This window comes from Lygodium microphyllum, chromosome 17, assembly GCF_053477565.2.
Source record: "Lygodium microphyllum isolate KBCC chromosome 17, Lygodium_microphyllum_v1.1.10, whole genome shotgun sequence".
Classification (NCBI taxonomy): domain Eukaryota; kingdom Viridiplantae; phylum Streptophyta; class Polypodiopsida; order Schizaeales; family Lygodiaceae; genus Lygodium; species Lygodium microphyllum.
The window spans coordinates 79,559,276-79,703,454 of NC_141151.1; the positions used below are offsets into that span (position 1 = coordinate 79,559,276).

General features: G+C 42.6%; 1 protein-coding gene and 1 pseudogene across 2 annotated transcripts; both read right to left on the reverse strand.

Annotated features, from left to right (window-relative positions):
- Positions 1–3,851: 3,851 nt before the first annotated feature.
- Positions 3,852–90,586, reverse strand: ABCB28 (non-intrinsic ABC protein 8). 2 transcript variants are annotated; one of them, XM_087697697.1, is made up of 17 exons: positions 89,554–90,586; positions 89,158–89,345; positions 67,734–67,757; positions 66,581–66,682; positions 66,346–66,394; positions 53,550–53,650; positions 53,417–53,467; positions 53,188–53,316; positions 50,523–50,585; positions 50,124–50,388; positions 15,468–15,616; positions 6,569–6,658; positions 5,084–5,218; positions 4,845–4,901; positions 4,689–4,745; positions 4,540–4,605; positions 3,852–4,454 (listed from the first exon to the last, which is right to left on the reverse strand). In XM_087697697.1, the coding sequence occupies exons 1-17, from the start codon at positions 89,978–89,980 to the stop codon at positions 4,284–4,286; spliced, it is 2,124 nt and encodes a 707-aa protein (XP_087553823.1). In that variant the 5' UTR covers positions 89,981–90,586; the 3' UTR covers positions 3,852–4,283. The 2 variants fall into 2 exon arrangements, with proteins under 2 accessions (XP_087553823.1, XP_087553822.1); XM_087697696.1 differs by having other exon boundaries at positions 3,853–4,454; positions 66,346–66,436; positions 89,554–90,585.
- LOC148022080 (uncharacterized) lies at positions 31,007–32,116 on the reverse strand (annotated as a pseudogene).
- Positions 90,587–144,179: the final 53,593 nt, after the last annotated feature.

Below are 144,179 nucleotides of genomic sequence, written 5' to 3' on the forward strand. Positions count from 1 at the left end.
TCAACATGTGAAAATGCATGTGCGAATAATCTAGCATTGTAGTCTTCTATTCCCCATTAACCTTATACCTTACACATCCAATTGGTCCCAATAATGTTCCTCTTGGTTGGCACAATCCACTAGCTCCTAAGTGACATTTTTTATTATGTTATCATACTTAGCTTGCATAGCTAATTTCCATACTCCATCTACAAGAGCTTCTACCAAGTTAATTATTTCCTTTGATTTTGACATACTTTTGGCCATCAAGGCCATGTTGACTATGTGAGATGAAGCCTTCATTTGTTTCTCTAATCTCTAACACTACCTTGATGTATTTGTCTTTTCCTCATAGAGCTACTTCATCCATTTTATAGTGGCTTTTTTGGTGGTGTGATGCAAATTGGTCAACTTTCTTAATCATCTATAGATAATGCTTCCTCCTTTACAATAGAGATAGCTCTTGTGATGGTTCATAGTGGACTATTTCTCTTAATGATAAAGTGAATGAGCTTTGTCTCCACTACATATGGCTAGTCCTCCTTGAACACTATATCATGGCTCACAATGATCTCCTTTGCCTCTTGGTCATAAAATTTATAACTCTTTTACTCATCATTGCAACCCAAGAAGATGCATTTTGTTCTTTTTGGTTTCAACTTCTTCTTCTTATCTCGAACATGCATATAGCATTTGCATTGAAAGGTCTTGAAACAAAAAACGTATGCTTTCTTACTAGTGTAGACACTTGTGACTTTTGCTTGAGAGCCTTTATATAGTTCGGATCTAAAATGTGAGATACAATAATAAAACATCATCCCCAAATTGATTAGGCAATTCCTTACTCCCTCTTAACCATACACCTTGCCATTTTCACAACAGTTCTATTTTGGCATTCAATACTACTATTATGCTCAAGTATATGTGTCCTCCATTAATGCTTGATTCATTTACTCTTGCAAACGACTTCAAATTCCTTTGAGTTGAACCCACTACCACCATCTGTTTTAAATTTCTTCGCACTTTTATTCATTTTATTTTTAACAAGTTGTAGCCATTCTTTAAACTTACCAAAAGCTTGCGTCTTATTACAAAGGGTTGCTATATATTTTGAATTTCTTTACAGTTTTCATTGTTTTTTTTCAACAAATTATATCCATTATTTGACCTTACCAAAAGCTTGACCCTTATCATGAAGGAAGTGTACCCATATCTTTCTATTGTACTTGTCAGTTATCAATATAGAATAGATAGATTCCCCCAATGCTTATATATACACAAATTGGCATGTACTACTATAAAGGAGCCTCTTCTTTATACTCATTTTTCTCGTGGAAATGCATTTCTTTGTTGCTTGTATGTCATACAAGCTTCACATACTTTCTTCATTTCTGTCACTACAAGTGAGAAGCCATACCTTTGCTTGTGAATCTTCTTCAATATTATAAATCTAATGTGACCACATCTTTCATCCCAAAGTTAATTTGTGCCCACTCTAGTGATAGTTATAAGAGCACTTAGCTTATATAAGTTTTTTCGCCTCTCTCCTTTGCTAGCAAGTTTACCCAAACTATCAAGATTTTTTGTATATGTATGAATCTCTGTTCAAGACCAAGTACAATATTACTCTTTCTTGTTGAAACGTACACATTTAAAGGCTTTTTGAATTCACCACTGATAGTGATAAAAGAAATAGTATTTATACCCTAACCATGGTATTTTTTATTTGTTTCCAACTATCACAATAATGGGTTCTTATAGAGGTTGTATAGAATTGTACATGCCTTTTTTATTGGTCATACGATGGGAGAACTACTATCCAAGATCCATGACTTAGTGATGGATGCTTCTTCAGTCAAGAAACACACTCACTCAACAATGGCCATGAATAACTCCAACTTCACTTTAGTCATGTTGGATGTCTCCTCTACTTTTCATGCTACCATTCTTTTTATTTTCCTTCTTGACTCAACAATCTACAATTTCACCTCCCCTATTTTTCAGAGTACACATTATTTTCCTTCAAACGTCCTCTTGTTACTATTCTTACTTTTATTACCATCACTTTTAATAAAAAAACCACCTTTGACTTTTGTATTGATGGAGCAAGAAACATCTCCACGATTACACCCTCCTCAAGTTTTATGACACACCTCAATTTTGATGGTGATCTAGACAAATTCTAAGTGAAGATCTTAAAGTTTCTTCAATGATCTCTAGTTGGGAAAATGGATAGATCATGATTTATGAGGGTCCCCCTTTTTATAGTATGCAAAGATATCGAAATAGCATATTATTAACCTTCAGTAGTAGACCAAGTAGTATTCCAAAATATTCTCTTTATCGCTAGATCATAGGCTACTCTCAAACCTATATAAAGAACCACACCCCATAACTTTGTGCAATGTGCCTTGAGTTATTACCAACTGAACTACTCCACTAACTAGTAGACCATTTGAACATAGATCACTTTATTTACCATCTGATCACATAAACATCATCTGATGTAGAAGTCAAGAACCCAACCAATGTCTAGGCTTGCAAATGGCTTTTACTCACAATGGAAGCCTTACAAATTTGAGCACCATGGATTATTGGTAACACCTTATGAGAATGGAGTATTGAGCATATTTAATAACATCTTCATTCAATACTAAATATATAGCGTCTACCAAACCTTATTTATGTGTCTCCTTCCTAGCTTTGATTTCCTTATGGCCCTCCTTTTGCAATCTTCTTGTTTCCCTGACTTTTATCTTCAATCTTCCTATAAGATACAGCCATCTATATGTCCAATTTTACCTCTTGCTGATGGGGTAGAAGCTCAACTCAAAAACCCTCCCTTACCACGAAGGGGAAGTTGAGCTTTTAAAGAAGCAATGAAAGCTTATGAAAAATTACCTAGTAATGCAAGTGGACTGGGTTTTTTTTTGGAAGGGGAGAGAGGGAGAGAGAATGAAATGGCAAGACTGGGGTAAATCACCATTGCTGATGCAATTTTGCATACATGTGGTATTGTCATGTCTTCCAAATTAGTTCAACGATTTTTTCATGTTCCTAGAGGCTATCATTCATCCTAAGACACCATTTCAACTTCCTTAACACGCTCTGCAACACCTTTTCCCTTTCCCTTGGAACCAAAACTCCTCTTGTTTCGATTGGATGATTAATCGTTGGTTTCATTTCACAGCACTTGCTTATATGAAATAAGGATTGGTTGGCTCTGAAGGGCAAACCATACTTGGGGTCTCCATAAAGACTGTTAACACTTCGTGGAAATCTGTGCTGCTGGTGGGCTAGCTTAATAAAACGTGTCTATCTGGTTATTGTTTGTTGGGGCTCTTTCCCTTCGCCTCTTTACTCTTCACATTCGATATCTCAAATGGTTGCTGCTTCTTTCGTACAAGTGAAGTAACTTTTCATCATCAATTTCTTCTTATCCTATGGCGAGAAAAGTTTGATCTGTCATCTGTTGTTTGGTCTCAAGTGGTAGGGTTGTCAATGCTTCCAAAGAATTGGATCTTTGGACAGCCCAATTTACCCAAATCCTCTGCAGCCACATATGAAGGTTGTCTTCCACTTTTTGCATTACTGGGGCTGTCAGCACAAATGGACTATGCTGAATGCATCCATTTTTTAATCCACTCTAGAGCACAGAGCTATATCACCCATTTGAGAGGCCTTCTCCATTGGTAACTTGATATCATTGAGCTAGTAGATATTCTTCCCCCACAAGATTTGTTTTCTTGGCACACTGCAATTTCTTTGGTCTCCTTGTTAGCTGTATAGACCTTTAGAAGTTCTTGTCATATTGTCCTTAGTACAATTAACCTTCACAAAAAAGGAGAGAGAGAGAGAGAGAGAGAGAGAGAGAGTTGTGAAATCGCCAATCAACCTCAAAGGAATGATACCTTAGAAACACAGATTGTCAACATGTTTCAGTCAACAAGGTCCATGATTTGATAATCCCCAAAGGAGATAATTTAACAACTCAATTAGCTGCAATATTCTAGATGGAAAGGTCCCATTTTGAGTAAGATACAATGCTTGATGCCAATGATAATACATATCTTACAGGAATGAGGGGAAGAGTGACTTTGAAGCTGTCTTCTCATGAGATTTCTTATCCCATCTGTGTAGCCAGTAACAGATTTGAGAATCTCCTTCTCTCCTGATGACATCTTTGTGATGAATCAATTTATATTGCTAGCTTTATAATAGAATTCTAAGAGGGCAGATTTAGGCTAGCAGGATAACCACAAACTTGGAAACACTGAATTCAGATTGTCTCTGTTGAATCTGCATTATTCAAACGCTAGCATCTGAGAGTCCACCAGTGAGGAGTACCTGCCACCTTGACTGACAAGCTCTCCATGAGTTCCGAGCTCCACAATTTTTCCATCCTCACAAACTGCTATCTCATCTGCTTTTTGCACAGTACTGAGCCTGTGTGCGATCACGAGTGTCGTGCGACCCTGCATAAACAATGCTATAACTGTAAGCTAAACTTTAAATAGTTCTGTGATATATCCAAAGTTTGTTTGAACACCCAGAATTGACCTTCATCAATCTGTCCAAAGCATCCTGAACGAGTCGCTCGCTCACAGTATCCAGGGCACTTGTAGCCTGCACATAACATGATTTGCAACAGATGTTATAGAGAACCAGACAATTCAACAGCCATTACAGAGCCTAATAAAAGAGAATACCTCATCTAATATCAACAAAGGAGCATCTTTCAGCAAGGCCCTTGCGATTGCTATCCTCTGCGTAGAAACGGTCCAGGTAGTTAGCCCTCGTCTCTATCGAGCATAAAGTAGTAACAAATCTAACAGTCAAGAGCATGGCAGGATGAATCAATCTACTTGGCGTTGGCCTCCACTGAGCAAGCTCCCTCTCTCACCTACCAGTGTATTATATCCCTGCCAAAGACTCATAATTTTAAGCATAGGTATCATACTTCTGAAAATGAAAAAGGCCCAATTCCTGAAGGCACAGGAGGAGCACAACCTAACCAAAAGCATCTTAAGTAAAACACGACAAGATGGGAGCCCAGTAAAACACACATGGAAATAAAGACATAACAAGGAGAAAGGCCACATACCTGAGGCAAAGACACGATGAATTCGTGTGCATTTGCAGCTTTAGCTGCAGATATAATATCCTCCTGTGGAACATCTTCATTGGGTAGACCATATGCTATGTTCTCTGCTACTGACATTGCAAACAATACAGGCTCCTACAATAACATGTCTTATCAACATCATTATCAAATCATAACAATGAGCTCTATTTTTAACTGTCATACGAGGACTGATAAAAAATCACAATCAGTGCTCTCACAGTGAGATCCGTTTCATGCACCAACTTGCTATTTGATTGTATGTATATCAACGTCTCTGCTTCTATGCAGAAGAGAATAGGAAAGGAGGTATATTGAGCTATAATCTGTTTCAAATCAAAATTTCCAGAAAATTGTAAAATGAGAATATCCTATTATGCCCTTGGTCTGGAGAATTGCATAAAGCATACATGTACAGAGTATCTTTTGTCTTGTATGTTGGAATCATGAAGTGTCTGATGCCATGGAGCTTCAGCAGAAGGATAACCAAAATCAAAGTTCCAACCCTTAAGGCTGCTGTTAAGTGCATTAACAATAAGTGAAAACAGTATGTTTACTTTTTTTTTAAAGGGCAATGCCGACAATGTAAGTCATCAAGATCCTTCACAGCTAAGGATATCAGCCAAGGAGAAAATATTTTGATTACAAACAGAACTTCATGAGGACCTCGCTTTCTTTTCCTTGATCATAATGTGAACTTGGAGATGGAAAAATAAAAGTTCAAAGGCAAGCAAAGACTCTGTAATAATATAGCCATGCAGCAATAGTTTAACATATCCTGGTAACAGCAATTAACTATCCTGATGATTGGAATACAATTTGAAGATCTCATGGTTCAAATACCTCAACATTCAGCTGCAGAGAGCAGCTATGATGATTTCTAGAGTTTCAGATAGAACCTGTAACCTATGACAAGCTCATCTTTGTTGATGATCAGATGGAAACCTCTAGCCTATAGCGTAATGAATTCCTCCATAATGCAGTAGTGACATGCCTCAGGATCTTTTTATACCAATAGCAGTTGCAAAAATGTCACAACCAGAAATTAGACACAACTAAAAAAATTTGCAAAGCACAGCTTGGAAGACTAGCTCATCTTTGTTGATGATCAGACAAAAACCTCTAGCCTAGTTGTAACGAGTTCCTTGATAATGCAGAGTGCCATGTTGCAGGATCTCTTTATGCCAAATAGCAGTTGCAAATTGTCACAACTGGAAATTAGATGCCTTAACACTCCCCCTAGCTATAGTGAGAGATTCCTTCTAAGAGCTTTCAAAACACTTTAAGGGAAAGATTAGATTATCAAAAAAAGAAAAAATGAAGTGGCCTTGTTACTATAAACTAAAATTAAGACTAATAACCTCTTTGAGGGAATTGATAGAGTACTTGGCTATACCTTGGCCTGTACATTCACACGAGACCCGTACATAAAAATAACTGTAGACCATCTCTGTACAACCAGTATACCTGATTGACTATGGAGACAGCACGTGCCCACTCACTTTTATCGAACTGTTGTACATCTCTCCCTGCAAGTGTGATGCGACCACTTGTTGGCTGAGAAAAATAAATCACATTTTAGCCCATTTTCTGCAATAAACACCTAACTAGTCATTAGCCGCCTTATTAGTTTGCAACAATAAACTTTGACAACTGTATGCTGCACGCACCCACTTCATTTTTTGGTAAAGCCATTGTTCTTTCCTCTTACTTTACATCAGGATACCCCCAATTTAACACTAGTCCACTGTATTTTACAACCCTAAAAATTTCCGCATAAAAATATGGATAAGGACCATCAAATATTTATAATGTGAATTTCTACTATGGTAAATATTACAGCATCATAGGTGATGCATCATGGATTACACCATTAAACCGTATAAACAACATTCCTTACAAAGTTTTAGGCCTTAGAGAGGACTTTATAAGCTATCTTGTAGGCAGGAGCTTTCTCCCTAACCACTTTCAAAAAGGCTTTTATATCTCCTTAAGCTTGGCTAGAGCTTCAACTGGTTTCAGCCAGTGAGAATGTCTCTTAAAAAGTGCTGCGTTTCTCCACCCCCAAACTGTTTTAATTGTCAAGCCACTCACAATAATCCAAATCTTCAGTATTTCATCATCAAGCCCAACCTCATCCCCAAACAAGGACAATCTCATTGCAAATTCTCCCATTACATCCAACTGCTTTCATCCATTTTCCCAAAGCTGTCCATAACTTCTTCACCTCTGGACAGTCCCAAAAAACATGAATCAGGGTTTTCTCATTTCTTCCACAAAAAACACACTGGTGAGATTGCAATCCTTCTTTTCTTGGGGAACAACATCCCCCCCCCCCCCCCCCCAGTTGAAAAAAAAAAAAACAAACAATCTGGGCGATCAAATGGAAAACATTTCCTAAGTCCTGGGTCCACAGGAAGGCCCCTCTCCTCTTTATCCTGTCAGATCCTCCCTGCATCCTCTCCCATCTGAGTGGGGAAGATCTCTGTCCAAATCCTAAAAAAAGTCTCAGCTATGGATACCTCCTGAAGGTCAATAACATGGCTACAGCTTGTGGTCTAGATGTATCAGACTATAATACTAGCAATCAATTCCCATCTGTGACAATGTCCTTGAGTCCATTGTGCCTGCGAGTAGTCTACAGTGGGAATCCTGCTCAAATGCCATCCAACGATGAGGAAAGACAGGCTCCCCTAAACATCCCCACATTCGCATACCCGCGGCCTCTATCTGTGACCCAAGCTATAGCTTCCTAGGTCACGACCATGGTCTTCACCGAGCTGTGGAATGTCATCCCAAGGGCTCTCCTCCAAACCTCCTGAGATCTGGGACAGTCTCATAGGCAATGTCTCTACGTCTCCTCTGGCTTGCCACATCTCACATATGCCACTATGTTCCCATATCCAAGCCAAGTGACAACTACTAAGCTCTGGTGGGTTAATAGCCATAGGCCTAAAGCTCTCATCTCTAGTCCCCCTCCAAAAGTACAATTGGAAATGCTTTGAGATGCCCTCTCCATGCCAACAGGAACCGGCTGTTGGCTGTGCTCTGATGTTATGCATCTGTATCCCCCTCTTGAGCCTAGTAGTGTAGCCAAAAACCCACTCTCCTAGACCCTGCTATAGTCTCTGTAAAAGCCGCCGCTAATAAGCCCAATATCTCCATCCATCTATAAGACAAGTGGGTAGGTCTCGTCAATGTGCCACTTCCTCTTGAATTGTGCCAACACCCTAATCTTCTATCGGGAGCATCATACGAACTTTGTGAGATCTAAGTCCTCTATGAGAGGCGTCAGCCGTCCTCCTCTACCTAAAAAGTGAATGCCCTGTCTCTACTAGTCATAGTGACCACCAGATGGATGTCCCCTTTGGAAAAGAGACCAAGCCAGGTCGGAGAAGTGCATTTATCTATTTGCCGCTCAAGAGGTACTCCCTTTGGCACAGCCTCAATTATAGCCCTAAGTCCCTTGAGAACCTATAATCTCTCCCTCTTGTTGGAATAAAGGGCCATCGTGCCTTTTATATGTGCACGGGTGTGAACGCACCCTTAGCACACTTGTACTTTCATATATATCTATCTAAAAACCTAAAGTGGTACACACTCCAATTGTACCCAAGAACATCTTGCATCTCTCGTTCTCACTCGCTGCTGTTGCTCACGTGTTTGCTCTTTACCTGACATTTCATCGCCGGACATTGCATCTCCGCAACGCATCACTCACTTCAAACTGGTATCAGAGCTTCGGCTAAGGTGTTCGCGCTTCTCGCAGTCCGTGCAGAGCTTCGGTTAAGGTGTTCATGCTTCTCGCAGTCCACAGGTCACGTTTTTCAGCCAGGCGACATTTCCCAGGTTGCGCGCAGGTCAGTCAGTCATTTTCTGGTCAGCTCGTCACTGTTCTTGGACAGTGTGCAGTCAGGCGTGCAGTTCCAGGCAGCGTGCAGGTCAGGCGCAGGTCAGAAGTGACGTGGTTTGCACAGGCGCTGGTCACGCAGGTCACGCCAGGTCAGTTCGTGACTTTCCAGGCCACGTGCAGCTGGCGGCAGGTCAAAATGCTGGCGGCAGGTCAAAACGCAGCAGTCGTCACGTTACGGGACAGTTTTCGTCAAATTTCTCTTGCAAAATTTTTTAATTTTCAAAGGTTTACTGCAAGCTACCCCCTTTGCCCACTGACGGGAGTTCGCGCGTGTAAGCACAGTTCTGTGTTTTGGGCAGATTTGAGCCACAAATTTGGGGATTTGTCCGGATTTGACACGAGCAAGACACACAGTGAGATTCTGTCTCAGAAATTGCAGGAATTTGTGACATTTTGCCTCCGAAATTTGGGGCTTTTCATGTACATGTTAAAATTGGGCTGAAATTGACCCAATTTCTTGACATTGATGCACATTGGACCCCGTGCAATTTGGGGCTTTTGCTGTTTGAGCAAAATTTGTGCGCAAATTGGTCATTTTATGTACATGCGGGTTTAATTTCATGCAATTTGGACGCCCGACACTTGAAAAATTTGGGGGTTTTGCTGAAATTGCTTCATTTTGGCAAAATTGGTCTACTCTATGCATGTCAGAGACAGTGCAGATGTATGGTTGATGTTTTGAGCACAAAACTTTGGGGCTTTTGACCGTGCGGGTCAAATTTTATGCCCGTGGGTGCATGTACAGCAGAAATTGCAGCTAAAATTTGGGACTTCTCATGTAATGTGATGTATTTGTCCTTGGAACAGCTGTCATCAGTTGTGGAGTGCTGTAGCACAACATTTGGTGCTTCTGAAAATTGATTTGCAGATCTGAAATTTCTGCTTTTAACTGGTACTTATTGCTGGTTGGTACTTGTTTGTACCTTGGTCACTTGTTTGACAGTTTGGGCCTGCATTTGCTGAATTTGTGGTCATATTTTGGACTGAAAATCATGGCTGGCAGCAGCGATAGCAGCCATCTTATACACATCAAGAAACTTGAGGGTGCACATAATTTTGCAGTGTGGCAAAAGCAATGCTACAATATCCTGTTGCAGAAGAAGCAGGCTAAGCCGATCAAGGCCAAAGCGGTAAAGCCCGCAGATGTGGAACAAGATGACTGGGATGAGTTGAACGAGCTTGCACGCTCGACCATTGAGCTATCTGTCTCTGATGCTCTGCTGTTTAACATAGAGGGTTTGGACACTGCCTATGCCATTTGGACTAGACTGGAGGAATTGTATGCTCAGAAGAGTGCAGGTAGTAAGGTGTATTGGCTAAAAAAGCTTATGGATTTGCGGATGAAAGAAGGAACTGCTATGTCAAATCATCTGAGTGAATTCAACTCAATTTTCAGCCAGCTGGTTGCTTTGAAGTTTGTCATTGATGACGAGTTTAAAGCTACCTTTTTGCTTTGCACTCTACCAGAGAGTTGGGATACATTCAGGACTGCCTTGAGTAACTCGAATGCTATGCTTATGTATTCTGACGTGGAAAACTCTTTGCTTATGGAAGAGATGAATAGGCAAAATAATGCATCAAGTAAGTCGTCTAGTGCCTTGCATACCAGGGGCAGATCACAGCAGAAGGGAAAATCTGATGGCAAGGGTCGCAGCATGTCTCGCGGCAAGAATGTGGAATGCCACCACTGTGGCAAGAAGGGTCACTTCAAACGTGACTGTTACAAGTGGAAGAAAGAGAAAGGGAAAGGCAAGAAGACAGAGGACAGCAAGGAAGAGAAGAAAGAGAGCCAGCCCAAGAAGAGCAGCATCAAGATCGAAGAGGTGAATGTAGTCACTCAAGACAGTGATAGTGGGAACGATGTACTCTTCGTGTCTTCATGTTTTGATGCCCATGCATTGGTTGCCGATTCGGCTGATGACATGCATACCTGGATTTTAGATTCGGGTGCCTCCTTTCATGTCACCCCTTACAGAGATTGGTTTTCCGATTATACAGGCGGTCGACATGGTGTTGTCCATCTCGGGGACAACTCAGCATGTGATATTGCAGGCATTGGCAGTGTGCAGCTTCAGTTTCAGCATGGTTCTGTCTTTACTCTTCAGAATGTTCGTCATGTACCTGAGCTCAAGAAGAGCTTAATCAGTACTGGGCAGCTAGATGATGATGGTTATCATACCACATTTGGCGATGGAAAATGGAAGATCAGTACAGGATCTAGAGTCATTGCCAGGGGTTCAAAGAGTGATACTCTGTATCCTCTTCATGTATCTAGTGTGCGTGACCATGTTGTCGCAGTAACCGAGCAGCCAAGTGTTTCTTTGTGGCATGGCCGGTTAGGACACATGAGTCAAACAGGAATGAAAGTTCTTTCTCGTTTGGGTTACTTGCCTTGTCTCCGTTATGCTGATTTTGAGCATTGTGATCATTGTGTCTATGGTAAGCATGCGCAGACATCTCATAAGAAATCTCTTTCTTTGAAATCTTCACCTCTAGAGTTAGTACATTCAGATGTATGTCAGATGCCAGGATTGTCTTTGGGGGGGAAGAAGTAGTTTGTCACCTTTGTCGATGATGCTACACGGAAGGTATGGGTTTACCCCATTCGTAGCAAGGATGAAGTACTTGACAAGTTTAAAAACTTCTTGGCATTGGTTGAAATCAGACTGATAAGACACTTAAGTGTCTTCGCTCTGACAATGGTGGGGAATATGTGTCCAAGGCCTTTCAGGCATTTTGTGACAGCAAAGGGATAAAAAGGGAGCTCACTGCCCCTCATAATCCACCCCAGAATGGAGTTGCAGAGCGTATGAACAGGACTATACAGGATAAAGTCCGTACTATGCTGTCTCATGCTGCATTACCCCATGGTTTTTGGGCAGAGGCTGTTATGACAGCCGTTCACTTGATCAATCGATCACCAAACAGGTCTTTGGGGGGGGGGGAGTCCCTCAGGAAGCGTGGTCGGGCAAGCCACCTTCTTATGCTCATTTACGAGTGTTTGGCTGTGAGGCTTTTGTGCACATTTGTAAGGAAGGCCGCAGCAAACTTGAGCCAAAGTCCTGTAAATGCATATTCCTAGGATATGGTGACGAGGGTGAAATGGGGTATAGATTGTGGGATCCCGTGAAAAGGAAAACAGTGCGCAGCAATGATGTTATCTTCCGGGAAGGTCGCATGCATAAACAGCCCGAAAAGACTGAGGAGGTTCGTAGGGTTGTATTCCGGGAAGAAGTACCTTTTGGACAGCAAAATGTGCCCGCTGGCTGTACAGCAGCAAATACCTGCTGTAAATGAACCTGCGAATGCAGAAAATGATGCTGGAAATGATCAGCCAGCCATTGCCCATAATGATGAGCCACTAAATGTGCAGGAACAGCCAGGACAGCAAGCTGTTAATGTTGATTTGCAGGCTGAAATGCCAGGACAGCAAGCTGTAAATGAAAATATGCAGGCTGAACAGCCAGCAAACAATGATCATTGGGTTAGGAGATCGTCTAGGGCTACTAGACAGCCCGACAGATTCGTTCCTGGTGCAAATAATGTGGCTGATTATGTCATGATCACTAACTGTGGTGAGCCGTCATGCTTCAAGGAAGCAATGGACAGACAGGACAGCAAGAAATGGTATAAAGCCATGCTGTCAGAGATGGAATCTCTTGAGAAAAACGGCACTTGGGACTTGGTGCAGTTGCCTAAAGGGCAGAAAACGCTTCCATGCAAATGGGTTTATAAGATGAAGGTCACTTCTGGTTCCTCGCCAAAGTACAAAGCCAGATTGGTTGCTAAGGGGTACAAGCAGGAACATGGAGTTGATTTTGATGAGATCTTCTCTCCTGTAGTCAAAATGACTACATTGAGAACCATTTTGGGCTTGGTTGTAGCTGAAGATATGGAGCTCATACAGATGGATGTAAAGACTGCATTTTTACATGGTGATCTCCATGAAGACATATATATGCAGCAGCCTGAAGGGTTTGTGGCTAAAGGCAAAGAGAAGATGGTATGTAAGCTCAAACGGAGTTTGTATGGGCTGAAGCAAGCACCAAGAGAATGGTATCATAAGTTTGATACATTTATGCAGTCTAAAGGTTTTCAAAGAAGTCAAGTGGATCACTGCTTGTACACCAAGAAGGCCGCAGATGGCAGCCTAATTATCTTGGTTCTGTATGTTGATGACATGCTGATTGCTGGCAGGGATACTCATGCCTTGGATTCGTTGAAGCAAAGTCTTCATGGCAGCTTTGACATGAAGGATCTTGGTGATGCAAATCACATTCTTGGCATGCGAATACTCAGAGATAGGTCCAAAGGATTACTCTTTCTATCTCAACAAAAGTATGTCTCTAAGGTTTTGCAGCGTTTCAATATGGAGGGGGGGAAACCAATTGGTGTTCCATTGCCTCCATATGTGAAACTCAGTGCAGAGGACAGCCCTACATCTGATGATGAGAAGGCTGAAATGGCCAAGATTCCATATGCTTCAGCTATTGGCAGCTTGATGTATGCTATGGTTGCTACACGTCCTGACATTGCCTTCGCAGTGGGAGTGGTTAGCAGATATATGGCAAACCCTGGCAAAAAGCATTGGAAAGCAGTGAAAGGTATTATGAGATACCTCAAAGGCACAAGTGATTTGTGCATCTGCTTTGGAAAGCAAAAGGCATCTGTCGTTGGCTTTACGGATGCAGACTATGCTGGTCATGCGGACTGTAGAAAGTCCACTTCTGGGTATGTGTTTACCTTCACAGGAGGAGCAGTCTCTTGGATCTCCAAGCTACAGAAGTGTGTTGCATTGTCTACTACAGAGGCAGAGTATGTGGCTGCTACTGAGGCATGCAAGGAGGCTTTATGGCTTTCACGTCTGGTGGGAGATCTTGGCATTACAGAGTTACCCGTTCTTCATTGTGATAGTCAGAGTGCTATCATGCTAGCACGGAATCCCGTCTTTCATGCAAAGACGAAGCACATACAGGTGAAGTATCACTTCATCAGAGATGTACTTGACAGCAAGAGCATTGAGCTTGTCAAAGTGCATACAGATGATAATCCTGCAGATCTTCTCACGAAGGGTCTTCCAGCAGAGCGGTTTGCTCATTGTCGACAGATGATGGGAGTTGGATAGATATATGTATTTCAGCTTTGTACATACTTAGACTTAGCTGATTCTTTTCCCCTCTTAAGGCACATTGCCTTTAGGTGGGAGGTTGTTGGGAATAAAGGGCCATCGTGCCTTTTATATGTGCACGGGTGTGAACGCACCCTTAGCACACTTGTACTTTCATATATATCTATCTAAAAACCTAAAGTGGTACACACTCCAATTGTACCCAAGAACATCTTGCATCTCTCGTTCCCACTCGCTGCTGTTGCTCACGTGTTTGCTCTTTACCTGACATTTCATCGCCGGACATTGCATCTCCGCAGCGCATCACTCACTTCACCTCTAAATCTCCTACAGTAGCTCTTGAAAGATGAACTAGTCTCCCACTAAAGTGGCAACCTATGTAGAGGATCTACCCTTAGATATGTAAGTCCTCTATCCAAGGGTGTGGCCCGACTCTAATCTCAAGTGGTGATTGAGAGAAGGGACTGCATCCTCTTCAGTTGTAGTCAATAGTAGCTAACGAAGGCCAAAAGAAACAGATCTCCATGCTCTGATGACAACTCCTGCATATATGACCTCAAAGCTCCTCCTTACATCTCTAATCCTAATTTCCCAAAAGAACCAACGAATGCCATATAGTATTGTGTAGTTGTAGATCCTAACAAGGCCATATAGTACTGTGTAGCCACATGTCTCGTTTCTAGAGAGCCCTGTGCAATGGATCCATTAGCTCTCCCATGTCTCTGTACACCCTATCTAGAGTGTTTCACTAGTTTGGCCCTACTAACGCAAGGGTGAGAAGACTGATGCCAAATGATGAGGATGTTGTCGCCACATGGAAAGATTCTAAGGTTTGTGGAGCTATTAATGCAGCATGCTAAGTGCTGATCAGTGAAGCTTTAAGCTTTCTTTCTTAGCCTCTTCCTCTTACCCTATAAATTGACAAAACTGAATACCAAAAACTACACATAAGTCACCAATTGAAGGTGCACTAAGCATACAAATGCACCAACTGCAGTGAGATTTGTGAGAGGCCCACATTTATCATACTCATAACAAAATCAAATTCTTGCTAATAGGTCCCCTTTAATATGGGAATCCCTTCTTTGTCTCTTGCAACAGCAGTGCCTGCAAGCTATCCTTATAGCAAATGAGCAAGTGACACCTAGTTAAGCCATATTCGTTTAAGATTGCAAAAAGCCTTTGGAGATGTTTTGTTGCCAGTGTGAAAGGGGCACACTTTTAGTGTCTATTTGAAAGCTGTAAATCTTGTTCACAACAAGCAAAATCAGAGAATTACTAAGCTAAGCTGAGTAAAACAGCTCAAAGGAAGAGTTAGAACTGACCTCATAAAAACGAGCAAGTAGCTGGACAATGGTACTTTTTCCAGCCCCACTTGACCCTACAACTGCTGTCATTGTGCCTTTCTTGAGAACTAGATTAACACCTTTTAAAACTTCCACATCAGGTCTCAACGGATATGCAAAATACACATCTGCATCATAAAAGGACATTATCATGTTAAATATGACCTACTCCAAGAGCTGACAAAATTGGACTTTACAACTTATCCAAAGGACTAGTCCATTTCAACAATAAAATTTTGAAGAATTTTTCCTGCTTGCAAACATGACATACAGATCCTTCCCATTTGGATAAGTCTTTCAACACCTTTCATGCAAGAACTTGAAGATGCAGGATAATCTCAGTTTGAAGGGATGCCATGAAAAATAGGATTGCACAGGGAGCAGCTAAGAAAAGTACACAAACGCACCAATCATCCAGAAGTACCAAGAATGTCAAAGGTGAGCAAGTAGGTAACACCTAACTATTCTAAATGAAGTACTTATTCAGGCTTGCAGAACAGCAAGGGAAAGAAAAACTCTCAAGGCAACCCCACTGACCATGCTCTGTATTTTTCAAGTCACCTTGTAAATTACTGTAGAATGTTGTGGCCTAAGTAGCATAAAGCCTTGGAATACAAAATTAATAAGTCTAGAATGTTGTGGCCTAAGTAGCATAAAGCCTTGGAATACAAGATTTTGACTGACAAGGTCAAGCCAGACCAGTATAGCTTCCCGAGTTATGTAGGTACATGCCCCTGAAAAGCTTACCAATAAAGTAAGCCAATAACAACTGACCTTTCATACCTTAAACCAAGGGTGTGCAAAATAATTAAGAGTGCACATAGGGATCTAGTCTGTGGAAACTTCATCAAGGACAATAGCATGCTACAATGTCAGTAATAGCCATAAACCCAAAAACATTTGGCTTTCTACCAGTGTTTATTTTCTAACCCACCTTTGTAGAAGGTTTTTCATTGAGTTGGTTATTGATCCTTTCAGGATTTCTTACATCAGCATTGACTGCACATCAGTGCAAGATAAAAACTTTCAAGGAGTAAGGACTAATTGAGCAAGATAACAGTTCATAGAGGAGCCAAGGGTGGGGGAATGGGGAGGTTTTTGGTTTTTGGGGAGAAATTGAGAGCTGCAGGAGGGGGGGGGGGGCGGGGGTGGGGGGGGGGGGCAGCACAGGGTTGGGGGCAGGAGGTGAAAACACTTGCTGATTGGCAATCGGTTACTTTGATGCATGTTGCTTATAACTTTGTTATTAAGATGCTTGCCAATATACCAAAGGGTGTTCTTCATGTTGTTTTGCATCAAGCCCAGTATGAATTTGTTTACAAAGTTAGTGTGATTAATCAAAGAGGTACAAGGGCTCAATGATGTAGCTGGAGCTAAATAGGTACATCATAAGATATTTGCACCTCTTAAGGTGATATTTTTTCAAATAAAATGTGGCTGACTATATTACACAGAAAAACTGATTACAACGGAGTGCTCATGCTGAACAGACTAGCTGGAGTTTATGAAAGTCACAAGTCCATCATGTATACAAGCCTCTCAAGCCCATCTGGGGGGGATGGGGGCACGAAGCCATGGAGGGGGGGTGAATCGCCATCTGGGGCTGCCTGCCTGCATCACGAAAAACAGGTCATGGCCACCCCAAGTGCGCATGAAATGACCTCGGAGCTCCTGACCTGCATTCGCCCTGCACCTTATCCCATCGGCCGCGGAGGGAGTGGATGATGGAGGTCCAAAGTTCTGCTAAAGTCACCTGTACTGAAAGTCACTCTTTGCTGAAAGCCTCCTGACACCGTGCCTTCAAGATATGCCAACCAGTAAGACTCCCTACGATCTCCCATACCTCAAAGCGGTCTATTGTGGGCTCCAGTACTTGGTGGATGGGTAGAGCCTCCAAACCGACCACTGCACACGAGCCTGCCTCAATAATGAATATCATGTCCTACATCCCGGCCTCATACAGAAGGTGGCGGCCCTGGCTGACTGCCCGCTAGCAAAAAGCTCCCCATGAGATACATCCAAGGCTGGGTGCTATACGGCGAGGGATGCAGCATGCACCTCTCCACACGAGTTGCGCCGCCTCACACAACCAAAGGCAGTGCTTTGGTGTTTCCAGAGGCTGCTGTGTGTAACACATACAACCTCCCTCCTGCATCTGGACAAGCCAACTTCCCACCGCCAAGCCTCCATGTGCCACCAGCCATAAGAAATACAATACCCTCCTCGGCCTCCAACTATCCCATAGGCGGCGCCAGAAGGTGCGTCGGAAAGGCTTCGTGATGCCATGCTCCGCCAAGTGTCTGCTATGTAACAGTGCCCAATCCATATCCTCCTACATCAGTACGTGTCTGCCAATCCTGGCAGTGTAGTCCATGAACCCGGTGGCTTCTTGGCAACCGTTGTGGCTGGCCATGGCCACTCTCCCAAGTCCCACTCCAACTCATCAAGCGGCCTACCCTCCCAGATCCAAAGACGCCACTCCCTGAGCTCTTGCCAGAAGACAAAAGAGTCCAACCGCCATGTCTTCCCCTGAAGGCTAATCACCCAGATTCTCTTCCATGAGAGGACAGCTAACCCCTCATCCTGCTGCCCTCTGTCAAGGGCCAGACACCCTCCCTCCTGTACAGTGAAGGTCCCAGGTGGAGCGCCACCCACTCTACCTGCCACCTGTATAGGGGGGTGCCTGCTGGTGAGAACCTAGCGGCCCATACCTCCCCGGGCTCTATTGGCTCTCATCTCGGGGGAGTAAGCCACTCCTGAGGTATTGTTGCGTCTATCTCCCTTCTCCTCAGCTCCACTCCTCTCTGGAAGCCTGATACTCGCTGCAGCACCTCCTCGTCCACCATCCTCTACACTTCTCGTCATGCCCTAATGGTACGAGTCCGGCCGGCCTCCCAACCAACCCACTGAATGTGAAGGCACTCGCCAAGCTGTGCTCCTTCCGGATCTTTGACCTGGGGATTCCAGATGATGGGCTGACGATCTATCTTCTCCTGGCAACCTAAGGGGCTCTGGATTAGGGCCTTGTGTAGGCCCTGCCACACGCGGATCAAGCTGCGCAGAAAGGTGATCTGGGCGGGGTGATCGGAGCTAACGTGAATATCCATCTCAGGGATGGCCTCCACTCACCGCCAAGCCTCGGTCTACAGTCCTGAAGACCCTCCTGCAATAGGACCTTCCATATTTGCCCTCCTAGTGTGAGGCCACGGACAACTAGCTTGCCCAAGAGAGCCATACTTTGATACTCTAGATCTATGATCCCCAGGCCTCCCTCTAACGGATGCCGTATGATGGTTCGCCACACCGCCTTGGCCCTAGAATTCCTGGAACTGTCTGACTCGGACCAAAGGAAATTCCGCACGAAGCTGCAATACGCAGGATGAGGAGAAGCACCAACACAAGGCGATGTACCAGGCCATCGCTAGGAGGACGTGGTTAACCACCAAGGCTCGGCCTACTAGGGAGAGGCGAGTTGTACTCCACTAGGTCAGCTTCCTCTGAATAGAATCGAGGACTGGGAGAAACTACTTGGCGGGAGTGATGTCAAGTCCCACCTGGAACCCTAGGTAACGGACGGTCTACCCTTTGCTCACCCATCTAAAACCCTGGTGGATGCCCCACTCCGTGCTAGAGTCCAGGTCTGTGAGAAAACCAACCGACTTTTGCTAGTTGATTTTCGCTTCTGCGCTGTAAAACAGAACACCTCAAGAGCCAGCCTCACTCTCTCCAACATCAACTCATCATCCTCTATATTGAGTGATGTATCATCTACAAACTCTGAGTCTAACAACTCGGTCTCCTCCCTCACGGGAAGTCACAGGTCACGTAATCTGCTCACACGTGACCTGAGGAAATAAGGCATCGCCTCTACAAAGAATAGAAACAGGTACCGGCCAGGGGGCAGCCCTGCCGGACCGATCTCTCCAGTCGAAACTCCACCCCTCGCCTACCATCTATGAGAACCCTGCTAGTGGCCGATCTGTAAAGTGCAAAGACCCCATGAATCCAAGCCTGGGGGAAACCCAACCTCACCATGGTGTCCTCAAGGAAATCCCAGTCCACCCTATCATAAGCTTTCTCGAAATCCAAGAGTAGTACAGCCAGTCTCTGCCCAATGTGCTACGCCTACTCTGTCGCCTCAAAGAAGGTGAATACATTGTCTAGGATGCTCCTATCCTCGACAAAGCCTGTCTGTGTGTCATGGATAATGTCTAGAAGCACATGGCGTAGTCGCCTACCTATCATCTTTGCCAGTGCCTTATAGGTTACTAACAATAAGGTGATTGGTCTCCACTGGGAAAGCTCCAACCGGTCTTCCCCTTTGGGGAGAAATTTGATAAGGCCTACCGAAAGACTCCCTGACATCTGTGTCCTGAAGTGATAATCACCTAGAAGGCCATCAGTAGGGGGTCCTTCACCAACTCCCAGTAGGTGGTGAAGGATGCTTTAGAGAGGCCATCCTCTCTAGGGCATTTCTGCCCGTCTTGTGTATGGAAAGCCTCCTCTAGTTCCTTCTCTGTGAAGGGGGCTAGAAGGGAGCGTCCCATCTCCTCTGTGACGAGGGACGGGATGTGATCCTAGACTTGCTGCCTACATCGCTGTCCTCTAGCTGAAGCTGTCTCCTGCTGGAAAAGGCGCCTGTAGTAGTCGATGGCAATCTCCACCACCTCATCTGGGCTAGAACGAATCCTCCCATACTGATCTCAAAGGTTGCGTATTTGCTCTCCTGAGGTGCGAGGCTGGTGCACCTGGAAAAACTCCCTGCATATGGTATCCCCCTTCCGTGCCCAGAAAGCTGTGGAGGTGCGGAAAGAGAGCTCTAAGCGCCTGTTCTCTAAGCCAGCAATGGCTGCTCACGCGCGCACCTCCTGTGTGTGGAGGTTGTGGTCCCCTGGTGCTTCCTGTAATAGTCTCTGCATGGCTGCGAGGTCCCACCACAGTGCTCTCTCCTCCTCCCAGCTCTGCTACCTGGCTTGTATGGCTGCCTCTTGGCAGATACTGCTCGACTCGGCTAGGACCTCAACCTCCTCTGCAATCCGGTCCCTCCTGCCCAACTCCCTGTTCCAACTTTGCTCTATCTGTCTCGTCACCTCCTCTCTCCTATAGATCGAGTCAGGGATCCAACAGGATCGTGTATCTAGGGCAGATGGGAGGGGATCAAGTGTCAAGAGAACCAGGCAATGGTCGGACAACGTGATACCCGCCAACTGCCCAATCTAGCCTTCACGAGAGCCACCCCACTCTCTCACATAAAACCTATCCAACCGCTCTAGCAGGACTCCACCTAGCCATCTGTATCCCCAAGAGAAGTCCAGCGACCTCTCCCTCCTGTGGAAGGCAAGGACTCTCCAAGCATCGCATGCTCCTACTGCCAATAGAAAGACCTTCCATGCCTCCTACTCCTCCCCAGCCATGCCCTGGTAGTTTCTGCCTCTACCCTGCTGGTCCTCCAAAGCCTCCAGGTTGTTGAAGTCTCCTCCAATGATCCAGGAGTCCACCTCTGGGAGTCCATCCGCGATCTCCACCCAGAACCTGCTACGTGCCCTAACCTCCATAGGCACGAGTCCCCAATGTCCAATCTGATCCATAGAACCCTCCCTGCCACTATTGTTCTGTTGTCTCGTACACATGCGGTGAGGGCACCTACGGCGTGCTCCCAGTAAGTGCGCGAGCTGCCCGGGAGTACCTTTTCGACCCACTAGGCCTGGGTGGGCATGAGCTTGTGCTCCTGTAGAAGTAGAATGTCGATCCGTCCCGCAAGGGCAACGGCAGCTCTTGCGGAACAATCAACTTTCTAGAACCACGTGCCCCACTGTCGTGGAGACTGTTCACATTCCAGGATGCAAGGTATAAGCTCATGGGGAAACGTGTGACTAACCGAACAAGCATCTATTCGGTGTGGAAGCATCTGAAGAGAAGAAGAAACTATGGGGCATGCAAGTGTGCTTTGCCACAGGTCTAGATGGTGAACTCCAATCCCCCATGGTGACCCTTGGCCGGACCATAGAGGTGATAGATGCTCCAAGTGGTACTATCAATGCATCTATCAGCCATGCTGAGAGTCGTGACTCTGTACACTGGTAGAAACGGGCAACCTGTGCCAGGGGCCACTCGATCACATCCCGTAGAGCTCTCCACTGTGAAGGGGCTCGAAAGATGATGCTCAAGTATGGGACCTCGGCACCAGCCCACTAGTTAATGTCCATCATGCAACCAGGCCACTGTTGTGCAAACAATGCTAGTCCTTCATCTCCCATCCACTAGGAGATCTGGTCCTCCACCTGACTCTTCAACTCCTCCTCTATCTATGTCATCGTCCAATCCCCTGAGTGGGAGGATTGAAAGAAAAAAGAGTAGTTTGGTCCATCCGGTGGTGCTAGTAGATGGACCTTGCCCCTCCTTGACTTATGAACCACAAAGATCCCCACCTCTAGAGGTAGTGGGAACTCTCCGCGCTTCGCAACTCTCAAGTAGGACCATGGGCTAGTGCAGAAGAACTCCTGTGGCAACAGCTGTGCCTGTCTTGGAAAAGTGTGACGGGCGGCAAGGGCAGATGAGCTGGTGGCTATGGGGGAGGGAGAGAACTACTGGTGCAAGGAGGATGTAGGCATGTGAATCTCATCACTTCCTGTGGCAAGAGGGGGGGTGGATCTAGGGGGGATCACCTAAACCAGGGGCGGATCGAGCTCGGCAAGGGAGGCGGTGGGGGGGAAAAGAATCGAGGGATGGTCGAAGGTACATGGCGGGTGTTGGTGGGGGGGAGGGGGGGGCCTAGGCCCGGGTCAGTGGGGAAGGGGCATGGGAGAAGGGGGGGGGATCTCAGGTGAGGTAGTCTGTGGCGCGGGTGGTGGATGTGGGGGGGACTACAGTCCTGTCAGGTGGGGCGGGCAGGGGGGGCTGCAGAGTGCTCTGCCGGGGGGCATCGCTCACCCTCCTACTCCCTGTTGTCGAGGCTACGTCTGCAGAGCTGGCTGTGGCCCCCCCTTCCGTCTCCCTCTCTGTCGTCTCTAGACCCGTATGCAGCCGTCAGCGTCCACCTGTGGGCCTATCGACGGAGCCGCCTTGGCTCTGAAGCGCGTACAATCTACTGCCTGGTGCCCAAAGTCACGGCAGCGTAGGCACTACCCTAGTTGCCCGGTCATTGTGACCTGCTGCCTAAAGGAGTGAACTCTAGCCTCTATCTCCAAGAACTTGGGTATACTCTTTGTGTCTTTCACGGCCACTCGTACATTGGGGACTCTTGCAACTATCACAGCATCCGCGGAGGCAGGAAGAACTATGCTGAAGAGCCGACCAAAGTCCTCCACTAACTGGCGCTACTCTACCGCCAGTCCGGGGAAAAGTAAAGTGACTAGGTGTCTAAGAAATCTCTTGTGGAGCTCAAATGACTCCACTGTGAAACCACCGTATCAGGAAACCATGTGAATGACCCTCTTTGTAGAGGCATAGGGCGAGCTCTCCACTAACTCATGAGCTGCGTCTGCAGAGGTGAGACGAACCATGAAGATCCCACGGCCCATGAGGACTGCCTCCACGATCTACGTTGTGCCAATGCACAACGTGGAGTGGAGCCAATCCCGAAGCTAGGCCTTGGTTGGAGTGTCCTATTACCTAACCCAAGATAGTTGTTTCTTTAAGCTCCAACTCTGTGGCACGGACGGCCAAGAGTTGTTCCTCAAGAGGACAACGCGCAAGGTGTTTGATTGGGGGGCACTCGTAGAATGCACCAGCGTTTGACCAGAGGTTTCCATTGCGCTTCCCTACTAAGAACCTACCAAACACACTGTTGTACTACCGGAGGGGGGAGTGTTGCTGCAAATGGAGGGAGCAACCGGGGGGAGAGGGCGATGGCAAGGAGAAAAAGGAGGGGGGGGGGGGGGGGGGGCGGGGGGAGGGGGGGCGGGATTCTGTTTTCTGATACCGATAGAGGCGTCGGGTGCCACAGATGATAGCGTGGGAGGCTTGTAGGTAGGTGGCCGCAGGGTGGAAGAGACAAGAGAGAACACGGGTGAGGTACCAGGGCGGTGGGGGGAGGGGGGACCATGTGTGGGGCAAGTACCAGGACGTGGGGGGTGACCAAGGCATGGGGAAGGTGCGAGAGTAGGGGGGAGGTATCAAGCAAGGGGGGGCAACGTGATGGCAGGAGCCATAGGGCGGGGGAGGGGGGAGGACCATGCGGGAGCCACAGGGCAAGGGAAGGGGGCATAGCGTGATGGCAGGAGCCATAGGGAGGGGGGGGGCGCGCGCACAGAGGGGGAGAAGTGTGATTGCGAGGAGGGAGGGGCACAGTGTGATGGCAAGGAGGGGGAGGCGCAGCTTGATGACGAGAAGGGGGGGCAGCGTGATGGCGAGGAGGCAAGCGAGAGAGACGGGGGAGGCATGATGGCTAGTTAGTGGGGGTGCAGTTTGATAGGGTTACGTGGGCGAGGGCAGCGGCTCGTTGGTAGGAGCGTTTCACCTCTTAAGATGATATGAGAGGGACAGGAGAGAGAAGCCAAGGAGAGAACGAATAGCACCGAGGGTGGCCACCCCATAATGTGAGGAACAAGCTATGGCAGCCCCAAGAGTCCACAATCTATTGCCATAGCTCCTGTCAATGGTGAATCACCCTGGAGCTACTTCCACTATCCTAGAGCGAGTGGATGATAAAAGACTAGAGATCCACAGGATAGCATAGTCTATAGGGCTGACTCCATGGAAAACCAGCTCACAATCTGCCTCTAGATATGCCAACCTGTAATACCCCCAATGAGCTGCCAAGCCTCTAACATCAATGCACAAAGGCTCTAGTACCTGCAATGGGGAGGCCGTTGAGGGCTACCATAGCACAGGATTCAGCCTCAACAATGAAGTGCCCTACATCTCTACCTTGCAGGCTAAGAGACATACATAGAAAGCGCCCTAGGTAATGCAACCTAAGGTTGGCTCTGAATCCTCAGGCACCTCTCCACATCAATTAGGCCTCTACAAATGGCCAAAGAAAGTGGGGGTCTTCACGCACTGCTTGGGTAATGCTAACATGTCTCCTCCTACTTCATCTATGCTAACCAATTGCCCGCTGCTGGTCTGTCATGAGCAAACAACCAAAGAAAACATTGAGACACTCCTCAGCCACCAATTTTCCCAAAGATGCTTCCAAAATGTCTGTCTAAAAGGCTCTAGGATGCTTTGCTCAAATGAAGAGAATGGAGAATGAAGAAGAAGACGACCATTGAGCCTCTATCTTTCCCATCTATCTTCCGTTGTCCTTAATCTATAGAACCCCCAACCGTTTTCATGTACTTGTAGTTATTAAGATTACTCTTTAAGGGAAAAACAAGAGAGAGAACTCTTGCAAGTACACAGCAAATTGAACAATAGATTGATGTGATAGATGATTGATATGAATGTACAAAGGCAGGGCTTTATTTTATCAGCCTAGGGCTCCCTCCAAACCCTAACCCTAAATTTACACACACTAAGGTGTGTTCACATAGGGAGGTGGTTAAATGACCAACACGATGCAGTCTACCAAGAAGCACTAGAGAGTTGTCTCTAGTAACACCTTGTTGACCACTATAAGCCAACCCATTGAAGTAGCCAGACGATACTCCAATAAGTAAGCTTTTGCTAGGCAATGTCAGTCACTAGGACAAACTTTTGAGCAACAGAAATGTCCAACATCATGTAGAAGCCAAGCACCATGCCACGTGCCCTCTAGCCATAGACCAAAAGCTAAGATGCACCCCACAATGCATGTTGGAGTTAGGTTAATAAGATATTCGACCAGCTTACACCAATTGAGTTTTGCCTCCATTATTGTACAAAACACCTCGAGGTCTAGTCGTACTCTCTCTAACATCATTATATCATTCTTCACAATCCATGTTGGAGTTAGGTTATTAAGAAATCCAACCAACTTACATCAGTTGAGTTTTGCCTCCATTGTTGTACAAAACACCTCAAGGTCTAGTTGTACTTTCTTGAACATCATTATATCATTCTCTGCATACAAAGTTCTATCATTTGCATAGGGTAATAGTTTACCATTCATTGGCAACCTAAGGCCTCAAATGGTAGTGGCTCTGGATCGAACGAATAGGACATAGCCTCTACAAAGAGCAAGAAGAGGTAGAAAGCCAGCAGGTGACCCTATCTCATTAGATTCGAACTCTCCCTTCTGCCTTCCAATGATCATGCTACTGATCACGAACCTGTGTAACAACAAAACCCTCTATCCACAACATGGAAAGCCTAAGGAGGCATGGTCCCCTCTAGGAAGTGCCGATCAACCTTGGCATAGACCACCTCAAAGTCTAGCAACAAAACAAGTCCCTAGCCACTTTGCTATGGCTTGGAGGTCTCGAAGAAAGTAAATGTGTCAAAGGCAAAAGTTGCTATAAGTTATGCTGCATAGGTACTTGGTGGTATCTGGCGCCAATTGTTAGCCTAGGTCATTCATTTGGCTATAAGTGTCGGTTGTTTGGTAGCACTGAAGAAGTGGCGTTTAATGGTACCTAACGCCAATCTGATCGTCAAAGATGGCGCAGAGACACTCGGGAATAGAAGTTGCCTAGCCAATTTAATTATTGGCCAGTCAGATTATTTTTCAGGGCACCGAAATAATTATTAGATTAATTTTCAGTGTTTAAAGAGTTGGAGAGTGACATCCACCGGAGACGAGTAGAATCTACAAACATGACTAAAACAAAAGAACTCAGACAAGAACACAATAAATGCAATAACACAAAACACGAATAGAGAAGAAAGAGAACTTTGAAGTGAATGCTATAAATTTATGAGAGAGTGTATAGATGCTTAAAGGCAGAAAAATGGGAGTAGTTAGAGAGTGGCATCCATGGAGACAAATCCTAAGGCCTATAACCACCAGTTTTGAGCTAAGATAATGCTGAAAGTGGAAGGGCAGCAGGCTAGAAACTCAAACATAGCAGTCTGGAGGGCTAGAACTGGTAAATGCAATAGTGTAACCACCCAGAGACAGAGGTAGCTGATCATCAGCAGCAATAGCAAGTTGGACAACAGCTATGGAAGGTAAGGTTGATGATAATGTGGCATGTACTGCAGTAAATGCAAGCTGTAGGAACCTCTAGAAGTGGCTGACCAGCAGGGTGGCCTGCCTAATCTGCAAACACAGCTATTTGGGAGCTGTAGGATGGTCGTCGATAGTAGGAAGCAGAAGGTGGCAGCAATGGACATGGCACTAGTGGCTGGTAGTGTTGTGGCAGAAGATGCTAGTGCTGGACAGCCACCAAAAAGGGAGCTGATGGCTGAAAACCTGCAAAACAAGGATGATTTCACGAAGCTGATCCAAATGGATGCTTGTACAACAATTCAAAGAGAATGACAAACCAGACTAGCCTAGAGGACACTGGTGCTAGCCTAGGTGTGTGGTCCCCATCACACACATCTATCAATAGAGCCTTAGTGAATAAATGTCATATTGAGGTGTGAAAATGATCCTAGGTGGAAGTGTAGGAGGAGACCCCAAAACAAATACAAAACGTGCTTGTGGTGAGAAATGTAATGAGTGGGGTTATCAAACCACTCACCCAAGCCTTTAGAGACCTATAAGGTAGGGGAGGAGGGGGTTATCAAACCACTCACCCAAGCCTTTAGAGACCACTCACCCAAGCATGTGTGCAAGAAGAAGCAAATGGTGCAGCAGCTAGAGGCATAGCCCCGCTTAACTATCCAAGGGGAATACCACACATGGATGCACTCACGGCCTGCTATAGTTTCTTAGTTGGTAGACCCTTTGCCATAGTATCACACTCCTCATCCACATGGCCCAAACGTTGGCAATGTGTGCAAAACCTATTCTTTTTAGAAAGTTGCTGCCAGATTTCTTTGGTTTCATCTAAGGGGTGTCACCCTTGGTTTGAGTTGCCTTCCTTGCTTGAGAGTTCTTGCCACCTTCAGTATTCCCCTTCATAGAAGTGATAACTAGAGCCCTCTCTAAATAGGAAAATGGGGAATTTTTATGGACTTGATCATGCACCCTTGGATAATGCAAGAGCTAGAATTCGAACTTGTAAAAGATTGGCAAATTAGGGCAATGAAATTATGTGTTGCATAAAGTGGAAGTATCTAGAAGGTAACTTGTTTAAGAAAAATGTGATCTCATTGTCATCTAACTTCAGTGAGCTAGTAGTGATAAACTCGGCCAATAATCACTTATATTCAGCCAATTTGACTTTCAGATCATTCCCTTCCTTAAAAGGAAACTCGTGCACCACACAATCAAAATTGATACACTGGGTTGGATCTCTTGTTGCATAGCAATCAAGGAGATGACTGCAACAATCAGATGCTAGGGGAAAGTGTTATACTTGCAAGTGAAACTCAAGAAGTAACCTCTGCAAGCTCTCCATTGACAAATATGATCAAGGTGGGCCAGCTAAAGGTTTGGCATAGGCTCTAAACCAACTACTAGGTCCCAAAGACCCTAGAACTCGAGCACTTGTTACATGAGGTTAGACCAAGTAGTGAAATCGATCCATCGAAACAAGTCTTATCTATAAAGGCATTCTTGGTTATAGCAATAGGAGTGATAGTTCTAAGGAAGGAATAGGATGGGTAGGGTAGGTAAGGTGAGGGAGTGGAGCACACTTGGGATTTAACCCCAAAGTGCCCACCATGCATGCAAGATGTAAACACAAAGGATCCAATAGTAGCGGGTATGGGCTGACCAGGCAAGGGCATGGTAGCCGTATGCATGGCCCAAGAAGGGGGATATGGACATCGTAAGAAAAGGATGGAAATTCCTACATCAAAGTGACCCATGGAGTGTGTGACAGAGTACCATAAGCAAAGGATAACACAAGCTATAGGAACCTCTCAAAGTGGCTAATCTGTAGGTCAGCTTGCCTAATCTACAAATGCAGCTGTTTGGGAGCTGTAGGATGGTTGCTAGCAAGAAGCAAAAGGCAGCAATAGTGGACAGGGTGCTGGTAGTGATATGGCAGCAATCGCTAAAGCTGGACATCCGCTCAATAGGGAGCTGATGGCAGAAAACCTGCAAAACAAGGATGATCTAAGTGGTTGAACAGCCTCTTTTTTATAGATGTGGATCCTCCCAAAATTAGAGTTTTGGCTTATAGGACACAAAAATTTTGGTAATCTTTTGGGGCTATTTTAATGAGCTTATGATGATTTAAAGTGTGATGCATCATTTTTTGCTTAATATAACCTAGAACAACAACTTTACACATGGTGTATTCTTTTTAAGCCCAAATTATGGCCAAGGCTCAGAATATGAACACTATTGTCCTATACTCCATAGTGGCATGAGCTGCTCTTGCACAGATCTTTTGGATCTACAAGGCATGGTTCCCCTAGTGAAACATACAGCACTCGCTAAATGGCTTCCAAGTCTCTACATAGTGCTCTCCTCCTTCCAACACTATTCCTCAATGCCTCTTGACAAATCCTAAAACCAACCTTCCTCCTCGGATAGGGTGGCAAATAACCTAATTAAGCACTATTTACAGCAATTAACAAATTCACAAACCTAAAATGCACACTTTACCATATAATCTTGGACATTGGACACCCTATTAGCCCCAAAACTAGTGCCCCTTTTAGTATTTATTTACCTTAATTGAGGAAGAAGTTGATGTACAATGGGATTCTCCCAATCCCTTTCGGTATTTCAATTCCCCTTTCTGTCCAAAATGACTAGCAAGTCTTCAATCCGATTTGCCCCTTGATTTAGGCAATCAATTGGTCTTCACCTACTTTGATGGAGATGGAAAACGCTCCAAATTCATTGATTTGCTAGTCCCTCCACCTGAATTTGACTGTAAACAACTTCAGTCCTATTGAATCCAAGTCTTGGAACTTCCAATTTCTGGCACGCTTCCTAACGCTGCTGCTCAGCTGTGTCTTTGTAACTCCAAGCTTCGAAATTTTCGAAGGTTCTTTACAGCCAATGCCTTTGTGAAAATGTCAGCTATTTGATCATGTGTGCTGACATATACCAAGTCAATCTCACCTACAAGTACGTTCTCTCTCATTAAGTGGTAATGCATGTCAATGTGTTCTGTCCTAGCACGAAACATTGGGTTTCTAGCTAGTTATATGTTGCTCATATTGTCACAGTGAATGATAACTAGACTACCTCCCTGTATATTCAAATTACCCAATAACGTTTGTAGCCATATCACCTCACATGCTGCCATAGCAGCACCTCTACTCCCGAGTCACACTTTTAAGTGTACTAGCGAAGAGCTCGAGTGAATCCACATTTATCTATACATTTAAAGAATGAAGAACTTAGATTAAACAAATGAAACTTCTTTAAATATATTTCATAATCTATGAATAAAGTTATGAACTAAAAAGTATAAAAATTAGATATACGATATATGTCTAGCCATAGATATCTCATGCATAATGCGTAGCATGCGTAAATTGGAGCGACAATAAATAGTCGCTCCAATTGTCGTGTGCTAAGCTTGTTACAAATTTCGGTGTGCACGAGGGAATAGACAGACCAATTCCTCTCAACCCGTCGAGCAAACCTAAACCATGTGAAGAAAAAGTAAGTTTAAAGTAAGTTTATAAGTAAGTTTAACTAGAATTAAATGAAAAAATAGAATAGATTTTCAAACTTGTGCAAGAATGCATAAGGCCACTCTTTGAAGGTGAGCCAATTGATAGCTAAATGACTCCCACCAAAAAAGGGACTTCACCAACGATTCCCGCTTATAACAAATGGTAAATGCGAAAGCGGTGCCCCTTTGATCACTATAAATAATGAGCTCTTGGAGGAAGGCACCATGGTGCTCTTCCGCCAAAGCTTTTGGAAGAAAGGCATCACGATCGGCAAGGACATTTGCATCCATAAAGAGAAAGGGTTTTTTGAAGGCAGGATGCAAGAGTGCCGCAAACCCATGTATGGGTCACTTCATCCACTCTCATCTTTTCTTTGTCAAAAAGATAGGTGTAAGATGATAGAGATTTAGAGGGAGATTTAGAGGTGAAATTAAAAAAGAAAGTGTGAGACAATATGAAATATAAATTTTAAAACTAAAAAGAAGCATAAATCTTTTTTTTTTCTAACAATACCATGAAGAAGAGACCTCCCCATTCAAGATGGTCGATAATTGTATCTCCTTCATCGCATCCACCATAAGATGATAGAGGAGGCCAATAGTAGCCCCCTCCATGTCCATCATGCGAAGCACCTTGTAGATGGGAGTGACAGCAATGATAATGCCTCTCATATCCATCCAAAATTTCTCCTTTAAGCAAAGCCTTTGAACAGCCTTTGCTTCCACTTAGCTTGATGTGGACTCCCCTTCAAGCCATTGTTTAAACTCATCTGACACAACCGTTTTTTGTAGCTTGTTGTGAACGTCATAGAGACACTCGAGGAGAAGCCACATGGCCACAAACCGAGTCTTCAAGGGCTTCTTCAACTTCAAGTCCGAGTACAAGAGATATCTTGCAAGAACTCAGACCTTGGAGCTGACAAAGCCAACGATTGTGCAAGCATCGTTGACAATCCTCGCCATCTACTCCAACTTGCCTATATCTTCCATAAGAAGATCTATACAATGCGTAGTGCATGGTGTCCATACTATGGACGGAAACTCAGCCTCAAGTTTCCGCCCCATAGATGCACAATTCAAGGCGTTGTCCATGACAACTTGCACCACATTTTGCGGCCCAATCTAGAAGATTATACACAGTGAAATTAGAATAAATTTGAAAGGTTAAAAGAAGAGATTACAAAACAATGGATTTAGAAGCATTACCTCAATGATAGCTTGCCATATGTACCGATACATGAACGAGCCCGTGGTTCTCCTTCTCCTTGTGCTCGCATCCACTGCTCATAGAAAGTATATGCCAAGTGGGCAAGAGACAAGGATGTTGATGATCCCCCTTTTTTTTCGGTCACTCCATCTATCGGATGGGATAGAGCATCCATACTTCGCCCAACTGCCACGCATGGGCTTAAGGGACTTATCAATCCTCTCTCTCTCCTAATAAAGTTTCTTGGTACGCATGTCATTGTACGTGACACCGTACCATCCCTCACATGGACCAACAGCGGCAATGGCTTTCACCATCTGCTTCCATCGATCCACTTTGAGAATATGGAAAGAGAGATTGGACTCAATTATGGTACGTGCAATCTCTATTTCTACTTGCCTTTGCCTCTCCTTAAGAAAGGAGAGAAGACCGCAAACTTGCTCCGTTGCTTGGGCAAGAGTGGCTTGTCTCTTTGGCATAGGTGCACCACTCGAATGGCTTTTTCTAGATGGGATAGAAGAGGCCCCTCCAACGGAGGAAACCAAGACAGTTGGAGAGGGATCGTCTTCCGCATCCGAGACCTCATGATCGGGAGAGATCACCTGCTCACTTGCCCTTGAAAGGCCTTTGCATCGCGTCAATGGCAAGTATTTCCAACAACAATCTTCATAGACATCGTCGGGAATACCGGGGCATGGTGTGGCTTCCTCTCCTAATTTGCAAAGGTGGACGAGAAGGCGAGTGATGGATGAGATTTGGACCTTTGGGCAATACTTGCATTGCCACTTGCAAGTGTTGGATTTCTCCTTCACCCGTTCGAAGTAGGCACAATGCAAGCGAAAAGCCTCATGGAGAGGGGGTGCCATTGATGATGTATAGAGAGAGCCTAGAGGGTCACAGGTGGAGGGTGAGATGATTGAAGAAAGGAGTGGAAAGAGTAGAGAGCTTGAAGGAGTAGAGAGCTTGAGGGAGTAGAGAGAGGCTATAGCTTGATGGAGGAGGTTGGAAGGGTTGAGAGGTTAAGAGAGGACTTGAGAAGAGAGCTTGAGAGAGTAGAAAGGATGGAGAGCTTGAGAGGAGTAGGAGGAGTGGAGAACTTGAAAGGATGAATGAGATGGTGGGAGAGGGGAGGGGAGATTTTAAGAAAGGGAGAGTGCTTTGGGGTTTAGGATTGGCCCTTGGGTTGGGGGGGGGGGGGGGGGGGGGGGGGGGGCGGGAAGAGAGAGGGAGAGGAAAGGAGAGAGAGTTTTTAAACTTGTTAGTTTAAAACTTTAATCTTTAATCTTTTCTCTTGAGTCTTCGTGAGAAAGAAAGAAAAGATAGAGAGAAAGAAAAAAAAAGAGAAGATTCAAGAAAGAAAATAAGAAAAATAAAGGTGAGCAAGGTGAGAAAGAAAAGAAGAAAAGAAGAAAAGAAACGTAAGAAAGAAAGAAGAAAAGAAAGGTAAGAAAGGAAATAAAAACGGTCAAAAAAGTGACCGTTTACAACTTTATTGGCCGCAAGGCCCACGCATATGGAAGTCAGGACTTGTGTGCGGCGTAATGGTCACGGCGGGGAGCAGTCGGCGGACGGGTCACAAGGAACCGCACGGGCCACGATGGGGTGTAGTCGGACGGGACCGGACACAGCGGACAAGACAAGACGGGTCAGACGGGTTGACCCATCCGTCAAACGTGGACAACCTTGGCCCCAGTCCTTGAGACATGGGAGTTTGGGGGTCAATATTTCACATTTGCATAGTATGTTTGCTGCATTAAGCATCATACATATATTTAGCATTCATTATCTTCTTTTGTGTTTATTATCTCTAAGTTACCCTAACTCTAATTGTGTTCTTTGTTAGCTTGTGCTATGTTGTACTATTGTACTTGTTATCTGTAGATGCGTATTTCTTTACATGGTATTAGAGCAACGTACTTACTAAAGAAACCTAGGCTTTTAATTGTAGCTCATCATTAAAAATAGATTCACTGCGGAAAGGTGACTTCAAACACGTCTACATCGCTTCAATCTCCACAACCCTCCATGCAAATACCCGAGCAAGAATGGGCCTCATAACTTGCTTCGTAAGGATCTAATACAGGAGGTTCTTTGCAAGATTTTGGTGATACTCAAGAGGATGAAGGAATTATGCAATCAATCCACAATAGTGTAAGTCTTAAAGAGGATTGTTATCAGTATGTAAACACAAGAAGAGGTGCTTACAAGAAAAAAACTGTAAACCCTTCAATAAGGTTTCCTTCTTCTACTTTTCCTTCAAGCTTTGATTCTCATGGTCAATTTGAAGTACATGAAACATCACATTCTTCTTTTTTTCCATCTTCACCAACATTTCAATTTGAATGGCTAAATTTAGAATATCAATTTAACGAATTCACTCACTTATCATCCCCTTACTTAAAGTCCCCAATCATCCAACCCACTTCTTTTGGTACATTACCATTCACACCATTTACCTTCCCTATGCAAACACCACTAATGATGTCTCACATCACACCGGAGGATACTTCAAACATAGACACATCCTTTAGGACCTTTTCTTTTGGAGGTGGTGCAAGCGCACCAATGCAGGAGGCTCGACATCCATGTTATACACTCCAGGATTTATGCATGGGACATACTCCCAAGCTTTCCCAAGTGTGGATTAGTTGGTACCACACTTCGCCCAAATGGCTTTACCTAGTGGACTAAGAAGTTATATTCTAGTAATTCAGCCTATAGTTGGGGGAGGCTATCAAGTCCCAATGCCTCCATAGACGACACCTTTTGGACCATCACAACCTATTCCTACCTACCCATCTCCTCCCCCTTACTACCCTCCTTACCCCTTTTATCCAACACCTCATGGTTCTTTCTCCTCGTCACCCAAGCATGCATTCACTGACTCATTTTAATAGGTCTAACTACACCACTTGGCAAAGATGATGAGGCACGTCCTAGACTCACAAAACTTGTGGGACCAGCAAAAAGTGATCTCATAGCGACTATATCCACATTCTATGAGTTTAAATGTCAGCTGCTGTATTATACTCAATAGTTTGATCAGTTCCATAGCACACCCTCCTTAAAGGACGCTTTTGTCACTACCTCTCAAAGGGGGAAACAAGGGCAAGGCAAGAATGCTCAAAACCGAAATCAAAATCAAAATCAAAACCAGAAACAAGTGAATCATAAACTAGACTAATATCAAACACGGGTGACAAATTGTACCCAAGAAAATAGGTATTGCCAGTACTGTCAAAAGACTGTCCATTTTGACAAGGCGCGTTGATTAAAGGCAAGAGATACCCAACCAAAACCTATGAATGAGAACCCTGCCCCTCAGTCGCATAGCCCCTCGTAGAGGAGGTAGGGTGGTGGCAATCAAAATAAGGGCAGTGGACGACTTAGACCCACATTCCCAATGGTCAACCATCACATCCTATTTCGTTCTCAACTCCACAAATGTCTAACTAGTCTGTTGGACTAAAGGCCCAACTCGTCTCTACAAAGACATTAGAGGATGCAAGCTTAGTCCGTATTTGCAAGTTACCTCCTAACAAAGCAACCACAGAGACCCACTACACACAACCGAGCACATCTTCTCCTGTTTGGATTGTGGATAGTGCAGCCCCCCATCTTGGACGTTTTTGTCTCCCAAGCCTCTACAACCGGGAATGTCCAATGTGGGAACAACTCCTCGGTCAAGATCTATAGTCTAGTTACTAATGAGAGCTAGGATCTTGTTTCCCTGGACAATATATATTATGCTCACCACCTTGGGGTGAACCTTTTATCCATTCAGTAGCTTTGTTGATTGGGGAGAATAGTCTTTTTACTACGACCACAGTCAAGGTCATAGACTCTTAGACTAGTTTAGTGAGTACTCATGGCAAGGCACAGCCTAGTGGCCTATGTATAATGAGTCAATTTCTTTCCCAATCAATTGCTGAGAACTTTTGAGTTCCACAATTTCCAAGTATTAGCCACCACATAGGAGCCTAGAAACAATGAGCATCCCTAGAATTTTGGCTTTGGACACCTCAGGTACGACTCTCTTTATGAGCTATCGCGCTATCAAATGGTTGAGGGCCTTCCACACCTTAAACTCTCCAAGGATGCCTATTTAGCCTGTCAGCTTGGGAAGTAGCATCGCATGCCATTCCCTCAACAAACTACACATAGAGCTGAGAAGCCCCTTAGATTGATTCATATTGATCTTTGTGGGCCAGCACTACCGCCCTTAATGGCACATTTGTTGAGAATCAGCAATCACACTCACTAAACAGCCTCTTTGTATGGAGCTTCAGGGCCAAGGACATGCAAGTAAAAAGGAACCGCTCTTCTGTGACTTCTGCAAAAGGACCGGACATACTGAGAAGTTCTGTCATGCTAGGAAGAGGTCCCAAAAGGCCTATCTTGCAGCTGTGAAAGAAGAAGAAGACCATGGACCAAAAGATGAAGAAGAAGATGAAGATGAAGACCACCAAGATTGGAAGGACAAGACTCATCAGTCCTTCTACTCTCATTACTCTGATAGACTGTTTTAAAAGCCTTGTACTTCCTTGCCCTAATGCTTCCTGCCATAAGCTTTGTAAACTCCTCATGTAACTTGGCATTACAGTCCCTGTACACTTTGTGAGGCCCCTGTTACAGCCTCTGGATGTCCATCATGTTTTGGTGCCCACACTTAGCCTTTTCTGCGACAGCCTCTAGTGTCTACCATGTTTGTGGTGTGCCCACACTTTGCAGGTGGTTCTCATTACAGCCTCTACATACTTTGTGCCTTTCTAGTTGTGATTGAGGAGGGGTGTTGAGAATCAGCAATCACACTCACTAAACAGCCTCTTTGTATGGAGCTTCAGGGCCAAGGACATGCAGGCTAACCTATCCCATATGCACAGTGGTGCCTACTACAGTTTCCTACTTTCCTATAAAGCATTGTACTTGCTTCCTTTTCTTAATGCAATGATAGTACTCTTTTCTTTTCAGTGAAGTGTCAATGTCATTGTCCACATACACAAGATTGTGTTTATGAGTCCAAGTCTCAATCTTGGAACCTAATTTACGTGTGTAGCAAACAGTGTCTTTGTCTTCTCCATCATGAGTCCACATTTCTCCTTCCATCCACCATAACTCACTGCCATGCTCTAGATCCCGCATGTTTCTCAACAACATTGTACTTTTTTTTAAATTATGGATGACTGTTTGAGGTATATATGGATGTATTTCTTAAAGCATAAATCTAATGCATTTACATATTTCTCTACAAGGGTGTGTCTTGTACAAAATCAAACAGGTCATCGTATCAAAACCGTAAGGGGTGACAGCAATCGTGAATTTACCTCCCACGAGTTTTCTGAGTTCTTGTATAAGCACAACATCTCTCATCCACTCTCCTCTACCAACTCCCCCTCTCACAATGGAATCATAGAGCGTAGAAACTAGACTGCAATGAATATGGCATACTCTATGTTGTATGCAGCAAAGCTCCCCTAGCACCTATGGATTGAGGCTCTTAACACATCTGTGTATATCCTCAACTGGTGCCCGCCGACTGGGGTGGTCTCTCATAAGACCCCCTTCAAGGCATTCTTTGGTACTCCGCCTCTTAAGTTCCACTTCAAAGTCTTTGGATGTCATGCCTATATACACATTCTTGATGATAGATAGGAAAGCTCAATCCCTGTAAATATCTCTTCATTTTTGTAGAGTACTTCTCCAAGGCAAAAACCTATCCCTTGTTCAATCCTCAGACGAACAAGGTGATTACCCAAAAATATATAGTTTTTGATGAGAGGGATATAGTACATCCCACTGTACTGGCCACCGAGCCAATGCCTTAGTCTACTTCATCAAAGATAGTGCATCTAAGCCAGCCCACTTCTGATCCACCTATAGAGTCTTCCACACCCAAGCCTCCTAGGAATACATCACCTCGTTGGTACCAATAGATCATGTGGGATCCAAGGATCCTTTCATCAAATTCCATCCCAGAGGGCCCAAGAAGATCTACCTCGCTTGCACCTACTACCACGTTTGTGTCTATCTTTACGGGAGATTATATAGAACATTCTCAACTAGAGAGTTGGCATGAGGCTCTAAAGCATTCCCAATGGTGTGAGGCCATGGAAAAGGAACTTGAGAGCATTGACCGAAATGACACTTGGGCCTTGGTGAATCATCCAGGCCACAAGAAGGTCATTGGGACTAAGTGGATCTTTAGAACCAAATGAAAGCTAATAGGACTTTGAATAAATACAAAGTTGCCTTATAGTGCAAGGTTTTTAACAAAAATATGGTATTGATTATAAGGATCCATTTGCACCCACGATGCATTTGGCATCATTCCCCTTGTTAGTCCCACTAGCCGCTCACTACAGTTGGCCGATCTATCAAATGGACGTCAGAAGTGCATTTCTAAATGGTTATCTAGAGGAGGAAGTCCATGTGGAGCAGCCACACAGATTCTCTTTTGCAGACCGCAAAGATAAGGTCTTTTGTTTGTGGAAAGCTCTTTACGAACTGAAGCAAACACTGTGATCATGGTTCCATAGAATGGATGAGTTCCTTAAAACTTATGGTTTTCTTTCTACCCAAACTTATATATTGGATCTACTTTAGAAGAGGTTATTGTATATTGATGATTTACTTATTACAAGCTCAACATTTGCTACCATTGTAAATATTAAGGCCTTTCTTAGCTCAACATTTGAGATGACTGACCTCGGTCAAATGTCTTATTTTTTGGGGATGGAGGTAGTTGGATCTGGGAATTCCATTTTTGTCTCTCAATAGAAGCATGCACTTCAACTAGTTGAACAGTTTTGCATTGATGAAACATGGCCTGTGGCCATGCCCTCAACCTACATAAACTGCCCTAAATAAGCATGATAAATGCCTGTGGTGGAGAGTGAAGCACAACGCCCAATGCAATAGACTAAAAGAGTGTAATCTGAAAGTATAAAGTACAGCCGTTAAACCTTGGGGTTGTAGGGGGTGCTCACACCCGACGAACACGATAAGTGCCCGTAAGTGTGTGACATAAGCACATACAAAAGAAGACAATAAGTCTAGGGGAAAAAACCTCTCATATCGAAAGTAAAAAGTGCCCCAATGTCCTATTGATCACTGACAGTCCTCTATGAGCGTAAGCGTGAGTGAAAACCCAACAAACCCACCTGGAGTAAAGATTGATCAAAAGTACAAGGATCATCCGCCACCAAAGGAGATCAAATTTAAAGCATTGCAAAATGCTTCAAATTTGTCACAAGGAAGAGCTGTGATGAAGATGTCTGCCACATTATTGGTTGTGGGACAATAGACAAGGCTGATATCACCTACATGTAGGCTCTCTCTGGCAAAGTGATAATGTATCTCAATGTGTTTCGTACGTACATGAAACACTGGGCTCCGTGCCACTGCAATGGGACTCTAACTGCCAATGAACAAAGGAGTAGGCTCCGTAACAGATACATCTAGATCAGCTAGCAAGCGTCTAATCCAAACACATTCAACTGTGGTAGTGAAAGCTGTCTTGTATTCAGCTTCACATGACGATGTGGCAACAGTGGATTGTTTCTTGCTAAGCCAAGATATGCAAGATGACCCAAGAAAGAAACAATTGCCACTAGTGGAGTGACGTGAATCATAATCACTAGCCCAATCAGAATCACTACAAGCATGTAACTACAGTGGTCCCTCCTTGGCATAAAGCAATCCAAGAGATCTAGTACCCTACAAGTAATGAAAGGCACGCTAACAGCTTGCCAATGTGGCATGCATGACTGATGCATATATCTGCTCAGGGCTGAAACTGCAAATTGTACGTCCCCCTAGTGTTGCATAGGTAAATAAGACATCCAACTGCTGGAGCATATGTGTGTATATCAAACAAATCACTGTCATCATGTAATGACAGCTTTAGTCTAGGTTCCATTGGTGTATAGACTGGCTTGCAATCCTGCAAGCCAACCTCTCAAGAAGTTTACCAATGTATCTTGACTGTGATAAACCAATGCCTCTAGCATCATGTATGAACTGAATGCCCAAGTAATAATGCAAAGACCCCAAGTCTGACATTTCAAAAGTTTGTTGCAAATTTTGTTTGAATGTTGAAATCTGATCAGCATGTGTCCCTGTAAGCAAAAGATCATCAACATATAGACAAATGATTGGCATGGATCTCCCCTCTTTACATACATAAAGGGTAGACTCAGATGAGCTGTTTATAAATCCTTGGCTGAGCAAAAAGACATCTATCTTTGCATGCCAAGCTCTGGGAGCTTGTTTCAAACCATATAAAGCCTTTTTCAGTTTGCAAACCAAGTGTTCGGATCCCTCAACTGCAAAACCAATGGGCTGTTGTACATATACTTCCTCATGAAGTTCCCCATGTAAAAATGCAGTTTTAATATCCAACTAAAGCACAGTCCATCCATAATGGGCAGCCAAAGCAACCATAGACTTGGTCATCATTCGGGAGGTAGGAGCAAATGTCTCCTCATAGTCAATGCCTTTCTTCTGTGCATAGCCTTTAGCTACAAGTTTTGCCTTATATTTGTCAATGGATCCATCTGCATTCCGTTTCAGCTTGTAGACCCATTTTGTTCTAATGGCTTTCTTCCCAAAGGGCCAAAGGCACTAAATCCCATGTTTGATTCTTAGTAAAAGAATCCAATTCAGCTTGCATTGCTGCCATCCAATGCACACTTTGTTATGCATCCTCAAAACATTCAGGCTCCTCATCATCAATTGTGCTTGCTGCCATAACAAACTCCATGGTATGTGTAGTATCATGCATACGAGCTTGCCTTTTAGTACAACCAACCATGGGTACATCCAAATGACTATCTTTCATAATCTATAAATACCATCTAGGCATTTGTCTTGCCTCCTAACTGTGCATAAGCTCTTGCTGAATTTCAATTTCAGCACTTTGCTGAATATTCAGATCAGCCAATGGCTGATTTTCTGCATTTTCCAATGGAGCAGCTCGCTGAACATTGAGTTCACTTACTGAAACTCCAGCTGAATCACCAAATGTAATGGGCATCGGCCCTTCAAATACATCACGGGAAGCCTGATATGTGTCTAAACCAGCAAGGGACAATTCTGATTTTTCATCAAATAGTACATCCCTACTAACAAACACCTTTTTAGAGACAGGATCATAGAGTCTGTAGCCTTTGCTCTCACTACTATATCCCACAAAAATGCATTTGACAGCCTTGTTATCCAACTTTTTTCTAAGTACCTGTGGAATGTGTGCATATGCAAGACACCCAAAGGTACAAATGTGTCCAACAGAAGGTTCCGGCTGTTCCAAGCCTCAAAAGGTGTAATTTTCTTTAATGCTTTGGTGGAGCATCTAATCAAAACATGGGAAGCACACATAATGGCTTCTATCCAAAAATTGTGTGGCAAGCTCTTCGCTTTCAGCATACATCTGGCCATCTTCATGAGTAACCGATTCTCTGCAACCCCGTTTTGCTATGGAGTATAAGTAGTAGTGAACTAATGAACAATGCCCTCTGCTCCAAAAAGGAATTCAGCATAGAGGATATATATTCCCCCCCTCTGTCCGAAAGGAGAGTCTTTATTTTACAGGCAGATTGGTTCTCAACAAGTGCAACAAAAGCCAAGAATGCATCATACACTTTTGACTTTTTCACCAAAGAGTAGACCCAACAGAATCGAGTAAAGTCATCAATAAAAGTCACAAAATAGTAACATCCTCCCAATGACTTTGTCTGCATAGGCCCACATACATGTAAATGCACTAACTGTAACCTAGCTATGGCTCTAAAAGCAACATCACGGGGAAACGAAAACCGATGCATTTTCCTCAAAATACATCCCTCGCACAAGTGCTCAGGAGGTCTCTCCAGAAGAGGTAATCCATCTAGCATCTGTGTACACTATAAGAGCATCAAGCTACCAAAGTTCACATGCCCCATACAAGCATGCCATAACTCTGCCCCTATATCATAGCAAGAGTAAGAGTGGATACCAAGTACGCTGATTGATCAACTGAAAGAGCATCCAACTCATATAACTCATGACATAAAGTGCTAGTCAAGACCAAAGTCATGTGTTCTTTGTCTCTCACCATGCATCTGTCATCATCAAATGTAACGTACAATCCACAACGTGCCAAAGAAGAAATAGAGAGCAAATTCTTCTTTATACTGGGCACAAACAAAGCATCCTGTAGGCGGAGAATAGAGCCATCAATGGCTGTGAGCACAATCTCCCCAATACCTCTAACAGGGTATGATGCATTGTTGGCACATTGTACAAACTTGCCAACTGGAGCTGCACCAACAGAAGCAAATAAATCTCTGCGAGATGTGATGTGCCTAGAAGCACCACTATCAAAAAACCAAGTGCCTGCATCCTCAGTAGAGCTAAATGCTCGATCAGCCTAAGAAGTGTTATAACTATATGTGTAGAAGCAATACTTTATGTCTGCAACAAAGAAAGCAAAATCAGTAGTAGTGGAAGGAGCATCAAAAACAGACATTCCTGACTTCTTTTTCTTCTCCTTGTGACGAGGCGCTTTCTATACTCAATGATGTAATGGCTTGGCTTCTTGCAATAATGGCATTTGCCCTTTTTGGCTTGCGTGTCCCCCTTGTTTTTTACTTCCCTGTGAGGTGCCTAAAAGTCCCAGAGCTCTGCAGAGCATTCTTTACTTGGCTTCCTTTGCCCTTCTGTCTAGCCATAAAAGCCTGCTCAGAGGCTACGACATCCACACCACTATTTCTTCTTGTTTGCTCCTCCTCTAGAAGCAAACTAACTAACTGAAGAAAGAAAATAGGTTGTGGGGCTATCCTCATTGTGAGGTTTAGGGTAGTGTGAAAAGCCAAGTACGAAGGAGATAATGAGTCCAATGTAGTAGATATCAGCTGTGCATCTAAATAGTACTCATCGACATTCATAAGTTGCTTGCGCAAGTTCTGAATTTTGTTCAAGTGATCCTACATAGAATCACCCTCATCCATCTTCAATGTTTCAAGCTCTTTCTTTAAGAAAGAGATGCGGGTCTCATTCTTACCAGCAAACATCTGCTCCAAAGTTAGCCAAGCTTCTCGTGAAGAAGCTTCCGAACAAATGTGGGGGATGATGGACCACTGAACTGCCGATGCAATTAGCAACAAAGCCTATGCATCCCATGTATCCCATACTTTTTGAGCTGCTAATCTTTGGGGAAGTGGCTGAAGTGGAGCAGGCTGAACAGGCTAAGGTGCTCGTTGTCCATGTCCTCCTGGAGGAGTAGTAGGAACCACAACTCCGGGCCTATAACTTCTTCTCCACTAACATAATCCCAAAGATTTTTCACAACAAGCACATTCTTCATCATGAAGGACCAAAGTGAGTAATTGTTACCATCCAATCTGTCCTCTTTGGATACATAGGTAAATACATCTCCTTCCTAATTTGCCATGATAATCAATACCAAAAGAAGGCAAAAGAGCAATGTCCAAGCTAGAATAACCTGAAAATCTCCAAAATTTCCAGAAATTACAGCAAATAGCTTGCTGCAATTAGTACACTGAGGTACACAGTTACAATGTCAAAACTGTCTGTAATGCATGCAGTCCAAGGTGCATTCAATGTTCAGCAACACTGTATGAGCAAAAACCCCAAAATTGTCCAAAACCGTCTATCTCTGACTAAGACTGTAGTACATGTGCCAATGTCTTCAAAAAACTCAAAAGCCCCAAAATTTTTAATAAATTTGCCTAGAAATTTGCATCAACCGTATCTCAGACACATATGCAGATCCTTGTACTTGTTGGGCAAAAGCCCCTTTTCCAAAGATGAATCTGGAGTAAAAAGGAAAAAAAAAAAAAATTAACCTCTGAAATCAATCGACCAGTCAAGTTGGTGGCCACAAGCGCAGGTACAGATGCAGGCGGCACTTCCAGGCGAGCTGGCTGGTAGCTGAGTACAGGCGGGCACAGATACAAGCACAAGCGCAAGTACAGGCGCAGGTGGGGACAGGCGGCGCAGGTAGACGTGGCACAAGGTGTGGGCGGCGAGTGCCTAAGGTCCAGGCAGGTGGACGCAGGCTGGTTGTGTTCCCAGACAGACGCAGCACAGGAGGCAAGCGTGGCACAGACAGCACTCAAGTCGCAATAAGGAAGCCAATCGAGCCAGGCGTTGGTGGTCGTCAGAGGCTGCAGGCGACTGCAGGTGTCGTCAGAGGTAGCCTAGCGGGTGTATCCTAGGCATGTCAAAGGCGGATATGGCTGGACAGTGGTGCTGCCAGGCGAGCTGGCGTCAGGGGGCTGAGTTGGCAAGTGCAGCATTGGACTAAAGACAATCGGGCACTTGACGAGCTGCTGCAAGCGGCACTAGCAGTCTTCCACTGAGGCACTGCTGGTGAGGCAAAGCTGTAATGAGCCGAGACTTTTGGAGGCTAAGTAGAGCTTAACTGAGCAGAACCTCAGCTCTGATACCTAGTGTGAGATGGAGAGAGGATTGAAGCTCAGCTAAGAGTGTAGTAAGCAGTGTGGAGAGTGAAGCACAACACCCAATGCAATAGACTGAAGGAGTGTAATCTGAAAGTACAAAGTACAACCCTTACGCCTTAGGGTTGTAGGGGGTGTTCACCCCCGAACACGATAAGTGCCCGTAAGTATGTGACATAAGCACATACGAAAGAAGACAATAAGTCTAATGGAAAAAACCTCTCGCACCGAGAGTAAAAAGTGTCGGAGTGTCCTATTGATCACACTGACACTCCTTTATGAGCATAGGCATGAGTGAAAACCCATCAGATACAATAATAATGACTTATCATAGACCATACAATAAAGAACCACCAAAATAGAACCATGGATATCCAAGTAGTAGGTGATCAAGCCACCACCAAGGTGCCTCTGAGAGAACTTGATATCGATGTTGATCGTACCAACTCCAAAAAATAGAGAAGAAACATAGCAGTCTTTGTTTCTGTCATCAATATCTCATTGTAGCATACAAGACCATCATGTCAAAAATCCCACTAAACATACATGACCATGGATTCCCCGCCTTTGGCCAAGACCTCCAAAGCATTTCCTCATGTAAGCTCAGACTAGAAGCCAATCCCGCTCTCTGTCAAGTAACAACCCATCATGAACCTAGATTTAAGCCTGTCAAACTTCAATCAATGTGTTAAGAATATCCCTCTCTCTAGAACCTGTGCACCTGTATACCTATATAGATGAGGCTCACTGGCCCACCTCACCCTTTCACACTCCCTCTCTCTCACACTAGAGAGTTGTGAGGGATGACTGCATCATTTGTACTAGAAAGCAACAGAGCAAGGACCATCCAAGCTCATCCCTGGGTCGAAAGAAGCCAATCCCTTCCGTGCCTTGGACCTCGCCTTGACCAAAGGAACAAAATCAGAGTTCGTGGAAGAGGATTACTCTATGGAGGAGTCCGTATCGTGTTTTTTCTTCGCGTCTCCGTCTTCTTCCTTGAAGCCGCTAACCCTTTGCAATCCTTCCGCAAACATCCCTTCTTACCACAATGGTAACAATGGGCCTTCAACTTCTTCATATCCTCCCTCTCTAAAGCCTTAAAATCCTCATTGAAACCACCAAACTGTGATAGAAGCCTCCCTTGTAACTGTAAAGATGTCTCATGCTCAAGCAACATCAAGGACATCTGTAGAAAACTAACACGTGTAGATGACGTATGAGCCCTCAAAGCATTGGCCACTCCATCAAACTCCGAAGGCAGCTTGTAGAGTACAGTCTCCATAAGATGGGCCTCTCGAAGGATACACTGCGTGTGTCAATTGGTTCTGCACCTACATGACACAAAGTAAGAAAGATTGAATAGCATCCATCAGCTCGAACTTCATCTGCTAGAGCTATCCATAAACAGTAAAGGCGAAGGAGCCTTCTACAACATCTGAAGCTTCATCCAAATCACAGAAGAAGTCTTGCAGGCGGTGATTGCCAAAAGAATCTCTTGGGAGATGCAAAGAAGAAGAGCTAAATATCACAAGCATCATCAATATCCCTTACGAGCACAGCTTCTTCATAGATTTCCTTGTCAAAATATGCTAGAAGAGGAGTAGGACGAACAGGATACTCACAAGCTCCACACACAACATACCATAACCACTTCTACACAAAGCAAGCTTTTGTAACAGCACTCCACATGAGATAATCAGGGCCATGTCATTTATCATCAGTGGAACAACAAGGAGGTGCCATTTGGAGAGTACAGAAAGACAAAATAAAGGAAGGAAAGAAGGAGAAAGAGAGAGAGAGAGAGTACAGCCAGCCAACAGCACAAACTACACAAAAACAAAGTTCACAAGCAGTGGACACAATCTGATCACAAAAATCGACTGCAAAAGATGAAATACAGCCACCAAACACTGTCAAATATCAGAAGATGTTGTCGCCCAGTCTTGAGAAGCATTAAATGCTGTAAATCCAAGAGCTGTCGATGAAAACAGAGATTAATCAGCAAGAAAATAATTTTATAATTGGAAAACACAAACAACTAAGACCAAAACACAGCCTCCAAAAGGTGGGGAACAATGCAATGACAGCAATCAACAATCGCCAGATCAGCAAAGGGTTGATGAAGACCTGAAATCAACAGAATAAGACAACAAGAGCATAGATCCTGAAATCTAATACCATGTCAGAAGTGGATGCAGCATTGGAAGCATAATCAAACGCTGAAATAAATTGCTGAACACAAGGACATAAGAGAAGAACACAGAAGAACTCTACAAAGAAGAGAACTCAAAAGAATGATCGGGAAATGGAATCCATATACTAAACATGAGAATGACACGTACAACAATGAGTCACTAGCTTGTGGGCATGGCACCGGCTCCCTCTCTCTCCACAGAACCTATAGGTGATGATATGTCTGAATGAGGGAGCCTAGTGTAAATAGGAGAAAACAATGCCAAAATAGGAGCAGGTCGGCCATCATTTAATGCTATTCGGCCAGCATAAAATGCCCCAAATAAGCATCATAAATGCCATAATAAAATCCCTAAAACGCCTAGCCATACCCAACAGACTCACACATGAATTGTTTGGACTGCTAACATATAGATCTATTGTAAGAAAACTACTCTGGTTGATTCATAGTAGGCCATATTTAGCTTACTCAATGTCTTTGTTGCACTTACGATCATGGTTTGGATTTGCAGGGTTATAAGGATTCCGACAAGGCAAGAGATCCTGACACTTGGCATTCCCATGGGGGCTACATCTACTCTTTGGGCGGCACAGCTCCCATTGCATGGTCATGCTGTAAGCAAGAGACGATGGCTACTTCCACCATTGAGACAATGTGTCAAGATCTTTTCAATTGTGCCACAAAGGTTGTATACATGAGGGGCTTAGTGGTGGCACTTCATTTCCCATCTGCGACACCAACCGTCATCCTCTATGACAACCAAAGTGCTATCACACTAGCTAGTAACCACATCACCACTCTATGGATGAGGCACATTGGCATAAATTACCACTTCACTAGAGAGCATGTTGAGCTAGGCATTATCTACCTAGAGCTTGTGTCATCATCAAACAACTTTATAGACATCCTAACCAAGCTGGCTGATCCTTCAATATTTGCTACCACTACTCAACGTGAGTGCTTCCTCCCCTTCTATTTCAAATTAATGGAAAGAGGGAGTTCCCTCTTGCTTTTCCTTCCACTTTGAGAGGCCACAGCCTTATTCTCTTGGTGGTGACAAGATTTTGATTGCAAATTGCTTTATTGGTATTATTATTTTTGTATTATTGTATCATCATCTACACCATCAAGATGACTATCATTGTAAAAGGGCACTTGAGCAAGTGAACAATTCCCCAATGAGGGTATTGTCCAAGTGGCACTATCGCATAGCATTTTGAATGAGCATAACATTTTGCATTGCCCTTTGCATTATCCCATGCACTGGCACTCTATTCTTATAAACATGTATATGTACATATTTATCCTTGTTCGATCAAAGAGTGGTTGCTCTAAATCCACCGCATTCACAGTAGCTTGATTAGCTCTTAATTACAGCCCCAAAACTGAAAATTACTAATTTTTTATTAAAAAGAAACGTGATCACAGAGAGTGCCTGTGTCACATAAGCCAAACCCTAATTTGGGGAGACCCATCCATCTATAGATAGACAAGCTACCCACTATTGAGAAACCACATCTTCAGTTTCCCCACTTCAGTTAAGGTTTCGCACTAATAGCCCCAAAATGGGCTGGTGTCCACATTCTGGTCATTTCGTTAGTGAGTGCCCACTCTATGGTGCGCCATTCTAGACAACTTAGGCCTATAAATAGGCCATCACTTCATTCATTCTTCACCACTTCATTTGTTCTTCACCACTTTAGTCATTCTTCACCCCTCTTCTTCCATCACTCTGACACTCTCCCTCTTGCCTCTTCACTACCCTCACACCCCTTCAAGAGAACATTGTGGTTCATGGTGGACACCCATCCTCCTTCCACAGCATGGCAACCATCTTCCACACCTTGACATCATCATAGGCTGTCATTCCCCTTGCATTTGGCTGCTTGGAGTGCTCCCATCACCCTAACATCATCATCCCATACCTGGCATCACCTCCTTGACTTTATGTTCATCACCTAGAGTGCTCCCTAGTCTAGCATCCTTCACAATCACCTAATGGCACATCATACCTTGCACTTCCTGATCGTGCATCTGACCATCTACAGCTGTCACCTGCTGTTTGTGACAGCATTTATTGCTGCATTCACAGTCTGGCCTGTCAGTACAGCCTGCCACATCATCAAGACAGCTGTGTTTTGGTGTTGAAGACATCAAATTCATCTCCAAACTGAATTCCACTGTCTGCTGCGTGTCTATCAATCACTGATCCGGCTTCCTATTGCTGTGTTTGTTGCTGCCAGACATCTTTGGACCCTATCTTCTGCATTTCGGGTCCATCAAAGAATGACACACTCTTCAGCTCGTACTATTTGCCCTAGTCATTGAGATGCGGGAGTTCAGGGCTCGATATTTCACCTTTGCATAATGTGTTTGCTGCATTGAGCATCCTCATATATTCAACATTCATTCACTTTCTTCTCCTATGTTCATTGTCGCTAAAGTTACCCTAACCCTACTCATGTTCTTTATCAATCTGTGCTTTGTCATACAATTGTATTTGTTATCTATAGATGAGGATTTCTTTACACTTATGTTTATGATAATGGAGTCCAATCGAAACCCAGCTAGAACAAAGCACTTTCCCAAATCAAATGGATAGGTAGGACTGATGCTAGAGGTAATTCACTTAACATGGAGAATTTATATTGGAACAAAGTTTTTGATCCTCCTTTGGCTGTTGTCGAAATGAGAAAGGCTTATATTTTAGCAGTGTGCAACATTTTTAGAGTGAACGATGTTCTCACTCCTCAAGGTATAGTTATGACTTTTCTCAAGCTCAAAGAATGAATGATCTGGGTCATCAGACCTCTTTCAAAGTTATATGGAATACCATTGAGCCCTTTCAGCAAGTTCTTCTATTGAAGTCAAGATAGATTTGCAAGATTGGAGCTTTTCGTACAATGGAACAGACTAAGACAAGACAACCCATAGAATACATATCCTGCAGTCTTCTCCATAGATACAAAACATGCTAATTCCCTGGGGCATCATACAAATTCTATTGTTAAGTGGCATCGAGGGCTGCCTAAAGTTTAGGCCAACAAATTTCCACTTAAGGGGTGGCTCTTTTTATCAAGATGTGTGCATCTGTATTCCTTTGGCTTCTATGTTATCCATCAGAAAGCTTTCTCCTGCTACTTCTCATAGAAATGGACTGAGGTGCTTTAAATGAGAACTCTTAACATGTTCTTTAGAGCTATCCTCATTGGTAGGGCTTTTTGTATTCTCCTCTCAGAATTTTGTCCTTTCTTTTTGGTTTGACAAGTTGTTTCGGCTCTTTGGATATTCTCTAAGGCATATGTATACCACTTTCCTTTCCTGAGTGCACTTGTGGACCCTGCTATTTCTGGGAGCTACATCTAATTTAGAAGATATCCTATACCAGTTCAGCCACTTTGTATCTTGACATCGAAGACAATAATTTCCCACAGAATAAAGTGTGTGAGACTCTGATCAGCAAAGTGTGCAGGTGCACATCCAAGTAATTCTAACATAAACAGTTATTGAGATTTATGTTTGATTCTAACTTTCATTGAGCATGGATTAGCCTATGATTTTGAAAACTTTCTGTGCAAGTAAGCTGGATGGAAAGTGTCTGCAGTCACATGTGCTCCTAGCATAATGTCAGAGTCTACATCATGCATAGGATCTAGGCTGCAACTAAAATTTGGTAAATTAGAGCTACAGTCACTAAATTTTGGCAAAATGACTCCTGTTTGGAAGTTCACTGCTACTTTAGGATATCAAAATCCACATATCAGATATATCAAAGGTGATTCAACATCCACGTGATTATCAAAGCCCGTCCATCATCTTCAGGGTTTGTAAACAGTTGTCTATATTGACTTGAGGAAGTAATTGGTTGAGTGCATATAACAGAAATAAGACTGGTATGGGTTACCTTGCAGGAAATATGTGAATCCCCATCACAAACAAATCAAAGACTTCGCAGTCAGTAAAAAGTTACCAAGAATAAGTTTCTTATCAAACGTAATGCAGAAGATAACATTCTATGAACCTAAGAAAACGTGTCTCTACAACACCCCTCCACACCCCCCCCCCCCAAAAAAAAAAACAAAAAAAAAGGTGGATCCTTTTTCGACCATTCAATCATGCACCTGATGTCCAATCAATAATAAGGATTCTTCTCTGTTAGAGATTTCCAAAAGCTGCATCCACAGTATTAGAAAAACTAATAAAGAGTTTATAAAGTCTCACCTTCGAGTGCAACATTACCAATCCATGCAAGTTCACATGCAGTTTTTATAGGTAAAGCCTCATCAACCACCGGATTTCTGATAGCAGATCCACTTTCTATAGCTTCAGAGCACTTTCTTGTGCTCTGCAGCTCACCCCTTACATCTCTCTCTAAGCCATAAGCAAGTGACTGATCCACTTCAGTATCTGCAATTATGGAATTGACACGATCAATTGCTGCTAAGACTGCACGAACATCCCCTAATGTGTTAACTACTCCTTGGACCTGTAAAGGCATTACAATGCTCATCAAACTCTTTTTCTTTCCTCTCAAAACAAAACACCAGCCCCATATGAAACCCTGAAGTGAATGCTGCATTGCACCATTAGAAATATGCTCAATATTTAGGAATCACTTACAGCAAAAGTCAATGTGAATGTGTATCCAATGAATGAAACCATGATACCAACAGGAAGTTGACCCTGCATTGACACACAAGCAATTACTAATGAAAGTGAATAAAACTGACCAATGGATAATAAACAGATAGAGACTACTATTTTTTGAGTTATAACATTCACCTTGCCCCAAGTTTTTTTTAACTTTTCTTAAAAGAGGAAAAACTCTACTTAAAACTCATCCTGGCTGAAACATGAAGGTCAAACTTAAAGACATTGCATAGCTTTACAAACCAGTCCAAACATCTCATGTAGGTGATTCCCTAGAATAATATTTCCGAAAAAAGCTATCTGATAAAAAGCACCAAGAAGCTCAAAGGTTGCAAGATGAAGAGAAGTCCCAGCACCAAGAAAACAAGAAGAAAGCATCCAAGGAAATCATGGAAGCAGCACAAGAAATACACAACTTAAAGGAAAATCTAGAAGAGCAAAGTAGTCAGATATAAAGTCCAAAGGAAACTCCGGGAGCACAAAGAACCCTCAATAAGCATGCAGCAGAGCTACAGCCTATAACTAGTACTTGTGCAAGGACAAGCAAAGACCATCATGCTAAACACAGAACTCCAAACAACATGGCAGTCATGGGAACACCAAGAATTGGCATTCAAAGGACTCCAATAGGCTGTGAGGGATTCCCTGCTCAAGAGAACTAAAGCAATGACGGATGAGATAGAGTAGACACAACAAAAGACAAAAGATTTTGTTCACAAGCTTGCCTTCAGATCTTTTTTTTTCCGAGAAAAGAAAAGTCCAATAATAACACCTTGGAGAAAATCCGCCTAAGGTAGAATACAAAATACAAGAAGTGTGTCTTAGTGCGTTACAAATACAAGGGTTGCACGAACAACCAATCTAGTGGGCTATAATGCCAAACCATTTGAGGGGCCATATGGAAAAATTTGGCTGAGTCCCAGGTCCGCATGACAGCCTCTCTCCTCCTACTCATCCTCTCAAAGCCTCCCTGCATCCTCTCCCATCTCCTGCAGACACTATGGATGATCTCTATGCAAATCCTTAAAAGGGTCTTGGTTACATCCTGAAGATCTATAAAATGGCCGCTTCAGGCCCTAGGGCTGAATCATACATTACCCTAATTTTAATTTTTCAGAACAGTAAAAATGTATCTAAATCTAGTATATTATACACTTTCACATTGTGAAAATCAAAATAGTAAATAGTATATTATACCAAACTGAGTAACTAAGCTAACACACTGAATGAAAACTAGAATTTCAGCATTTCAATAACTTTAGATTCTACAAAATAGTCACTATCAGTAAGGCATTCAATGATCAAGACACAAAATTGAACTGCCAAATAGAATTCTGACTCTGATTTCCAGTCATTTAAGTTAAGACACAATCAATGCAATAATGGCAGGCAGCTATCATGTCATGCTGCCTACAGGCAGGTAACCTTTTCATAAAATCATCAAGTTTTTGTGCTTTTTTCAGTCATTTTTCCCCCCAAAAATGGTCAAGTCTGAAATAGGATATCGTACTCCAGATTTCATATGTTTGTCATACATTTACAATCATACACATTTGATAAAAATAATGGATCCAGCTTGTGGACATGAGGAGTGGAGATTTTGGGTATATCGAAGGATATCCTTTCACAAACTTGATTGGAATCCAAGAAATGGGTTTGGACAGGCCCCTTTCAAGATTCCAGATATTCCTTTCTTTCAGTACACAACTAGGTTAGCAGGAAGGAGGATTCCAAGAAGCACAATTATGACGATTGGCACAGCCACTCAGCATTGGTTTAGGCATGGCATTTATTATCCCATTCTTACAGATTTTTGGAAGACATCGGAGGACAGCTTTAGGCCAAGAAAGATCACAAATTTATTGTGTATTGGTGCATAGAGGTCTTATTGTAGGGACTTGATTTGGTAAACCACCAATGTCTTGTTCGAGAAGTGATACAACAAAGGAGGCTCAGATGCATTGCATTCTAGGGATTAGGTTGTGGAAGAAGAACCCTCAACAATGGTCTTCTAGGAAACATACAGCAAGATAATAGTGATCTAGGGAGCAGCAGCATGGGAGTCACAGAGGACCTCTTTGTGAATATGAGGACTTTCCAAGAAGTATAGCCTTTCATGCATCAGGTTAGGAGCCAAGAATCATCCCCACTTCTGACTCCTCTCAAGCAAAGTGGACCACAAAACAAAGACCATTCACACTCTCAAAAGTAGATGGAAGGAATTACAGGGTGATTCAAAGTGCGTGAGCCAGAGGCCTTACATGGGATTTAGGCACCTTAACATTTGGCTAAGCATATAAGACAGTTTGCTTATAGGTTTAGCCCCAGGATGATCAACTTGTCTCTTAGGTGGAACTGCCTTTGATGAATCTTCCGGAAACATGTTCATCCAAATTCCAATAGTGATTGAAAGCAAGTGAACTGTAAACAAACTTTTCATCCTTTTCTATGTCTTTTCCTTAGATTCACACAACATCCTTTTCTATGTCTTGTGCTGACACAACTAATACCAATATCAACAAGCATGGCCCTCTAAGTTAAAGCGCATTTTACATGCACTGAAAAGGATTCCCACTTTACACAAAACCACATTTCAAATTTTATTGTCTTAAACCATTGTCAAGAAGCTACTTACTGACTTCACTTTAATTCCACCAAGAACGTATAAAGCCATCAAAGAAACATATATGACTATGCGTGTCCATGATTCATTCATTGACTTGAGCCAACCAAGTTTTGTTCCACTTTTTTGATATGCTTGCACCTACAAGGTAAACTTCGTTAGGGATGAGCTTACAATGCATTAGCACACCTACATTGAGACATTAAGTACAAGATAGACTCAAAGTATCCAAATCAAGAACCTGCTTGTCAAAAACAGCTATCTGCCTTCTTTCTCCACCAAAAGAGCGAACCTTTAAAGTGAGTAATAAAATTAGATACAACAATATATTGATTATGTAATTCGCTCACATAAAAGATGAAGTATCAGCTTACTGTGCGTATGGCAGAAAATGTTTCACTAGCCCACTCATTAATTCGACCCTGTGCCATACCATGAGACTTGAAAACAGGAAGAGTACTCCGCTTATACACAGCTGAACAAAAAAAGTTCAAAATTTTTTATGAGGATATGACACTACTTTTTCTGAAACCTATATGCAAATGAAGAGGAAGATCGGATCAGAATACTACAAATGTATTTTGTTAAGAGAAGAATGCCTGAATGTTAGCTTTGCAAAGGCAACATGTATCAAGAGTCTTATCATATGTTGGCACCACTCATAAATAATATGGAATGCTGGTGAATTATAGAAAGTTATTTGTGGCAAAGATCCCTAAATAAAAATGTGCACACTTACCTGGACATTTGTTTTGATGGCTTCTTGAAATATGAGGTTGCTGCACACAATGGGGTCTAGGATGAGCTGATAAGCAGTAATGTCTTTCAATGATATCCAATATAGACATGCCATGGCACACCTTCCATCAGTTCATCCTATTGCCCTCCTCTCCCACCTTCACTTGCCATCTGCTTGAGGCTTGCCTTCCCTATTCACCTTCTATCTTTTTCTTACCATTTCACACTTTGCCACCCCCAACCCCCCAGGCCTTTTTTTCCCCGATACCAATTTTATCCACTGTTTGCCCCTCTTACCCTTCCAACTATTGACCCAGTGGGTAATGCTAGGAGCTTATCCATTCTACATTATTTAAGGTTTTGGCCTATGCAAGATCAGGGTGTCCGTACCCACTGTTGGTGTCAGTCGTAGATATGGGATGCACATCACATAGACAGACACTCAACAAACAAGAGTGACACACACCCATGAGGACATATTTTTGATGGTCAATGCACTAGCATGTGGAAACATCTTTGTGGCTTGCCCTTCATGTGTTTGCCAAGGCTTGAAACTCTACAGAATAAAAATGGAAGAACAATTTAGAATCTCTACAGAAGCAAGGTATGTAACACAATGAAGCACACTAAGGAGTAGGACTGGTGTTAACCACTAGTGAAGCTGAAACAAGGGTGCAGGCCTGAAGCAAAAGGGCAGAGCACATGAGCTAGGGACACTCAGAGAGGAAGGCCCGGCTATGTAGGGATGAAAACTGAGTTGAAGTTGCTGCAAACAGCAATGTAATGCAGCAGTCTAAAGCAGAAATGATGAGGTGGCAAGATGAAAATTTGTGAAATGAGTCAGCAGCACAGTAGCAAGCCTGTTAGGGGCAGCAAACGACACAGATGCCATGACATGGCAAGCTGAAGAAGCTGCATTTTGGGGCAGCAACAACCACCTGGATATCTTATGAGCACTTGGAGTAGATCTAATAACATAGCAGTAGGGTGGATGTCTGGAGCAGTTGCAAAGGTCTCCCAAAGCTAGCCATGGGCTGCTAAAACCTGTGTTTTGCTGCAAGACTCTCGCAGCAACAGATGATGCCACGGACTTTGAGGACCCTCTAACAAAATGCACAAAGAATACTAACTCCTCCTCAATCCTAAGATAAAAGGAATGAAAATGGAAGAATGAATATAGGAAACTCTGCACAAGCAAGGTATGAGATACAGTGAATCCACATTCAGTGATAGGACCAATACCAACTGTACTGAAACAGCCGAACCAAGGGGAAAGGCTTGAAGCAAAGGGTGAAGTGCAGGGGCCAAGATCACTTAGAGAGGCAGTCCAAGTTGTGAGAGGCTAAATGCTAAGTCAAATTGACTGTGAACAGTAGGATTAAATGTGTTCAGTTGTGTGGATCCTCAATGTGAGCAAGCATCGAGTCACTCAATGTTTGAACTGCATTGCAAATCAGCATTTTCATGTTGGGCAGCTGCACAGCAGCAAAGGACTTAAAATGAAGTAATATGGCACTGAAACGATGACATGTGAAGATGGAAAACCTTTGTTTGCAGCAGATACAGCACCGTAAATGTCTGGGGCAATAGGTGACAGCAGCCAAAGCAGTCAGGAAAGCAGCAAGGCTGCATTTTGGAGCAGGCAAGTCTGAACAACAATGTCTAATGGTGTGCCTATCACGGGAACGTGAAATTTTGAGATGCTTTAATCTTGCTAGTAACATTTGATTAAGTTATTAATCAAATGTGCAAGGTTGTTTAGCACATGTGATGCACATGGCAGTTATTTCATGGGAACGGGCCAAGGACCCCGAGGATGCAGTGGGGTGTTAAAGACAAAAGTTGTGTTAAGTTATACCAACTGGGTTTTGGTGGTCGGTTGGTGCCAGGTTGGACCCTAGGACAATTGTTTGGCCATTAAGTGTCAGTGGTGACACTAGGAACTAGCATTAATTAATTAATTAATGCTAGTCTAAGGGTCAACAGAGATTGGGAACCACTCCAAGTTGCAAATGGCCTAGCCAATTTCATTACAGACGGGCATGTTTAGTTTTGGGTAGGGTCAAAAGGGCTGAAATTAATTTTCAGAATTAATTAATTCTGAAAAATTAATTTAATGGCTGAAAATGCATTAGAAAGGCTGCCACTTGGCAAAACTTTCCCATGCAACTAGGGAGAAGGCTATTGGAGGGTGGTGGAAGCTGAATTGCAGCCGTTCGGAGCTTGGTAGAGGGAGAGGAGGTGATCAGATTTGGTTTTGAGAGGCGACGACGACTGATCGCGCGCCGCGACAGGACAGGGGGCAGCAGGATTTCTCTTCCGCCTCAAGAGAGGCGATAGTAGAAGAGGAGGGCTCGCCAGCTAAGCTAGTGTTTTACCCCCCTTTTGAAGCTGTTGGTGCCATCAGATTTGTCATCAGAGCTATGAATCAAAAGATACATTTCAGCTGCTTTTCTCTCTCTCTACAGCATTCTCTCATCTCCTCCAGTCTATGCTCAAGCATTCTTAGCAATTCTCAGCCATTGGTAGCAGAGTATAGCCAAATATGGTGGACAGCAGAGAGTTTACTGCTGTAAACCCTAAATTACAGCAGTAATTAGGGTTTAGCAGCCACCTTGGGACCCGTGCCATCAGTCAAAGGCATTGTACACTGAAATCAGCACTAGAAATTCATGGAATTGTGAGGATTTCAGATGCCAGCCCATCTATTGTGAATTTGGGGCAGCATTTGACCAGTTGGGGTTCCATTAGAGCAAGTCCTGGGTGAAAATCAAGGGGCAATTTGCCCGAATGCTTTGCTGATTACTAGAACAGCAAGGGGCTTTTGAATCAGCCAAGAAGATCGTGAAATCTCGGCTTGTAATTTATCCATCAGCAATTGAAATTAAAGAAATACCGAAAGGGGTGCCAATTTTAGGGCCAACAGGGCGTCCATTGTCCAAGTTTATGAAGGTAAAGTGAGCATTTCAGTTTATGTTCATTTGCTGATTACTGTAATTAAGTGCTTAATTAGGTTAAACCACCCTATCCAAGAAGGAAGGCTGGTTTCAGTGGCAATAGCGTCGAAGGCTGGAGCAATTGGGACCAGGGTAATAACCTAGAGCTGACAATAGGCTGCTACAACCTGTGTTTCAGGGCAAGACAGTAATGTGCAGCAGTAGGAAAGGTCACCAAAGCAGCAAAGCTGAGAAGCCAGGTGTTGAATCAAGATGATGGCACTAAGGCACAATGGTGGCTTAAAAGGGATTGAGGTTACCGTTCCCCTTGCTCTTTTTATAGAGTTTGGTTGGCCTTTTGTCCTACCAACACTCAAATAAAATGAACAATTTTAGTAAAACTTATTGCTAATGACAAGAAGGGAGCAAGTGTCACATGCAGATAATAAGGTGTTTCTCTTGTCTGGATCGTGGAGTAATCCAGGGGGTTTAAAAAGCTCTCTTCCTTATAAGGGTCTACAGACATAAAGGTGCAGTGACCCATTAAGGACCTTGCTAAGTCTGGAAAAATGCTGAAAAAAGACATTTCTTATATTTCCTTGGAAGAATCTCCCTGTTGCATGAGTATTGAGCACGACTAATCAGGTGCCATGGCTATATGGATTGTGGATCCAATCAATGATGGAGTTGCCTCAACCAATACTACCATGTTTCTTAAGTTTGTAATATATTTCTGCACCTTTTCAGTCTGGAGGGGGATGTAGAAGCCTGTGGAGGTATTGCATCTTGTATATGTGGATGAGAGCTTGAAACCAACCTTCCTCCTCGGAGAGGGTGGTAATGACCTAATTAACCAACAATCACAGCAAGCATTAAGTTCACATAAACTGAAAATGCAAATGTTACCACCCACTTAATCTTGGACATTGGACAACATGTTGGCCCCAAAACTTGGCACCCCTTGCAGTATTTCTTTAACTTGTATTGCAAATGGATGGAGTACAACTAAGATTCTTCAGCCTCCTCCACTAATCCAAGTGTCTCTTGCTATCATAAATGGCTAGCAAGCCTTCATATCAATTTGCCCCTTGATTTGCTACGGGATTGGCCTTTACCAATGCTCCTTGGGAAATAAATTAGCCCCAAATTCAATGTTGGCTGGCTGGCCTCTTGAATCTTCCTAAACTACACTAATTTCAGCTCTAAAAATTCAAGCCTAAAACCTTCAAATATGAGAATGCTTCCCAAGGTGGTTGTCAAACCCTAATTTTTGCTATAAATTAGGGTTTACAGCATAGATTCCCCCAAAATCTCCACCTCCAATGATTGGCTTGCTGTAAAACTTGGCGCAAAGCTGGGAAACGACCAGAGAAAGAGAGAGACAGCTATAGAGAGAGAAAATTTAGAGATGTCGCGAGAGTTTAGTAAAATTGAGCTGTTGACCTAGTTTTCCAATCCCAATGGATTCTCAACAACAAATGGAGTATCAAAGGCTATAATATTTAGAAGAAAGTACATCAACCGCAGTCATCAACTTCCCCTAGTTAGAAATATGCAACCGCCTTCATCAAAATGGTCTCCAATGGCTAAGAAATGGCCCCAAAAGCAAGCCACAACATTCCAATCTCTCTTGCCTGAAATTCTTTAATTTCAACTGCTGAAATTGAAGTCCCAGGCTCTCAATTCTGAGCAAGCATACCCAAGTAGCTATACAACCCTAATTTCTACTATGAAGAGATGGCTGTAGGATAAGAAGGAATGCTAAGGAGAGAAATTTCACAGTTTCATCACGAGAAAGGCCAAAAAACTATTGCTACCCTACTCAAACAACCATGGAAGCTATCATCTACACCTTGGGACCACTAGAAAGGCTATTGCCCCATTTTGTATATTGTCACCTGCACCAAAAGGACCTTGGGTTGCTGTCATCAACACCTGGAGAGCTCCAAACTGCTATCACCTGCTGTAGAACTGGTCCCTCTGTTGAGCTAAAACATGCATTACTTGCTGATTAGCCTCTTAAAAAGCCCCAAAACACACTAAAAAATGCTCTTTCAAAATAAAACCCTAAAACGGGGAGCGGTTCGAGAGACTTCAATGGAAACCCTAAAAGGGGAGCAGCTCGAGAGAGTTCAATGGAAACCCTAATTTTTGGGGCGCCCTTCCACATCTATAAATAGACAAGCTGCCCCCATTCAGCCCTATTCTACCTGTGCAAGTTTCTCACTCCGCGTGCAGATTTCAGCTATCAGCCTCCTCCCACGTGGCTGTCCAACCCTCCAGACTGCTGCCACTTCATTCGTGTTTACTCCTGCTGCTGGTGCCTTCATCCATGCTGACGTCAGCTGCTAGCGACATCATTATCTGCTGCAATCTGATCATCCAATCATTGCCATCCATATCAAACATTGTTTCAGCCTGCTGTTTACAGCAAACTGTGCACAGTTTCCAGCCTCTTACCGATGGTACACTGCTACGTTTACCAGTTTTCAGCCTCCAAACTGCTGCATTTTGATGACCAGCCTGCTGCCATTAACTATTCAATACTCCTACACTTCGACTGGTGGTCACAAACTTGGGATCCATCTCCGGTGGACGTCACACTCTAGCATTGCCCTGCCCTTGAACACACTGTACACTCTTACATTCATTTACAGAATGCATTCACTTCAGAGTTGTATTCTCTCTCTCTCCCTTCTTTTGTTTGTGTTTGAGTTTTGAGTTTTAAGTTTTTGTATTTAGGGTTTTAGTTTTGAGTTTCGAGTTTTGCGTTTAGGGTTTGAGTTTTTCCCTCTGTGTCCGTCTCTTTGTGTTTCTGTCATGGTCGTACACTCTGTGTGTCCTCAGTGCAAACCCTAGCAGTTTTCTTCACACCCTCGTGATTGCAAATCACATCTGTCATCAATAGCATCTCCTTGCTCTCTAATAGCCTCCTCCTCTCTCAAATGGCTAGAATAGACTTTCGTCAGCCCACAAAAACGTTTTTTTCACTTACATGGGCAAGTTTTGCCAAGTGATAGCCTTCTAATCTCATTTTCCAACATTATTCAGCTTATTAAATTAATTTTCAGAATATGGCCTAGAAACATAATTCTACAACCCAATAATTAAATTGGCTAGGGTAATTTGTCTTCCAAGTATCCATGTGCAGTTATTAGCCCGTATTATTAAATTATTTATTTATTTATTTAAAGTCTAGTCTCTAATGTCACCACTAGCACTAGTAGCCAATAAATTGATCTAGGTCAAAATCTGACACCGGATGCCACCTAGCATAACTTATTATAACTTTTGCCTTCGACATCAATTGATATTTCAAGATCTTGGGTTCCACACTATGAAATAATTAATGTGCACCTCACATGTGCAAGTCACATTTGCATATTTGATTAACTTTTAATAAAATGCTAAGAAAATCAATAAAATTTCACGTCATCGTGATAAAACTCCTCTCATACTATCCATAGAAGGTCTTTTTTAACAAAGTTAGATTGCAATTAGAATTGAGAAAATGATGGGTTGTGTATGAAGCCAGCCTTGATAATGAGCCGATTATTCACTAATTACAACAGACAATTAAATTCAAATAAACTAAAATGCAATAGTTATCACTTAATCTTGGACAATGGATACCCTTATGACCTCAAAACTGGCACCCTTTGCGATGCTTGGAGAATGGGAGAGAACGTTGAGTAGAGAGAATATTCAGACTTCTGTCACAAAAAATGGATTGATCCTTGTTGCTACCTTGCTAGAACAACCCCTAGAGCTGTTGTCTACAACTAAGAGGTTGTCACCTACCCATAAACTCCACTGCCCAACTGTCTCCTACTGTCTTGGGACTCCTAAGGCTGCAATTGGGCCTAAACTACTAGTGACCTGCTCCAACAGCCTTCTCCTTAGCTAATCAAGCTAAGAATGACCCTCTCGTCTCTCTCCCAACCTTCTCTCACTTGCATGGGTCACTTCTACCAAGTGACAGCCTTCTAATTGCATTTTCCAACAATTTTCAGTCAAATTAAATTACTTTTTGAAATATTAATTTTGAAAACTAATTCAATTATAATTCTTGCTCAAAAAGATAATTTCACCAAGCAGCCAACGATTAAATTGGCTGGGCCAATTTGTCACCCACGTATTCCTAAGCATTTATGAGCCCCTAAATTAGCATTAATTATTTAATTAATGCCTAGTTCCTAATGTCACCACTAACATTAATGGCTAATAAAATGATCTAGGCCAAAATCTATCTCCAGGTACCACCTAATACATACCTATCAAGTACAACTTATTACAACTTTTGCCTTTGGCACCAATTAATATCTCGGGGTCCTTGGCCCAACATTGTGAAATAACTAACAGACCACCCCCTTGAAATCTTTGCAATCACCCTTCATTGCACTACCATGTGCCAAAAGTATTTTCATAAGGCATTATAGTAGAAACAATAACAACCCCTCTTGCTCAACCATGATACTGTGAAACACTTGCTGAAAATTTCCAACCAGCACAAATAAACCATAAGACTCAAAAAGAATCCATAACTACTACTAGAAACCCATAGGATGTATCCATTTCTAACATATCTCGACTTTTCTAGCCAGACAACCAAAGTAAAGCATAAGCCATGCAAAAACCATGGCTGAACTATCAATGGCATTCATAAAACACACTACTATTCATAAAACAAGGTGAATACCACTAATTACTGATGATCATCCACTGGCTTTGATGATCATGCACTAATTACCATACTCTAATGACCATACACGGATGCAAATGTATAGTTTCAAAGCTGCAGTGAAAATCGTACTCATTGCATACCAACTATAGTGACTAGTATAATAAATAGTGATCCCATGGCAAGACATATTGTTAACAAATAGTACCTTGGATGCATATTGAATATATTAAAGATCCACTATACACTAGAGTTGCCCATCATTAGAGACGTGGAAGTGCTACCTCCCCCTTCAACATCAGGCAATGCTCTAGATCCCTACTCTACTGAGCCTAATTGAGCCCTATCCAAAGTTGACTCTAATTGAAAAGCATCAAGATAAAGCTTCAATAACTAAGAGTGGTCTACCAAGTCACTCTTCCATCCATTTAGCATCCATTGGTGAGTAGTTCTGAAACTTCACCAAGTATCTCCTAGAAACTTTAGCTCTCAACTTCCTCTCTTTATGTGCCAAAATCTACCCGAGTATCAATATCTCATCCAACTCCTCAACCTCTAGCTGAATTTCAACATATACATTCTCTAGCACATCACCATGAAAAGACCTCAACAAGCTCACATGAAAGACATTATATATCTGCTAGTGTGGAGGCAATTTCAGCCTATATGCAACATCACTTATCTTCTTCAATACCTAGAAGGGTCCCTTAATAACTTATACTTAGCTTTTGATACAATCTTTCTTTGCCTTTCATCTTTTTCAGTCATATCTTTTCAGAACATAGCAATACATAATCGCCCTCTACAAACTGCCAAGCATATCAATGGCAATCAACTACCCTCTTTAGCCTTTCTTGTGATCTCTGAAGTGCATGCTTAGCCTTCACATAGGCTACATCCATGTTCTCCACATAATGATCAAAGATCCTATTCTTAAGTGTGTAAAATAGGGGCCAGCTTCTTGCCACCCTCCACAACCTCAAATGGAGCCTTATCAATGAAACTATGCATTGTATTATTGTATGCAAACTCTACCAAAGGTAAGTATCCCACTGTGTCTTGTGCTCAGACACAAAAGATCTAAAACTATGGAGTTAGCCACTTCAAACTGACTATTTGTCTATGGATGGAAGGATAAAGAAAATTTCAACATGCCACCCATATTCTCAAATAGCCCCTGCCAAAAAAAACTGGCCGTCCACAAACCTCAATCACTAATGAATCAGCTCTAGCATGCCATGATACTTATCCATATACTACAAAAATAATCATGTCATACAATCGGCCTTTATCTTCTTCATCACCAAAATGAAATGGACATGCTTATTGAACCTATAAATGATAGTCCATATCCCATCAATCCCCGTAGGTATCCTAGGAAGATTAAAGATAAAATCTATTGCAATGCTCTACCAAGGCCTATCAAGAATAGGCAAGGGCCGCATAAACCTAGCACCTTTTACCTATCGTACTTTACTTTCTGACACACAATGCATGTATAGACAAATTGCTCAACATCATGTCTCAAACCACGCCAACTATATTAATTATAGCATCTATACCTCTATGCCCTGCATAAGGAGAAGCATAGCTCTCATTAATCATCTCTTGCCTCAACCGCTTAACACTTACTCGCCCATTCATCATCAGAAAATTCCAAAGATACTTATTGTTTGTAGAGTCCCGTGTGGTGGCTAATACCCAAAAACAATGAAACTCAAAATTCTCAACAATCGAGCTAGGAGACAAACTAGGTCATCATATAGAGGCCACTAGGTTGTGCTTCACCACGAGCTATCACTAAACCAGTTTGAGAGTCTATGACCTCGACATTGGTCGGTAGTAAAGAAAAGAGCTCACCCCAATCAACAAACCTACTAAATAGATAAATGATTCATGCCAACCTGGGGGTCATAATACGCATCATCCCGGCCCTCATCTCAATATCAAACTTAACATGCCCAAGACCATAGATCTTGACCAAGAATTGTTCCCCGTTCCTAACTCTAGGGGCCCAACAAACCAAAATGTCCTAGATGGAAATCATATGATAGGTGACTCCACAATGCAAACAGGTAAAGGTGTGCTTGGCCGGGTAGAGTGGACCTCTACAATCAGCTCATTAACAGGTAACTCACAAACACAGACTAAGCTCGCACTCTCTAATGTCCCTACAGAGACTATTTTCACCTTGTTTGTTCTCCATTTTGGAGCTAACTACTATCTTAAAATTCCCTTGTTGTCGTGGGCTTATAATCTAGTAGACTAGCAGTCCAGTCAAACATTACCCATTGGATTTGAGAATGAAACACGCTATAATGACTCACCGATGGCAATGTGGATCTAAGTACTCCACAACCCTAATTTTGGTTGCACCACCTTGCCTCCTCTAATGGGGGTTACCTGACTTAGGGACAAAGGTCTGATTCTCGGGTTTTGGTTAGGTGCCTCTTGCCTTTGGTTAAGATTCCACACTCTATCATTAAAATGACTAACCTTTTACCAATGTTGACAATACCTATTTTTCTTAAGTACATTTTGCCACCCAAATTTGAGAGTAGACATGTGTTCCCTTGTGATTTACGTAATTGGGTTTCTTCTTCATTTTGGTTTTGGTTTTGTGTCTTCTCACATTTCCCTTGCTGCCCCTTCTAAGAGGTGGTGACAATAGCCCCCTCTAAGAAGGATGTGCTATGAAACTAATCAAAATAGCTGAGCGTAACACAGTAGCTAACACTTGAACTCATAGAACATGGGAATACTTAGCCATGAAATCATTTGTTGTATGAAATTGAAGTATTTTTAGGGAGCTTGTTGAGGAACAATGTGACGTAGTCACCAAGGGACTTAGGAGCCCCTATGGTGGACAACTCAATGAGTAATCGTGGATATTCAGCCAACTTAGCCTTAAGGTCATCCTAATCCATGATTCTAAATTTTTACAGCTCATGGTCGATATTGATACAATAGATCCTATCTCGAGCCGCATAGTGCTCAGTCAAGTGCAACCACCGCTCTGATGCAAGGTCAAAATGTTATAGCTAAGAATGAGACTCTTGGAGTAATCCCTATATCAACTCAATGATGGCCGATTCTAGCCTTCCAAGAATGGATAACCTCGTATGGAGCAAGGTGAGGGTCTAGTTGAGGTTCCATCCCCTGTCAATGTCCCATAAGTTTTGTGAGTCAAGAATATACCTCATCAAGTTTGACCAAGTAGTATAATTAGACCTGTCAAAGGCAACAGCTGAAGCACCAAAATGCAGCTGTCCTGATGACGTGGCAGGCTGCACGGACAGATCAGACTGCAAACGCAACAATAAATGCTGTCACAAACAGCAGGCAACAACTGTAGATAGTCAAACTTCAAAGGCAGGCAGCAGGTAATGGACAGCAGCAAAACACAGCCTGGAGAAGATGTCTAGCAATGTAGACCTGCTGGAAACAGTCAACAACAGCAGATGGAGGGCTAGATGCAAGCACCAGCAAGTGCACAGCAGCTCGAACTGAGATATCCTCCAGATGATGGGGTGTGGACAGCAAAGACAGGGTGCCAACAATCTACAAAACAAGATTAAGGCCACTTGTCTATTTATAGATGGATGGGTCCTCCCAAATTAGGGTTTGGGCTTATGGAACACATATGCACTTTAGGATCACATGTCTTTTTAATGAAGGTTTGTGAAATTTGAGTTTTGGGGCTGTTATTAAGAGCTAATTGAGTTTACACTGCTTTTTTAGCTCAACATAGAGGAGTTTATCTTTCCTCATATTTGGACACCATGTCAATAAGATAGACACTCTTGATATCTCATAGATAGTTTGGACTAAGGGACATTGTTGTAGATGGGAAACGATTGGCATCATCTCGACTGCAAGATGCAGCTATGCTATAGACTTACAAGATATCTCCACTGCATAGATTCTTTCCAGGATTTGGACAAAGATAGTTCACAATCTCCATGGGAGATGAGAGATTATAGGGTGACTTAAGAGTGCATGAAGAGATGCTTTACTATAGACTTGGGAATTCAAACATCTTCTTCCGTTTAATGCCACACATGTTCCGACATTATAAAATGCCAAACTGGCTATTTACTCACCCATGTATTAGACTTCTGCATGTTTTCTTGATGTCCTATGTATGGCTCATATTGCATTATTATGTCAGGTTCATTTTCTAAGGTGATCATTTATACAGAAATTTCTCTTCATTTCTTTTGAGGACGAGTCACAAACCACATTTGCATGTGCAAAGCCCTAGGATCCATGTTTTGATCCAACAACAAAATCCATATGGGTCACTCTCAAATCTCTAGAACTTCTTGTTAGGAATTTTTGAACTATCCTGCTCTTAGAAGAGACATTAGGTCTGTAAGCATCCCAGTTATTGCATATTTGGCATCTGCACACATTCTTGTGTTCTTGTGCTGCACCTTATTTCTGCCAAAAATCATCCATAAAAACAGGGGTTGCCCAGGATCGAGTACTTTGGGCACCATCTTCACTTTCTTTGGAACTCGATTCTCTTCAATTTCAGGAAAGGCCTATGTCAGGGTCAATTAAGATTTCCTTGGAAGGTCCACGGCTCTTTTGGGTGTTTTGCAGCAGTGGATTCATGGCATGTCGAAATTTTTTTGTGGCTAAAGTGGGCTGAACTACAGACTGAATTGATAATAGAAGTAATACATCATGCCTGGGTACATTCTCCTCTGTTAGCAAAGCTTTACTATTCTAGTCAGCATTCTTTTTATGGTGTATAAATATATATTGCAAAAATTTCTAAATACTTCAAAGAATTTCATTGAGATGTACCTACAACAGCCGAGACACACAGCATCAGCAAACCTAGAACAGGTGCCAGCTGCACGGACAAACAGAACAGGATCACCAATGTCCCAAGTGTCTGTAAACATCGGAGGATTCAAAAATTTAGTTGACTGTGATAGGAAACGCCCCATACTTCAAACATTTTGATTCTACATCAAGATACTGCAGATTTTTCATGCAAATCTAACATAAGCATTTAAGAGAAGGGTTCCAAGACCACCTCTGAAAGCGCTCTAAAACCACGATCTCGTGAAACATTCTCATTGACAAGATCCTTGATGGCCCCCAATTCGGAAGAAAGCAACCCTGTCAGTTCGCCAACCTGGTAAAGAGCCAACCTTCATAAGCCTGAGTCTGAGAAACTTCTCATTCTGCACTTGATCAGCAATTAAAAAATAAGAATACCAAACTTCTGGGCCTATGACTTCACAAACCTTGCAATCGCTGCCCAGGTGAGAATAATTCTAAATAGATCATAGCCTAGGTCATCTTAAAACTAGAACTAGTAAATCACTAAAGGCATTCAACAAGTTGAACTTCTAAGCGAACCATACCACATCATTAATGCAGCAATTTCTATTGTGGCAAACACACAAAAATGAGGGAGCTACCCGACCCAAGCTCTCCAAAGTATCAAAATCCTGACACGCATGCCCATAGATCGAGAAAGGAACAATCACAAGTAACTTGTCATGATTCAATCTCTATAGCAGCTCTACCCTTCAGAACAACCACCTATGTCAATAGCATGGCTTCATTGTACAGAATAGACAAACAAAAAAAGACATAAAATTAGCAAAGTCAGGCAGGTCTACTGTCTGGCCAGGACTAAATCTTGATGGCATGTGAATAACAAATTTACTGTCCATGAAGAACTAATCCGTCACTTTAGTAGATTATGGACTCAAATTTTCCCTTGAAACTGCGAAATGGACAGATAAATGTCACGCTAAAACCATGATCACAATGATAGTACAGAAAATGACATCAGAAAGCCCAACGTACCTCCCATACTAATTTTTTTCCTAATAAGGGCATCTTGACTTTACCATGTCTGAGAAACATTCTTTAACCAAAAGTACCAGCTCAGTCAAATCAAGAAAAGTGAAGCTCCTATAGAGAATCCCTTCTCGTGAGACTTTCCTGTTATTCAAAAATAATAACTTGAATATGAATCCCAAACTGATTCATACACACCATTTCAAGGATCCTGTGTGACATCAACCACATATCTTTCATACGAGGACATTGTTATAATCTAAGATAATCAATGACTTCATAAATGGAAGAGATAATTACTAGCTAGCATTGAATGTCATAAAGCTATCAAACAGATTCCTTGGATGAGAAGGCACAAAAGTCACAGAGCATACCTTATGTCGATCAAAAAACTCTACCTACAAGTAAAAAAAGAGAAATTGTTAGTATTCAAAAGAGGTCAGAAAATGAAGCCAAGCACTAATTTTATGAATCACTAGAAAGAAATCAGAAAGTAAACATTAAAATCACCTGATTTATAGAGCTTCAAGGAATTCACAATGAATGCTATATTTTTTGTCTTAATGTTTCTATCACGTACAAAGCTCATATCCATCTGATACGTCAACAGTTAATCATTCACATGTGACTAATAATTCATCAAAAGCTATTGTGTGTATTGTAATTGCAGCAACTTAATCCATTAGGGTCAGGAGATCCCACATTGCAGATAGCAAATGGAATTTCCTGAGGATGGTGCTAAACAAAGAACTTCGTTTTAGTGGTAACTCTACTAGTCAAGTCCAATTTATAAATGGGAAACTCTAGTTCAATATGAGGTGTGCATTACAGAGAGCAACTAGTCTGCTTGGGCCTGTGGGAGTTGTATCCATCCCTTCAGTGCTACCATGGGCTGATGGTACTAGTATTGTGGGACACAAAGCTTCCCAATGTTGGTCATGTTGAGTTCACATTCCCAAGATGTGTTTTTTCCAAGCTCGGGATTAACATGTGATTAACTCCCAGCGCTTTGGGCAAGCAAAACAATGCATAAGTTGTGCAATAGCAAGTCCATCAATGGCAGGGGTTCAACAATTGAGAGCCAAAGATCAATCAATTATTTAATGTGCAAGAGCAAAGTGCACATTTATATGGCTGGGGCTTTTTGAACCTTAGTGTCCATATTCAATGAAAATATTAAATTTGGGTGGTAGGACTAAGGTTTGGGCTTGGACACTTAAATTAAATATTTTGGATTTAAAAATGCTTTTATGCAAAAATGTCAAAGAAAATGCTAAAAACGTAAGTCAAGTCTGTGCGCCAATTTTGGGCAAATGGAGGCAGTTTTTGAGGCAATAATGGAATGCAAGGAAGGGGTCGTGGCTGTTTTTACAGCATCATGGAAGTTTTCTCTCTTTTCCTGTAAGTATGCGTGCAAAAATAGACCACTTTCTCATCTGCTCCAAGACGTGGTCAAGGCAAAACAGCAGTGTGCAAGGCTGGAAAATGTCATTATGTGCTAGTAACAACTATGGGCTACTTCGGACATGGCAGTTTTCTCTCTTTTCCCATGAGCATGCATGCAAAGTTAGGTTGTTTTCTCATCTCCTCTGGACATGGTCAAGGCAGAATGATGGTGTGCAAGGCTGGAAAATGTAATGCTGTGCTATTAACAGCTGTGAGCTACTTCAGACGTCATACACTTGCTGTCTAGGGATGTGCGCAGACTGTGTGCAGTTTTCTCTCCCCTTAGTAGATCCATCACATTCTATCATCTCTACATAAGGATTTGAAACTCATGTGAAAACTTTGGAATTCGTTTTCAAATTGAAGAGAAGTTCAACTTAATTTAGTGATAGTTATTCTATTATCTATGGATTCAGAATTCTTTTGGCTCAAGATTCAACCAACAAGTTAACAGCCCTTGTAGTAGACACTCTCCTATGTGCAGATAGCTCAAATATGTTCTCTTGACTTCTCATTGTTGTCATTTATAGGGCTTATATTTTACTTTAACCCCATTTGACTAGAAAGGTGTAATTCAATAAATTTCTTGGAAAAAAAGATTCAGCCAACAAGATAAGAACAATGAGGCATCTTAAGGAAGACTGATAATTTATGATTTATAGTGTTTCATTTACCCTAATCCTTCAAAATTGTAGCTGGTAACAATAATCATGCATTAAACAGCAAAACTTTCCTTGTATATGTTCTCATTTGCATGGGATTGTCCCAAAGCCCATGAAGTGTGGAGGAGAGCCATAAGGATGATCTTTCATGGCACAAGTGAGACTAAGGTGGCGACCTAGGGAGTAGTAGCTTAGGTCACATACAGAGACCAACATGTGAATATGAGGATTTTTGAGGGAACCACTTGTTTCTCATCAGCAGCAGCACTTGAGCAGGACCCTACTCTAGATTACTCATAGACAAAGTGGAGTGAGGGGCATTGTCACTGATGGGAGCTGATTAATCACACAGGTAGTTGTGAAACAAATCTAGTTAGCTCATATCAATCCATCTCTCATATCTAATCTCCATTTTTAGCCAATACTTCAATGCACCGAAGGCATCTCATTGAAATAACTATGTGTGTTTTAAGGTAGATTCATGGTATTTATTCTTATTGCTTGCGTTTCAGTCAAATACTAACATTGCTGGGTACACCTGCTCTAACTAGACTAGAGACATATAGACAGCACTCTAATGGCCACTATATGTTCTCTTTTAGTTCAGCTCCCATTCCATGGTCTATCTGGAAGCAAAAAACAATTGCCACATCTTTATTTGAGACCGAGTACAAGGGACTCCTTGATGATAACACACAAGCCATGCATTTGAGGTTTATGGAGAAGTTGCGATTTCTATGTGAGACTCCTACAATGATCTATATCGACAACCAGGGTGTTATCGCACTTGCTCAAAACCTGATATCCTCCAACAAGAGAGATGTTAGAGATTAGTCATCCCGTGGACTAGCATTCTTAGGATACAATTGGTGCACTTAGTTCTCTCAGAGGGACTTACACATTTTTCCTGTCAGTTAGTGGGCAATTTCAGGAGTCACAATGTATGGGCACCTTATCGCAGGTTGGGGCAGTGCCACGTTACGCATTTATGAGCAGTTGGCCAGTTTGCTGATCAGGTCGGCCAATTTACTGGCTGACCAGTATATTTTATTGCTTGCTTTTGTGCTACTTATTGCCCCCTTCCAACCTGCCCTCCATCACTTGTCTTCCAAGTGTTGGTGAGAGAGATCCAACTCGAGGAGATACATCGACAACCCTTGTATATCTGCCCTCTTCATTTCAGCATGCATTGACTATAGATTTCTGCATTCTTCTGTCTCTTTTCTCTCTATCTCTCTCCTGTTCATTGTCCTTCAGTCTTGTCCATAGTGCTTCCGCATTTGCCACACTCTGACAAAGTATCAGAGCACCATAGAAGGGCTGATTGATCATGAGTAGACTTGATCGGGAGGATTCTTCGCGACAAAAGTTTGAGTTTTCAGCCTTTTGAGGCTACGGTGAACAGGTTGTGTGCGGCAGAGGAGCAAAATTTCTGTTTTTTGCAGGTCCTTTCTGTTTGTGAAGGAGGAAAGGCTGCTTCTCAGACTTTTGCTGCAGATTTTTAGTTTTCAACACCTCTGACGTGTGAACCTCTTTGAGGACGAGCAGAGGAAGTCCTAGCAAGCACTAGCACCATGCACAGAGTCAAAGGGGGCTGCCCTTGTTTTTATGTAGGTCGTTCCATTTACAATGTCAACCAAAATTGATGCAAAGTTCAAGCTCTTATGGACCATAACGTCCCCATGTTACTAGTTCTTCCTTTAGATCAAAAGCTTGATGGGGAATCTTATGATTTGGCGGAGGCCATGAACAAGGCTTTTTGCAAATGAGAAAGTCAAATTGATGAAGGTACATGCACATTGGGACAAATTGTTAAGATATAGAGAGAGAAGATGTGTAGAGATGCGATGTTGAGATGTAAAGAGAGAAGATATGTAGAGACGCGAGGAGAAAAGAGACACACCATATACACTCCCAAAGACTATCTCATATTAATCACAATCTACATATATATAGGTGAGACCTAGTCTCGATAGGGTGAGCTACATCCCCACTCAAACAAAGGTTTCTAGCTGCGGATGAAAAAACCCATGGGAAGCACAAGGGAAAAACCCAAGCTCCTATATACAAAAGTAGAAACATGATCAAGAAGGATTATTATGTGCATGTAAAGTGGATCCGTGCATGTGAAGTGAAATTGAATATATGTACAAAGATGACCAAGAGATCTGAGGTGTGTGTGCATATGTGAAGTTATGGTGCCTACAAGAAGTATGTACAATGGCACTACAATGTCATAGTAGATTAATTCCCAAAGATTTAAGTTGAGACAACTCCAAGTTTCGAGCGCAGTAAAGTGAAGCGTGCTTCATTGAGTTCTTTAGTGAATATATCTATAGTCATCTGATCACTTGGACAATGTTCAATCATGATCGTGCCTTTCTTTACTTCATATCGAACATAATGGTAATGCACTACAATATGTTTAGACTTGTTATGTTAAACATAGTCATTAGCAAGACTAATAGCACTTTGGTTATCACATCGAAGTGGTGTACTAGAGAGAGAGAATGACCAATATCTGATAGAACTTGTCAAAGCCATACTAACTCTCGAGCTGCTAAAGATGCAGCTACATATTCAACCTCTATAGTGAAAATAGCAACACAAAGTTGTTTCTTGCTAGTCCAAGAAACAAAACAACCATTGATAAACAAACAATTTTCACTTGTAGAATGTATAGAGAAGTGAGAGCTTGCCCAATCTGCATCTGTATGACCCAAAAGTTGAAGTCAATGTAGAGAATCAAAGTTTTCTTGGCGCTGTTGTCCAAGAAAATTTACAACAAAAGGAATGTCAAGACGAGAATTTAAGCCAATAAATTGAAGACATCCAACAAGATTAGCATAAGGTTTATGTAATGCTAATTGTCCATCATTCTGCAGAAAATGAGAGTTTTTAGTAGAGCTCACAAGACAAGGAGTACTAGCAAGACGTGCAGAACCCAAACCAAACTTTTGAATAATATCTTCAATGAACTTTGTTTGACGCAGTAATAAAATACCCTTTTCTCAATAGCATTGAATCTAAATACCAAGACATGAGTGTATGTCTCCAAGATCGACCATGTCAAACGTAGAAGATAAAACCTTCTTTACTTGTTGAAAGAAGTTGAGATTGTTAGAAACAAGTATGGTATCATCCACATATAGAGCAAGAATAACAAAACTATCATTGCAGCACTTGACATATAAGTTAGGATCTGAAGAACAAGAGATAAAACCTTGTTTTGTAAGGAAGAGATCAATCTTTTAATACCAAGCTCGTAAAGATTGTTTGAGACCATAGAGTGCCCGATGACATCTGCAAGCAAGATTTTCCTTATGTTTGACTACAAATCCCTCTGGTTGCTCCATGTATCTCTTCCTTTAAATCGCCATTAAGAAAAGCAGTTCTCACATCCATTTGGTGAACCTCCGAATCAAACTCAATAGCAAAAACTAACAAGACCCGAATACTGGTAATACGAACAACAGGTGAGGAAGTTTCTTGATAATCAACTCCTGCAATTTGTGATAAACCTTTGGCAACTAGCCTTGCTTTGAATTTGTCAAATGTTCCATCTACTTTTGTTTTAGTCTTATAAACCCACTTGCATTTAATAGCAGTACGTCCAAGTGATAACTCAATTAGAATCCATGTACCTTTAGAGAGAAGAGATTCATACTCAACTTCCATGGCCTCCTGCCATTGTTCCTTTTGTGGAGATAACATGGCATCCCTATAAAAGACAGGGTCTTCACAAATATTGAGAGCATCCTCAAGAATATCAACATCATAAACATGACAAGTACCATGCTCATTATCAATTGGAAGATCAACGTCAAGGTCATCATCAAGAATAATAGGTACAGGTTATGAATCTTGATTTGAAGAGTCAATAGTATCCCGTGAAGGAGGTTCATCATCATATAGAAAAGGAAAAGAAGTGAGTAATGACTTTGTATCATCAACGTCCTCTAGTGACCACATCCACCTAGCATCCTCCTGAGACCATGTGCTGCCCATAAGTTGCTCATTGAAAATAGCATCACGACTTATGATTACCTTCTTGGATGATGGATCATAAAACTTGTATCCCTTAGAAAAAGTTGAATATCCAATGAAAATAACTTTTAAACCGGGAGGATCAAGTTTTCTACGAGTCTCTTTGGGTACATGAATATAAGCAATACATCCAAAAGTTCAAAAATATGAAATAGAAGGAGTTTCACCTGTCTAAGTAGTAATTGCTATTTTACCAGAAGGAGTAGTTGTAGGAAGATGATTTTCCACAAATACTACTATTAAGACTACTTCAGCCCAGAAACATCGAGATAAGCCAAAATGAATGAGCATACATTGCATGGCATTGAGAATAGTCCTATTTTTACGTTCAGCAATACCATTCTATTGAGAAGAGTAGGGAACCGTATATTCATGATGAATACCCTAATTATTACAATAATCATCAAAATCATTTAAAATGTATTCTCCACCATTATCACTGCGAAGTTTCTTGATGCGATGACCAATATGAAGTTCTGTAGCTTTTTGATATTGCTTAAAAGATAATAAAGCTTCTGATTTGTGTCGCAAAAGAAAAACAATAGTGTATTTTAAGAAGTCATCAAAAGTCATGAAATAATGATATCGACATTTTGATGTAGGAAAAGATCCACAAATATCAGTGTGAATAAGATCAAGCAAATCTCTAGAATGAGTTAAGGTGGAAATGGAAAAACCTTTGCGAAAATGCTTTCCAAGTGCACAATATTCACAAATACCCATATGAGGACGAGCTTTGAATTCCATACCTTGAACAAGGTCATGCTGGTAAAGATCAACAAGCTCAGAAAAATCAAAGTGAACAAAGCGATAATGCCATATTTTGTTGTTAAGATTGTCAGAAGCTATAACAACATTTGCAACATCTTCATTTAAAGATAACTCAAGATTATCATTTTAAGGAGCAACAGCTATGGTTTGGCCATCTTTCTCAATGCGACACTTGGTATGGTCAAAAGCGACAAAGAGACCAAGATCCACAAGTCTTGCAACTGAAAGAAGGTTCCTTTGTAGATCTAGGACATGTAAAACTCAAAGCAAAATTCTTATTGAAGAAAGAATACCAAGATATAAATCACCTATACCTTTGACTTGACAGGTTGTGTCATTAGCAAGATAAACCAATTTCTTAACAGGAATAGAATAATAATTATGTAATCATTGGGACTGATATGTCATGTTTTCCGTAGCACCAGAATCAATAATAAAAAGAGATCCATCACGAACATGAAGTATCCTTTCCGGAGAGATAGAATAACTCAGACAATTTGCTTCTTCAGTAGTGTTGTTATGTGTAGCAGCATATGCTCTATTACGATCTGAATCAAAATGACTCTAGATGGGTTAGATGATCACTTTTTTTGTAGTAGTCACAAAGAGAATAATCTTTGGATAAATGTGGTTGTTTATTTGTAATACCATGTTCTTCATCATATTGTTTTACCCAGCAATCATCTATAGTGTGACCATTTCTATTGCAATAAGAACAATGTGTGTTAGGAAACTTGAGACGAGAGAAGTTACCACCACAACGACTCCTATGTGTAAAGCGTGGAAAGGGACACCTTCGACCAAATAAAAAGCTTGGTCGATTTGTTTTGACTCTGTGTCCTCTTGTAAGATCATAATTGTTTCTTGATTTGTGTGTCGTTGTTCGTGTCATTGTGAATACTCAATCAAAGATATACAAGCTTAATCAAAATTAATCCTATCTTGTTAGATAATATAGTATTAATATTATCATAAGCAAGATCCTATATAGTATCAAAAAGTTGTGTTACCAATTGCTTTTGTGGAATAGCATCACCACCACCACCACCAGCAAGCCGATTGATAATGTTCTTGAATGATTCGATATGTGTTGTCATAGAAGTTCCGATGTTGTATTGTAACTCAATGAGCTGACTATGAAGATAAAGTATTTCTATAATAGATTTCTTCTCAAAATTTGCTATCAAATACTCCCATATAGCTTGTGAGGTTGAAAGATTACATACATCAAGCATAAGAGATTCTTAAAAAGCAAAAAGAATATACCAACAAGCTACTTTGTTGCATCTGACCCACTCATTATAAATAGTTTGTCATTCTTCAAAGATAGGTCCTTCAGTTATTATAAGGGTATTATCATGAGCTTGATCAATTGGTTGAGACGAACATTCATAATTACCAAGAACAATATCATGCAAATCATCGCCTTCAAGAATAAGCAGCATCTTTACATTCCACCCAAGGAATCCTTGTCCTTGAAAGTGAGGAATAGAACGTTGTCCAGAAGGAAATCTGTTGACAATTATAGAATTCGACATAGCTGGCTAAGAGAATACATACAATATGAGATCACAGAATCTGCACACCATATACGAATCAATGAGACGAAAGTGCAGCACAACAAATCATACGCAGAAGCTGTGAGAGTGCGCAACGGAAGAAGAACACGAACACAGAGGAGGGGAGAGAGAAAGCAGGGAATGAAGGAAGAAAGTCTGCACTGACTGAGATGAATGCTGAATACACTGAAATGGACAGAGCAGTCCCTGCACGCAGCCCGGAGCGTCAATGAGGGCACTAGAACAAACTGAAAGCAATGGCAGCACCAATGCCGGAGCGGGAGAGGACGGAGAGAGTGCTGAACCTGCAGAAGATAATGCTGGGAATGACTGGGGGGCTGCTATATATAGCCCCAGGCCAGAAAACTGACCGACCTGCCAAATCTGGCCGACTTGGCCAGATCTGGCCGACCTGCCCAGAAATCTGGGCCGACTGCACATGATAAAAGCCCAGTGTGGGCTGTGTGACTCCCGAAGGCTGAATACAGACAAGAACAGCAACTACTAAGCTGACAGAGCTCCTCTGTCTCCTGTCAGACTCTGACAGGAGCTCACAACCAGGAGATGACAGACTGAGAATGATAAAAGAGCAGGCTAACACCCCCTCTCAGATCCTGGGAGGGTCTGAAGACCTAAGAACCGCATGTGATGAAGCAATGAAGCCTGAGGCAAAGGCTTCGTAAAGAGATCAGCTGCATTGGCCGCCGTAGGACAATAGACCACCAGCTCCGAATCCACGATCCGCTCTCGAACATAGTGATACTGAACCTCAATGTGCTTCGTGCGAGCATGAAACACCGGGTTCTTTGCCAAAGCAAGAGCACTCTGGTTGTCCACGCGCAGCTCCGTAGGTCCGGTCTGGGAAAAGCCAATCTCCGCCAGTAAGCGACGGAGCCAAACTGCCTCCATAGCGGTCGAACATAGGGCCCGATACTCAACCTCTGTAGAAGAAAGTGCCACAGTAGGCTGCTTCTTGCTGCTCCAAGAGACAGCACCGGATCCAAGGGTGAAAGCATAACCTGTAGTGGATCGTCTCGAATCCACATCACCTGCCCAATCAGAATCACTCCATCCAGAAAGAGTAATCCCATCTCCATACATGATCCCGAAGGATCGAGTCCCCTGTAAATAGCGAAGAACCCGCAAGGCTACCTGCCAGTGATCCTGTGTAGGAGTCTTCATAAAAGAAGACAATAAAGCCACCACAAAAGAAATATCCGGCCGAGTGTGCAGTAGCCAGATGAGAGAGCCGACAAGGCACCTGTAACGAGTGGCATCTGTAAGGGGGACTCCATCTGTCAAAAGCTTGGACTCAGGGTCCATGGGGCATGAGATAGGCCGACACTCGACCATATCAAACTCCGAAAGAAGCTCGGAGATGTACCTGTGCTGCGAGATAAAGATGCCCTGTGCCATCTGATAGATCTCCAGTCCTAGAAAGAAGTGAAGGATCCCTAGATCCGTCATGTCAAACTCCTGCTGAAGAATGGACCGAGTATGCTCCACCTGCGGAGTGTCGCTCCCTGTAATGATAAGATCATCGACATACAAGATAAGGAAAACAGAAAGGGAATCCACAACCCGTAAGTAGAGATTGGGATCATAAGCGGAGCGCACAAAGCCACTCTGTAGAAAGAAGCGGTCAATCCTCTGGTACCAAGCACGAGGAGCCTGCTTCAGGCCATAAAGAGCCTTCCGCAGCCTGTAGACATGATCCTCCTTCCCCCGCACAAGAAAACCAGGAGGCTGTGTAACATAAATCTCCTCCTCAAGGACACCATTCAGAAAAGCAGACTTGACGTCCATCTGATAAACAGGCCAACGGTGGTGAAAGGAAAGAGCCAAAAAAACTCAAATGGTGGACATCCTAGCTGTAGGAGCAAAAGTCTCGAAGTAATCCAAGCCTGCGCACTGTGCAAAACCCTTGGCAACAAGCCTAGCCTTATGCTTGTCCAAGGAGCCATCTGCAAGATACTTGGTCTTAAAGACCCATTTCACACCTATCACCTTCCGTTTCTCAGGACGCGGAACAAGCTCCCAAGTATGGTTTCGCTCGATGGAATCGAGCTCGGCCTGCATAGCCTGTCTCCAAATATCCTGTGCAAGAGCCTCCTCCACAGAGGAAGGCTCAGAATCCTGAAGAATCTGTGACATAAGAGCATAGTTCACACATGGTGAACTATCCCGCTGGGCCTGTAAACGGGCTGATCGACGTGGACCTGTAGAAGAAGCAGGAAAGTGAGTAACACCTGAATCCTGCATGAGCCAGCGATACCATAAGGGAATCCTAAGAGACTCCTGTTGCTGTGAGGGAGACCGGGTAGTCTCCGGAACCTGCAAAGCACCCAAATCGGAGAGGGACTCCCCCTCACCAAAGGAAGGTAGATCCTCCGCATCGGAAGAAGGCTGTGTATCCCGTGAAGATCCCGAAGTGGAGGTGGAAGAGCTCATAGAAGACGGAGGCACATCCACCAAAGGGGAAAGGGAAGCCGAAGGAGGAGGAATAGGGGGGGTGCTAAGGGGTATCCTGGTAGGAAGAGAAGGTAGAGAAGGTAGGTTGGGGGGGGGGGGGGGGGGGTTCCGTCGATGACGAAGAAGCACCTGTAATGGAACCATCAATCGGATCCTCAGAGGCCGAAGCCTCATCAAAGATCACATCCCTGCTCACCTCAACCTTCCGTGTCGTCGGGTCGTAGAGCCGATATCCCTTCGTGGTCGTGCTATAATCCACGAAGATAAGTTTTCTCGACTTAGAGTCGAACTTTGTCTTCCTCTTCTTCTTGTCCACATGGACAAAAGCATCGCACCCAAAGATGCGAAAATGGGACACGGAAGGCTTCTTTCCAAAGAAAGCCTCATAAGGAGTCATGTCCTGTAAAGCCGAAGTCGGAGAGCGGTTGCGAATATGCACCGCTGTAGCCACCGCCTCACCCCAAAGGAAATGAGGAAGACTCCTATGCTCCAGCATAGATCGGGCCATCTCCACCATGGTCCGATTCGCACGCTCCACCACACCATTCTCAGATGGTGTGTTCGGATGTGAATACTCCACCCGAATACCATGATCCCTGCAAAACTGAGAGAAAAGGTGAGAAGTGAACTCGCCACCGTGATCAGCTCGAACGCCACGAACCTTGGAAGTTGTTTGGGTCTCCACAAACACCTGCCACTCACAGAAACGGGAGTACGCCTCGCTCTTGTACTCCAAGAAATAAGGCCACACATAACGACTAAAGTCGTCCACAATCAGCATCAAATACCTGGCCTTCCCAAGGGAGGCCATGCCCATAGGTCCGCAAAGCTCGGTGTGAACCAACTCAAGCAGAGAAGTAGCCCTCCTAGAAGCAACCTGAGGGTGAGGCTGCCTATGCTGCTTGCCCCTCAAGCAGCTAGGACACAAAGTGTGAAGAGGAGGGAAATCTGGAAGTCCCTCCACCATCTTCCTTCGAGAAGCCCGCCGAAGAGAATCGAGGTTCAAATGACCATACCGAGCATGCCAAAGCAGCCCAAGCTCATGGGAAGTCCGCGCAGCCAAGGCTGTGAGCGTATAAAGCCCACCCTCTTGTGTACCTGTCCAAAGAGCATCACCTGTAGAAGCATCCTCCACTGTGACTGCATCCTGAGTAAAAATGACTCAGGTACCTAGCTGAGTAAGGCCATGCACAGACAATAGGTTAAAACCCAAATGAGGGACATAGAGAACTTTGGCGGAGGAAGACCGCTTGTCAAAAAACATAGGTAGAGTCCCCACGCCTCGAAAAGGGACTGTAGAATTGTCACCAATGGTGACTGTACCCCCTCGGGAACGAAGATCCTGAAGCCAATCCTGGCGGAAGGTCATATGTGAAGATGCTACACTATCTACGAGCCAAGGCTTCTCCTGAGTGGTAGAAGCTAGGGCTGTATCCTCCTCAACAAAGACATGCACGAACGCCGATTCTGTCGTGGCTGGGGCCGCCTTCGAGTCCTTCTCTTGGGCTTCAAATGGGAATACTTCTGCCAACACTTCTCCTTGGGATGAGTGCCCTTCCCACAATGGGGACATTTGGGCTTCTTCTCCTTCGCATCCTTCTTGTCCTTGGCCTTCTCCTTCTTTTGTTTCTTCTTCTTGCCGCCACTTGTACCTGCCGTAAAAGCCTTGGTAGAGCCACTGACTCCCACCTCTTTGAGTCGCTCGTCATGCTCCAAGACTAGCGGGGAAAGCTCCTCCCATAGGAGTGTCTCACGGGTCCTCGAGGTGATGAGGCTAGTATAGAAGACATCATAACGGGGTGATGGCAGCTGAGTCAACAGAATCATCGCCATATCCTCAGACGATATCATGCGACCAAGAGAGGCTAACTCGCCTCGCATATCCTCCATCTTCGTGATGTGTTCCTTCATGGAAGGAGAATCATCAAGACTGAGCATCCGCAACTTCTTCTCCAAGAAAATCTTGTGGGCAAAAGTCTTGTGCTGATACAAAGACGCAAGCTTCTTCCAACTTCCGCTGCGGTCTGTAACCTGTGAACATGTACAAGAACGGAATCATGTAGACTCATAAAAAGAAAGGAACGGGCTCGAGAGTTGAGCCTATCCCACAAGGCTGCATGGTCCATAGAGGTGCCATCGGACAAATCCACGGGGGGGCGGTCGATGGGCGAAGAAACAAGCTCCCAAAGGTCAAATGTATCGAGGATGCATGCCACCTTGCACGACCAAAGGGAGTAGTTGGAACCATCCAACTTATCTTCCTTCGGAAAGGAAGGGAGAATCGGCACCTGAATGGAAGGAATCAAGGAAGGCATCCGCACATCTGAAGCAGTCTTCACAGAAGATACCTTCACGGTAGATGGAACCCTCTGGGATGCATGGACTGAAGAAGGACGAGTGCGAGGAGGTTCTTACCGACGTCGAACCTCCTGATAATCCCCCCTCCGCTCAGAGGAATGATGAGAAAGGAGTTCATCCTCTGAGTCGTCAAAGCCTAAAAACTAGTAAGACATCTTCCAATCTGCAAAATACCAAAGAAAATTGTGCCGATGTCGAAGTATGACCAGCAGTTTGGTCACCAACCACCAAGACGTAGGCTGAGAAAGCCTACAAACACCTGGATCTGCAAAACGCAAAGATAATTGATGATGATCACCAGAAAAGAGACCACCAGCACCAGGACACAGCCAGAAAATGAGTCGTCAGCAGGAAATGTGCCGCCAGGAGTGGTAGCGACCAGCAGAACTGCAAAACGCAGCCTGAGGATGTGTCGCCCAGCAGAAGGAGGGACAGCCTGATGGAAAACGCAGGGTAGAAGGGTCACTGGATGACATGGCAGCCTCGGAAGACAGCGTCTACAGCAAACGCAGGAACAGGGGCAGCCTGGGCAGTTGTTGATGAAATGACAGCAGCAGTGAAGTCTCTCTCCACGTGATTATGTCCTCCGTGCTCTCAGTCAGGCGATGATACCATGTGAGAGTGCGCAACGGAAGAAGAACACGAACACAGAGGAGGGGAGAGAGAAAGCAGGGAATGAAGGAAGAAAGTCTGCACTGACTGAGATAAATGCTGAATACACTGAAATGGACAGAGCAGTCCCTGCACGCAGCCCGGAGCGTCAGTGAGGGCACCAGAACAGACTGAAAGCAATGGCAGCACCAATGCCGTAGCGGGAGAGGACGGACAGAGTGCTGAACCTGCAGAAGACAATGCTGGGAATGACTGGGGGTTGCTATATATAGCCCCACGCCAGAGAACTGGCCGACCTGCCAAATCTGGCCGACTTGGCCAAATCTGGCCGACCTGCCCAGAAATCTGGGCCGACTGCACATGATAAAAGCCCAGTGTGGGCTGTGTGACTCCCGAAGGCTGAATACAGACAAGAACAGCAACTACTAAGCTGATAGAGCTCCTCTGTCTCCTGTCAGACTCTGACAGGAGCTCACAACCAGGAGATGACAAATTGAGAATGATAAAAGAGAAGGCTAACAGAAGCTATGCTATAAGGAAAGACGTTTAGTTCAAAAAGCATACTCCAAAAGAAAGGGACCCAAGATAGATGAAACGTGGGCAAGAATAAAGCGACCCAAAATAGACAAAACGTGTAAGAGAAGAAATTGGTCCAACATAGGCGAGAAATATGAACAATGCTCAAAGCATTATCGCGTTACTTTTTGGCCAAGAATAGATGATGATTTGGCTAATTTTGGCAAAAATGCAGAAACATGAGTGAGTAATCGTGGCAAAACCTATGTCATAGAGGTCTGCACGAAAAGCTATTGTCCTGTTTCAAGTTGAGTTTACCCGAACTGACATAACTTTTAACACAAAACTCCAAATTAAGCATGGATTTGATAAGAAGAAAGCTTGTGAGTCCTAGCACATCACAAAAATTAGTTTTCTTGAGAAAGGCATTTCCTTAAGAGTTACCCAAATAGAAACTTTTAGGATGTCCAAGTAAGACATATCTACAATCTAAATGATGATCGATAATGATCGAGTGAACTTCTTCTATGCTTAAAATTCATAACATAAGATGCTCATAACAAACACACTACATCAAATTTAAGCATGAAAAGAACATGAATCAAGAATTGAAGAGATACTACATAGATATACTTCCTAATTGTCTTCTTCAAGGAAGTGGTTGTAGTCAATCGTGATAGCTCTAATACCATGTTGAGATGTAGAGAGAGAGAAGATATGTAGAGACGCGATGTTGAGATGTAGAGAGAGAAGATATATAGAGACACGAGAGGGAGAGAAGAGACACACCATGTACACTCCCAAAGACTATCTCATATTGATCACAATCTACATATATATAGGTGAGACCTAGTCTAGATAGGGTGAGCTAAATATATAGCTCCAACACAAATTGAATGCCCACATCCATTTTTAGCTCTTTCTCTCTTGCACTCCAGCCATCATTGCTCACATCGAGCACTTGATTGTGACTCGAGAGATATGGCTAGAGCTTGATCAAATGTACAATCAAATGACCATGATGAAGCGGGTATCTCTAGAGGTTCAAATGAGGACTTTGTGTCCTAACAAGTCTTTTTCTATATAGGAGCATGTCAATAAGCTTCCTTAATTGCACATGCCGGTCCAAAACACAAGGAAGGCAATTACCTCGAAGGATTCTTTCTCACTTACCGCCCCAATTCAATGCATTCTACTCCACCTTGATTGCTTCAAGGTGAACAGAGATCCTTAAGTGGGAGGAGTTGGCTCCTATGGTCTTGGACCAAGAGGAACAACTCTAAGGTCAAAGAAGGGAAAGAATAACAAGGAGGAGGAGGAGAAGTCCAAACAGGACAATGCCAAGGAGTCTACTTGTCACATATGTGGCAAGACAAGTCATTGAAAGAAAGATTACCCTGACAAGGACAAAAAGGACACCAAGAAGGAGAAAGACTACAAAGAACTCAAGAGCAGTGGTTGCTCCTTCATCATCCGCCTTCCTCCATTTGGAGGTGATTGTTAGCAAATATGTCAGCTCATGTGTGAGTCTATGTATGCTGGAATGGGCTAGGCACATCTCAATTATTATAGGCATTTTTATTATGCTTTATTTGTGGCATTTTAGGGCATTTTATGCTACTCGTCCAGCATTTAATGTTGGCCGACCAGCTGATATTCATAGCATATTTATTGCCTATATATTGTGCTCCTCCTCATTCATCGTTCATCATTTGGAGGTCCTAAAGGAGAGAGGAGCCAATGCCAATGCCCGCGCAACCAATGACTCACTGTTGTATATGACTACCTCGTATCTTGGTATACAAATTCCATTTCCCAAGTTTTCTTCTAAGTTCTCTTTTCCTTTTTGGCAATGCCCTTGTCTCTCTGTCCTATGTTCAGCAGTCTATTTCAGTATACGTATACACTTCCATTGCTGCATCCACTTCTAACATGGTATCAAACTGCAGGATCTACATTACTGGTGACTGGTGACTACTGCCATCGCCCCATCTAACTTTGGAGGCTGCGTTTGTGCTCCAGCTGCCTGCATTTCATTTTTTGCTGCATTTAATGCACGTCACCAACAAGTCGCATACATTTAATGCTGTCTAACCTGTGTTTACCTGCAGTTGCTTTATGTTCTGCATCTCCTGCTCCTGGAGGCTGGGCAATGACAGCATCTGCTGCCTTCTGACAGCATTCGTTGACTGTTTTCCATTTTCTGCAATCAATTTTGTGCAATCAACTTGTGAATACTACATGTGAACTCTCATTTTGTGCAGTCTTTGATGTTGGTTTGGGAGTTTTCTCTCTGTGTCCACCTTCTATCCTCTATCTTCTCTTCCTAACCTTTCCAAATGGCTCCTCCGTTCACTTCTACCAATGATGAGTTACAAGACCTTGACTATCTAATTTGGAGTACTGTTATGAAAGCCTAGTTCATGCAAAAGTAGTTATGGTGCATTGTTTGTGGATCTATTCCGCATCCTCAACGTCTTTTTCCAATTCCAAAAAATTTGGATAAGGACAATCATGAGGAAGCTGTGCTTACATGGGATATGGATGGTGCACATGCCTATTCTACTCTTCTTTGATATATTTCTAAAGAAGTTCTACTGGCAGTTACCTCCTGCAAGACATCTCCAAGAGTATGATCAAAGCTTTAAATGTTGTTCAAGGCACCTTCCACCATCTGTGCAATGACACTTTATGGACAACTCACAAATGAAGTTCGAGCCTAAGGACACTATTCAATCATTTTTGCTCTATGTTATCTACGTACAAGACCACCTTCGACAAATGTAGTCTACTCTTCCCAAGGCACATCTTGTGGAGACGGTATTGTACAAGCTCCCCCCACAATTTGATGGAGTAGCCAATGCTCTGAGGACACAAACATCATCTACACCTGTGAGCTTTACCCATATGTCCTCCATGCTGCTTGAGTATGAGGCATCTTTGCGTCTACAGGGTAGGCTTTCATCTCATTATAAAGGTTCTAGTGAGGCTCTTGCAGCTTCCGAGAGGGCTAACAGGAAGAAGTCAAAGGCCCAGTGTTATCATTGTGGTAAGAAGGGATACTTGCGGAAGGAATATCAAGAGTTAGCAGCTTCCATGAAGAAGACACAGAAGAAGAAGCAAGATCCGGACTCTTCTACTAAGTCATCGTCTTCCTCAGACTTGATTCAGATTCTCTGACCTAGACGAAGGCTAAGGCGCAAAAGGGATTCTTGTCTTCCAATGGAGCTAAGTTCTTGGTAGCCCCTCCTTCCACTTTCTAATACATGTGATGCAATCATCCCTCACGACTCTCCAATGCCAAAGAAGGAGTGTGAGAGGCTGGTGAGATGGGATAGGTGAACCTCATCTGTACAGGTATAGGTGCACACATTTCAAAGAGGAACGTCCCTAACAACTGATGTCTGGCAGGTTTAAATCTTGGAACTAGGGATAACATCCAAGTTCATGATGTGCTAGTATTTGCTAGAGAGCGGGATTGGCTCCTAGTCTAAACTCACATGAGGAGACACTTTGGCAGTCTGGCTAAAGGCAAGGAATCCATGGTCACATATGTTCAAAGGCATTTTTGACAAGATGGACTTGTATGCTACTACAAGCCATTGTTAACAAACATTGAGAGCTACTTTGATTCTTCTCTATTTTCAAGAGCCAGTATGATCAACATCAACATCACGTTTTCTCTAAGGCACCTTAGCAGTGGCTTACGCACCCACTACTTGGGTATCTATGGTTCTACTCTGGTGAACATTGTTGTATGTACTCTGATGGGATATTATCATTGTATATTATATTGTATCAGATCACCCATGACTTGAGAGAGGATGTTACCAGATATATCAGCTCATGTGTGAGTGTGCATGCCAAATTGGGCTAAGCACGTCTCAATTATTTAAGGCATTTTTATTATGCTTTATTTGTGGCATTTTAGGGCATTTTATGCTAGTTGGCCAACATTTAATGTTGGCCGACCAGCTACTGTTCATGGGGTATTTAGCAAGAAACTCAAGTCCCAACATTCTGACAAGGCAGAGGAGTTTGTCTCCCACGAGCTAACTCGTTTTTGTGCAGGTCGAAGATAGAAGTTTGAGCCCGCTTCCAAGAGACGTGTTCGTGGATTATAGCTTGCAATCCCAAGGATACAAGCTTTATGATCTCGCTTCCCACGAGGTGTATTCGCTTCAAGACCAAATATCACAGTGATGATACTCTAGATAAGCACGAGATGCCGCTTGTTGCAAAGGGCCTTTGCACCTACAACTCAAATGGATGGCTTGGATAGTTTTAGTTATCTACTTACGTAACACATTTAAGTTGTATACATAAAATCAGCTTCCTTAATGATTACTTTTAGTCACACTATTAGCCAACCATAGGAGATGGCCGGTTTATCAACTTGATGTGAAGTTTGCCTTCCTAAATGGTGAATTGAAGGAGGAGATCTGTGTTGAGCAGCTACCTAGCTTTTCCTCATCAAATGGACAGGTGTACAGGATGTAGAAGGCCCTTTATGGCCTCAAATAGGTTCCACGTGCTTGGAATGAGAAGTCAAGTCGGCCAATTTGCTGGCCAACCAACATATTTTATTGTTTTCTTTTGTGCTATTTATTGACCCCTTCTAGGCTGCCCTAATCACTTGTCTTCCAAGTATTGGTGAGAGAGATCCAACTCAAGGAGATACATCGACAGCCCTTGTATATTTGACCTCTTCATTTCAGCATTCATTGACTACAGATTTCTGTGTTCTTCTGTCTCTTTTCTCTCTCCCTTTCTCTTGTGTTCATTGTCTTTCAGTTTTGTCCATATGCTTCCGCATTTGCTGCACTCTGACAAGAGAGCATGTTGGGATCCGCTATTCACCCAAGAGCAAGTTGAGAAAGGGATCATCCACCTTGTTTGTGTGTTGGCGTCTGACAATAATATTGACTTGCTTACAAAGCCGGTCAACCAACTGATCTGTAAGCACCTACATCAATGCATTGGCCTTGGTCGACCATCCCCTTCAACATCAATATGATGGGGGCTGGGGCACCATAGCTTCACTCCACCCTCAATGGTAAGAGGGGGTAGTTTTCCCTCTTGATATTTAGAGGGACTTGGTCATTGGACTTGAGTATCATCTCCCATTTGTATTAGGATGATCATTTTTGTCAAGGTGCACTTGAGTATGTGAACAATTTCCCCTGCGAGGAGACATGACTCAAGTGAAACCTATTGCATGCACATTCTAATTCTATTACCCCTTCCATTGTGTTGTGTTTTGTGAGTTAGGGTGCTTGGGACAACCAAAATCCCATTGGATGGTCACCCAAGTGAGAAACCTTGCATTGTGTGTAAGCATATCTCCCTTTTCCCTGTTCAAAGCGGTCGGCCTGGATGCATATGTACAGCAATTCACCATTTGCAGCACCCGTAGCATTACTTCATCATTCTCTCTTCATTACCTCATCATATCTTTGTCATCAACACTCGTGAGGGTGGTTTTGCACGATGATTATTCCTTAAGGAAGTTGAGAACCACAGTTTTTTTTTTCTTAACCTATCCAACCTAGTATGCCCTTGTGCGGTCCTAGCTAACACCCTTGGTCTGATGCCTTGGTCTCTTTGGGGTGGGACATTTTGGGTATATGAGGATGAAGTAATGCTTTCTCTTCCCTTCAGCACCTTTTGGAAATGATATGGGATATTCAGCAAATAAAATCAAGGGCTAAATTGATCTAATTATTCTGATCTATATTAACTCCAAAAACAGCTCCGAAAAGAGTTAACTCAAAAAGAAAAACAATTCTAAATGTGGTAGGACAAATAGTTCAAAAAGCCCTATTAATAGGCAGTTGTGCGCAGCCACAGCCCACAGTTTTCATCATCATCATCTCCTATACCTGCTGGTCATTGCCATCGTCCTCTCAGACTTTGCTTTGTCACTGGCCCAATTAGTGACCTCCGGTTGCCCTCATCACCATCATCTGCATCATTGCATCAAGAGCCTGCTACTACCTGGAGCTGATGCCGATCAAGACATTGCTTGTTCAGGTTATGCTTCTGCTGGTCAAGGTTGTTCAGTCCTGCTTTTTGCAGCCTATGACCTGTTGCTGCCATCTCCAATTGACCTATTGCTGCCATCTCCAATTGACATGTTGCTGATCACTTCCCTTGGAGCCTGCATTTTGGCATCTTGGAGTTTGCTGCCATCATCTCAGCCACATCACCATTGGTGGACTGGTGCTGCCGCATTTGGAATCCATCTCAGGTTCAGCACACTCTTGGAGGTGTTTCTAGGGTCTTCCAACTCCTTCATCAGCTCACCTCCAGCCCTAGTCCTCAAGACATGAATGTCAAAGGGTCTCTTGTCATTCTCATCATTCTACACACTCTTCCTTCACTAAGCACTCACCAGATTGCTATTGTACCATACAATTTGTACCTTCTTTGTTTGCCCTAATATTTCCTTACATAGACCCCAGGCACTGCCGCACTAGAGACAAGGGTAGATAGATCCATTGTATATGACAGCCTTGATGGCTCCATTATCCAAGGAGGAGATTTTGTGAGTAGTTGCAGCCCTACCAGGAGGTAAAATCCGTGATGAGGATGTCTTAGACAAGACCTTTCAATCGTCCTGGAAAATCATCAATGGGAGACTGTTGAGGACTTTTCAGAAATCACAGTATTGAGGTCATACCAGAGAGACCATCCGAGGGATTGATTCACTGCATTCCAAAGATACCTAGTATCAAAAAGAATTATAAGACACCAAAAATTGATTGGGCTCTTCCCAACTGCATGAATGTCAATAGTTTCACATGGTGTCCTTTGCATTACCCAATCATTGGCAATGCGTGGGTGGGCATCACACGCCAAGCACACACTGTAGGATGTGTTGATGCTGCAAGGTGATGTGCCTAAAGCTTTTGACACATTCCATTGGGCATTACCACTCTAACGGCAAAACTTTCAATATACTCAGTAGGACGTCATTACATTGCAGCTCTAGTGGAAAAACTTGGTTCTCAGCAAAGAAAGCAGAATACTATCTTTTGTCTTAAAGATAAAGTTCGGCCATAGGGAAAAGACCGTCTCTTCTATGGCAACTGGGTAAGTCAACTCATCAAGAATGTCCTGTCAATGCAATAGTCTATACTATAGCTACTCACCCACTGTTGCTGCACATGGACAACCTGGCTCCATAAGGGCATTTGCATGATCACGAAACAACATAAGTTCTTTGTCAAACCATGCACATGTGCACACGCAAGCAAAGAACAAGTAGTGGTAATAATGTCTTGATGAACCCTTGATTAATAGAGGACTGTAAATCAATAAGTTAAAAATAGTTAAATGAACTGGAGAAGAACCTTCTGAATGAGAACCCGCTGAAAGACACGTCGCCTCAAGTTTGCCATGACCTTCTCCCAGATGACAGTCATGTTAGTAACAAAAATAACTGTAAGGATCGGTTCCATTACATAAATGATGGCCAATTTAGACAAAAGGTTCCATAGGGTTTCAGAGGACGCTCCGATCAGGGTCTCAAAAAAGCGACCTGTGCAAATACCAATAGTTGTGAGAGCAAGTTTATGAGAAGCTAAAACTATTGAATACCCACGATACCCATTGGCAAAAAAGAGCCCACCATCTCCCCCTGTGTAAGATTTATTGAAAGAGATCATCGGCATGGTCAAGTGATGACACGACGAGAAATGCAACACCTTGTTCACGTATGAGGCCTTGCATGTGCTTAGTATGCTTACCAGAAAATAGAGGCATGCTGAGGGTACATGATGTACAGCCAAGAAGGGCAAGTGCCGAGGCCGTGAGACGCCACTTCTCCATCAGAAGCAGCCTCCCTAAGAGCTGCCAAGTGATTACTTCACTAGGTGGCTGAGGAGCCTCAAACACAAACTTAGAAGAATTGTCCTCTGCATCAAAAAGATACATAGAATTTGGATCAGCTGCAGGAGCTGAAATGTATGCGGCCCTTAGAGAGACTGGCCTTCGGTATGATGATGCCTTGAAATAAGAGTGCCTCATAGAGTACGTCAAAGAAGGCCCTCTTTTCTTCCTTGGAGCCAAACCCAGGAATTTTAATTTGGGTTCTCTAAAATGGAAGGACCCAAAGCATCTGTGGGAGTAGACTATGTTGGAAGCTGGTGAAGAAGAGAGATCAGCCACTGCCATGATAGTTAGCTGATTGTACACAACAATGGTACTAATATACAGGTGTGCTGAGCATCAAAATTCTCCTTCTTCTTCAGTAAAATTCTGCTAAATGTGTGAGAGATATTCACTCACACAAAACCGTGCCAATGTACAGGTGAGCTGAGAATCAAAATTATTGTTCTTCTTCTTCAGTCAAACTCTGCTAAAGGTGAGAAGATCAAACTTTTTCTTCTTCTTCTTCTTCAGTCTTGGAAACGCTGTATTCAGCACAGAAATTATGTCCACCCAAAAAACAGCCTGTGCTCAATCAAGAGGGCAATCCCGAAGAAGAAACATGACTCTTTTGGGATTTAATCGCTTTGTTGGAGAAAATGCGGATGGCAGAACATGCATATAACTTCTGAGGTAACAAAACCAGAGCTTCACTCGAAGCTCAGGAATTGATACAATTCAGGAAGCCCAAAACAGACCAGCCCTTGTTGACACGGCGAGAAGGATTGCAGCCACCAATTGAATTGATGTTCGGATGGTGCAACTTTTATGGGAACTAAAAACTGCCACTGCGAACACGTGCAAGAGCACGTGTTTTGCTGTGGACTGTTGATCGTCTGAGAATAGATAACCTACATATACCATAATATAAGAGCACTTTCCCATGAGTTTGCATGTCTAGCCAATAAATCACTAGCATATGGCCGTGTTTAGAGCAGCCAATAAGGCACCTATGTGTGTAGTGTGAGAAGCCAGGTAAGGCATGTATGCGTGTAGCATGGGCAGCCATAAGGCTTTTGGGTGTGTAGCATGAGAAGCCATGTCTAATTCCCAAGGATGAACCTGTGGATTTCTAGTTGTACCTATACGATGAGTTCCTTTTCCTTTTCAGTTCCACATGTTGGCTATTCACATGTGCATGCCACTTTGCCCTGAGGGTACCAAATAAACTAGCAAACATGGCATTGCATAAAATACAAACAAACAAAACACTAGGACCCAACGGCATTCAGAGCAAATGTGTTGCTTGGGAAGCTATCATGGATTCTCAAGGACCCAGAACAATGCATAACATGCTCTGCCAATATGGGGTGATGTGAAGGGACCTAGTAAATTGCCAAGAAGAACCAATAGGGTCATAGTGTAGTGTTTTGGGTGTATTAGGGTGTGTGAGTTCAAACCTTGCAAAGCATGTGCTTTGTATCCCCCTAATATGATATCTATTCGCATCCAATAAATTGTTGAAAAGGTATCACAGTTTTTGAAAAAATCATTGGGACTTTAAGTGCAAATTGAGACCAACTTCGCATTTTTGCCTACAAAGCACCCATTGTAGCTGGCACAACAAGTCAAGCAACCAATTACTTTAGATATCAAATGCATAAGGAGATGAAACAAGACAATCACATGCATTAACATTGATGGTCATTGCTTTTTATCTATTATGAAGGCCTTAATCCTTGTGGAGTGACCACCATTAGCAGTAAGGGTCAAAATTTTGCCTCGATCTTCCAAAGATTCAAGCTCATGGAAATGTATTGTAAGACTCAAAGTAATCACCATACTATTAACTTGTCAATATGGTTCCTCCAGCAAGGTAGATTATAGGCACTAACCTAAACATTTTCTATAGTATAGATACAAAAATGTTCAATAGATATTTGTCATTTTTTAATCAATATTGTTGTCAAAACTTGAAGGTTTTGTGGAATATTTTGTATTTTATTTTACAATATACATTATGCATCCGCATTTAGTCTCCTACAAATTGATGACACATGCTTATATATGCATATGTTAGTAGAGCATATTTGTAGGTTTTAGCTCATATAAGTCTTAAATTTAACATATGGAAAAAAAACAGAAGAGATAATGAGAAAGTGGAAAAAGAAATTGGAAGAGATAATGAGAATATTGGGGGGTGGGGGTGGGGGTGGGGGGGGGGGATGGAAGAGATAATGAGAATGTGGAAAATGAAACTGAAAGAGAGAATGAGATAGATAAGGATGTTATCAATAGAAGAAAAACCATACTAGAAGAAGATATATATATATTTTTAATGGTAATAGGTGAGTATTATATATTTGCATCACCCAAAAGGAATGATAAGTATTATATTACCAACATTATACTATGAAGTGTATTAACATCAACCCAAAAGGAATGAGAAAACCAACTTTTAGCTAGGAAGTTCAAAACAGCAAGAAAGCCTTATCCTTCTTAGCTATCTATATCAAGAGGAGAAAGATTTTTCAATTGAATGCAATCCTTACCTTCTCTTACAACACAAACCTAGTGCTAAGAAGTGTTATTGGGCATGTCTACTTTGATGAAATGGGTACTTGCAAAAGCTAGGGATGAACTCTTTTGATGAACTGTGCTTTCCCATAATATAACATAAAAATGCAAACTATGAGAAAGGCAAAATCAATTATATACTAGGCAAGTTAGCACCAAAATATTAGCTTTAATGTCAAATTTGTATACATAAGAACTTAATCCTATATGCATCAATTTAATGTTATATCTAAAGGAAGCTAAGTGAGGAATATTTACAAGTATAAGATACAAGCACATTTATGAATGAACAAATGACATTGTGAATTTAAGCAGATTGACTGAAAATATTGTTGCTTGCAATATACAAGGCAACACTCCAACACACACACACACACACATTTTTGTACTACGATTAACACAAAACATAGGCACTCCATGCCACTTATTCGACCAAAATTTCAAAGCTTAAGTTGGTTGGGAGACAAATCTTAATCTCCTTTTATTTTCTTTGTATTTACTATCCTTACATGTGGAGGTCTTACCTATATTACAAATCTTACATGGAGAGATCTTACTTAGTGTTCTTATTCACCCCCTTTTTAGTCAATGTGTTTTCTCAATTCTTCTTCTAGTTATATGTTAGATATACTTCTTTTTAGTTAATTTGTTTTCTCAATTCTTCTTCTAGTTATTTGTTAGATATACTTCTTGCTTTTGCACTGTAATAGCTCATGTTTGACTAGATACTCTTATTGGCAAGTCTCTATAGTGGTAGGACCATAGAAAATCCAGGTTCTTGTATTTGATAGGCTAGGATGGGAAGCACTAATTGGATTCAAAGAAACTAGATAGAACATTATATGATTTCTCTCTTTCTATAGATATGATGTAAAATTTTGAAATTCTAAGCCAATTTGTTGCCTTTCAATGTATATTCTTTAGTCACTTGTGCTCCATCAAATGGATGACCTAACAAAAAGTAGTGATTTATTTTGTCATCATCCAACACAAACATCTAATTCTTAGGGCTCCAACAATTCAATCCTATGTATTTTTCACGTGCTCACATCACTCTATCATCTCCTTTATTGAACTCATAATGGCTTTAAAAACATTTGTCATGGATGATGGAAGAATGTAGTTGGGACCATCCAATATACAAGTTTGTCTTTCTATCACAATGAAGTTTTGTGGGATTTTCTCCAAAACTTATTAACAATCCTTATCTTATCATTTCAAGATTCTTTCACATTGGATTTTACTTCTGTTTAGTTTCTCAATTTTGACCTTTAGTAAAGTACTATTGTGACACATTATTTCTTAAGTGACATAAACTCGTTTACTTTTGTTTGCATTGCTTTAGCATGTTATGGGGGGAAGCATATGGTTAGGGGTCACGATGGGGTGTTAGATAGTTGAAGGGTAGTGCTCCTTACCAACTAGTACAATCATGCACTAGTATTCAAAGGAACTGTTAGAAGCAGAGGTTCCTTTGGCTATGGGAAGAGGCACACCAACATGTGATTACAAATATGTAACATCTTCTTCATTTTAGAAGAATCAATATCCCCATCACGGTTATGATCATAATTTCATGGGAACATTTATGCTCCTCTAATACATGATGAAAAACATGCATGCATGGAATCAAAGCTCCATAGGAACTACATTCATTTTGCCACCATGGAAAGAAACTCTATATGAGATACTTTCTTTTTTACTCCATATAATTGGATACTATTTTTAAAAATTTTGCAATCGTCATTTCTTTTTTACTTCATACTAGTTGGATTAGTCGGTGTTGTTGGCTAGGCTCGCTAACCCAATTCATGTGGCTAGCATGATTGCATAGCTCATGAGGCTATGCCTCACTTGCTTCACATTTTATGAGTGTGTAATTTCTTCCCTTTGCTCACAAAAAATAAACCAAAAACGTGCTTTGCACTTAATAAATGGTGATGATATGTTTCTTTAAGCTACTTAAAACTATGGTGCAAATTCTTGGATACTAAACATAGGTTTTGTTTGAGTCAAATTATTCATTTTTTATATCTTCATTTTTCTAAAACCTTCACTGAAAATATCCTTCATTGTGATTGCATTTCCCCTCATTGTCAGTTGTGCTTTGTGGAGAAAAGTGGCATTATTGCTAAAAAAGTGTGAAACTAGTTAGGCCTCGGTAGCTTCACATTATTTGAAGAGCACAAATTCTTTCCTTTGTTGGCAAAATATGAAGTGGGATGTGCTCTCTCTCTCTCTCTCTCTCTCTCTCTCTCTCTCTCTCTCTCTCTCTCTCTCTCTCTCTCTCTCTCTCTCTCCCCTTTTAATATATTCCCTCCTAATGTTTCTTTATATTTTTGCAATTTTCTTCTATGATGTTCTAATTTGATGTTTACAAAACCTCATCCATGAAAGTTGAGGCATGCTTCTATCACCCCTTCAAAAGTTTGGTGTTCGAAGTGGAAAAGTGTTATGAGAAAATGATATCTATATAGAGTATTAGAGTATTATTTTTAATGTAACTTTATTATGACTTGTGTAAGTCAATCTACAGTAGATACAAATAGTAACATGGGAGCACTCTATATTTGCCACCTAGGATTGGTATGAGGTTTATGAAATCCATCTTATAAGATAGTATAGATTATAACTTAGTAAATCTATATTTTTTTGGAGCTATCATTTAGTCATTGCATCAAAGGATTTAAAGGAAACAAAGCCCACATACATTATGTGAGAACCTTTGGGCCTAGCATATGCATACTATAACTAAGACTGTGAATTTCAAAGAAAGACTTGAAAGGAATTAAGACCCTCAAACATCTCATGAGACAACATGAGGCCGACCCACAAAATCACAATACAAATAAAAATGAATGTAGTTTGGTTTTTTCTCAACTTATACACATTCAAGTGTTTGTGATATCATGTTTTAAGTACATAATCAAAGCTTCCACATAATAAAAGCAACAAAAGACTATGTAATATCACTCTACATGTTAGGAAAATGTCCCAAAAAACATAATGCCATTACTTTAAGAAAAGCCTACCTACAAAAATATATCTTATAACTTATAGTTTGGTTTATGATGTGGCATATGAACTGGCTAGTTCTATAAGTGCAAATTTGAGTGCATATATGCATATTGTTTAAGCATCTCCTTAACTTTTCTCATTGGTCCTTCAAGCTTGAAATCTTTGACTTGCCCCTTATAAGTGTCAACGAATTCATTTCCACATCTTCTTCTCTTCTTTGTCTGCAACATAATCCAAGTACCAATAGAGATGGTGGTAGGAATCTATATTTGGTTATCAACATTACAATTGTTTTATATTATGATTGGTTTGCTAGGAAAGAAAGGAAGCGAGAAAGTGAAGCTTTCAATAAAACAAAAGATGAAGCAAAATAAGATGTTGAATGAAAATTGAGACAAAATGGAGGGAGAAAAGGTGCTTCATTAGGGGAAATATGGACTATAAAAGGGCCCTCTAGTATAGCTGAAGAGTTAATGACTCTCCTAAATGACAAGAGATTTGAGGTGGACCAATGGGAGAGGGGGTGGTGTTTTCCACTCCCTTTTTTCTTGTGGGCCCATTACAAGTAGACTTGTTCCCCTAATCCACTTTACTTCCCTCCCTCCCCCCCCCCCCCCCCCCCCCCAACTTTTACGTCTGGCAACATAGCCTCCATGTTAAGTGGACCCCATAGGGCATCCAAGAGTGGAGGGAAAAATATAAACTTTTTTCCTCCTCTCCCAAGGTCCCCATTCCTCAAAGAACCTAGTTCATGTTGTGTATAGTCAAAGAATTTATTTTTTTGTGTGTTTCTCTGAGAATTGCATCTTCTCTTGGCATTTTCCCTCCCCATTCCAATAGTCCATCCATAAAATATTTCCATAGGCTCCTTTCTTCATGTTAACCCTCAAATGAACAAGGTGAAAAATCCAAAAAATCTAAAGTAAAAGAGAAAGCCAAGGCAAAAGCGGAATGGAGAATGAAGGCATGCCAAGAAAAATCGGGAAACACAAGAAGTGTGAAAAAGTCCTAAATCAAGGAGAGGCGCTCAAGAAAAAGCACAAGTCAATATCTTTGTAAAAGAGCACAAGGCACATCGTGATTTATTTTAAGAGTGCCGGGCTCTGACCTGTGCAAATTGTAAATGTAGATGGGCAGTAGGAAGGAAGATACGAAGATAGGAGAACAATGGAAAAAAGGGCATAGGCTATGGTCGACCATGTAAAAAGGGGATGACCGCCAAAATGGGATTTAAGGCTTTGTATATAAAGTTCAAAAGATGAATGAGAGCTCATTCTTTGGTGTGTGGCAAAGTGGACTCTCCCTCTTTTCTTCTTCTTCTCTTCTCTTCTTGCTTGTGAGTGAGGGAGTGTGAGTGAGGGTGAGGGATCTTGGAGGTGAAGCCCTCCTCCATTTCTCCTCTTCTTCTTCTCTTCTCTTCTCATGTCTTGCGCATGGCTATGGAGGATGAAGCTTGGAGATGGAGGTTTGAGGATGCTTGAGCTTGCATTAAGAATCGTGGAGCTATCGGAGTGCTTGAGAGAGGAAGCAACTCTATTGGACATCAAGGTAAGCTCATTACACTCGTAGAGAGGGATGGCGCATTGGCTATGTGAGAGGTAGCCATTAGTGCTCGCTTGAAACACTTGAACAATAAGCAGTCCGTGGGTCTTGGCAGTTGAGCTCGCACTCGCCTCTTTCAAGCTTGAACAATAAGGGGTCTGTGGGTCTTGGCGGTTGAGCTCACGCTCGCCAACAATAAGCAGTCCGTAGGAGGAATGAAGGAGAAAAGAAGAGGAAGAATTTGAAAGGATCAGAGAAGAGTCAAGAAGAGCCGAGGAGGAGAGGAAGAGAAGAGCTGAAGATTAAGCTGAAGAAATGAGGAGAAAGGAAGCTTCAGGTTTGGCAGAGGCAACTCACAGGTCGGTAGAAGAGACCCATGGAGGGGGAGAGATGAGCCCACTGAGCCTGCATCATGAGACTGGAGTTAATGGCATTATAGAAACAGCCCCGGCGGTTGCAGGGAAGGGCAAGGCCCCATGGCACCCCCTCCTCTCTTACTTTGTGCCACTCCCAACAACTGAAACCACACCCACCATGACATAGGAGTCGATGCCAACTGTGGACATATCTCAATTAATGGCAATGATACAGCTCCTGGCTAACAAAGTAGCAGAGATTGCCCCTGAAGCAGGAACAAAGAGGCCAACCGTAGCAGATGCAGAATCACAGCGAGACCCTAAGCGGTAGAGGTTGGAAGCATCAACCACTACGGCCCCTCTCACAGTGTCACCAGTAACAAACTACGCGTGGCTGAACTCCTCACTCAATTGAGCAAGGCGAGAGAGGAGAAGAAAGCGACCTTAGCAGAGTTGGATGTTGAAAAGGAAACCTTGGCAACTTTGAGGCTCAACGTGTCCAAGCAAGTTGTAGATCATCAAAAAGAGCTTAAGGCCCTAAAAGAGCAGTTGGATGCCAAGACCAAGGAATCTCAAGAGAATGAAGATCAATTGAGGCAAAGATTGGAGGAGAAAGAACAAGATGCACTAGCTCTTCTAAAGAGTCAGAAAATGTTAATTCAGCAATATGATGAGCTAATAGAAAGGGCCATTACGCTAAATACCATATGCAATTTGAAGGAGTATTCATAGCCACATTTTGAACTACTTGATCTAGATTTCAACCCAGTGATAGATCTATGATGTGCTTTTGGCTTTATGTGGTCTCTAGGTCAATTTCAAGGTCTACAAGTTAAAATTTTGACCAAATCCAAATTTGACTGAGTAGGTGCCGAATTGCAGGGACCGAATGCCCGATTCGGCCCATTCGAGGGCCGAGGGCCGAGTTAGGTGGGCCGAATGCAAGCGGTCCGAAGGGTGAATTTGGTCGGTCTGAGGGCCAAGTGGGCCGAGTGGGCTAAGTGGTCCGAGTGCAAGATGGCGGGACGAGGGCCAATTTTGGGACTTGGCCCAAAATCACTGTCACTTGGACGGGCCGAGCGCAACATGTTTTTCACTGGACTCCACAGAATTCATTGCGCCGAGCAATCGAGGCTTTCCTACTAGCCGAATACCTCCAAATCCAAGCTACTCATGGAGGGGAAGGTGTGGAATCACCTATGGTGGACAAAGAACTCCTCGATGGAAAGATCAAAGTAGGTCCACGCAATGAAGCTCTCTCTCCCTCTCTCTAGCTCTCCAGAAACCATGCAATGCAAAATGTAGTCTTCCTTGGCCACTCCTGGCCCCTTATCACCTTGCCCAAGCCTGTACTCACCTTAATCTTGCTCCCCTCACCAATATTTAACCCAAATTTTCATTTTTTGCCCTTCTTTTCTATGTTTCAACCTATTATACAGCAACAGAAAACCCTACTACGTGCTTCAACGTTTTGCTCATATCCTACCTAAATGCAAGAAAAAATCACAAGGGAAATACCTACACTACTCCAACATACTTTTCCAAGTCGAAAAACCAAAAACCTACTTGTTTAGAAGATCGAATACCTCTTCAAACTCCCTCGCTTCCTACCTATCTACCTCAAGCACCGCTTTGGGGAAAACCCTACTTCAATGCTCGATTCGGAGCGCGCAAGCGCTCAAGGCTTGAATATGTTGGTCCTTGCAACGGAACCAAAATGTGGGAGCTCTCGCTCAACTGCCAAGACCCATGGATCGCTTATTGTTTCAAGCATTCCAAGCCAAGCACTAATGGCTACCTCTCACATAGCTGATGCGCCATCCATCTCTACGGGTGTAGTGAGCTTAACTCCATGCCCGATAGAGTTTCTTCTCTCTCGAGCACTCCAGTAGCTCCATGATTCTAGTGCAAGCTCTAAGTGAGCTCCACCCTCAAGCTCCCCACTCCAAGCTCCATTGCCATGAGTAAGACAAGAGAAGAGAAGAGAAGAGAAGAAGAGAGGAGAATACGGAGAGCTTCTCCTCCCTAGTCCCTCACCCTCATACTCACTCCCTCACACTCTCACACTCCCTCTCTCAAGCACAAGCTCAAGCAAGCAAGAAGAAGAAGAAGAAGAAGAAGAAGAAGAAGAAGAAGAAGAGGCAGAGAACCACTTTTGGCCACACACAAGAATGAGCTTCTCATTCACTTTTCAACTTTATATACAAAACCCTAAATCTCTTTTGGGCAGTTATCCCTTTATCCCCTTTTTTACATGGCCGGCCGTGGCCTAGGCCATTTTTCGCATATAAATCCTGTAGCGTCTTGTAAATGCCTTATTTGACCTTTAAGAGTCTTGGACCCTCATGACTGCTTGAATCTTCAATCATCCATGTGTGGTACCTATGTAAGGGATAAACAAAGGGATTGGCCCCCTACACAAGCTTCAAATCACCTAGAGGTGGGCAAAGTTTCCCTGGGGTTGGTTGGTTGCACCCCTTCCAGATCTTCAATAGTGAGGGAGGGTTGCCTTTCTTTTGTCCCATTATCTCCCCCAACATCCATCTTTTTTCTCAATATCTCACATGGTAGTTGCATTCTAACCTAATCAATCAGTATATGAAGTGCATTACTTGAAAATCATTCAGCTCATTTCATGCAATGCAGTAGAATGGAAAGTGAACCAATTAAATGGGTAGGAAGAGGATTTTACAATGCAATGACTCACTATGTGACTTACCCTTTACAATGGATTTTAATTTATTTTTTCCATGAATAATAAATCATTAGCAAGATATCAAATTAGAGCAATGAATCCAATCAACAATTCACTCTTGAACAAAAGAGATTTAATGCAATGCCATAATGCCAAGTAAGGCTTCCAATGCACTAATTTAATCAAGAGAATGACTAAACAATGAATGGGATTGAAATGTAATGCAAAGCTTCAATTCTTTAATCTCACCATCAATTGGATGAGGCTCAAAAAAAGGATGTATAAGAGAGACCAAGAATTGATTAGAAATACCTCTTTCGCAATATTGAAGAAGACTTGAATGCTCCCAATGCTTGATGGTGCTTCCCAATGATCAATGTTGCCTGAATAATTTGCAATCCTTACTCCTTGAATGCTTTAGAGTAATCATAAAGTATCAAAGGCTTGAGATGAGGCCTTGAACACATATGCCCTGAAATATTGCTTCAAGATTAGTCTCAATAGCTCCATAATGCTCCCATGGTACCCACAATGCTCCAATGCCGGGTGGTAAAGGAGAAGCAAGACCACTTAAAATCCCTTGGATTTAGAGTCTCAACTCCCTTTATGCTTCAGTAAGAAAGAACTCCCATGCTTGATGAAGAATCAAGAAGCCCTTCATCAATCGAAGCTTGAAAGACTCCAATAATACCAATAAGCTCAAAATCTTACCAAGATATTGAAGAAACTTGCTATAAATACCTCTAGAGATAAAAAGGATCAAAGCCTCTTAAACCTGATGAGCTTAGATCAAGCTTTAAGTGTTGCCCTATTGATGATAGCTAGGGTTTCCAAAGAGAGTAAAACAATCAAAGATAAGCTTCATTGTTGATTATTAGAGCTGCCTTTAAGCAATAATCTAGAGGTGAAACCATTGTAGAGTGATGGTTGAGAGTTGTAGAGTAAGAAAATAATGATTGCTACCAAGAAAACTAGCATGATTTTTGCCTATTTACTGCTATCCACATGGCACTTTGTCCCATCATCATTGGTTATGAGAAGGCTCCTTGAGGTATGAAGAACTAAGCTATGGCAATGGTTGATGTTGTTGATGCATGCAAAGAGATATCTCGAAGAAAATCCACCATGGGAGCTGAAGAAAACTTGTAGGAAGAATAAAAAAACCCTCTCTCCAAAAATTAACTAAAGTTAAAACTTCAATTAGGTCTAGTTATCTCTCTTTCTACCAAGTTACCTTCAAAATAGCTTGTAGCTTGACCATGACATGCTATTTTGGCCACAATTCTACTAAATCCCTCTAAGATCCTTCTCAGAGCTCCAAGATTAGACTCTATTCCATGTAGATAGCCTGCAAATACCTACCATGTGTCTCCTCCTATACCTACTACATTGGATTTTCAGAGGTGAACTAAAAGAAAAGGATAGGGAAAATATAAAAATCAAATGAACTAAGAGCCTAAAATCTGATATCAATTGTAATGGAGTGAGCTAAGAGAGAGAAAGAGGAGAGAGAAGATTGCAAGAAAGAGAGAAGATGAGTTCAGAGGAGAGAGAAAGTTTGAATGAGGAGAGAGAAAGATAAGAAAGAGGAAAGAGCATCCTATGGAAGTTAAGAGAAAGAAGATGTAAGATGAAGAGACTTTGTATTGATTAAATGGTGAAAAATAAAAGTCTCTTACACCTTATATACCAGCTAAGAAAGACAAGAAAGAGGAAAGAGCAACCATGGAAGCTAAGAGAAAGAAGATGTAAGATGAAGAGACTTCGTGTTAAATTGGATGGTGAAAAATAAAAGTCTCTTACACCTTATATGTTAAGATTTTTGCAATTACACCTACTTAGCCTCTTTGTATGGAGTAGTGAGGACTCAGGACACTGGTAAGAAACCATCTATCTCACATTTCAGAACTTTTGGATGTGAATGCTATGCACATGTTCCTAATGAGAAAAGAAACAAGGTAAAACCAAAAAGCAGAAAATGTATCTTCTTGGGTAATAGTGATGAGCAAAAGGCTTACAAATTGTAATGACAACATAATGAAGAATGACACTTGGGAGCTAGTGGATCAGCCAAAGAGAAAGATTATTGGCACCAAGTCAGTCTGAAAGGTCAAGTACAAGGCTAATAGAACCTTAGAAAAGTACAAAGCTAGATTGGTTGCACAGGGATTTTTACATATTGAAGGGTTTGATTTTACAAATTCATTTACTCCAACTACTAGAATGACTACTATTCACATAGTACTTGTAGTGGCTGCCCACAAAAAGTGGCCATTTTACCAAATGGATGTTAAATCAACATTCTTGAATAGTGACCTCAAGGAGGAGGTATGCGTGGTTCAACCACTAGGGTTTGAGGTCCCCCCATTCTAAGAACAAAATATGTAAGCTAAAGAAGGCATTGTATCGGCTGAAACACACCCCTAGAGCATGGTACCAATGGATAGATAAGTTCTTTTTAAGCTTAAACTTCAAAATATGTGCCTTAGGTGCTAACTTGTATGTCTCCAGGGATGGTGTAAAGTTTGTAGTTATCGCCCTATGTGTGGATGACCTTCTTGTTATAGGTAACTATGAAGATATAATCAATCAAACTCGAAAGGCTTTGAGCTTTGAGTTTGAAATGACAGACTTGGGCTTGTTGCACTATTGTTTGGGGATTGAAGTCTTGGAAAGATCTTCATCTCTCAAAAGAAGTATGCATAGAAGATCTTGAAAGAATTTGGTATGACTAAGTGTAAGGAGATAGCTACACCTATGGAGGTCAATGCAAAGTTATTTGTTGAGGATACATTAGCATTAGTAGACAATTGGAGGTACATGAGGTTAGTCAGTAGCTTGATCCACTTGTGCAATACTAGACTAGATATTAGTTTTGATGTTGGAGTTTTGAGTAGGTTCTCAAACAAACCTTGTGAGAGTCATTGGAAGGCTAGAATGCAAGTGCTCAAATACTTGAAGGGAACTCTTGACTATGGTATCACACATAGTTCCAATACTTCTCTTGTGGGGTATTGTGACTTAGATTGGGCATTCTAGAAAGTCAATCTTGGTTATTGTTTTTCTTTAGGTTCAGGAATTTTCTCTTAGATTAGTAAGAAGCAACCAATAGTGGGATTGTCTTCTATCGAAGCAAAGTACAAGGCAATCTATTTTGGTGCATGTGAAGCAATATGGTTAAGGAGGATCGTATGGCATATGGGAGTGCCAGATGAAGACCCAACTATGCTAAGGTGTGACAATCAGAGTTGTATCGCCCCCCACTGCCAAGAATCCAGTGTTTCATGCACACACAAAACATATAGAGATCCAATATCACTATGTGAATGATTTGATTGAGGATGGGATAATGGAGTTGGCCTACTATCCAAGAGAGGAGATTCAAAGACTTGGCATTGGGCCAAGGAGTTAGTTCACCTGTGGGGGTGGACATTGAGGGGGTTGTTAGATATGCTCAATGCCCTATCCTTGTAAGGTGCCACCAATGATCCATGGTGCTCAAAGTTGTAAGGCCCCCATTATGAGGAGAAACCATGTGTGAGCCTGGACATTGGTGGGTCCTAACTTATATGTCAGATAAGGTCTATGTGATTGGATGGCCAAAAGGTGACCATTGCGGGTCTAGCCCTTGGGTTAGATAGAGTAGTTAAGGTTGGTACCAACTCAAGACACAATGCATCGAGTTGTGGGGTAAGAAAGTTATTAGGGATTGCTATTTTGGGTCCAAATGGCTACTTCTAAGGGTAGGAAATATTCATTGGAATATTCCATGGCCAACTAGTGGAGGTGCACATAGAAGGTCAACAAACACATGTGCATATGGAAGGTCAATAGACACATGTGCATATGAAAGGTCAACAAACACATGTGCACATGGAAGGTCAATAGAAACAAATGCATATGGAAGGTCATCCATCATGACGCCCTTCAGAGGCTATAAAAGGTAGACCCCTTCACAGCTTTCACGATACATCATTTCACCTAATCAAAGTTATTCCAGCTAGCATTAGGCTCTTCACCTATCTTCAGTCTAGATCTCTATCTAAGCTTCACATTGGAAGTGCACAGGTGGACAGAGCAATATTTGTATTAGCTTGTTTGGAGTTAAAGAAAATTTTTGTTCTCTTATCAGTTGTGTACTCTCTTTCTGTATCTCTTACTCAAATTCTATTCACTGCACCGTGTAATTGTTACATTCTAGACCTAAAAAATTTTTCATTCCCCAAAAAACCCATGAACTTGCTTAGTTGGGAATCCATACTTGCATAGTACATAAGGAAAGTGAATGAGAGCAGGAGTCTCAAGGTGAGAGGGAAGTAGAAAGAAAGTTATTAAAAATGAGAATGAGAGACTTACGAACTTGTATATATAGGGTCTTCCATTATATTTTTTATTTAAAAACAACCACTAAAAACCTAAAATTAAAAAAAGAAAAATATTTACAAACAAAAAAACTAGTGTAATGAAAAAGGATAATATATCATTCTTCAATTTCAAATCTTTCATCAAATTATACATGGATCTAAAGTCCATGTAAAGCCATACATACCATGAGGATCTTCTCTATTCTTTTTCCACCTGGGAAAAAGGTCAAAACTATTATGCAAGCATCAAAATATGTACCTTTTTGCATCCAACTCGAAAGCTAAAAGGATTAATATCCACTTTTTCCATCAGACTTACATGTTCACACACATTTAATAAGCTTTAACACTTGTTCACTAAGACCTATTTGGTATAAAAATTCCAATATCGAAAATTGATCCTCGTCTTCATTGGACTCTAAAGGAATCCAATTGCCCACTTTTTTCATCCACAATCGATAATGGAACTACATATATAATGAGAAACATACAATCAAGTACCAAAATATAATGCTACTGTTAGACACTTTACATGAGTACACATCATCTTTATGCACACAATCCACCTTATTCCAACCTTCTTAAAAAATAGATGCAAAGAACACTTCACATTTTTTTACAAAAGAATATAGAAGAATAATGATGTAGATTAGTAGCATTAAAAATATGCATGGAAACATGATTTGACATAAACCATAAAAGGGTCACAAATCTTAAAGCTTTGGAGAACACAAAGTTATGAATATCATTTAATACCTTTGTTACTAGTAGTTGCATTGACCATTGATCAAGGATTGGCCACTTGATCTAGTTGAATAGCACACAAGGAAGAAGTTCAAGAGTACCATATGGATTCAAAGATGTAGACACTAGTTATTTTTAGAGTTGAAAAGGATTTGTGAAGACATCCATTAAGTCTTTTCCTGCATCAACATTTAAAGCTTCATACATTCCGATTAGACTCCTCAAGGGTTGTTCCTATATTAAATTCATGGAAAAATATTTGTAAGGAGAGTATATATGCACACACACACACACACACACACACACACACACACACACACACACACACACACACAAAAGTAAATGAAATTCATGATTGCAAAAACAACTAAACCAAGAAAATGAGTATTACCATAGATATTTACAATAAGATGAGAATATATGATGTATATCATTGGGGGCAAGCTTCAAGCATAAGCATGTTATATTATTGCAATTAGACCGTTGTCTCGAACCTCCTTAAACCTAAGCAATCTACCTTTCCAATGATTCTTCAATGTATCATGACATCTTACTTGATGAGGGTCTATTACTCTCTTTCTTGAACATTACTTCTATCCATTGTCCATACTTGTCCTTTCTATTATAAACACAAATAGATTCATTGAAATCTTGAGGACACAATTGATGACTTAAAGGGAAAAATGGTTCCTATGAAGCACCACTAAGAATGGTTCCTTTGAGGCTATGGCTATGGTTATGGAAGTGTTAACCGTCAAACGAACAAGGTGGAAAATCTAGAAAATCTAAAGCAGAATACAAAGCCAAGGCAAAAGCGGAATGGAGAATGAAGGCACGCCAAGAAAAATCGGGAAACACAAGAAGTGTGAAAAAGTCCTAAATCAAGGAGAGGCACTCAAGAAAAAGCACAAGTCAATATCTTTGTAAAAGAGCACAAGGCACATCGTGATTTATTTTAAGAGCGTCGGGCTCTGACCTGTGCAAATTGTAAATGTAGATGGGCAGTAGGAAGGAAGATAGGAAGATAGAAGAACAATGGAAAAAAGGGCCTAAGCTATGGTCGACCATGTAAAAAGGGGATGACCGCCCAAATAGAGATTTAGGGCTTTGTATATAAAGTTCAAAAGATGAATGAGAGCTCATTCTTTGGTGTGTGGCAAAGTGGACTCTCTCTCTTTTCTTCTTCTTCTCTTCTCGTCTTGCTTGAGGAGTGTGAGTGAGGGTGAGGGATCTTGGAGGTGAAGCCCTCCTCCATTTCTCCTCTTCTTCTTCTTCTTCTCTTCTCGTCTTACACATGGCTATGGAGGATGAAGCTTGGAGATGGAGGTTTGAGGATGCTTGAGCTTGCATCAAGAATCATAGAGCTATCAGAGTCATCGAGAGAGGAAGCAACTCTATCGGGCATCAAGGTAAGCTCACTACACTCGTAGAGAGGGATGGTGCATCGGCTATGTGAGAGGTAGCCATTAGTGCTCACTTAAAATTCTTGAACAATAAGTGGTCCGTGGGTCTTTAGTGCTCGCTTGAAACGCTTGAACAATAAGTAGTTCGTGGGTCTTAGCGGTTGAGCTTGCACTCGCCTCCACCAAGACCCACGGACTGCTTATTGTTGGCGAGCATGAGCTCAACCGCCAAGACCCACAGACCCCTTATTGTTCAAGCTTGAAAGATTCTCTTGGACTCTTCTTGTGCTCTTTTCAACTCAGCTTTCTCTTCCTTGCTTAACCTTTCCTTCTTCTATTTTTGGATCTTGGCAGTCTTCACCTTTCCTTGTGCCCTAGCTTCAGCTTGAGTGGATGGTGCTTCAGGCTCTTCTCTGTCACTCATGGTGTGTTCGTTGGATTAGTCTTCCTCATGATGCAGTGGCTGGGAGGATGCTACTATCTCTTCAATTCCCCTTGCTTCCTTGGTGGCCTCGTGAATAATTCAATGGCCGTCAATACACCACCGTATCTGATGGTGGTAGAAGCCTTGGTAGAGGACTTTTTGTGGGCTGATCTCGTTGTAGAGGTTGGGGACTCTCCTCCAGCTGACTGCTGCACCTGTAGCAAGGGCCTTTGCTACTATCTTGATGGTCTTTATGATGAACCCGTTCCAATCCACTTCCTCAGGGGACCTTGCCACTATGCTTTCCAACACTGGGACACTGATCCTTTCATCAAAGCATTGTATCTTTGTCCTAAGAAGAGAGTGTGGACTATCTTTGCTTGCATCTTTACTTCCAGGTTTGGGATGTCTGCCAAACTTACTCCATCCACTGTGTGCACCTCACTCTTGTTTATCCCCAGCATGGCATATACGTCTCTTCTATGATGCTTCACAGCCTTGGGTGCCAAACAAGCCAAGGGCCTTCTCCACCACTTCAGTGTTAAGCGGTACCTCCACCTAGTGGGCAACATCCCCTCTTCTTATTGCCACTATGCCACAGTTCCTACAAGCATCAAAACTCCTTAGGAACTCTATGCAAGCACTGTAATCCACCGCTTGTCCCACTTTCTCCACATACTTTCGGAGAGCACACTCGTCCACTAGTTGCTTTACTGCTGGCTCCTCTAGGATGGCTTCCTCCAAGTTTAGAGTGTGCTTGAAGGTAAACTGATTAAATCCTTGTGTGTCCACACCTATCATGTACTTGGCTTGTTCTTCTTCCATGAACGAAAGCTTACCGTATTTTCCTTCTCCTGCCATTATGGGTACCTGCCATGCAATAGTACCCATAATTAGTATTGATGGGGTAGGCAAGACTGAATTATGACATTATGAAAGAATTGAATAATTAGAAAAGCTGCACGAGAATGTGAAATTTGAGAAATAACAAACTGAAAGAAAAGACATGAATTTTCCAAGTGCACTTTGCTCTTAAGTTTTTATGCATAGTTCAACTCTTCATTATGTTTTTCCTTTGTGTTATGTTTTTCTGATCACCTTACCCCCTCCCCCTCGTGGAAAGATGAAAATCCTTCCTAGACTTGAATAGGATGAGGCAAGGGCGTTACAGCACAATGTGGTGTGTTTAAATTGACAGCAATCACTAGTAGAAATTTGGGTTGTATTCCAATTAGGCATGACGGTCAAGTTCATGCGGTCTAATGGATGCTTGCGTGATATATGTTAGGACATCATGTAGCACATCGCTAGATTTGAGGCGGCTAGCAACATGTAGTTCTTCTTCTATAAGGACTTGGTCGATGTAAGGATGGGCCAATAAATGGTCGTCAAGTTGTTTGTTACGCAGGATGGCCATAACCCTAAAAGAAGTAGGAGCTATGTATGTGGGGTCATATTCTGCAGCCTTGATTGCACATCTTTGCTTGGCATAATTTGGCAACCTTTTCACTCCCATTGGAGGTGTAAGGCATACCATTGCTATAAGAATGAAGAGGTAGAGTTTGTAAGACTCAGGAGCTCTTCAAGCTCTTGGATTGGTGAAAAGGCGGCATGCTTTCGGTATGAGGTCAACATCTTGCCGATGATTTTTTGCTCCTTTGAGACTTCACCGCTAGCGATAAGCTCAGCTGCAACCTTGGGAAATTTGATGGTCATGAGCTCGTACTCTTCCTAGGTGCATGGTAAAGCACGGACTTTAGAAGCAAGTGGCTCATCAAGAAGGCCAAGGTCTAGCCGCTCATAACTTTGGGCGAAGGTCATGAATGTGCTGTCCAACATTTTAATGCAAGTAACCAAGTCATCATCTAAATTGGCAGCAAGGTCCTTGGCCATAGCAAGAAATGAGTGTTGCTCATATGAAGGCCTAAGACTTACTGGTGGGTGCGGTGGAATAGAACTAGATGGATGCATTAGCAATGATGTTCTACTAGATTGCTCCTTGGGATGAGCATCCGCTTGGAAGGTTAGTTGTGTGTCCTATGGCTTGGAAGACATGCAAGATTGAGTCGCATCAGATGATTGCGGGACATCTAGCTCTGCTGTGTAAGTTGATGGGTTTGTGAGATCTCAAGAGACATAGTGGGTTCAAGCTGCACGGGACTGATTGGTCGAGTCTCTAGAGACTTTGCTCTGGCATCAGTAGTGGTAAGTTTAGATCCAACACGTTGCGGCTTTTTGGCCGATAGATGGGATTAGGTTTTGGGGCTTCGGCCTTTGTGATTGTCATAGATTTGACAGCTTGGGACTTAGGTATGTGTTAACCCCAATGCGAGATGGTGGAAAAATGAAGAAAAAATTGGAAAATAGATGGAAAAAGAGCAAAGGTGTAGAGGCGGCCCCTAAAGCTAACCTGGGGTAAAAAGTGCAATTTTAAATGAAAGGCATCTCAAAAAACTCTAAAAACTCTTGTAAAAGAGTGCCAGGCTCCCCTCCTATTCCATTTGTAAAAGAATATACGGGTATAGGTTAAGGGCATGAAGCAGGAAGAGTGAATTAGAAAAAGGGACCTTGCCGCAATGGCCAGTTATGTAAAAAGGGATAGGTGCCCATGGGAATTTAGGGTTTTGTATATAAAGTTCAAAAAGTGAATGAGAGCTCATTCTTTGGTGTGTGTGGCTAACAAGAGTTCTCTTCTTCTTCTCTTCTTCTCTTCTCCTTGCTTGTGTGTGCTCTTGAGAGAGGGAGTGTGAGAGTGTGAGGGAGTGAGTGTGTGGGAGTGAGGGTTCAAGAGGGTGAAGCTCTTCACCATCTCCTCTTCTCTTCTTCTCTTCTCTTTTCTCGCACGCGCGGCTATGGTGGATGGAGCTTGCAGATGGAGGAGGGTCGAGGATGCTTGAGCTAGCATCTAGGATCGTGGAGCTATCGGCGTGTGTGAGAGAGGAAACAACTCATTTCGACATCAAGGTAAGCTCACTACACTCGTAGGATCGATGACGCGTCGGCTAGGTGAGAGATAGCCATTAGAGCTCTCTTGAAATGCTTGAAACAATAAGCGGTCTGTGGGTCTTGGCAGTTGAGCGTGAGCTCCCTCTACATTTTGGTTCCATTGCCGGGACCAACGGATTCAAGCTTGAGCACTTGCGCGCCTCATATCGAGCATCGAAGTAAGGGATTCATCCCCGAACTAGAGCTTGAGATAGGTAGGAAGTTGGGTTTTTTGATCTTTGAAGCAAGTAAGTATTTTGGGTTATTTTGTTTGTTTGATGATTGGAAAACATGGAGAAATCATTTAAGTTTTTTGCTTTCGATTCTTGTTGCATTTAGTGTAGGTTAGGATTAGGAAATCGAATTGGAAAAGGGTAGGGTTTACCATTGCAGAATAGGGCAAAACAGGGCACAAATCATGCAAAAAATGGCAAAAAGATTGCTTGGGATGCTTAATGTCAGCAAAGTGAGTGATTCGAAGCATCCAAACCTTACCCAGGAAGGGGTTTAAGAGCCAAGAGGCCAAGGGAGAGCTCATTTGCAACCCTTGCACAAAGAGAGAGAGAGAGAGAGAGAGAGAGAGAGAGAGAGAGAGAGAGAGAGAGAGAGAGAGAGAGAGAGAGAGAGAGAGAGAGAGAGAGAGAGAGAGAGAGAGAGAGAGAGAGAGAGAGCCTGCAGAGAATTGATTTGATCTTGTCGCGCACGAGAGTCTACTGATTGCTTCAGGTATATCAATCACTTCCCCTTGCACCCTAGTTGTGATTTGGAAGGTTGTGTGTGAAATGATTAGTTAAATCGTTAGTTTCGATCAAAATCGCATCGGCGTTGCCTTGTCACACGCAACTCGGCCTGTCTGAGCGGCTGATTTCTTGGTCGAGTTATCCCAGAATCGGTCCTCGGCCCTTTGTCTTTCGGCCAACTCAGTCCAAAACCCTACTCGGCCCGTCTGAGTGACATCACTCAGTCCCACTTACAAACTCGACCCTCGGCCAACCATCACGCTCGGCCCTCGGCCCGTGACCCAATTTGGCCCTCGGCCCGTGCAAAACTCGGCCCTTGGACAAACCTGATTCGGACCTCGGCCAGTGTGCCTCGGCCTGTTCGAGTGGACCTTTTTGGCCCATCCGAGTCAGCACCTCAGCTCGTCCGAGTCCACCCTGTGTTCGAGTTGTCCATTCGGCCCTCGGCCCCGAGGGCCCCTTCGAGTCACCCACTCAGTCCCTGCAATTTGGACAAGTTGGGCCGAGTGTGGACTTTTTCAAAATTTCCAAAAATTTGACAAGACCCAGCTAGAGCTCAGCTGCACAACCTGTTGCGAGTGCTCCTGACGCTCAAAACTCGATTTTGGCGCAAGGAATAGGAAAAATTGTAAGGCGCTACCGCTTAGCAGCTTGCATAGGCTATCGCGAGACCTAGATTCCTAGAGACAACCCGCTGAGCCATAAACCCTACTGGACCAAGAACGAGCAAGGCAACGTAGTGGGAAAACTCAAAACCCTGTCAAAACAACCAGAGAATTGATCGACAAGCCTATGAGGCCCAAAATGAAGCGAGAGTGTATACGACGCTTAGATATTGTTTGCCGCACTCACCTTGAATTTCCACACTTGAAGTATACTTAAGGAAAACTGAAAGCCTGATTGAGCGCAAGTGCATGGGAAGGAACACACAGACTGAGAGGAGATAAATTGAGGATTGTATTTAATAAGTCAAGGAACTCACTTAGATAAACAACTCCAGGAACCCACCAATAGGAGAAGACCCAAAGACATAGACAGACTATTGACACACGGAGTACGACCAAGCAAGCAGCGCCAAAGAGGTGAATTTGACAAACTTACTCAACTTGATCAATAGCTTGGTGGAGCATGAGAACACAACGATGGCAAAAGAAAACCTAGACCTCATGCTGAACGAGGAACTCGACTTAGGAGTCTTCCCAGAGGCGATTCAGCTGGTTAGTAGCTACGATGCACACGCCTGGTATGAGCACTGCGGCAGGACAACATATGCCATCATCGCAGACTTAGAAGAGGAGAGAAAGCTAGCCCACAAGGCACTGCAAAGCATAGTAGAGTTCAATAGAGATCAGTAGGCCAAGAGCCAAAGGCAAAGCACAAAATTGCTCGAGGTACAACGGATGCTGAACCTAGCCTCGGTAGAAACCAAACTGATCATGAGAGAGCCCTGGGATTGCAATGGGAAGTTGAAGGATGCCAAATAATGACCAACGCTGAGCAATGCCGCGCAATCAAAACAACAGAGTACCACCCCACTTACGTCGTGCCAACCTCGTATAGAGTGTTAACCATTCTTCATGGCCAGCCCATGGAAGAGCACATCAAAGGACACCCCTACCTCAATCGCCTACTGACTGAGAAAGAGTTACATATTGCTAGATGTGTTGCTTCATGGCCAGCCCATGGAAGAGCACATCAAAGGATACCCCTACCTCGATTGCCTACTGTGACTGAGAAAGAGTTAACCACTCTTCATGGCCAGCCCATGGAAGAGCACATCAAAGGACACCCCTACCTCGATCGCCTACTAACTGAGAAAGAGTTACATATTGCTAGATGTGTCGATTCCGCTGACTTCCTAACAGATGTTCTCACATACATCACACACGTAGGTAGTCGACCCTTTGATCTAGACCACGAAGCTTAGTTAGAGTACAATCCCAATTTCTATACTTGGCTCCTACGCAGGTAAATCCTAGACCACATTGCAGAATGACCTTGAGCTCCTAACTTTCAATCCTAGGAAGGATTCTTCTCAAGCTGGAAGGGGAGGGGGGTAGGGTGAATCAAACCAAAACCAAGGAAAATCAAGCAAACGCGTAAACACATAAAAAACGAGTGAGGTAGGAAAAATGGCACGAGAACTTTGAAAAAAAAAAGAAAGTCAGATCTAAAGGAAAGAATCTACATTGGATTTTAATGCTTTCATTCAATAAACACATAGAGTCTTTCTTTTCCAGCAAATTATTATTTTGAAAGCACTAATGAAAACTTGGGTTCATGATAGGAACGAAAGATGTCGTAGCAAGACCGTGCCCATTGACTCCCGTTCACGGAGGAGGAAAGGATGCAATATTGCATCACCCTAGAAAATCGTCCCTATAACCAGCTCAAATTTCGAACCATCCATAACATAGAGGGTGTGGTGGCCAAGGAGGAAACAGCCAAGAGAGTTGTTGAGTAATGCAACCTTGCAAAGTACCTTGAGAAGTTTGCACAAGAGCATGACCACACGAAGTGTGTGGAGTTCCTCAGGACGTACAACCTAGACCAGGAGTGCGGCACCGTGACGGTGGAAAGGGGAGAAAAGGCCAAGCAGGTGCATGTACACTTAAACCCAGCCTTGGTGGAGAAGGCGTTGGGGTTGGAGCCGAAGGTAGAGAAAAAGCATAAGAGAGATGTTTATGCCATGCTTACGATGAAGAGGGAAGAAGTGCTGACCAATGATGGCATTAGCATCTAGGACATTCTTGATGCGGAAGCTCGCCTACAAGCAAAGCTAGTGCATGCGCTCTTCTCCATCCAGCGCTACAACTCCTTGATGCATCGAATCAGTATGCCTGTGTTGGAGAATGTGGCAGCTCGCACCTTGGACGAAGTTGACTTGAATGGCTAGGACGTAAGACCATTGACCAGGCGGCAAAAGTGATATCTTTGGGCAATAAACGAGTAGGCGGGGATTTTCCAACATCCAAGACCATAGAAAGAACTCTTGTCTTGCTCGCGGACATGGAGCTTGGAGTGTGGAGCTTGAGGATGGAGCTTGCTTGAAGCTTGCACTTGGATCGTGGAGCTACCGGAGTGTGCGGGAGAGGAGGTAACTCGAACGGCATCAAGGTAAGCTCACTACACCCGTAAGGTAGGCATTGCGCGTTGGTTATGTGAGAGGTAGCCATTAGTGCTCGGCTTGGAACGCTTGAAACAATAAGCAGTCCGAGGGTCTTGGCGGTTAAGTGAAGAGGGCTGGAGGCAGCAACTGGAGGATGAAACACAGGAACTTGTGAAGATGCAAAGAGAATACAAGCTCCTGATCGTGCAACTTGAAGAGTTGACTGCAAAAATCGATCATATCGAAAAGCTTATGGTTGAGTTTACAGCCAGGGACGAGGAAAGAAAGCAGGAGTTAGAGTAGTAGCAGAAAGAGATTAACCATGACTAACAAGCTGGACCAAGGAAAGAAAGAACAAGAAACCATGAGCAAAGAGCTAAAGGACCTAGAGCAAAAACTCGTGTCCCTGGTCTAGAGGCAAGGTGAGAGCATGGAAAAGATGAAGAAGAGAGCCGAGGAATGGGCAGGGCAAAATGAAAGAAGGGTGAAGATACTGGTGCGGTGCCTGGCTCTGGTAGGGAAAGAGAATATCCTTGTAGAGAGCAAAGCAGAAGCTGCCCAGGTAGCCTTTAATACCTAGCAAAAGGCCTTCCTAGATACACTGATGGACAACACCCGCCCAAAAGAAGGAGAGTCATTAGAGGTGGTTAAGAAGAAACTCAATATTGCAAGTATAGCTATACACGCAGGGCTACAGATGCCACCCCAACTTGCGGAGGTTAAGTTGAGCCTAGATTATCAATGAAAGTACCACTGGCCGGCCTAACTCCCCACGAAATTGACACGATAGGGTTTGAAGAGGGAACACAACAAGGAGACCGATAGGGGAATGAAGCTAAACTTCAATTCGATATGGGAAGGTTTAGAGAAGAGGTGATCTCACAGCCCCCCTCACCGCATTCCCAAGAGCAACAACCAATCGACACATCTACGAAAAGACAAGCTGCGCTCAAGGAAAGAACAAAAAAATTAGTAGAAGAAACCAGAAAGTAGCTAAGGGCCAAGCTAGTCGTATAGCCTTCCACGCCCCTCCCACCATGCCCTGATGACATTCTCGCATGATTCCATGCAGAACTGTTAGTTTGGGAGCGACAGGAAAGAGAAAAAGAGCCATTCACTTTCAGCTTTCTCATGCCCAATAGCCTGCGGAGAGTCTTACACTCAAGGTAATGGAGGAGGTGATTGGGATTGGTAGCCGACTAGGACAAAAGTGATTGGAAGAAAGAGAGAACAACCCCACTCTTTTGGGAACTGAAGAAGCCGAATTCTAGCAAAATAAAGTGTTTGAAGTACCGCATTCAGTGCAAGGTTACAACTGTCAGCCCCTATGGAGGAGGCGGGTGTGCGATATCAGCATGCTTGCCTGGATGGCCTTTTGCAACACCCTGCCCTACGAGAGGAACAACCCCACACTTATGGCGTACCCTCATAGGGTAGGAGTGGATTTTGATGCCAACCTCCACGGACGATATGATTTTCCCATTATCTACAACTTTAATGTTGTCTCTTTTGAACACACCCTCATCTTCAATTGGGAAAGCTTGGATGACTCCATGACTTGCTTCCTCGCCGACTTCTCCTCTTGCCTTGATCCAGCTTTCATAACTACATGTAATTATCCTAAGCTTCTTAAATTATTACTTAACTAGGACCCGACTTCACAAGAACATGGCCTACCTCCCCTCTTGTTTGATCCTAACGCCATTGACAGCTGTGCCATGGCACACTTGATGATGACGGCTAGCCTCCTTCCTTCTTTTTGCCTAGCTCTCTTGGAAGACATGAACGACAGCCAGTTCACCAAATGTAATCATTCCTTCCTCTCCACCACTTCACTCCACGTTCGCATGAATCTTAAAGGATACATGCAGAGCTGACAATTTTTGAGCAAATCCATCCAACCCCCTTCTCCACCTAATTCAGACGATGAGAATTAGGCATTGGCTATCATCCTACTAGTGTAATACTTATTATTTATTTATTTTTTTAAAAAGAAAGAAGAAGCAAAAGAAGAAAATGAAAAGCATGAAAGGAAAAGCAAGAGGAACATCACACAAGGACATGGAAAAAACGACTCACTTGAAGAAGCACTTAGCACCACATAAAACACGATCACTGCACCTAGGGATCCTCAAGTTAGGCGTGCTTGGTTGCTTCGGTTAGCCGGCTTTGCTTCTATCCCCCTAGCCCTTTTGATCCCCACTTCACGCTTAGGGCCCATCAAGGGCAGGACATACATAGGGAGGTAACACTCGCCTATGGTTAGACCTATCACCCTAAGCTATTGGCACCGCACCTCCCTTTGCACGAATGGGGTCCTCAAGTGTGGGACGTCACCCAAGCTTGCATGTTGTTAGATCCACCTCCCCATTCCACTAGCACAAGCACGATGCACCACATAATAAGGTAGACACTCACCTTAGGTAACGCACCACACCTTCTCTTTTCAGGCATTACAAAAGGCAACAAACCACCAACTTCGGAGGCCCCCATCATCCACTTGGCATCCAATTGGCTTCTCTGACAAACATCATTACCAAGCTTCCACAAGCACCCAAGTCTACATGTGGCCCTACCCTCACCCGAACAATTTGCCAACTGCCTACCATTTCCCAACAGCCAGAAGTGCCATGGGACTGGCACCCATCTTGGAGGGGGGTAATGTTAACCCCAATGCGAGATGGTGAAAAAATGAAGGAAAAAGCAAAAAAGAGAGGAAAAGAGCAAAGGCATAGAGGCGGCCCCTAAAGTTAACATGGGACAAAAAGCACAATTTTAAATGAAAGGCGCCTCAAAAAACTCAAAAAACTCTTATAAAAGAGCGCCAGGCTCCCTCCTGTGCAATTTGTAAAAGAATAGATGGGGATAGGTTAAGGGCATGAAGCAAGAAGAGAGAATTAGAAAAAGGGACCTTGCCACAATGGCCAGTTATGTGAAAAGGGATGGGTGCCCATGGGAATTTAAGGTTTTGTATATAAAGTTCAAAAACTAAATGAGAGCTCATTCTTTGGTGTGTGGCTAACAAGAGTTCTCTTCTTCTTCTCTTCTTCTCTTCTCCTTGCTTGTGTGTGCTCTTGAGAGAGGGAGTGTGAGAGTGTGAGGGAGTGAGTGTGTGGGAGTGAGGAATCAAGAGGGTGAAGCTTTTCACCATCTCCTCATCTCTTATTCTCTCCTCTTCTCTTTTCTTTTCTTGCGCCCACGCGGTTGGTGGATGGAGCTTGGAGATGGAGGAGGCTTGAGGATGCTTGAGCTAGCATTTAGGATCGTGGAGCTACCAGCGTGTGCGAGAGAGGAGGCAACTCATTTCGGCATCAAGGTATGCTCATTACACTCATAGGATTGACGGCGCATCGGCTAGGTGAGAGATAGCCATTAGAGCTCACTTGAAATGCTTGAAACAATAAGTGGTCGGTGGGTCTTGGCGGTTGAGCATGAGCTCCCTCTACAGTATGACTGGTTGTTTAGTGAACACGTTGCTTGAAGCAGGTATGGCCGCACAAGCTGTGTAAGGGGTTTGTTCTTAAGGACTAATGTCTTGGGCACCCAGATCCAACTATTGCCCTCATAGTATCCTTGAGCATGTAATAGGGTTATGGGGATCCATCGCGGCTTAAGGGTGCATTTACAGCTTTGGCGTTTGGGCTGCTTTCTAGGCTTTGCATGGAAGTTCCTAGGTTTGGGAGGTCGCATTTTCTTATTGTGGGAAGGCTTTTCTTGATGTTTAGATACCCATTGAAATGTAGGTTGCTTAACCTTAGGAGTGGGTTCGGTGGGGTGGTGTTTTGTGGCATGAGTGGGGTGTGACACATCACGATCCCCCTCCTTAGCCTTAGGCATGGTCTTCTCTATTGGTGGAGTGGCGGTCTTGGAGGGACCTGCATTGCCCTTGTTGAAAGTTGTCATGATGTGCACATTTCCTATGGCGAGATGGATACGTTGTAGGTCATAATCGACGTAACAATGGGTTTGCTTTTTGAAAGTGTGCCCTAGCAGTGACGCCTTGCCTGCCTCCTTCATGTTGGGCAACACATAGAAGATAATTGGCAAACTTTCAGACTGAATAGAGACAATGACTTGGCACTTTCCAAGGAGTGCATAGGATTCACCCCCAAATGAGCCGAGTTTAGCATTAGTTGGCTGCAACTAGGGTTGACCAATGAAGGTCCAATGAGCATGGGTTAGGATATTGAGGTCAGCTCCCTCATCGATCAAAGCATCAAAAGAATGTGTCTTTTGGGCTGTGGCCATCATTTATAAGTAAGCTGGAGCAACAACTTCCTCATCATCTTCTATCTCGGTGATGGTTACAACGCAAACATTGACAGGGGCCTCTATTGTAGGGGGCTCATGTGAAGGATGTGTGGGAGGGTAGTACTTCTTCATGCGACTGCCATTGAAAAAGCCTATGGCCTCGCCTTCCAATGTTTCAAGTTTGACATTGCCCGTCCTACTGATGGCATGCACTCTAAAAGGTCCTAACCCTCGAAACTTCATTTTTTGCTTATGGCCCTTCATAGAGTACAACAACACAAGGTCGCCCTGGTCAAAATCACGTTGTTTGACATGCTTGTCAAACCACATCTTTCTTTGCGCCTTTTCACAAATTAGAGCATGGGTAGTGATGAGTCTAGTTTCAGTGAGGCGTTCCAACTTGATAAGATGGTTAGTCCAAGCCTCTTTCCCTTTCCTATGCTCCTGCACTGCTATCCTCAAGCTAGGGATAAAAAATTATAAAGGCAGGATAGTCTCAGTTCCATATGTCAGCCTGAAGGGCATTTGTCCCATAGCCATTTTATAGACTATTCGATAGGCCCATAAATTTGCCACGAGCTTGTTATTCCAGTCGCTCCGAGAAGTGGAAACCACCTTTGTGAGCATGTTGACCAGGATCTTATTCATTGATTCTGCATGGCCATTGGCTTGGGGATAGTACGGTGAAGACTTCCTATCAATGATCAAGAAGATTGAGAGCAGGTGGGAAATCACCTCATTGATGAAGTGGGTGTCCTGGACGCTCACTATCTCAATAGGGCAACCAAATCTCGAGATGAATTGCTCCCATAAGAACTTCGATGTGGTCCTTGCGTTGTTCTTCCTTGTGGGTCTTGCTTCAGCCCATTTCATCAAATAGTCAGTTGCTACGATGATATATCGAGCCTATGAATACTGGGCCGTAGGACTAATGGGTCCGATGAAGTCAATGCCCCATTTCTCGAAAGGTTATTGTGCTATTACAGGGGTCAATTCCATTTTGTCCTTCCATGTGGGGACCTTGGTCCTTTGGCACTCATCACAGTGCTTGACAAATCTAGTTGCATCACGGAATAGTGTGGGCCACCATAGTTGAAACTGCAGCACCTTGCGGGCTGTCGTGTTTCCACTAAAATACCCTCCAATGATTCCGGCGTGTGCCTCTCTCAACATGTCGCGCATCTCATGTTCGCATACACACCTGCATGGCAACCCATCTTGCCCTAACCTGTAGAGGTGGCCAGCAAGCAACTGATAGGGTTGGATCTTCAAAATAAGCCTCCTAAGCTTGGCCTTCTCGATAGGTCGCCAACCCAATATGGCGTTAAATCAACCTTGAATAATTCCTTGTCACACTGGACAAGCCAAAGAGATGCGCATCTGGAAGGTCGTCCATTATGCCTTGTCTAGTGGCTTCACCTATGGGTATGCGGGACATGTGATCTGCCATGTAATGTTGTTTCCCTTTGTGTACAACCACAGAGAAGTCAAACTCTAGAAGAAGCAATAACCGTCGTGCAATGCGTCCTGTAGCGCAAGGCTTGTTCACTAGATGGAGCAATGCTTGATGATCAACAAGAAAGGTGAAGGGTGCGGACAAAAGATAATGTCTAAATTTCTTTATGGCAAACACCATGGCTAGCCCCTCCCTTTCTGTAGTGGAATAGTTCATCTTCGTGTTAGTGAGCTGCGTGCTATCAAAGCTCACTGGGTAATCAAGGTTGTGTTCGCCAGGTTAGCACAGAACAACTTCAATGGCAAACTTAGATGCATCTATATGCACATGGAACGTTCTGGTTCAATCTAGGGCTCGTAAGATGGGTGTGGTGGTAAGAGCCTTTTTCAATTATTCGTAAGTATGTTGGCATTCTTCAGTCCACTCGAATACTATTAGTAGCTTGTATAACGGTCTTGCGATTAGTGCATAATTCAATACAAAGTGCCGATAGTACCCTATGTGACCTAAGAATCACTGAACACCCTTATAATTGTTGGGTGGTGGCAAGTTGAGAATAGCCCTGATCTTTGAGAAATTATTGGCGATGTTGTTCTTGGACACCACATGCCTTAGGATGCATCTGTGTTTCACCCAAAATTGGCACTTCAGGGGGTTCAATGAGAGACTATAAAGTCGACACCGCTTAAAGACTGCCCGTAGTTTCTCTAAGTGTTCCGCCCAGCTAGAGTGTACGCATAGATCATCCACAAACACCTCTAGCTCACATCTGAGCATGTCTTTGAAGATCATGCACATCAGGCATTGGAAGGTTGCGGGTGCATTCATTAGCCCAAAGGGCATAACGATGTAGACGAATACCCCCCACTCTGTAGTGAAGGCAGTCTTGTGCTTGTCGTCGAGGTGTACTCACACTTGATTGTAGCCTGAGAAGTCGTCCAAAAAACTGTAGGCTTCTTTACCTACCACCCTCTCAAGCATGTGCTCGGTGTATGGCAATGGGTAGTTATCTCTCTTTGTAGCGGCATTGACTTTCTTTTCGTGGATGCACACTCAGATCTTTCCGTTTTTCTTCATAACGATCACTATTGGTGATACCCAGTCCGTCTGCGTTATTTCTAGATGAATCCTACTCTCATGAGTTTATCAATCTCCTCTTTTACTGCATGGGCATGCTTTGGATTCATGGGGTAAGGGCGTTGTTTTACAGGAACAATGTGAGGGACCATAGAGATGTTGTGGGTCACCAGAGACCAAGCAAACATGTCCACGTACTCTCGTAGGAGAGCAACAAGGCTAGCCTCCCCATCCTTGGCTAGGTTGTCTGCTACCTAGCAGGACCACCACCCTGTCACCCTTCTTGAACTTAGTGAATTGTTTGGGTAGGTCCTGCGATTTCTTCTATCATTCTGCATCTGACTCTTTTGTTCATTTCTTTCTTTCCTTCTTTAGCCGATTGCGCCTTAGGTGGACCAACAAGTCCCCCTTGGTGCATTTGGTTTTGGATGGCATGGTTATTTCAGGGTCGCTATTCGTACTGATTTCAGTCTTCGAGTTGAACTCACAGTCCTCATTGGAGGAAGGAGTTTCCTCGGGTGGTCGTAGTTCAGTAGGTGCATCTGTCCTAAACATAGGTACCACTGGTGGTTGGGCAATTCCAACCTGCTCATAATCCACTGCCCCTATGCATTCCAACCAAGAGAGATCGCAAACCAATCTCATAACTCCTCTCTTGATCTCATATACATTCCTTTCTTGGGGCCTAGAGTCTGCTCTTATCTGCTCTATCACCCTTCCATCAGTATCGTACTCCACGGTACCCATTTCCTCCTCGCTCTCCTCACTGATGGAGGAACAATCCTCATATTCATTGTCAGAACCATCACTCCCTAATTGCTCATTGTCTCGTGGATCGTCCTTTCTAGCATCTTTCTTGTCGGTGTGACTAGAGCCCAATTGTATTGCAAGTTCAGGTCGTAAACTTTGGTCCACTTCCACTTGTGCTCACCCAAGAGGTCTTTGAGGGGCAAGAGATTAGTGGAAGGGTTGTCCTCCAATCTACTTGTCAAATACTCTAGGGTTTCTTAGAGTTCTAGCTTATTATTTGGGACCTGGAAAGTGACAGGTTTGGGCCGACCACATGCACTCCTTGCCATCATGTAGAGTGGTACTGAGTGTTCCTCATCTAGTGTGCACATGGCTTGTGCGGCTTTCTTATACTCCTCCTCATCATCTGAGAATGGGAGATCGATGGTTGCAAGGACAGGCATCTGATCTCGCTCATCCTCAGGGCACGTGATATACTTGGTCAGCAGCCCATACGATGTGGTTGGTTGCATGTCACCCCTCAATGTGGCTGAGATGGCATCTAGATCAACAGGTGTTGTCTTCCAGGTATCCATCTCCACCCTTAATGCTTCCTTTTGATTCCCTATGAAGATTAGACCGTTGCCCCAGTCCTCCATGACTTATGCATTCCTCATGCAGGGTCGGCCTAGCAGGATGTTGTAGTCCACTCCCTTCATAACAATGAAGTGTACAGAGAATTGGGCACCTGCAATCTTCACTATCCAATTCTTTAAAACTTTGAATGGCCTTACCTTCATTCCATTTGCTAGTGTGACATTGAACCTAGCAGTCTTGATGGGAGTGTTTCCCTAGGCCTGCAAGACTGCGTGGCTCAAGAAACTAACCCCTGTGCCCATGTCTACAATTCCTTTCCGCGTCATGTCTCCTAGGGCTAGGATAGGTAGCACAACATGCATCTCGGTGCCCTCCCAAAAAGCATTTACATGTAGAGATTTAGGCACTGAGTGCACTGTTAGGCTCGGTATCTGTGTGATTGCATCATGCTCATGCATGATCACCCATCCTCTGCAATCTCCCATTCATCTCCAATGACCATTCAAGTCCCTATCACAAGGACCAAAAGTCATGTATCTTCAATAACATCAAATTCTATAAGATTTGTCACCAACAACAACCTCAGTAACTATCTATCCCAATACTAGCAATAACATCAGTACCACCTGTAGCAAAAATAATATAATCTTCATCAGCACCATTCATTTCTCCACCATTAGGACCACTACTTCTTCATTGACTATTCCCAGAATTTTGCATCTTGTGCAAACTACAACATGCTACCTCCGATGTGAGTGCCATGGGACTGGCACTCGCTTAGGGGGAAAATAATGTTAATGGTATTTTGAGAAGGCTGCAAAAAGCACAAGTATCGGCTACTATTTTGGATTATGGACATCACCACATTATCATGGTTGTATTACTTTGTGAGGGTCCACTCCTATGCACTTTGTATTTATCTCCCGTAGTTGTACATGTCATGCCCATAAGTGTTGCATGGGTTGTGCACATGGATTTGTGATTAGATTAGCATAAGCTAGTCTATTTAGGCTAAGGTTGAAGTATGCTTCAAGGATTGACCAATTAGAGCCCACTAAGTGGATAGGATGCCAAAGAGATGGCCCAAACCCTAATTCATAGTTGTGGAAACCCTAAATCCAAAGGTGGTGCAAACCCTAAACACAAAACACGAACCCTAACCCTAACCCTAATTCTTGGTCTATATAAGGGTGGGAGATCTCAGTTGTATTTACCTCTTTTGGCACATCCATGCTATGGAAGCTCTATCAGTGTGACTACTCAAGCTTTCTATTCTATCATCTTGCTTCCATTGTGTTGAGAGTGACTAAGAGGGAGAGAGTGAGTGGTGTGTTGAGCGAGGGACTCAGGGAAGGTGAAGCTCTTCACCATCACCTTGCTTTTCTTATCGTCTCTACTCAACTTGTTGGTGTGCTTGGTAGTGGATGCAAAGGAGCGATGGCATTGGATCATGGGGTGATCGTGGTTGTGGAACCATCTTCAAGCCTTCGAAAGGTAAGTTAGGTGAGTTCACTACAACTCAAGCTAGTCTTGTGTTCTTGCTTTCTTGGGTTGGAGAGGAGGATGCTTGGTTAGTTAGAGTGGGGTGTTGAGAGACAAGGTGAGAGATTGTTGCCAAAGTGACTTGCAACTTCTAAAACAATAGAAGTCCCCGTCCAAAGTCCCGACTATTGGTGCGTTTGGCTCAACATGGCCTAATGTGACACTATTGCCCTTAATAATGACATGTGAAAGAGGATTTACAACCATGGGACTTACTCTATGATTGCCCACAAGACTAAGGCTTGTACATGTTGGTTAGGAGTTTCTACTACTATTATTGTTCCCATTTCCACCATTTCCATCTCTAAATAGAAGTTCACGAGAAGTGTGGATTACATCAATATTCTTCAAATTCAGTTCTTTTGTAAGTGAATCACTCTCTACATCATTGCATTTAAAATCCTCTTCAAGAGGATTAGCACTCATACTAGTACCAATATATCCTATGACTTCAATAGTGTGAGAAGCAAGAATAAAGACTTTATGTTATCCTCAAAATAAATGTCCTGCAAGATAAGCTAGCTCAAAATAGAGTGACACTCATTCAACTGAGTAGGGATGGTCTCCTTTATGCAAAGGTCCACAAGATTCTTTAACTAATACAACCAAGATGCAAGACTTTTCTTGTCATAAAGATCACATACCTTTTTCCATAAATCATATACACTACCATCAGTCAAAATAGCATTGAAGTACATCTGCTTAGACAAATTTTGCATAATAGTAGACTTGCATAGCTTATCCCAATTTTCTAGTACTATACCCTTGGCTTTCAATGGCCTAACTTGCTTCTTTTTCACCAATACTTGCCATATTTATATCTTTCAATATTGGAAGTTGATATCATCTAACTTTTTGATGTTGAAAATAGCACTCTCATTGGATGCATTTGAAGTACCTACTATACACAAATGACTACAAATTACAAGTGTATGACTTGGTATAATACAACATTGAGCCGAAAGTGAGGGCAACAAGTGGGGAATTAAAGAGTATATAATTGTCCACAAACAAAACACACTAGAGTGCTCACAAAATGCATTTGCTCTCAAAAATATTGCTTATAAATAGTTTTCAATATTGCTATCTATAACACTACAATAAATGACCATATATCTATAAGAAAATGACCAAAGAAGTTAGCTTCCACTACTAGAAACATTTGGGTAAAAATTGGGATATATAAAATGCTGGCAGTATAGCGATCAAGTACTAAGAACTGTCAAAACATATAGGGTGTCAGATTCATAGACGCATATAACAATGCATATCAACCAATCCATTGAGAATAATAGATACAATCATGTATCCACCAATCCATTGAGAATAATAGATACAAGTTATCTAAGCTTAAAAGTAAATCAGTTCCACAGTCTCATAAGTCTGTGCAATGAATAGTGTAGCATAAACCAAAAGAGCATAAAGAGTCTCCCATTGACTCAAAGAACCAAGCTCTGTAATATACATACAAATGGCACCCACAAGAAGCAAATGCAGAATACCCAAGAGTACAATAAAGCTCAATACATCAAGCACATAATATCTGGAAAGCGTAAGGGCATCAATGATACATCCAAAGCATATACATTCAATATATCTTCAACTCACAAGTGAAGAATCACTAAAGAAAGTGAATTATATCCAAATACACCCAAAATCAAAGCTTCAAAGGCCAACATAAACATATATGAGTATAGATACTAATACAAATATCAACATAAGCATATGGAAGACCCGAATAGCATGTAGACATATAATAAAATATGCTGTATAACCTATAAGCTTGCTGTCTTGACCAGAACTATTCTGTTCTATGTAAACTAGAGAATTAAAAACTGCATGAAATCAACTTTTTGAGTGTGTATATCTATAGTTCTCATCACACTCTTCATTTCTAGTGATAGAACACCTCAATTCGATATCATATACAAAAGTAATGGCCAAAATACAAAAGTGCAAGCTATCCCCATGACTTCTATAGCATGCTCTATATCCACTCAAAATGGATGCAATGACTACTTCTTAGCTCAATAAGCACTCAACAAGGCTCAACTAAGTCCTAGGAAGCTCATCGACTAGCTTGGAATTACTATTAAAGGCAGGAAAGCCAATATATACCTCAAATGTGCTAAAATGGAGCTGCCATGAAAACTATAAGTCAAGATCTCTTCTTGGGCTGAATGCAATGTCAATGAAGCTTCTCAAATACCTACTCTAATACTACTTGAAAGGTGGAGAGAAAGAGAAGCATGAGCAAAAGCAAGAGGGAAGCAAGAGCTATGGAGGTTCAAGCAAAGAAGAGAGACCAACAAGTGGAAAATCCAACACTCACAATGTGTGAAGTACGTTCTCTTATTCTATTTTTACTAAAATAATAAAAAATAAAGTATCAATGATGGGTACCCACCACTTGTAGTGTATAGGTATGTAGATACAATATATAAGTAAATGTAGGTAGCTAGGCACAAGTGCTCTTTAATCCCCAACACATGATAACACATGAGATCTTAACAAGCTCTATCTACTTGTCCTAAATCACCTCTTTGACAAAGTCATAATAGACCTCAATGTGCTTTGTCTTCATATGGAAGACCGGATTATGAGCCAACTAAATGGTATTCATCAAATTCAAATGCAGGAGTCATCATACCAAGTTTGACAACCAAATAGTCTAATCATAGGGCCTCCTTGCAAGCCTCAGTGGCTATAATGAAATCACTCTTGGTAGTAGACAAGGCCATGCAATTTTGTACCGTTGATATCCAAGAGATAGTACCTCTAGTAAAGATAAAGACTTACATGTGGGTGGAATTTCTATTATCTACATGTCTCGCATAATCCAAGTCAATGCAACCCATGACTTATATATCCTAGCTCTACCATAGAAAATGCATACATATGAAATTTCTTTAAGGTATCTCACGATACCCTTCACAACATCTCAATGTCCTTGCCAAGTGTAGCCATATAACCTACCATAACTCCACTATAAATGTTATTTTAGGTCTAGTGGCTATCATGGCATGTATCAAGCTTCCCATTATTGCAGATGCATACAAGATCTTGGCCATCTCATCATCTCACTAGGGGGACAATGTACCTAACTAATCTTTACATGACAAGGTAATGGTGGGTAGCCAATAGACTTACCACTCTACATATGGAACCACTCAACTACTTTATGAATGTACTCCAATGACAAATATAGGAGTCCCTTATAGCAATTGCATGTAATGCACATACCACGTAAGTATACGAGAGGTATGACCCATGTCCTTCATCTCAAAGATCTTCTTGAGTTGAGTTTTCAAAGCATCCATCTCAACATGAGGACTTTGAACAATTAGCATATCATCAACATGTAGCACCAAAATGATAAGGCTACCACCATGGGACTTCTTCACATAAACATACGGATCCATATCACTACAAGAATAACTCTTTGAATGCATAAAGACATCAAATTTATGGTACCATTCCCTAGGTACTTGCTTTAGTCCATAAAGACTCTTCCTCAATGTGCATACGAGGTGTTCCCTGTCCTTTTTTTCAAATCTCTTAAGCTACCATATTTAAATATCCTCATATAAGTCCTCATGTAGAAAATTGATTTTTACATTTATCTTTTACAAGTCTAGATCCATTTGCACAACCAAAGAGAATACCAGCATAGGGTAGTCATCTTGATCATAGAACATAATATCTCATCAAAATCAACTTCCTTCTCTTTCTTAGAATCCATAGTAAACCAATCTGGCATTACAAGTTGGCTTGGGGTGACCTGGGAAACTCTTCAACTTGTACACCCACTTGCATAGCAATGCATGTTTTTTTATTGGGAAGAGGAACCAAATCCTATATGTATAGTTTTTCTTCAATGAATCATCCTTAGACTGCATGGCCGTCTCCTAAGAGTGACTATCACCTCCATGCATAGCCGCCTCATAAGTAAGAGAATCACCTGCATTTGTCAAAAGAGATAATGCATCAGACCTCAAAATAGTCAAGAGGAACTCAAAATAGAGCTCTAATGGAATATCTCAAGATTGGCTATGGGGCCTATACGGCCTGTCCTTTGTATCCAACATCATTATTCTAGATCTTCAACCACTACATTATTAGTAATTGTAGCAAGCTATCTAATTGGGGATAGCTATACCATAATAAGAGGCTTCTCTTAAATGATCACCCTGCCTATCTCAATCACCACCTTTGGTCTCATATAACATGATGGTTACAGATAACCATTCGACCTTGCATATCCCAAAGATAATAGCCGATCTCACCTACATCACCATATCCAAGAAAGATATATTTGATGGACTTCGGATCTAACTTGTTGTACTTGTCTTTGGGAATACAAAAGAAAGCTTAAGATCCAAAGACTCACAAGTGTGTATACGAGGGAGTTTTCCAGACCATACCTCCTATAATGAGATGAACAACAATAGAAACTACCTTAGCCCAAAAATGTTGCAGTAAATAATCCAAAAGAGCATAAAGAGTCTCCCATTGACTCAAGAACCAATCTTTGGAATATAAATATAAATGGCTTCCACTAGTTAGTAAATTTGAAATGCCCAAGAGTAGAACAAAGCTCAATATATCAAGCGCATAACATTCGAGAAGTCCAAGCACATCAATGATATATCCTAGAGCATATACATCCAATATATATTTAACCCACAAGTAAAGAATCACCAAAGCAAATGGCTAACATCCAAATACAACCAATGGAGCTCAAATCAAAGATTCAAAGGTCACCATAAATATATTTGTGTAAAAACATCAATTTCAATATCAACATAAGCATATAGACTACCCAAATAGCATGTAGGCATATATTACATAAAGCTTTATAACAACTTGTAAGCTTGCTATTCCAAACCAGAATTATTCTATTCGGTATAAAACAAAGAATTGAAAAATACATTGAATTGACTCTATGAGCTCTCAAATTTGTAGTTCTTGTCACGCTCTTTGTTTCTAGCTATAGAACACCTCAATCTGATATCATATCTAAAAGTTATGGCTAGATTACAATAGTACTATCAAGTTGCCATGGTTGTTCACAACTTTTGTAGTATGCTCTATATCCACTCAAAATAGATAGAATGGCTACTTTTTAGCTCAATAAGTACTCCACAAGGCTCAACTAAGCCTTGGGAAGCTCCTCAACTAGCGTGGAATAAGTATTAAAAGGTAGGGAAGCCAATGTATATCTCAAACGGAGTGAAATGGGGATACCATGAAACTGTATGTTAAGCTCTCTTCCTAGGTTAAATGCAATGTTGGTGAAGCTCCTCAAATGTCACTCTAATACCACTTGTTAAAAGGGGGAGCAAGAGTGGAAGTAGAAGTGAAAGCAAGAAAGAAGCAAGAGCTATGGAGGTTCAAGCAAGAGAGAGCAAGACGATACGTGGGAACTCCAACAGTTAGAAGGTGTGACTTTCTTTCCCTTATTCTATTGTCATAATAAGGATAAAGAATAAAGTGACAATGAGTTGTCATCTGTATTATATAGATGTGCAGGCAATAAGTACAAGTAAATGTAGGCAATAGCCTTTAACCCCCAAGACACTCTAGCCAAATCAACTGAGATTCCTTTAGCTAAAATAATGAAACCTAGACACTTGATCCTCTTTTTGAAGAAGGCATATTCACTCTACTTTGCATAGAGCTCCTTTGCCCTTAGGTTTTAACAAATATTCAAAGGTGGTTTGGATGGTCTTGTTTTTCTTTGGAATAGGCCACAATATCATCAAAGAATACAAGGATGAATTCTGTCTAAAAATATCTTGAACTAATTTGTTAAAAGTAGTTGGTGTATTAGTCAAACCAAAGAACATAATGATAACTTCAAAATGGCTATACTTTGTGTTAAAAGCAATCTTTGATATATATTCTTCTTTAATTCAAATTTTTAGTAGCTTGATCTTAGATCAATCTTCAAAAATTATTTTTCTCCTTAAAGTTTATCAACCAACTCATCAATCCGTGGTATAATTATAAGATCCAAGATACATGCTCGACTTTCTTATATACTTAAAAGATATATGGTGAATATTATGCTGGCCCAGAGAGAGAATAGATGAGAGAGAGAGAGAGAGAGAGAGAGAGAGAGAGAGAGAGAGAGAGAGAGAGAGAGAGAGAGAGAGAGAGAGAGAGAGAGAGAGAGAGAGAGATTGACAACACACTAGGGACTGGAAGATGGGCTAGTCCCCCCCCCCCCCCTTGTGGAGTTATATTATTGACAAGGAGCAAGCTCCTCCATTACACATAAACCAATTCTTAACTTGTAGATCTTGGGAACAAGATCACAGTTCCTTGCATGGTATATAACTGGCTAACACTTGCACAACTTGGAAGTTGGCACCTTTTGATCCTTCTTAAGTCTCTCCTTCTCTCCTACACAATATGTGTAGGGCTCTCCTCTTGGAGCTTGATTTCAGCAGAGCTTCCGTAGCACTTGCACCTTCTCTCCTACACAGTATGTGTAGTGATCTTCTCTTGAAGCTTGATTTCAACAGAGCTTCCACAACACTTGCACTTTCTCTTCTCCTCTTGGAACTTGATTTCAGTAAAGCTTCCATAGCACTTGCTCCTTCTCTTCTCCTCTTAGATGCATGCAAAGTGATGCTTCCTTCACCTCTCACACACCCAAGGAGAGCCTCCTCTTTTTATAGGCTTCAAGAACTTCTCTTCTTGGAGAGAGACTTGAGTGCCAAGATTGGAAATGTTGATATTCATGTAAGACATGGTTGTTCCATGACCTACTTTGCAGCACCAATTTTGGAATATCTCCCTGTGCGTTGTTTGAACAAAAAAATTTCCAACACAAAAGTTGTAGATCTTGTTGTTTCCGATAACCCAAGCAGGTCGTTTTTAGAGATCGTCTTTCTATTGCGAGATATTTTACAAATGGATTCACCATCTCTATGTTAAGAAAATCTTCTTTTTAAATTGTACTCTTAACTTGTGCTCCATGCAACCACCTTGAGCCATAGATAAGGAGAGTTCATTAGATTTCCTGGGGCCTCAACCTTAAGATTGACTTCCACACAAAAGCTTGTGTCATTTTAGACCTTAGAAAGGGAAAATCACTTCTCTCCTCACTTTTAGAGGATCACGTCTCTCGTCTTTCTTAGTGAGAGAATTACCTCTCTCATCTTTCTTAATGAAAGAGCTTAAAACCTTGACTTATAAGGGAGAGGATGACCCCAAATGAATGCAATGCCAATAACACACAAGTAAACGCTCCCAGGCATCCCCGAATGCACACATAAATACATATACACAATGCTAATGCACTTCCTCTTCTTAGAACTCAATCCATCTTCATTCATGTGTAACTCCTTGGTTCTTTTGTACACTCTTACACTTGAAAGATACTTCTTTCCCCCTTCATAACTTGTACTACATGTACTAGATATCCCCGTCACAGTGCTCTGATCACCCCATTAAGTGATGCACTAGGAATACTAGTCTCTAAACGGTCTCATGGCCATGCTAGATCATCATCAACACTTAAAGAAAAGTGATTCATTAGTTTATTGACATAAATTTACTAAATAGAGAATGTGTAATAAGCAATCAATTTAGTACACATGGGATGGGATACTTATTTTTTTATGATTACTTGATTCAATTTGCGATAATCAATGCAAAGCCTTAGGGTCCTATCTTTTTTCTTCTGAAATAGCACGAGGGAAACCCCAAGGTGAATCACTGGATCAAATAAACCCTTGCTCTTGAGCTATTATTTTAACTCAATGGTCTTAGGAATAGGCATTTTGCAAGGCTTTTTTCCACTAGTTCAGCTCCTAGGATTAACTTAATCTCATAATCTACTTCATGACTAGGACATAGTTATATTAAATCTTGGGAAAACACATTAGGCTATTCACTAAGTCAAGAAGATTCTTCAAGGTTGGTGGGTGGTTTTACTTTTAATTTTAATCAAATAGATGGGCAGTACTTTCCTTGGACCCTTAATTAATTGACTTTCTTTTTCTAGTTGTCATCTAGGTTTTCATGCATTTCCCTGAGCCTAGACTAAGTTTTTCTCAATATCATTGAAAATAATTACCCCTTTCCCATAGTGGATACCTACCTGATTAGGACCTAGCCAATCCATTCCTAGGTTGCAATTGTAAGTTTCTAAAGATAGGACTTGAAAGTTTGTCTTTTTGTGTTGGTTTCCTAAGTGTAGTTCTACGTTTTTGACTATTGGCTTGAGTATACTTCTTTCTTGTTTGCTAGTTCTACAACAAGTTTTCTAGCAAGTTCAAGATCTAGCTATAATGTCCTTTTATACTTGGGAGACATGAAAGAGTGAGTAGCATCACAATCAATAAGAATTTAAAAGGAATTACCTTGGTGCTTTGCAGGCACTTGGAGAATGATAAATTGGCATCCTACCTCTTGATTATTAATGGATGCATGAATGATACCTCTCACCACTTCTTTGTAAATGGCAAGGTCCTCTTCTTCTTCTTGTCTAGCCAAGAAATAGGTTCAGCCACCACCAACCCCTCATCCCACTCCCCATCCTCATCCTTGATTATTGAGATTTTCCCTTATTTGAGGATTACAAGGATGGTTAGTGTTGACATTGTTAGTTGGTATAGGACATTAGTCAGTAAAGTGACCTAGCTAGTTGCACTTGAAGCAACGGTGTTAGGCTCCTTGACTGGAATTTACAAGATAAGGGTTGTTATTGGGTTAGTGATCAGGACCATTGTTGACAAGGTTTAAGCAACCCTAGTTCCAATTTCCCATCTACAGATTGATTCTTGCACATTTTAAATAGGAAAATCCACAATTTGGGAAGTGTGGGATAGCCCAAAATTTTCTTCTAGGGAGGAATCCATCAAGGGCTGAGCTCGTAATAGAGTATCCCAAAGTCAAAGTGTTTCATCACTTTTAGTTGCCCACTCACTATTGGATTTAGGCCTTGATAGAAACATGCTACTTGTTGCATCATTGTCATTTTGGGGACACACTTCAAGAGGGAAATAAAGCAAGAGTAATAACCCTTCATTGTTAGGCCTTCTTGCCTCAAACTAAAGGATTCTTCCATGTTTCAGATTTTCTATGCTAGGGCTAGGTACCTTCTTTGGATGGATACCTTAATATATTCCCATGTTTGGGAGGTCTTAGTAATAGCTTTGCCATAACACCATTGCTTCCACCAAAGACGAGCTTCTTTGGTAGGCATAATTGACAGATCATAGCCTAATTGGCTATGCTCGTCCTAGAGGCAGAAAAGTAATCTTCCATTTGTTCAATCCATATTTTGGAATTAGTTTTTACTTTCAATCCCTCACCATTGATCTCATGCAGCTTTACTTGCTTTAATAGAAGCTTCTTTTCTTGTTAATCAACCAAAGAGACTAGTGGTGGGGGTATCTAAAAGATTTTGTTGAAAGAGATTATTCACACAATCAAAAGCTCAAGTTTTTTTGCATCAATATGTACATCATACATGCTTTAGAAAGAGTTTTTTAATACATTGAGTAAGGCTTTAGTAGGATGGCCTAGATAATCATACATTGAGTTTTTTATTACATCAATATGTACTCGATTGGGTTGGATGGCCTAGATAATCCTACTATAAACCCACTAGGCTCACATCATAGCCTCACCCTCATAACACTCTATAGGACCTAGAGGACCAAGGTCAAAAGTGAAAAGTCAAACAATGTTGAGCCTATCAGCTCAACAGATCCTCCATGACTCATATTTGAGTTTGGTAATACAATCCATGTGTATACAATAGTTGGTAGAAGTCATGTACCAAAGTCCCGTACCAACTCATGTAATACATCCACTAGTGAACATGAAAGAACTAGTAGCGGGGTGAAACAAAGATCCAATCCATCAACTTGAAAACATGCTTCTATGAGAATAGGCTGAATTACAAGCCTACCTAGTATACCAAGGGGAACATCACATGAAATTCCTCATGCACAAGATATTAAAACATAAGACAAATGTCTATATCCTTTTCTACAAGTTTAAGTATTAAATTCATTTTGGCTTAGAGACATTAAATTATCCTTAGAGTATTCGTAGTTGTTTTAAGATTACCCCCTTATATTCATATAAGTGTATAGGTCTTAAAAATTGAAACTCGTTCTTATTCAAAATTTTTGGAAATTTTCATTTGCTTACAAAGTATTAGTTTGCATAAATTTATACGCTGTTGATAGGCTGGTAATAGTTTTACTAGGATCAACTATATATCTACTAGGAGGATTTTTATTTAAATCAATGACCAAGAGGGGATAGTCAAGGTGGAGGGGAGCTTCAAGCTCTACTCCGAGACCTACGGACCACTTATTGCTCAAGTGTTTTGAACCGAGCGGCCATGGCTACCTCTCACATAGCTGACGCGCAATGCCTACCTTATGGGTGTAGTGAGCTTACCTTGATGCTCGATCGAGTGCCCTCCTCTTTCTTGCACATCGGTAGCTCCACGATCCTTGAGGCAAGCTCAAGCAACCTCAATCCCTCTCCCATGAGCTTCATCCTCCATAGCCCCGCGCAAGACAAGAGAAGAGAAGAGAGGAGGGGAAGATGAAGAGAGAAGATGGAGAGCTTCTTCTCCAAGATCCCTCACTCTCTCACAGTCACTACCTCACTCCCTCACACTCTCTCAATCCCTCTTCAAGCACAAGCAAGAAGGCAAGAAACAAGAGAAGAAGAAGAAGAAGCTTTTTCCACACACAAGAATGAGCTTCCCATTCACTTTTCAACTTTATATACATGCCCTATTTTCCATGGGCGGTCATCCCCCTTTTTTACGTGGCCGGCCATTAGCCTAAGCCCCTTTTCTCATTGTCCTTCTATCTTCCTAGCTTCCTTTCCATCGCCTGTCTACATTTACAAATTGCACGGGTGAGAGCCCGACGCTCTTTTACAAGATTTCAGGGTGCGCCTTTTTATTTTAAAATGTGCCTTTCCCCTTTTGCATTTGCCTTGGACTTTTAAGGTTGCCCTTGCGCTTTTGGCCTTTTCTCCTCTTCTTTCTTCAGTCAGGCTACCTTTTTTCTGCCTTTGCCCTGCATCTTTTCCACTTCCTTTTGCTTTCTTCGTGTTGGGGTTAACATTACCCCCCTCCTAGACAAGTGCCACTCCCATGGCACTGTGGTGGGAAGTAGTGGGATAGATGATGCTATTGCTAGGTGGAACTGGTGGGTAGATGACACTGAGGCTTGTGAATGAGAGGTGATGGAGTTTGATGACGATGACCAGGAGATATTCCGGCATGCTTTAGGCTTCCTGAAGATTCTCGGCATCTTTCACACTGTTCTGGTGCCCTTATGGAGCCGGTCGTCTTTTAAGTATCCGAAACGCTTGAAGCAATAAGCAATCCCTTAGGAGGATGGTATTGGAGGGATTTATTCTGGAGAGACCCCCCGAATGCTGTTTGCCTTGAAAAGTTGTGGCATGGGCTGAAAACCCTTGTCTGGGAGTAGAGGATCTTCAGTTTTGAGTTGAAAGTCTTCAGGTTTGTGGTATCAATAAGCGATCCGTAGATCTTGAGGCAGTGGGCATGGATCATCGGACGATGAGGTTCCAAGATCTATGCCAATGGCAGCCCATCACGGGGTTTTCCTTCTGCTTGATTTGGTTCAGTCATGGCAGCTATCAGTAGGCAGATGATTGGCAACATGAAATCTGTTGAGCCATTTAAACCTTCGCAGCGAAGCTCATGAAGTTGCAGTAATGGGGTCATGACCGACTCCTGGAAAAATTCATCGTGATTGGAGGATGTAGTAGATGATCTCTTTCAACCAAGCAGCCCGTTCTTGAAACATGAACATAACCTGCAAGAAAAGTGGTGCACTTCCTAGGGGGTCTATTTGTATCACTGTACAGTGCATGGTGCCCGTGCCAGTGGAACTGGGAGATGGGTCTAACCTTGGGCAAGCCCTTGGTAATGTCCCACACTTGAGGACCCAGTTCGTGTGGCATTGGAGGTGCGGTGCAAAACTTAGGGTGACAGGTCTGAAAGTCCTGCCCTTGATGTGCCCTAAGTGTGAAGTGGGGGAGGGGCTAGAGAGGACTCTAGATGCAGTGAGTGTGGTACATAATAATAGTGAAGGAAGACTGCAAGCACCTTTTTTTTTTTTTGGGAGAGTATATTGGGCAAGGTATGCGGCACCTATTTAGTCACGGGGCGGTCGCAGGCATTGTGATAAAAATGCGCGACTTTGTAGGTATTCTTTAATGCCGGCTTTAGCTCTTAGAGGAGTGGTGGACAAAAAGGGGTGATTACACCTTGCAAAATGGGTGTCACTCATATTTTCTAATAGCTCTAAGTAGAAGGCAGGGAGGAGAGTAGCGCGCATCATCAATCGCGTCATGGCTCTACTATCTATTCCTAGGTTAATGTCAAAAAAGAGTGGGGGGAGATAGGCTTCCTCTGCTGCAGGTTTCTGGAGTAGCAAGAATTTGAGAAGTCAGAGGTAATTACAAGTGGTTAAGAATGCTGGGTTGGGGCAGGAAGAGAAGTCTACAAGAAAACGATTTATGGAGGGAAGCATATCTTCTACCCTAAATACTAAGCACTCCTCCGGGCTTCTAGCATTTACATTATAGATTTTCGAAAAGTCAAAATCCCCATGTAAATCTCTATCGTAGTCCACTCCATGCCTACGGGGGTAGGGCATGTAGATGGGATCGTTACGCTCTTCGGGGAGGGAGCTACAAAATGCGGTCCATGCATCAAAATTGGTGTCCCAAATCCTCCTTTGCCATTTCGGCTGTGCCTCGTAGCCTTGGACGGATTTGGAAACCAGATTGACCTTGTCTTCCCAGTACTCTTGTGGCTCTTATCTCCACCTAGTCATTATCATGCTTCTTTCTTCCATCCATCTGTTTGTGAGTTTGTTAGCTAGATCTTTGATCTTGGCTATGACTCCTATAGGCAGGGCCCGGTCCAGGGAGCGTGGAAAAGCGAATGAAAGCTCGAACGGCCTCTTATGTAGCTCTCGCTGGCGCCAGATGACCAATTCATGGGGCCAATCTACAGGATGTGTATCATTTCTCAGTGGCATGGGCTCCTCAGGGAGTTGTCATGGAAGTATGCATGCTCGGCGTTGGGCCTCCTCTGCTAACTCTTGTCACCTTCTCCTTGCTACAATTATGTGTTCAGGTAGCTCGGCATCGACAAGTTCCTCCTGTGGGATCTCGGGTTGAGGCAGACTTGGCATCCTTTGTGGCTCTTCAATCATCATCTTGCTCGAAGTCCGGGCCCTCTTCGACATTTTGCTCAACCACAAGAGGAATGACTGGTGGTGGTGGCGGTGGCTGCTCTTGCTCCTGAAAACCTAACTCCTTGAGCTCCGCAGTGGAAAGGCCCGTACAACAGAGGTAGTAGAATTGTTTCTCTTTAGTTATTCCTATACTTGTTGGAAGCTCCCGCTCTTGAAGACCGTATCTTAGAGCCCGGGTGCTTAGCTCCAACTTTCTTTTTACCTTTTCCACTGTATCATCGCCCTCGGCTTGCGTCACGTGGAGCACTGTGTTGAGAAAGGCCTGTCACTGGGTCTTAGTGGTTATCTCTGTAGCCTCAACCCTAGCTTTGGTAAGCATTCTTTTGCATTCAGCCACCACTGCCAGGCATTCAATTAAGTCCCTTACCCTGTCAAAGTTTTTCCTTTCCCACTCCATGGCTCTCTCCTCTATCCTTTGCCTTTGTTCCTCCAGCTGGCTCGCCAGGGTGGTTACTACCTGTTGCTACTCATTTGATAAAAACCATAACTGGTTTCTTTCTCTTAGTTTCTGAGCGAGCTGTTCTTCAGCGATCCCTCTTGCTTGATCGACAATGCTGAGCTTGTGGTGCGCCTCAGCCAGGATTTTTGATTTCTCTTGTACCAACTGTTCTTGGCTCTGGATTTTAGCGAGGAATAGCCTTTTTTGATTAAAGGTCATGGCCATGAGGGCTTCCACGTCTTCCTAGGAGGTCTCCAGCGCATTTTGCAATCTCTGCACTTCATCCTGTAGCTGTTTTGCTTCAGTTTTGCTGAGACTCCCGGCCCTTCATTTTTTAGGAATTCGATTTCCCTTATTAACCTGTTCTATTCTTCTTGCTCCTGCCATGACTGGGGCTCCGTGACATGTTCTTGTGGAACAGTGGCTTTGCCTTCCTGAACCTCCCGGTAGAGCTTTTCCACTTGGGCAACCCTTTGCTGTAGATCACTGTATTGCTGCATCAGTAGTTTTAGGTTCCTTTGTTCTGCCACCAGGCTCTGCTCCTCGTCCTCCAGCCTTTGCCTAAGGCAGCTTTCATTGTTTTGGGCTTCCTTTGTTTTTTCTGCTAGCTGGTCCTGCAGGGCCTTTATTTCTCTCCATCTGTCGGCTTCCTGCCTTGAGACCTCTAGCCTGAGGGCCGCTGACGTCTCCTTTTCTTTCTCTAGTTCCAGCAGGGCCACCTTCTTCTCTTCTTTTTCCTTGTCCAGTTGTGTCAGTAACTCGGCCACATATGCGTCATAGTCTACGGCAGGTATGGGAGTATTGGGCATGGTGGTCAATGCCTCCAGCCTTTGTCGTTTGGGGTCTTGCCGTGACTCTGCATCTGCGGGCGGTGGGCCTTTTCAATCTAGTTTCAGGGACGATTTCGACCACCTTGCTCACGAGCATCTGCACCATGGTCATGAGCTGTGTCGTGTCGAGGGGAGGCGTGGGTTGTGCAGTAGTTGCGGTCGTAGTTTCAACTATTATCGGCACAAAGAAGGGAGGGAGTGGATGTAGGAGGGACTTGCCCTTGCCTACGACCACCGGTGCTGCTTCCACACTTGCGCTGGCTTCGGATTTATGGCCAGGGCTTGCGGGTTCGAGTTCTCTGTCCCCATGGGTCTCTTCCACCGATCTTCATGTGGCTTCCACCAGTTCGGCCAGTTCCTTTAGTTGCTGCTCGGCTTCTTTCTCCGCCCTTCTTTTCCTGTCCTCTTCTACCTTCTTCGACTCCTCTCTTATCCTAGCAAGCTCCTCCTCCTCTTTCCTTCTCCTTTCTGCCTCAGCCCTTCGAGACTCTTTTTGAGTCCTTTTGATGTCAGCCCATTCTTCCTTACTTAATTTCTCTTTCTTCTCCTTCTATCTCCTATCACTTTTGCTTTGTTCTTCGGGTTTGCTCGTTCGTGGAAGCGGCACCTCCTGCTCTCCCTTGTCACTTACTATTCTTTTGCTTGATTCCCTCCTTCATGGTGAGGTGGGCTTTGATGCATAGTTTCCTCCTCCATGACGCCCTCATTCTTTATTGCTTCGTCTATGATGACTGTCAGGATGCCCCCGTATCTGATTGTAGCTACCTTTGACGCAGGTTTCTTCCTTGCGGAGCGTGCGGTTGAGGCAGGGGATTCTCCTCTTGTTGGTGCTTCCGCCGGAGTGAGGAGGGCAGCTGAACTTTGAATGGTCTTCTGTACGAATCCATTCCAGTCTATTTCTTCAGGGACTCCTATTGCTATGCTTTCCAACAGTGGGACCCCGATCCTGTTCATCAGCGCATTGTAACGTTGGCCCGAGAAGAGGGTATGGATCATCTTTGCTTGTAATTTCACCACTGGGTCCGGGATGTCAGCCAAGTTGATTCCATCCACAGTATGCACTGCTTCTTTCTTGACCCCTAGCATGGTGTAAACATCTCGTCTCGGCCTTCTCTCTTTCTTTAGCACAAGCCCCAGGGCCTTTTCTATGATTGTTGCATTGAGGGGCACTTTGATTCTTCTTTCTTGCTCCCCTGTTCTTACTGTGACAGTGCCACAATTTCGGCTCTTGTCGAAGTTCCTCAGGAAGTCTGCACACATGCTGTAATCCACAGCCTACCCCACCTTCTCCACGTACTTGTGGAGGTGGCATCTGTCCACCAAGTCTTTGATCGCGGGTTCCTCCAGGATGGCCTCGTCCAGATTCAATGTGTGCTTGAAAGTGAGCTAGCTGAATCCTCGCGTCTCGATGTTGATGCCGAATTTGGTCATTTCCTCTTTAGAGAATGGGAGTTTGCCCCCTTTCTCCTGCCTTGCCATGGTGGTGACCTGTCAACACACCATGCCAACATTAATGCCTAACAATCGGCTTATTTCTAATCAGAACTCTGTTTGAGAGAAAAATATATGTGCTCAAAATGGGTATACTTGCTTAGAGGCTTGACCATTGCTATTGTTTTACTCTGCAGTATTCTTCCATAGAAACTTACTTAATTATAATAATTTGCTAGCTAGATAGCATAACTTTTCATTTTTTCTCTGCTCTTGCTCACATTGCTCCCCCCTCCGTCGGGGATCGTTCAAAGAATCCTTCCTAGGATTGGCACAGGAAGGATGAGGTAAGCAGTGTTTCGCGTGGGTTGACTTACCTAGCCAATAGCCAATCATAGAAGCTTGGATTGTATTCGAGTTGGACATGACAATCCTGAGTAGATGGTTGGATGGAGACTTGGGAAATGTAGGTCAAAACGTCATGGAAGAGATCTCCAGTATTGAGACGTCTGGCAACATGTAATTCCTCTTCGGTGAGGAATTGGTCAATGTAGGGGTGGCCGAGCACATGGTCGTCCAAATGCTGATTGTGGGTGATGGCCAAGACCCTAAACGAGATAGGTGCCACATAAGTGGGGTCATATTCGATAGTTTTAACTGCTCTCCGCTACTCAGCATTGGTCATTATGCGACAACCTTTTTTCTCCCATTGGGTCCTTAGCGTAAACCACTGCCGCAAGAATGTGGAAGGTGAGCTTGCCATCTGCTTGAGCTCTTGCAGCTCCTGTTTAGGAGTAGAATGAGGAGGCTTACGATACGAAGTGATAAGTCTTCTGAGGGCAGCTTTATCCTTTGAGATTTCATCGTTTGCTTCTATCAGTTTGGCAGCAATTTTGGGTACTTTAATGGTCATAAGTTCATATTCCTCCCAAGTGCATGGTAATGCACGAACATCTGAAGCAAGCATGTCGTCAAGAAGGCCTAGGTCTAGCCTCTCGTAACTTCTAGCAAATGTAGTGAAAGTTTCGTCTAACATTTTAATGCAGGTTATTAGGTCATCCCCAGAAGTTGCGGCAAGGTCCTTAGCCAAAGAGAGGAAAGGTCGTATTGCGTATGAGGGCTTAAGACCCGCTGGCGAGGGTGGTGCAACTAGACTGGATAGTTGTGACTTCCTCATCGGTGTCACGGGTTGGGCCTTGCACTCTAAAGCACTTTGAGATGTTGCAGGAGGCTTCGGAGGCATGGGGGTTGTTTTAGGTTCTGAGTGAGCAGTCAAAGGGGTTTGCAAGTTCTCTGGATTAGGTAGGTTTAAGGCCTGTGGCATCTGCTTTGGTCGATAGATGAGCTGAGGCTTGCACAGCTGGCCATGGCCTGCTAACTACGTTCTGGGCGCCGCTTGTGCAAGCCTCTCTCATTAGGGTGAGATTGCTTGTAGATGAGCTTCTTAGCTGGCCATTTTTAGGCACCCAAATCCAGGGATTGCCCTCGTAGTACCCTTGTGCCCGCAAGAGATCTTTGGGAATCCAGCGCGAAGTGGTTGTGTGTCTACGGAGATAGCGCCTAGACTGCCTCTTGGGTCGGAACGGTTGATAATTTTGACGTCTAGGATCATACTTGGGTGGTCTCCTCAGATGTGGTTTTTGCCGTTGTGGCACCCATAAAAGCTTGGACTCTTTGGCCTTGTGAGCGCTCTTGGTGGGTTTGGGCCTAGGGTCGAGAGCCCAGCACGAGGTCATAGTTTCCTTCTGTTCAGACTCGGGCTGAAGCGTGGTCGTAGGGGTTTCTACCGGTGGCTCCGTAAAGGTGGGGGAATTAAGACAGCCCTTGCTGAAGGTCGTCACTATGCGCGCATTGCCGATAGCAAGATGTATGTGGTTTAGGTTGTAATCCACATTACAATTGGTTTGCTTTTTGAAAGTGCGACCCAATAGTGACACATTACCAGCTCCTTTATTGTCAGGTAACACATGGAAGAAGACTGGTAAACTTTCACAATGGAACCAAAATGGAGGGGAGCTTCAAGCTCTACCTCCAGACCTACGGACCACTTATTGCTGAAGTGTTTCGAACCGAGCGGCCATGGCTACCTCTCACATAGCTGACGCGCAATGCCTACCTTACAGGTGTAGTGAGCTTACCTTGATGCTCGATCGAGTGCCCTCCTCTTTCTTGCACATTGGTAGCTCCACGATCCTTGAGGCAAGCTCAAGCAACCTCAATCCCTCTCCCATGAGCTTCATCCTCCATAGCCCCGCGCGAGACAAGAGAAGAGAAGAGAGGAGGGGAAGATGAAGAGAGAAGATGGAGAGCTTCTTCTCCAAGATCCCTCACTCTCACACAATCACTACCTCACTCCCTCACACTCTCTCAATCCCTCTCTCAAGCACAAGCAAGAAGGCAAGAAACAAGAGAAGAAGAAGAAGAAGCTTTTGCCACACACAAAAATGAGCTTCCCATTCACTTTTCAACTTTATATACATGCCCTATTTTCCATGGGCGGCCATCCCCCTTTTTTACATGGCCGGCCATTAGCCTAGGCCCCTTTTCTCATTGTCCTTCTATCTTCCTAGCTTCCTTTCCACCGCCTGTTTACATTTACAAATTGCATGGGTGAGAGCCCAGTGCTCTTTTACAAGATTTCAGGGTGCGCCTTTTTATTTTAAAATGCGCCTTTCCCCTTTTGCATTTGCCTTGTACTTTTAAGGTTGCCCTTGCGCTTTTGGCCTTTTCTCCTCTTCTTTCTTCAGTCGGGCTACCTTTTTTCCGCCTTTGCCCTGCATCTTTTCCACTTCCAAGGTGACTCAATACTTTTATGTTGGAGATGTAAGAGTTGTGACATCATTCCAAAGCAATTAGGATTTATAACTTTTGCGTGTTGCAAATACACATATTGATTCTATCGATCAGCTACTTATTCATAAAATAAGGACTTTTGAGTCTTTGGTTTTGAATTTCAAAAGCCATCAACCAAGCTTAGCTCTTCAAGGATTTGAGTTCTCAATATATCATTCTCAATGTGATCGATCTTATTAGAATCCACTAGCTAATTTTTGTTACGCAATTTCTAGGTTTTCCTCTCGGATTGTTGGCCAATCCAATCCAAGGATAACCTTGAAAGTTATACCTAAACCAAAAATTATTGGATTAACGAGCCATGGTGTAGATTGCTCAAAATACCTTATGGCTCAAAAGTTAGTTAAAAGATCCCTAGAAAAAAATTCCTAGCTTTAGTCAGTTGATTACAAGCATTAAATTTAATTTAGTATGTTTATTTACATTACAAAATATCAATATGTGATGATTTGATATCGTAGTAGTAATGGGGCATATTAAAATTTATACTCTAATACCACATGAAACATACCCTCGAACGAAGGATAGTTTGGTAGCCATATAGGAACCATCTGTGCTAATCATGAGTGTGTGGACTAGGCAATGAGGTGTTTCCTATGTCTATCTTATTACAAGCAAAGTATCCAACCTCACTCCACAAGGATCGATCTATGGGTTTCTAATGACACAACTATGGTCACTATCAATAATCTAGCATCGAGCTAAAACTATCACATTTCTCCAGTCATCAGAGAATTAAGGTAGGCAAATACTGCACTTGGTACGATGAGAGTGAGAAAAAAGGAGGAGTTGAGCATCAACCCCTCTACCCATAAGGCATAGTCTAACACTAGCCCCCTAAAATAATGCTTAGTAGGTTCTAAGACTTGATGCTAGGAAAAGTTATGCTTATCAACTCTTATCTAAGATAGCTAGCTAACTAGGTCCATCAAATTGTAAGATGGTTTCATCAAGAAGGCCATCTATCCGTTTTTCATAAATGGCATGGCATATTTTAGCTATTTAAGTAAGCATGCTACCTACGATGTGAGCACACATACAAAGACCTTCCTTAATTAATCTTGCATAGGGTTCATTAGCACACATTTTTAATATGGATACTAATCAATCATTTTTGAAAACATAGTTGTTTGAATTATTATCATATTTACAACCTGTTCAAAGGAGTGAACCAACCCAAAAATTGAGTTGCCATCCATGCTCTGTTCATCCCATGCCTCCCAACATGCAACCACATTGGGATCGTATAGGTTTCCTTCCCTATCTTAGAACCAGGATCAAGATTACAATTGCAAATCAAGGCCCCACTAGTTCTCACTTGCCATAAGGGACAACCTTCCTATACGGGAGACCAAACATACCTAAATAGTGGTTGGCCATCTTAGATATTCTACATGTGCTCCAGGCAAAGAGTATCCAAGATGACCCTAGGGATGGCATCACACCTCAATCTTGTCAGGCTGCTAAAAGCACAGAATAATTAGGATATTTTACAAATAGCTTAATGCAATCACAAACAATTTTCAAAATTTCAAAAATCATTCCTTTATAACCAATGATTAAACTAAACTTCTATAAAATTTCCAAAATATTTGAACTTTCTAAATGAAATTTTACTATGACTTTTTACTCATTCATTAAGAATTCAACTCATAACATTTGGCTTAATATTCTACATGTGAACATGCTTAAACATACTATGTGCATGAATGTACCTTAATAGAAAAAACAAAGAGACTTATGAACTCTTTTAGAAAAATAATTATAAAAAAAGTAAACTGTGCATCATTTGCTAACTTTAAATGTAAAACACCACTTAAGAAAAAATGTCACTTTCTTTTTATACAATTGTTAATCTATAGTAATAAAATATTCATTTTTTATTGACTTTTAATGACTTAGTTAAACAAAATCTACCCACAATTTTGAAAATTTCAAAATAAACATTTTCAAATTTTATCTTATAATTTATCGTATAAAATGTAACTTTTTCTAGTTTTTTTAAATTTTTAAGTAATTTAATTGATTTTTTAAATCACAAGTACTTTCATAAGTAC

Coding starts and splice junctions, on each gene's coding strand:
- ABCB28 (XM_087697696.1), bottom strand. CDS start 89,980: ATGGCAGTGGCTGATCTCTCTTCTTCACCAGCTTCCAACATAGTCTAC. Junction 66,437..66,580: donor GTTTTAGAGCGCTTTCAGAG/GTGGTCTTGGAA, acceptor CGATGTTTACAG/ACACTTGGGACATTGGTGAT. Junction 4,746..4,844: donor TCAGTGGAGGCCAACGCCAA/GTAGATTGATTC, acceptor GTTTCTACGCAG/AGGATAGCAATCGCAAGGGC.